Source organism: Symsagittifera roscoffensis, chromosome 3 (assembly GCF_963678635.1).
Source record: "Symsagittifera roscoffensis chromosome 3, txSymRosc1.1, whole genome shotgun sequence".
In the NCBI taxonomy this organism is placed as follows: domain Eukaryota; kingdom Metazoa; phylum Xenacoelomorpha; order Acoela; family Convolutidae; genus Symsagittifera; species Symsagittifera roscoffensis.
Window position 1 is genome coordinate 72,514,260 of NC_087064.1, and position 144,179 is coordinate 72,658,438.

At 35.8% G+C, this 144,179-nt stretch overlaps 1 protein-coding gene across 2 annotated transcripts; it reads left to right on the plus strand.

Moving 5' to 3' along the window:
- The first annotated feature begins 28,402 nt into the window (after positions 1-28,402).
- Positions 28,403-85,456, plus strand: LOC134842582 (uncharacterized). Of its 2 annotated transcripts, XM_063858989.1 has the most exons (4): positions 28,403-28,710; positions 53,146-53,355; positions 55,895-56,206; positions 84,498-85,456. In XM_063858989.1, the coding sequence occupies exons 1-4, from the start codon at positions 28,537-28,539 to the stop codon at positions 85,032-85,034; spliced, it is 1,233 nt and encodes a 410-aa protein (XP_063715059.1). In that variant the 5' UTR covers positions 28,403-28,536; the 3' UTR covers positions 85,035-85,456. The 2 variants fall into 2 exon arrangements, with proteins under 2 accessions (XP_063715059.1, XP_063715060.1); XM_063858990.1 differs by lacking the exon at positions 53,146-53,355.
- The last annotated feature ends 58,723 nt before the right edge of the window (positions 85,457-144,179 follow it).

The following is a 144,179-nucleotide window of genomic DNA, read 5'->3' on the forward strand; positions in this document are numbered from 1 at the left end:
CCAAACAATCAATCACGAAACTCATCATACAATAGAAATAGAAACTACTCCAATAATCGAAATAGAAGTTATTCAAACAACCGAAACAAGAATTACCCGAACAATCGATCAAGGAATAACTCATATAATAGATCAAACTATAACAGACCGAACAATAATTATCAAAACAGATCACGAAATAATTCACAAAATCGACATTCAAATTATAATAACCGTTATAGAAATTATTCCCAATCACCACACAGGAATAATAACCATTATAATAATTCTAATAATCGCCACAGAAGTAGTACACCTAAACATCAAAGAAATATTAATCAAGTACAATCAAATCGAGAAACAACATCAGACCCCCCAGGTATTGATGACACAGGAAATAACGAACTACAACTAAATCAAATAAACTGTGAATCATCAGATTCAGAAAGTGATACAGAAAACACTATCTCCATAAATATGATAGCAGTCGAAAATGACTACGAACCTATTATATATGAACAACCTTTTTCATCACATATATATGAAAATCAATTAGAACTCCTTCAAATTTATTATATTGAACCCATCCATTCTACACAAACGGCACAAGAAACTAACGAAATCAACACTACACATCAATCCAATGAAAATAATAAAACAAAATGCTTGAATACAAATCACATCTATCAAATTATACAAAAAGAACAACCCAAAGAAAAAATTTGGACAATACCATTTCTTTTAGAAAGTCCAAGAAACAAAGAATTTCAACCACCAGATCTTGAAATTGATTTTTTAATTGATTCAGGAGCAGAATCAAACATAATAAACATTCCCACATGGAATGAGATAAAAACATTACACCCAAAACTAACGCCCCTCGAAACCTCCAGTAAACTAGCAACAGCGCAAGGATCAACATTGGTAAACTATGGAAAAATTCAATTATTTCTTCTCCCCACAAGAATAATAGAGCAAAATAAAATTTTAAATAAACCATTTAAACAAATATTCCATATCACTGATATTAAACACAATATTATTGGAATACCATTTATCTCTAAATATATACCAACAATCAACATTTTGAATAGTAAAATACTAATCAAAGATAAATACACAAAAACAAAAGACACATCCCTAACATTTTTTCAAAGATTAAATAAACAACCACCATTCTTTTCAAAATTTTATCCGATATATAATCAACAAAGAAAACACCTGAAACCACTATCAGGAAACATATATAATTTTTCAATAAAACAAGTTCACCAATATGATAAAAAACAAAATAAACAACAACTCTATATGTCAGATTTTGAATTCAAACCTATCCATAAGTTTTTCAAAATCACAATTTCATCCATAAAATATTTGAAAAACTCGAATTCAGATATTATTTCTCTACATGTATACAACAATACACCCTATCAAGTAACATTACCTTTAGGACTTTTAGGCTATTGCGAAACCAACGCTACGATATCACCAATACACGAAAAAGCATACCGCGTAAATAATATACTCCAATTATTAGATATTTGTCAATCCACAATTCTTAATGAAGAATTATCCATAAATAATATAATAAGTAATGAAAAAATAAATACAGATTATTTCACAAAAACCCCATATTTCAAACCTACATTCAACATAAATAACTATACAGAGAATCAACAGAAATTTTTAACAATGTTTAACTTCCAACATTCACAAATAACACAAGACGAATTTGATAAATTAGCCAAACAGCTGATCAAATATTCATCAGTCTATGCAACATCCAAATTTGATGTTGGCAAAATCAGCTCATCACTACACCTTCCATTAAAACCTGACGCAGTTTTCAAAAAACAAAAAGCAAGTAAAGTACCAATTCACTTACATGATAAAGTAAACAGATTACTCGATATTTTAGAACAATACAATATTATCTCACCGGTAAACAAAGAAGAACAACCAAAAGGTAACACATTTATCAACCCTGTTATCATCCTAGCAAAAGGAGAATCATTAAAAATAGTTCTAGACGCTAGATACCTTAATTCACTAATAGACGAATCAAAATGCAATTGGCCTATTGAACCAATACAAGTTATTTTAACAAAAATAAACGGAAAATACTTTACAACCGCAGATATGAATAGTGCTAGATGAACAATCGCGACGCTTAACACAATTTGTTATTGGAAATCAGCAATATGATTTCAACCGCCTATTCTATGGAATATCCATAGGACCAGCAGCATTTTCAGCTTTTATGAGCAAAATTTTTAGACCACTAATACTCAAGAAAAACGCAATCACCTATTTAGACGATGTTTTTATGCAATCACAGACAAAAGAAGAAATGTTCAAAGTTTTAGAACACTATCACAAAATACTTCAGAACAAAAATCTGAAGGCCGCCCCCGATAAATCACACTTCTTTTTAACACGAGTTAAATTCTTAGGACACAATATAGAAAGAAAAACAATCACTCCATTAAAATCACGCATTGATGCTTTTAAAAGCTCCAACCACCAACAAACAAAACGAAAATCCAAGAATTCCTTGGAATGTTAAATTTTTTAAGCAAATATGTCTATAAAATGCAATTATACCTAAGACCATTCTATAATATACTTAGACAACAAAATAATTTTGAATGGAACACAGAACATCAAGCACAATTTGAAGAAATTAAAAAACTCCTAACTGAACAAATTTCGAATACAATTCCAGATCCAAATCAACCATTCTATGCAATGTGCGATGCTTCGAATTTTGGCATCGGCGCAGCATTATTACAATCACACAATGGTACAAACAAAATGAACCTTATATCAGCAAATTCTCGACTATTCACTCAAGCAGAGCTACGACTCTCAACTCTAATGAGAGAATGTACAGCTATAATATATACACTAACAGAATATGAATTTCTGATACTTGGATCAAAACATCCAACAGTTCTATTTACAGATCACAAACTAATCTTTCTCTTTACACAAAAATCCAACCCAAATCACCGAATTTATAGGTTTCAACTAATTCTAATGAAATTCTCAAACTTACATATAGTTTGGACAGCAGGAAAGAATCTTGCATTACCAGACACTTTAAGTCGAAATACACCACCTGAATTACTTACACGTAAAACTACAGTTGAAATACCCAAAAATATAAAATTCTACCTTGCAGAAAACGAAACATCACCCCGACTAGAATGCAAATATGCAGTTAAAACTGACGTTGAACAATCACAGATAAATAATCTACAACACTTCCCACTTTATTTAGATTGCCAAAATAACCACTACGAAGTTGATCTACTTGGAACATCAACTTTCAAACCAATGCCATACTCACAATGGATAAAAAATAACACCCAACAAAAAAGAGTAAAACAACACCCGCATAAAAAAGACCTTTTTCCATTAATTGAAAAAGAAAATCTAACTGATAAAATAAATTTATCAGGACCACAAACAAACAATTCAAAATACACAATAAATCAAGTTTTTGACCTCCATGACCCACTTGATACAATTCCATTATCTAAATTAGAAATTGAAAACATTTTTCTCCCCCCAACAAATAAAGTTACAATTAATACTTTGAAACAATATCAAAATCTTGACCCAGTAATTAGACAACTAAAATCATGGCACAAATATAAAACTAAACCCGTCAAGGCAGATACAACTATTTTAGGAAATAAAACACTCCTCCGATATTTTCGAAAATTCAATAATACAACAATTAACGAAAACACAGACCTTCTAGAATACCAATTAAATGAATCTACAGTTCCCTGTCTCCCTCTAAGTATGATTCTTATAGCTTTTAATATTTCACATACACAAAACATTAAAGGACACTCTGGATCAGAGAAAACATATTCAAATTTCATACAAAACTTTTATTTTCCAAATGCACCAATTTGGATAAAAGTACTATGCAATGATTGTATAGTATGTCAGCTCAATAAACCTTATCCAAATCAAAAACAAATAGCACAAAAACAAGATTTTAAAGGACAAATGGTCAGCAGATGTAAAACTATTTCCCTTAGCATATAATTCACAAATCACGACAACTCTAGGAATGTCACCATATGAAATGGTTTTTAATCAAAAGCCACGCAAACCAATTATGTTTACAGCAAACTCTCATAAAAATGCACAAAGTTATTGTCAACCGAATAAAGACTCAATTTGTTATAACTTACCTTTACATACACACGATGAAGATCATTTTCATCACCCACAAATTCTTAAATTAGCCTCCGGTACACACACCGAATGGATTTTAAACAGAGATAAAAAACACAATGAAATTTACCAAAAAGTAACAAAAAAGTTACTACAAAGACAAAACATTAATGAACAAATAAAATCACGCTTTACACAAGCCTCCGATTTAAAAATTGGAACATTTGTTTTAATACCCAATTTTAACACTCAAAAAGGAATCTCTAAAAAATTACAACCCCTTCGTAAAGGACCATACCAAATAATTGCCAAACCCACTGATGTCACATATAAAATCACTGACTCAGACAAAAAAGAAATTGTTCAACATCGAAACAACCTATTACCTTATTACCCAAAAGAATACGCACTACGCGAACTAACTCAATTATATTCGTTCACAGGTTTAAAAGTTGTTCAAAATAACCCATATACGGAGAATAAAACAAAGGAACAACATGACATTCATCTCGAGAACCAAAATAAAAAATCAACTATAACGAAAAACAATACAAAAAAGCTAGATCAAAATATACCTCAAAAAGAAAGGAAAAATAGAAAATTGACAGAAAAAATAATACCCCAAGAACAAATCGACAAATCAGAACATAGAGAGTCATCACGACTTAGAAATCAACCACGTAAAAACTATAAAACATTCATTCCACAATCTAAAATATTAAAGAAAGTCGAATTTCAAAAACAGCTTTAATTTTATATTTAATAATTTTTGCACCTCTGAAATATTTTGAACTTTCATTTTTCAAAATAACATGCTGACAAACAAGCAACGATTCTAGTTCAAAATTAGCCAATAGGATTCATCCAATCCGTAACCTTCTCTAACTCTAACACAAACCAACTAGACGAACGATATTAAACTCCAGGCATATCTATAACTATAACTTTGCGACCTCCAGGTCAAAAATAAGCAAACCACTCCAACTTGACAACTAAAATAAATATCACCATAATCTCATAACCCTCCCTTATCTAATAACCCAAAGATCAACAATATTTCCCCAACTCCGATCTCAAATACCCCCCAAACAAATATGTTAAATTAGCCTAAAGTAAAAGAACGACCATTTTAATTAGCCTAAAGTATAAAAATCTCAAAAATACCTCAGATCACTTGACAAATAAAAATAAAGACAAAGAAGACCTTCCGATCACCATAAAATTCGCCCCCAACAATTTTTCACAAATTTCAACCCACTTGTCAAAAAACCAATAAATAATTCGACCACACTTGGAAATTGCCTCAAACAACAAAAAATATTCGATCGAGAAGCCATTTCTTAAATGCTCTTCTCTCGACCAGTCAACATAATTCTTAACATTCTCATAAACTTTTTAACGATATTTAAACTTTTAATCATATTTCTTTTTGATACCTTTGAATCTTTTGTAATAATCTTAATCATTTTTTGCAATATTTTTTTAATTTTCTATTCCATATTTGAACTATACCTCCAGCTTTCGAAAGCTATTGACTATATCCACAGGTACGATTCACAAAACTTATCTAAATAATACGAACCATTTTTAGTAGAACAGATATTTTTTACTATTTGTAATTTTTATAACATTTCTATCATCCCTCATCTTGACAATATGCAAATGTATAAAGAAAGCAATCATCACATTTGCCCTAGCAACAATCCTCCTAATTCTTTTTCTAGAAGAATACTATAATAAACATAAATTTTTCCACTAAAAGACTAAATAAAAAACCATCAAAAATTGCTAACCAACAATCACTCAGTCAGTCTTCACCGACATCATCCCAAGATAACCCAACACCATCTTCAACTACCCAAAACCCCCAAACATCCACACGAATTTCCTTTCAAGATAACCCATATACCTTTGAAGAACGACACGCTCGCTTATCTGAACCACTAGAAACAGTTCAACGACAAGCACCTCTAAGCGAACCAACATATAACTTATACCCAACACTACCACAAGAATTAAGTAGAATACGAAATCCTAGTCAAAACCAAAATACAGTCGAAATAAATAGACAAATTATACATCCTCGACGAAACAGAAATTTTCAAACTCCCCGAGTTCATTTTGATATACCTCAATCCCCATCACAAATTACTCCAGAAACCCCCATTGGTATATTACCAGAAGCCCCTACGCTTCTTTCACAACGTAGCACCTCAAGCCTACCCTCAGATTACTTAGGTTCAACACCAACATCTGAACAAATTCGTGAAAACCCCTTTAACCCCACAAACCAAACATCACGACTACCATATTGGACAACACATTCATTCACACAAGGTGAAACAAATTTAATCAATGATCCAATAGATATTTCTACGGATACAACAACATCCTCATCACTACCAGAAACATTATCACTACCATCAACACCATCAATAAGCCAGATTTCACCACCGCCTTTTAACTTAAATTTCCCAAATAACCTCGACGCTAGATATCGAGAACAATCATCAACAAATATTCCTTTAAGACTAGACTAGAATACATTCACTGCACCTCCACCATTATTTGGACAACACCCAGAAAGTAACCGACTCCACAACTGGGCACTAAATAGACTACAATATAGACAAGACATCCACGAAGACATTCGTGATCATAACATCCAAATACTCCAACAAAATAGTCTACAATTAAAATTTGAAATCACGGTTAAATTAAACAACATTACTCAACATCCCTATCCATTAAACCCACCAAATATAACAGCTCAATCCCTACCACCACCATTTATAACAACTGAAGTGATATACAAATACGACAGATATACCAAAAAGACAATTGGTTACATCACATTTTATAACCCATACTCAGGATTGTCATACACATGTATATTCTAAAAACTTTAATTTTTCTCCAACTCCTTTTTCTAATAACCTCCAATGAAAACATAAACCCTTCCCCCCGCACAGGACCCCAAGATTTATTAGTAACACATTACAATTGTGAAGAAAACGAACAAAAAACACTATACAAATATGCAATAAATCAAGTATCACAATGCGAAACAGAACCACAAGCTATAGAAACAACAAATGTAATAGCGACACTTTATTCAAAAGCCCGAGCAACAACAGTTATAGGATATAAATTCAGAGCAACATTTTCTGAAAAGAAAGTACATTGTTCACAAGTCTCAAATGGAAATAAAAACCGACTTGACCACGAATCATTCTACCAGAGTAATATCGAACGACCCTTTACATCTCAATCCCGAAGATTGTAAAAACGAGTTACTAAGACTAAACATCACAAGAAATAAAAACACAGATAGAAAATTAGTATATTTCCAAGTTTTTGCAGATTCTGTACATCAAGCAGAACTTGAAAGATATCAAGGACATATAAAATTAGATGAAAAATATCCATACAACGGCGCACACGGAAGATTAACTTATGACATACACGATAAACACTGGATACCACACATTGGTATAAATGACCCATCAAACTGCAAAGCAGACACGAAAAATAAAGGATATCAAGAAATAATGTTTTTCGATTGGAAAATACAACTCGAAAAAATACAACTCACACGCGACTTATCTGACAACACAATGATCTATCAAGGAATTAGATTACCCTGTAAAAACGATCAAGGCTATTGTGACCCTACAACACGAACCCAAGCAACAATTGTTTGGTTCCCCGAAGACACATGTACAACATTTCAAGTAGCAAAAATACACGCTCGTATGATAAAATTTCACGAAAAATATTTTATACAATCAATTCCATATGAACAAGTCCATCCAACACGAAAACAAAGTTCTAATTTTAGAAACATACACAATATAGAAAATAAATTGACACGTTTTCAAATATATCAAGAAACAGAACTTGCATGTAAATACAGAAATCCACTTCACAGAACACAATACTCCGAGATATTAGTTGAATACGAAAAAGGATTCGACATCACCACTGGAAAAGTAAAAATCGACCCATACGCCACAAGTCACCCTATAAACGAAGGAACATCATATATACCAGTTGATTTTCAAAAAAGTAAAAGTCAACCTGGTGGACATCTAAAACCCCATGACACTAGAAGCACACGTTTACAAGAACTATCACTAATGAATAGTACATATTTCGGTAATATCCACTATGATATTCATTTAGATATTTTCAAGAAATGTCACTCTCTGAATTAGAAACACTTCACCAACTATGCGAATTAGAAAGGACACAAATCCTACAATCACTTGCACTAGCAGTATTAAAAATACCCTACGCAGGATATTTACTATCAGGAAATAGATCAAATTTTTTAGACTACGAAGGAAACATTTTATGGTTTTATACCTGTACCAAAAAAGTATCACCACTATATGTTTTTGAAGATAAACGCTGCTATAAAGGAATCCCTATCTTTTATAAGAATAAAGTACATTTCGTTGACACACTTTCAAGACGAACCTATTTATGGGATACCGCAGTCCCATGTGGATCAGAAAAAAGCCACAATGTAGTTCAACTGAACCCTGATGAAGATAAATATTACCTTCTTACCCCATATCCCACATTAATGCAATCACTCAAAAAATTTTCACCTGAAAGCATAAGAGCTATTGCTCGAAACCCAAATATTGACCTACAATCAATCGGAATATATTCAAAATCCGATATCCAACATCACATTAGAACACAACAATTCCAAGAATTATTAACACAAATGGACACTATACAAAGACAATCAATTGACCAAAACTTACGCAAACTTGCCGAAACCGCAGGATTTGCAGATATTTATACACAAGATTATAGCGGATATTTTAAAGACATTAAAGACTATATATATCTAAACGGTGAAAAATACAGACCACAAGATATTTCACCTATAAATATTTTTAGCTTTGTTACACTAAAAAATGAAATTCTCGATTTTCTAGGATGGCCCTACTACATTTTAGAAAAATTGACTATTTTATACGCAATGTTTAACTTTATAGGATTTCTTTTTTCACTCTTAAAAGGAATCTACAATACATGCGCTATACACACACAAGTAAATAGACAAGCAAGTGTAGCACGCATACTATTTGCAGGATTTTTTGGAATTTTTTCATCATCAATAAACAAAATTCTTTTAGACGCACAAATAAAAGAATACAACACAAAAATAGCAACAAGACAGAACACATACGACGAAGAACATAACAATGTAGACATAACGCCTACAGCACCACAGTTACCACCCCTACCACAAAACCATCCATTATCATTAGTCCCACGAAATTTTCGAAATTTAGCAATAACACATAATCCAAATTTTAGACCAACCATATCACAAAGTCCCATTCAACATATAATGACACACCATTCACTAGATGAAAATACATATGAACAAATTATAGAACAACCCCATACCACCGCTTTTCAGTCTCAAAAAAATAATTTTTTTAGCCCACGATGAGCCGACAACTTGGATCCCTACACCGCTCAAATTCCCACCCAACCAACCTCAACACTCCAATTACAATAATTCCACTTTTTGCTTTCCCGCCACCCGATTTCCCAACCAATAATGTAACATCAGGCATGAATTCAGACACTAATTCACATATCTCAGTTTTATACTCCATTTCACAACTTAATAACCCAAATATTGAAACCCCTGATGAATTTGCAGACTCTGAACCATCTCCATCCAATAATTTTCAAACCAACTCCTCAGTTTTTTCAAAACCCCCTTTTCAACCAATCCCGCCAAATAACCCACTTCCATCCATTTCTACACCTCTTATGCTTCACAAGTCACCCCAACCTACTCTTCATTTCATTCAGACCGATCATCCAACTCTCCAGATACTCCCCAAATCTCCCAGGAACTAGATAATTTTATCACCCTACAACAACAACCCTTCCACCTTGAAAACCCCACTATAAATCAGATTTCATCCACAATAGAATCATCAAACCCACCTACCCCTACACCCTCTTCAGCTTATACCGCATCATTGGCACCATCATCCACATCCACCGAATCATCAAATAGCACTAATAGAGCTTATCGCACTTTCAAAGAAAATTCCCGAACCATCCATTTCCAACAAAACCAGGAACAGCCCGTGAATATATTAATCACCCAAATCACACTAACACGAAAGATTTTTTAGCAATCACCCTACCTTCATTTCCACAATATACTTTGAACACTCCTAACAACACTAACGACACACGTAGTTTTGTAAATGAACAAGTTTTAATGCCTACACTTCATTGGACATCATATTATCATTTTACTAACCCCCTTTGCCTACCTTTATCTAATACTCACATCGATATAGAAAGAAATCAAGATATGCTATATCGACTCACCACATCACTAACACATAGACAATTTACTTATATAGGATATAAAAAGACACTAAAAACACACACTGCACCCCGAGCTAACGAATACACGCTAGAATATTACGATCACAACATCATCCGAGCTAACCAAGACCAATTTTTAAATGATGACCGTTTCGCTAACCCACAAATCACAGAAAAATTCTTTATCAAAACACCATATGTATTTACACTCAATATATTTGATCGCAAATTCGATCACATCATTTCTGAAGCACTAACCGACACACAAGCTTACGAAAGTTTTAAAGAAAAATTTCAATTATTTTCACTAACCTTTCATTTCCTTGCACCACATGAACGAGATTTGCACTGCTCACACGATATTATGTTACGCACTAAACAAACCCACACATATACATATTATCGCTTCATACAAAATCACTTTGATCTACACACTCCATCAAGACAACCACACCACCGTTTTCAATTTATTAACTCTAAGTACACTTCACCATTTTTTCTTAACTTCACATATTGCATCAAAGATACTAACCTTCACGGCATTCTTCGCAATTATGATCCCATAACCCAAATGTATATTTTTTGTCCCATCACGAAGACCTTCAACGCAGAAGAATCCAGACCCTTCCTTATCCCACATGAATTTATTCAACCTATAGAAATCCCAATATTAGAATTCATCCACAACACTAAATACAATCACAAATTATATAATCTCATCCAAAACACACCTTATGATTTTGCAGTTGGCACTGAAGAACTAAAAACCATTAAAGCACTTCAATTGCTTTGGCCACTGCTTCAAACTAAAAACATCATTCGCATACTAGCAAAATTACTAACTAATTCCGACCTAATACACGATATCTTCCCCCACGGTTTTTTCCCCGACGACTAACAGGTAAGTATAATTTATACATATTCTTAACTAATAAATTCAAATTAAAAAACTAACCATTCTTTATCCATGTCTCATTTTGATTTTTAGTCTTCATCTCACGATCATTTGCAAAATACACAAAAGAAAAATAAAAAATAGAAAACTTCTTCAAATTGTTCAAAACTCTAATAATCTTTTGCACCAGCTAAATTAAATAAAGTTCATACCAATGTAGTAAATTAATTTATAAATTATTTCCCTAAAAGCAGTAATTCTAATAATGATGAAAATTTGTAACTTAATTTTTCCCCAAAACTAGCAGTAAAATTGAAATTCTATGTAGTAAATTGATAAGACGAAAATGCAGTACTAACCTTTTGATATTTCCATTCACTCGCACAAGAATTCTATCCAAACTCGCATAGCTCGCCCACGAAGAATTGTTTAAATAATGAATTTCAGTTTCAAGCTTTCACACTCAACAACTCTAACACACGATAACAAATTTCAATCTTTCCTTTAACCCGGTTGGAAAGGAATTATATACTAAGCAAAACTAACCAATGCAGCTTACTAAACACCACAACACATAGAATAACAGCATGACTAAGAAAAGGAAACCAACGGTACCCAAACCGGATTAACCCAGTTTAAAACTGGATAATTTATTCTTTTGAAGACTATTATAAAGTCTAAGAAAGAAATAATAAAACACAAAAAAGTCGAAAGACAAACCCATACCAAAAACAATTTGATTTTTGAAAAAAGGACACAACCAACGAAACATAAGAAAAACCACAATAAACCCAACATAAAAAGTTATCACATAACAGGACCTCTCACAGAAACCGCACGAAATCATACTCCCACTCCTGGCCTAACCCACCAGAGAGGACGTCCTGAGCATGCTCTATAGCCGGCCTAACCCACCGCGCTACATCCACGCTTTGTGACCACACTTCTATTTTTAATAAGAGGTACTCAAGGGTGAGTAACTCTTCAAAATAACCGAACTAAAACAAAAAGCTTTTGTGAAAACAACTAACCAAAATCATAATTAAAACACCAAACTAATAAAAATTTTATAAAATGTAAATTATACCTTGCAGTATATAGATCAGCATACAACACCAAAGACGAACATCCAAAGACAAAATGACCCCACTACACTCGAAAAAGAATGGCCAACCACAATCAATATGCCGCCCACAATCACAACTCAAAGGATTTAGAGTACGACTTGACTTCGCAGAAAAGGACTTCATTGAACTAGAACAATGACCACCTCGATGTTCAAGTATACGTACAGATCCGAGTAACCAGGCATCCCCTCCACGCACAATCTCCTCGCCATTCCCAGACAAGGTCAACCCAAAAGAAGTTCTCTACATGGAACAGAAAAACCTGTCATAGCCAACCATTCTGAAATCAGATTTGAGTTTGTTGCGAAAACCCAGTCGTTGTCATAAGAAGACACAGCGATTGAACCTGGAACTTCTCTCTTCTCTAACAAGAGAACCCAGAAGAAATATGATGTTCGCCAAATACCAACGTCCATCATCCATCCTTTGAACTGCAGAAAGACAATTCTAAAAAACTCTGTAAAACCCGGATGGGTGGAACCTGATCTAAACTACGTTTTATGAATGGATAAATTAGATATTTTACCACTGTAAAGTATTTAATATTAACCAATCATGATCCATCTAACTAACAACCCACTTATTTGTAAGTGCTGAAATTACTTGTAATTTCAGCACCAGAGAGATTTGAATTTAACTTAGAATTTAGTTGCCTCTCCAAAGGAACTTCAGCAGCCGCAATAAACCAGTATACCCTAGATCTATTGAGCCTAGCAGAGACTAGTTAAACAACCTGGAGACTAGATAGTATAAGAGTAAGATTAGGATCGGTATTAGACTAAGAAGTTGCACGAATCTATCCGGCCGAAAATAAGATAGCGTGACGAGCAGACGGTGTACCCTATCCGAAATTACTCTATGAGTTAACCACATTGGTTCTAACTCAATTCTTCAAGATTTTTCAAAGATATCAAAGATTGATGGCCTTGGGTCGTTTATCGAAATTGTGAACCCACGATTTAGGCGTGTTGAATTATCTGCACCAGTGTCATCTCTTATATTGAGTTCAACTCCTGAAACAACCAAATCCGATCAATAAGTTATTGTCGAGAAACTAAATTTATTCAATGTTGAGTCTCCTCCAGACCCTTCGAGAAGAATGAAGTTTAATCCAATGACTAAGGAGACAATTCAACATACTGACAGTCCCGATGAGACAGCATATTGGGAACCAAGTTTCATGCCAGACTGGCTCATGGCTAATAATAAGTGTGCAAATAACACTGGTAAAATAAGACAAACTAATCTAATGTTAAAAAGAATAAAATAAAGATGTTTGAATCAAAACTGCTTTTCTTTATTTCAACCGAAAAGTGATGCAAAGTCCAATGGACTTCGAATAGACATGACAGGCAGGTGTTTAATTAAAAACAAAAGGTCAAGATTAATATTAATTAAAAGCACAACCCGAGTCGAGATTTTTCACCTAATTTGAAGCAAGATTTGAGCGGTTTGAGCGGTTTGAGCGGTTTTTATAGACGATTACGCTCAAAATCTTGCTTCAAAATGAGCGGTTTGAGCGGTTTTTGAACGGTTTATCTGAAAAAAACCGCTCAAAAATCGCGCAGGATTTGAACGGTTTTGAGCGGTTTATCTAGAAAAACCGCTCAAAAACCGCTTAAATTTTGGGCGGTTTTTGAGCGGTTTTTTAGATAAACCGCTCAAAAACGGCTCAATTCGCTCAATTTGAAGCAAGATTATGAGCGTAATCGTCTAAAAAAAACCAATCAAACCGCTCAAATCTTGCTTCAAATTAGGTGCGAAATCTCGACTCGGGTATAGAAAACAAACACTGCCACGAAAACCTTTTTTTTCCATTTTTTCCTAAATTAGGTTTTTGCATTTTCAAGAAAGCTCAGAATTTGTTTGTTGGACCTAAAAAATTCGAAACTATCATCTCCTGAAGTCTAAAAACTTGCTAAACATTAGAAACAACCATTTATTTTGATTTTTGTTGGACATTCAGGGCTTTGCCTTGATACGTGCAGCTTTGTGGTATTTGGTGCCATTTTGCTGCATCGATTTGGCAATTAGCATATGTTGCTGCGTTACGACATACATACACATATACATACGTACATACATAGATATATACAAAGATACATACATACATACATACATGCATACATACATACATACATACATGCATACATACATACATACATGCATACGTACATACATGAATACATACATACATACATACATACATACATACATACATACATACATACATACATACATACATACATACATACATACATACATACATACATACATGCATACATACATACATACATACATAAATACATACATACATACATACATACATACATACATACATACATACATACATACATACATACATACATACATACATACATACATACATACATACATACATACATACATACATACATACATACATACATACATACATACATACATACATACATACATACATACATACATACATACATACATACATACATACATACATACATACATACATACATACATACATACATACATACATACATACATACATACATACATACAAACCTAGATAAAAACTTACAAACAATTCTGCCAAATTGGGCGAGCGATAAGAAAAATTATTTTTGTTTTTGGTCTAGACATCGAAAAAAATCTTGCTTAAGTTGAGAGCGGTTAAGAACATTTTTAAAATTGTAGATAGTATTTCAACTGCATCTTAGCGTCACATAACCTTTTCAGGCCTTTTGATGGTTTTAATCGGTTTTCTTTATAAGGCCGCTCAAAAACCGCTTAAAACCGCTCAAATTTTGCTTGAAAAACCGTTCAAAAATCACCGCAAGAAGTGAGCGGTTTTTTAAGCAAGTTTTGAGCGGTTTTTTAAGCAAGTTTTGAGCGGTTGAGCGGCTTTTCCAAAAAAAACGCCTAAACCGCTCAAACCGCTCAAGTCTTGCTGAAAAACCGCTCAAACCGCTCATATCTTGAGAGGTTTTTGAGCGGGATCTCGACCCGAGAATCTCAACAATGGCTTCATCAATCAATGACGTTAAAGAGACCTTGGGGAGAACAATGACCCTAGAAGATATTAGACAATGGACTGCAATTAAAGCAGCACGCCGCGATACCAGATGAAACTCAAAAACGTTTGCCTAACATTAAGTAACTTTTTCTGGTCGCTGACTAAAGGTTCTTTTTACTGTTTAGTTCAGCACATTTATCATAGTTGGTCTTGATAGGGAAGCTACATTTAGCCGAAACCCATTAATTTTTCTGTTCAATAACCCTGCAGCCCCTTCAAACGTCGGTCCGTCGGTCTTGTTTTTTGAGTGAATTGAACGGTACCTTTTATATTATGATTGGCACGCTCAATTAGAATGTTTTTCCACGGATAAAGTAAAATTTTCTAACCTTGAATCATTTGATGTTAATAACGGAATATTTGAGGTCGGGTGGGTTTTTTTTCTTCAGACAAAATTCGACTTTTTAACTAGCCGTTTTTGACGGCGTTTCTTACATCATTTGAAAGCTATTGTTGTCCTAAGCTCATATTTGAAACAAAATTTCACCAGTGATCCTTTTTCCTAGAGTTATGGAGTTTAAAGGTTGCCAATTTGGGACAATTGACACGCGATATATTTCGCGCTAGTAACGCGCAAGCGGAGATTTAATCCGTCTCAAAAATCGCTCCAAATTGGTCCAAGGAAGATTATATTTCATATTTGATTTGTTAATAGGAGCAAAATTTATCACTATGTACTTAATATAGCGTCTGGGGGGGGGGGGGGGGGGGTGTTTTCACAAAAAACCTCAAATTTTAGAAAAAAAAAATTTAATATTTTTTTATTTCATTTAAATTTTCCATGTTATTACTGCTCCATAGGCCTTAAAAGGCAGTGGGAACTGTCATGAGATCCAATACCAGCCAAACGCGTGACGGCTTCGGGGGACTGGTGATGTTGTTCATTCTACTGAACGATCTTAATTCAACTTTATTGATTCCACTGTCTTAAGCTAGTCTTAGTTTAGCTTAGCCTTTTAAACCCTCTATCTTATAGGATACTTAAACAAATCTAGCCTATTACAAGCCTTTTATTTTTAATCCCATTGTCTAACCATTTCTGTTATCCTCATTTTTTCAATAGCGGGAATAAATAAAACGATCCAAATCCCCTTTCAATTGTATATCCACTCCTGTAGTTTCTGAATTTTAGTCACGACTCTTGAGTTGATTATGAGACCAAAAAGGTTCCTATTGAAAAAGAAGAGATTCCTTTGCAGTAACTCTTTCAGTGAAAACAATGACCTAGGTTGTTTCAAGATAAATGACATTTTCAAAATTACTATGGTGTCTAACTCGAATCTACTTGGTGGAACCTGATCTAAACTACATTTTATGATTGGATAAATTAGATATTTTACCATTGTAAAGTATTTAATATTAACCAATCATGATCCATCTAACTAACAACCCACTTATTTGTAAGTGCTGAAATTACTTGTAATTTCAGCACCAGAGAGATTTGAATTTAACTTAGAAATTAGTTGACTCTCCAAGAGAACTTCAGCAGCCGCAATAAACCAGTATACCCTAGATCTATTGAGCCTAGCAGAGACTAGTTAAACAACCTGAGACTAGATAAGTATAAGAGTAAGATTAGGATCGGTATTAGACTAAGAAGTTGCACGAATCTATCCGGCCGAAAATAAGATAGCGTGACGAGCAGACGGTGTACCCTATCCGAAATTACTCTATGAGTTTGACCTAAGAACCCAACTCACCATCCTGTCTGGACATTAATGTCACATAAGATTGTGACTAAGCATTAACAGAAAAACTTGCTTAGTAACACAGCGGCCATTCTTCAGTGGACATGGAACTCAAAGTGAACCTTTTCATGGAACTGCATCTCACGGTAAACAGATCAAAAGCCTTTCCAGAAAAACTAAATTTAAAAAAATGGTTAACTGAATCTAACTATGTACACGGATGTACACTAAAGATTTTAAAAATTGATTTAAATTAAAAATTGTAGTCAAAACAAGAAAAACGTCCTTTGAGAACTCGACGACGACACCTTTTTAGCAAAATGTAAGAAATTTGTAAGTTTTTTTTTCATAGACTTAGTTTTTGGAATTGTATGATTAGCATTTTTGGTCTATGGAGGTCGACCCGAAAGACCATTTTGATCAGTGACGCAGATCGACCGAAGTAGGAACAAGTAAAGCGAACAAATTTCACACTTCACAATAACCAAAAGGTATGAACAAAAGAAAAGTGAAAGTATCTACAGCAAATTAAGCGTACGCACATGACGACAAAATACCTGAACAAATGAATTTTCAATTTACCATCGAAATCCAGTAAATATGTCAAAACCATGCAGGGTTAAAAATCCAATTGAAATGTGATAAAGACTTAGAAAAAAACTTCTGATATAATGAATAAAAAAGAATGTTTCTAGCTTTTGTTACAAACTCTTCTTAATTTTTCTTGATTTCCTGGTCTACAGTAGATGGAATGTCTCTCTTAATCTCAAGTCTGAAGTCAATGTCATTGGCTTGAAAACTGTTTCTAATATCCAAAGGTTTTGACTGAGGAGGACCAGGAGAGGGGCTAGTCACTGACAACCAAGTGAGAGTTGTCTCTACAACAAGAGAAAGTCTGTACACTCAATGGGAATATTAGCAGTTATTAGTAGTAGTAATCTCAATACTCCAAAGGAAACGAGAGAAGTCCTACAAGAAGTCCCCCTACTGGAGTGAGAGACTGCGGGCAATAACAGCGTATTCCCTCAGTTATTAGTGACCATGTGGAGAGTTAGAGACGTCGGGTCAACAACAATATTTCCCTCAGTGATTAGTGAACGGGACTGGAATGAGACAGATGTCGGGTCAACAACAGCTGTTCTGTGCTCCTATAAGAGTTTTGTTGCAGCTCAGATAGACTGTCGCTGACCAAAGGTCTCATCCGTGTTGGCCCGATCTTCAATCAACAGTAAGAGCGTTTAAATTTTAAACTTTGACATAAAAGCTATGATGCTATAAAATTAGGCACGATGTTTTGTATGTCAATTTTGTTAGACGCAAGCTAGCATCCGGTAATTTTTCTCGATACTCAAAATATTTGGACAGTTTTGTTAAACTGAAAATTAAAACAATCGGTTCCTAGACAAACAACTAGACACTTTTTCTCGACACCAAAAGTTTTGACTAATTTCTGCACGTATTATGATTCCGCGAATTCGGGGCATAGACAAAAGGTACTGGACTAGTTTTTGGATTGGTTTATGACTCAAACCTGCTAACCAAAGTTTATCGAAAAACTTTGTGAAAAAATTGAAAAATTGTCCAAGAAATCGTCAATATTCTCTAAAGATTTGCAGAATTGTGCTGTGAGATCAAACCCATTGGAAATTAAGTGGTCCCAACAATTTTTCACAAAACTCAACCCACTTGTCAAAAAACCAATAAATAATTCGACCACACTTGAAAATTGCCTCAAACAACAAAAAATATTCGACCGAGAAGCCATTTCTTAAATGCTCTTCTCTCGACCAGTCAACATAATTCTTAACATTCTCATAAACTTTTTAACGATATTTAAACTTTTAATCATATTTCTTTTTGATACCTTTGAATCTTTTGTAATAATCTTAATCACTTTTTGGAATATTTTTTAAATTTTCTATTCCATATTTGAACTATACCTCCAGCTTTCGAAAGCTATTGACTATATCCACAGGTAAGATTCACAAAATTTATCTAAATGATACGAACCATTTTTAGTAGAACAGATATTTTTTACTATTTGTAATTTTTATTACATTTCTATCATCCCTCATCTTGACAATATGCAAATGTATAAAGAAAGCAATCATCACATTCGCCCTAGCAACAATCCTCCTAATTCCTTTCTAGAAGAATACTATAATAAACATAAATTTTTCCATTAAAAGAATAAATAAAAAGCCATCAAAAATTGCTAACCAACAATCACTCAGTCAGTCTTCACCGACATCATCCCAAGATAACCCAACACCATCTTCAAATACCCAAAACCCCCAAACATCCACACGAATTTCTTTTCAAGATAACCCATATACCTTTGAAGAACGACACGCTCGCTTATCTGAACCACTAGAACCAGTTCAACGACAAGCACCTTTAAGCGAACCAACATATAACTTATACCCAACACTACCACAAGAATTAAGTAGAATACGAAATCCTAGTCAAAACCAAAATACAGTCGAAATAAATAGACAAATTATACATCCTCGACGAAACAGAAATTTTCAAACTCCCCGAGTTCATTTTGATATACCTCAATCCCCATCACAAAGTACTCCAGAAAACCCCATCGGTATATTACCAGAAACCCCTACGCTTCTTTCACAACGTAGCACCTCAAGCCTACCCTCAGATTACTTAGGTTCAACACCAACATCTGAACAAATACGTGAAAATCCCTTTAACCCTACAAACCAAACATCACGACTACCATATTGGACAACACATTCATTCACACAAGGTGAACCAAATTTAATCAATGATCCAATAGATATTTCTACGGATACAACAACATCCTCATCACTACCAGAAACATTATCACTACCATCAACACCATCAATAAGCCAGATTTCACCACCGCCTTTTAACTTAAATTTCCCAAATAACCTCGACGCTAGATATCGAGAACAATCATCAACAAATATTCCTTTAAGACTAGACTGGAATACATTCACAGCACCTCCACCATTATTTGGACAACACCCTGAAAGTAACCGACTCCTCAACTGGGCACTAAATACACTACAATATAGACAAGACATTCACGAAGACATTCGTGATCATAACATCCGAATACTCCAACAAAATAGTCTACAATTAAAATTTGAAATCACGGTTAAATTAAACAACATTACTCAACATCCCTATCCATTAAACCCACCAAATATAACAGCTCAATCCCTACCACCACCGTTTATAACAACTGAAGTGATATACAAATACGACAGATATACCAAAAAGACAATTGGTTACATCACATTTTATAACCCATACTCAGGATTGTCATACACATGTATATTCTAAAAATTTTAATTTTTCTCCAACTCCTTTTTCTAATAACCTCAAATGAAAACATAAACCCTTCCCCCCGCACAGGACCCCAAGATTTATTAGTAACACATTACGATTGTGAAGAAAACGAACAAAAAACATTACACAAATATGCAATAAATCAAGTATCACAATGCGAAACAGAACCACAAGCCATAGAAACAACAAATGTAATAGCGACACTTTATTCAAAAGCCCGAGCAACAACAGTTATAGGATATAAATTCACAGCAACATTTTCCGAAAAGAAAGTACATTGTTCACAAGTCTCAAATGGAAATAAAAACCGACTTGACCACGAATCATTCTACCAGAGTAATATCGAACGACTTTTACATCTCAATCCCGAAGATTGTAAAAACGAGTTACTAAGACTCAATATCACAAGAAATAAAAACACAGATAGAAAATTAGTATATTTTCAAGTTTTTGCAGATTCTGTACATCAAGCAGAACTTGAAAGATATCAAGGACATATAAAATTAGATGAAAAATACCCATACAACGGCGCACACGGAAGATTAACTTATGACATACACGATAAACACTGGATACCACACATTGGTATAAATGACCCATCAAACTGCAAAGCAGACACAAAAAATAAAGGATATCAAGAAATCATGTTTTTTGATTGGAAAATACAACTCGAAAAAATACAACTCACACGCGATTTATCTGACAACACCATGATCTATCAAGGAATTAGATTACCTTGTAAAAACGATCAAGGCTATTGTGACCCTACAACACGAACACAAGCAACAACTGTTTGGTTCCCCGAAGACACATGTACAACATTTCAAGTAGCAAAAATACATGCTCGTATGATAAAATTTCACGAAAAATATTTTATACAATCAATTCCATATGAACAAGTCCATCCATCACGAAGACAAAGTTCAAATTTTAGAAACATACACAATATAGAAAATAAATTGACACGTTTTCAAATATATCAAGAAACAGAACTTGCATGTAAATACAGAAATCCACTTCACAAAACACAATACTCCGAGATATTAGTTGAATACGAAAAAGGATTCGACATGACCACTGGAAAAGTAAAAATCGACCCATACGCCACAAGTCACCCCATAAACGAAGGAACATCATATATACCAGTTGATTTTCACAAAAGTAAAAGTCAACCTGGTGGACATTTAAAGCCCCATAACACTAGAAGCACACGTTTACAAGAACTATCACTAATGAATAGTACATATTTCGGTAACATCCACTATGATATTCATCTAGATATGAAATTAGACTACACAATTAGCCGAATTTTTCAAGAAATGTCACTCTCTGAATTAGAAACACTTCACCAACTATGCGAATTAGAAAGGACACAAATCCTACAATCACTTGCACTAGCAGTATTAAAAATACCCTACACAGGATATTTACTATCAGGAAATAGATCAAATTGTTTAGACTATGAAGGAAACATTTTATGGTTTTATACCTGTACCAAAAAAGTATCACCACTATATGTTTTTGAAGATAAACGATGCTATAAAAGAATCCCTATCTTTTATAAGAATAAAGTAAATTTCGTTGACACGCTTTCAAGACGAACCTATTTTTGGGATACCGCAGTCCCATGTGGATCAGAAAATAGCCACAATGTAGTTCAACTGAACCCTGATGAAGATAAATATTACCTTCTTACCCCATATCCCACATTAATGCAATCACTCAAAAAATTTTCACCTGAAAGCATCAGAGCTATTGCTCGAAACCCAAATATTGACCTACAATCAATTGGAATATATTCAAAATCCGATATCCAACATCACATTAGAACACAACAATTCCAAGAATTATTAACACAAATGGACACTATACAAAGACAATCAATTGACCAAAACTTACGCAAACTTGCCGAAACCGCAGGATTTGCAGATATTTATACACAAGACTATAGCGGATATTTTAAAGACATTAAAGACTATATATATCTAAACGGTGAAAAATATAGACCACAAGATATTTCACCTATAAATATTTTTAGCTTTGTTACACTAAAAAATGAAATTCTCGATTTTCTAGGATGGCCCTACTACATCTTAGAAAAATTAACTATTTTATACGCAATGTTTAACTTTATAGGATTTCTTTTTTCGCTTTTAAAAGGAATCTATAACACATGCGCTATACACACACAAGTAAATAGACAAGCAAGTGTAGCACGCATACTATTTGCAGGATTTTTTGGAACTTTTTCATCATCAATAAACAAAATTCTTTTAGACGCACAAATAAAAGAATATAACACAAAAATAGCAACAAGACAGAACACATACGACGAAGAACATAACAATGTAGACATAACGCCTACAGCACCACAGTTACCACCCCTACCACATAACCATCCACTATCACTAGTCCCACGAAATTTTCGAAATTTAGCAATAACACATAATCCAAATTTTAGACCAACCATATCACAAAGTCCCATTCAACATATAATGACACACCATCCAGTAGATGAAAATACATATGAACAAATTATAGAACAACCCCATACCACCGCTTTTCAGTCTCAAAATAATAATTTTTTTAGCCCACGATGAGCCGACAACTTGGATCCCTACACCGCTCAAATTCCCACCCGACCAACCTCAACACTCCAATTACAATAATTCCACTTTTTGCTTTCCCGCCACCCGATTTCCCAACCAATAATGTAACATCAGGCATGAATTCAGACACTAATTCACATATCTCAGTTTTATACTCCATCTCACAACTCAATAACCCAGATATTGAAACCCCTGATGAATTTGCAGACTCTGAACCATCTCCATCCAATAATTTTCAAACCAACTCCTCAGTTTTTTCAAAACCCCCTTTTCAACCAATCCCGCCAAATAACCCACTCCCATCGATTTCTACACCCTCTTATGCTTCACAAGTCACCCCAACCTACTCTTCATTTCATTCAGACCGATCATCCAATTCTCCAGATACTCCCCAAATCTCCCAGGAACTAGATAATTTTATCACCCTACAACAACAACCCTTCCACCTTGAAAATTACACTATAAATCAGATTTCATCCACAATAGAATCATCAAACCCACCTACCCCTACACCCTCTTCAGCTTATACCGCATCATTAGCACCATCCTCCACATCCACCGAATCATCAAATAGCACTAATAGAGCTTATCGCACTTTTAAAAGAAAATTCCCGAACCATCCATTTCCAACAAAACCAGGAACAGCCCGTGAATATATTAATCATCCAAATCACACTAACACGAAAGATTTTTTAGCCATCACCCTACCCTCATTTCCACAGTATACTTTGAACACCCCTAACGACACTAACAACACACGCAGTTTTGTAGATGAACACGTTTTAATGCCTACACTTCAATGGACATCATATTATCATTTTACTAACCCCCTTTGCCTACCTTTATCTAACACTCACATCGATATAGAAAGAAATAAAGATATGCTATATCGACTCACCACACCACTAACACATAGACAATTTACTTATATAGGATATAAAAAGTCACTAAAAACATACACTGCACCCCGAGCTAACGAATACACGCTAGAATATTACGATCACAACATCATCCGAACTAACCAAGACCAATTTTTAGATGATGACCGTTTCGCTAACCCACAAATCACAGAAAAATTTTTCATCAAAACACCATATGTATTTACACTCATTATATTTGATCGCAAATTCGACCACATCATTTCTGAAGCACTAACCGACACACAAGCTTACGAAAATTTTAAAGAAAAATTTCAATTATTTTCACTAACCTTTCATTTCCTTGCACCACATGAACGAGATTTGCACTGCTCACACGATATTATGTTACGCACTAAACAAACCCACACATATACATATTATCGCTTCATACAAAATCACTTTGATCTACAAACTCCATCAAGACAACCACACCACCGTTTTCAATTTATTAACTCTAAGTACACTTCACCATTTTTTCTTAACTTCACATATTGCATCAAAGATACTAACCTTCACGGCATTCTTCGCAATTATGATCCCATAACCCAAATGTATATTTTTTGTCCCATCACAAAGACCTTCAACGCAGAAGAATCCAGACCCTTCCTTATCCCACATGAATTTGTTCAACCTATAGAACTCCCCATATTAGAAATCATCCACAACACTAAATATAACCACAAATTATATAATATCATTCAAAACACACCTTATGATTTTGCAGTTGGCACTGAAGAACTAAAAACCATTAAAGCACTTCAATTGCTTTGGCCACTGCTTCAAACTAAAAACATCATTCGCATACTAGCAAAGTTACTAACAAATTCCGACATAATCCACGACATCTTCCCCCACGGTTTTTTCCCCGACGACTAACAGGTAAGTATAATTTATACATATTCTTAACTAATAAATTTAAAATAAAACACTAACCATTCTTTATCCATGTTTTATTTAGATTTTTAGTCTTCATCTCACGATCATCTGCAAAATACAATAAAGAAAAATAAAAAATCGAAAACTTCTTCAAATTCTTCAAAACTCTATTAATATTTAACACTAGATAAATTCAATAAAATTCATACCAATGTAGTAAATTAATTTATAAATTATTTCCCTAAAAGCAGTAATTCTAATAATGATGAAAATTTGTAACTTAATTTTTCCCCAAAACTAGCAGTAAAATTGAAATTCTATGTAGTAAATTGATAAGACGAAAACGCAGTACTAATCTTTTGATATTTCCATTCACTCGCACAAGAATTCTATCCAAACTCGCATAGCTCGCCCACGAAGAATTGTTTAAATAATGAATTTCAGTTTCAAGCTTTCACACTCAACAACTCTAACACACGATAACAAGTTTCAATCTTTCCTTTAACCCGGTTGGAAAGGAATTATATACTAAACAAAACTAACCAATGCAGCTTACTAAACACCACAACACATAGAATAACAGCATGACTAAGAAAAGGAAACCAACGGTACCCAAACCGGATTAACCCAGTTTAAAACTGGATAATTTATTCTTTTGTAGACTATTATAAAGTCTAAGAAAGAAATAATAAAACACAAAAAAGTCGAAAGACAAACCCATACCAAAAACAATTTGATTTTTGAAAAAAGGACACAACCAACGAAACATAAGAAAAACCACAAAAAACCCAACATAAAAATTTATCACATAACAGGACCTCTCACAGAAACCGCACGAAATCATACTCCCACTCCTGGCCTAACCCACCAGAGAGGACGTCCTGAGCATGCTCTATAGCCGGCCTAACCCACCGCGCTACATCCACGCTCTGTGACCACACTTCTATTTTTAATAAGAGGTACTCAAGGGTGAGTAACTCTTCAAAATAACCGAACTAAAACAAAAAGTTTTTGTGAAAACAACTAACCAAAATCATAATTAAAACACCAAACTAATAAAAATTTTATAAAATGTAAATTATACCTTGCAGTATATAGATCAGCATACAACACCAAAGACGAACATCCAAAGACAAAATGACCCCACTACACTCGAAAAAGAATGGCCAACCACAATCAATATGCCGCCCACAATCACAACTCAAAGGATTTAGAGTACGACTTGACTTCGCAGAAAAGGACTTCATTGAACTAGAAGAATGACCAACTCGATGTTCAAGTATACGTACAGATCCGAGTAACCAGGCATCCCCTCCACGCACAATCTCCTCGCCATTCCCAGACAAGGTCAACCCAAAAGAAGTTCTCTACATGGAACAGAAAAACCTGTCATAGCCAACCATTGTGAAATCAGATTTGAGTTTCTTGCGAAAACCCAGTCGTTGTCATGAGAAGACACAGCGATTGAACCTGGAACTTCTCTAACACGAAAACCCAGAAGAATTATGATGTTCGCCAAATACCAACGTCCATCATCCATCCTTTGAATTACAGAAGACTATTCTAAAAAACTCTGTAAAACCCGGATGGGTGGAACCTGATCTAAACTACATTTTATGATTGGATAAATTAGATATTTTACCATTGTAAAGTATTTAATATTAACCAATCATGATCCATCTAACTAACAACCCACTTATTTGTAAGTGCTGAAATTACTTGTAATTTCAGCACCAGAGAGATTTGAATTTAACTTAGAAATTAGTTGACTCTCCAAGAGAACTTCAGCAGCCGCAATAAACCAGTATACCCTAGATCTATTGAGCCTAGCAGAGACTAGTTAAACAACCTGAGACTAGATAAGTATAAGAGTAAGATTAGGATCGGTATTAGACTAAGAAGTTGCACGAATCTATCCGGCCGAAAATAAGATAGCGTGACGAGCAGACGGTGTACCCTATCCGAAATTACTCTATGAGTTAACCACCTTGGTTATAACTCATTAGTCATATCACTACCAGGTTTATAGCTTCTAAGCAATTTTAGGGATTTTTAACCTATTCAGCTCAAATTTTGTTTGATTTCAATAATTTGATTCTGGAATAGATTATGCTCAATTCTGGTTGCCTGAAATTTAAGGCGTTGCTGAAATATTATTTGAATAACTTGACTGAATATTTGAGCCAGCGTGGGAGATTTTTTCAAGTTTTGAATAATTAACTAACCAATTTGGATGGACTTTGAACATAAAAGGGCAGTGGAAACATTCGGGACGTCGCCTGATACGAGCAGTCTTGTTCAATTGTAAATATTGAACGGGGACTATTTAGTGAAAAAAGAAAGATTCACTGGGGCAATTTCTAGGGATCTACTTAACAATCCTCCCCCTATGGTTTCTACTAAAAATTACTACCATACAAAAAAGTAAATTAGCGTTCACATGAGTTATTAATTAAAAAGAGCGTTCTATTGGTAGCGTCACTCATGATAGAGAGACTGGAAGTTGGAAACTTATTTTCAGTTATTTTTAGCTAATCAGAATTGAGTATTCGAAAATCTAAGAGAACTAGCGAAAACCTCAAAGCAAGCAATTAAATCCAGGACGTTAAGACTAATAAGCAGATACATGAAGTTTCAAGAATTGCAAAACCAAAAACGGTATTTTGTTTTGAATGAACCTGAAACATATTTTATAAAAAGAAAAAATAAATCAAAGTTTTTTGTTTTCTGCACGAATTGTACAGCAAAAATTTGCTCTGCTGTTTTAATTCATTCTCTATTAATAATAACTCCGGTATTGCGCATTGGCCATTCAGCCAATAGGAAATTGCAACGATTTTAATTGGCTTAAAAATTTCCAGCACTCGTTCCCTCCATCATGAGAATATCCCCCCGTTCTATATATTCTATATATACTACAAACTTTGCTGCGTTCTGATTGGTCGAAAGTTCGAATAACTTAAATAATTATTATTTCTTGAAGGGGAGTAATTGTTAAGTAAAACCAACTTTTAGTTGATATAGTTTTTTTGTTGTCATTTTTTGGTGTCTTAATTCGTTGTGTGGTATGATTTTAAAAATTATTTCAGCTTTTTTTATGTGTAGACGAAACTTTTTAAAATAAACCGCTTTTTAAAAAGATACCGCTTTTTAAAATAAAATTAATAAAGTTGAGGTTGAAGCGCAGTTTCTAGCATATCTTCTGGCATCGCCTAACTTGCCGGAAAAATTTGGGAACAAGCGCTTATCTTTACTTTGATCTATTTTTTCCGCAATTAATCTGAAAACATCAAAAACAAAAAATTATCCTGAGCAGAACTTCTGTGTAATAATTAACTGATAATCGTATCATTTTCCACATTTTTTTGATTGATTTTTTCAGCTCTGAAATTTGGTTCCATTCTGCTTAAATTTGCAAATTTTCAAGTTTGTATAAATTCACTCTGCACTGACAAGAAATGGCAATCAACACGACCGAATCCATTGTCGCTAATAGATCGACAGGAGTAAGTTTTGGACCTGTTGCAGTAACTACAACATTTGACTGGGATGCGATGATGAGATTTCTCGAGGAATTTGACGTGACTATAGCGAGACTTGATAGCGCGCGAATCTGGGTTATGCTCTTTCTGGTAAGCAACAACGTGCTATTAAAAACAAAAGCATAGTCGGCTCATCAGCCGTCATTTCATCTACTCACCCCCCCCCCCATCGCGGGCCTGACATACGAACCAATTTGCGGCTTTTCTATCCCCACAACTGCCAACCTGCAACCTGTTCTATTTTTCTCTGTTTAAATTTGTCAATTGTCACAAAAAAGCCATGCAAGTTGATAAGCCATTTGGCAAATACATTTGATCCTCATGAACAACTTCGCAAAATCAATATTTACTCAACGATTTTATGAAGCTAGGTGAGAGTAAATGAGGGAAGTTGTATGCAAGAAGAGTGTGCAAAGGAAAAATCAACTAACTTACCAATCTTCATGACAAATTGTGAAAATTAAGCAAAGATGGAAGCTCGGAAAAGAATTGATGATTGAGGAGGGGGCTAAAATAGCTGCGTATGATCCACTTAATGAATATTTATCAATGAATATGCTATAACTTAATTTATGGGTACTTTTTGCGCCCGTCTATGCAACAATTATCACATAATCAATATAGCACATTATGAATCAGCTGCTGGTAGAAGAGCACGTGTCTGGACAACTGGGTCCAAGACAGTTATGTCCCGGAAAAACTCTCCGAAACTCGAAAAATGTCCGACACAATTGGTTCTCTGACAAAATTGACCTGGAATTGTCTAAAAATTGTCCACCTAATTGCCGCCCTAATGAAATTATGTCACAATTTCAGATAAGGTTCACTATTCGTCTGTTCGTCATGCTGTCTTACTTTCGGCCGGAAAGATTCGTGTGCAACTTCTTAGTCTAATACCGATCTTAATCTCACTCTTATAAACTCCTACTCTCAATAGATCTAGTGTATACTGGTATTTGCGAGTTAGTCATCTGGAACGGTAACTGTTTGCTAAGTTAAATTTTTTCTGTTCTGGCTGAAACTATAAATTCTTTCAGCCTTAAAAATTATTGTAAATGTTAGTTATGGATCATGATTAGTTAATTCTAAGTATTCTACAGAGATAGTTTATCAAGAATGTAGTAGGATCAAACAAACACTTGTTTTGAACTGATTCCACCCATCCGGGGCTTGGACATTTTTCAAATTTTAAGTTTGTTGTGGTGAAGGACGGATGGAGAAGATGTTTTTTTTTATTCTTTGGAGTAGAGTCTCTTAAAGCAGTGGTTGCGTGAAGGAATAGGAAGAAACAGCTGCTCGTGTCGTGGAGTAGTTGTCGTCGTAGAGAAAGAAGAAGTACAGTTGTTCGTATTTCAGAAGTGGCTTTCGTATATCTGGGTTGAGTTGAGTGGCCGTGTCAAGATTCCAGAATTATACAACGACGTGTCAATTTCGTTAAGTAGAGCGAGACTAAGTGCATTTTCAATTATTCATCGAAGAGCGAGGTATGGGTTGATTTCTCTGTCTGTGTGAAGCGCCAAGTGACTAGGATTCGTATTTAGTTCAAAATCGAGACGGCCATTCTTCTTGTTCAATGGGCACCTTTGCTGCGATGTTGGTTCCAGACTTTAAATCCTAAGAGGGTTGTGGCTACGGCAACAAACCCATAGGTTTGCCATTACAGAGTCGAAATGTCATCGTGTATCATCTCCCTTTCTTGTCGTTGCCTTTTTTTTAAAAAATCTTCTCACGTTATTTATTTATATCTGCATTTTGTTAGTGAGATCAGTTTTAGTTGTGATTGCTTTTAATTGTTTTAGCAAAAACATTTTATTAGCTTCCGTTAATTTAGGGAGTCGCTCATCCTAGAACTACTCTCATCAAACATAAGGAGTGCGTCGTACGCGTGGTTTAGCGAGGTGGATGAGGCCGGCTATAGAGCTTGCTCAGGACGCCCTTTTTTGGTGGGTTAGGCCAGTTGCCGGTGTATAATTTTACCGTCTCGTTGAGCTGAGTCTCTTTTCGTGTTCAACCTTTTGTTCTTTTTTCTATCAGGTTGTTTTTTCTTTTGGTCTTTAGTTGTGCCCTTTTTTCAAAAACAGATTGATGTGATTTGCATATTTTTTTTTGTTTTTTTTTTGTTTCCAGTGGTTTTAATAGAACTTTAACGCGAGTTTCAACAGAAAAATTTGTCATAGATATTTTATCATAGATTAAAACTTTTTGTCATAGATGCGGTTGGTTATTTGGCATTGGTAAGCTGCGTTGGTTAGCTTAAGCAAATCAAAACTCCTTCCATTCGGGTTAAAGGCAAGTTTGAAACGCGTCAAAAAAAGTTAAATTTGTTATCAATTTTTTTTCGAAAACTAGAAATTCATTTATATAACAATTCTACGGTGGCGAGTTACTCATTTTTGGGTGAAAATATTGCGTAAAATTTACTTCACTGACATAGTTTATGCCACATAGTTAAATTTTCAAATAAGAAAAATTAAAAAGACTTTGATTTTTATTTGCTTTTTATTTTAATTTTATTCTTTCGGATGAATGATAGATGAAATCTAAAAAGAAAAGGTAAGACACACGTGTAGAACTTGTGATTTTTTTTGTATTAGTGATAATGTAAATTCATACTTACGATGGATCTGGGTTGGAAAATTTTCGATGGGGGAAGTAAGTCTTGATAGAGTCGGAGGTTATTAAAAGCTTGGCAAGCATGCGGATTACGTTTTTAGGGCGAAGGAGTGGCCAAAGAAGTTCAAGCGCGCGGATGATGATGACTTCTTCGTTACAGCTGGAAATTCGTGGTTAGTGTTTGGTATAAGGTTGTACTGTTTATGGTTAAAATTGAAATGCTGAATTTTTTTCAAGAGGGCAATTTCGACGGGTTGTGTGTACTCATGCAAGATAATGATGGTGCGGGGGGTTGTTAGTCAGGGGGCAAAAGATAAAGATTTGTCGTAAAGGGTCGTAGTTACGGAGGAGGCCGTGGAGGTTAGTGGATTTTAGTAAGTGGATTTAAGTACGTGAAAATTAGGAATTGAGTCTATGTACATTTTGAGTTAGTAAACATGAAGCGATCACGGGGATTGCGAGATGGTGAACTGTTGAACTGTGAAGACAGTGTCGTTGGATGAATTTAAATTAAGTGTGGGTGTGTTAGTTTAGTTTTCAACCTAACTTCATGAGAACAGTTAATCTCTCGTTCTTTTGGTGTTAGAAAAATAAATGTGAGTGCAAAATGATCAAGTTCACTGAAAAATGGTTCGTAAATTTATATGTTCATGAGTGCGTGGTCGATGATGTGGACGAGTTTTTTATGTGAACTATCGAGGTGAAAAATATATTCTGATTTGATGAAAAACTTTTCGGTTAATTAGGCGTTTACCATAGGGTCAGTGTCATATGGTGAATCTTCCATATATCGGACGACAATATGATCCTAAAGATTAATAGGATATCTGTTATCTTTTTGTGCAATGAATCTGTCAAGTGTTTGATTTAAGCCTACACTTGTAAATTAATTAAGGTGAAGTGCGTTATTTTTTTGTGGATGATTGATTCGCAAAACTCATAGTTGTCTGTATTCTTTCCTAATTGTACGTTTAGTGGGTTAGTGAAGTTATAAAATGATATCCATGAAAGGGTTGGGAGAAGGGAAAGTTCATCATCATATTGTGCTCGTTGGGCTGAGTTTTCACCGTTTTAATAGCTGTATTGGGGAAAGAAGGGAAAGTGTTCTACTAAAAATGCGCGTGCATTATTATGACGTGGGTAATGGTAAAGGAGTCGAGATGATGATGGGCGGTTATTGAGGAATTGTGGTGTAAATTTGGGGTGCTTAAATTCCATAAACACTCTTTGTGCGCGTGTGGGGGCAATGTGGACAGATGGGATGGAGGAATCAGATTGAAGCAGTGTGGGTTAGTTGATGAATAGGTAATGATTTATTGGTGTTATGAATTTGCCGCTGGTTGGTAACAAAAACTTCTAAAGCATGCACTAGCTGGTCATCTGTGATGAGGCTTGATACATCAGGTGCATTAGTTGAAAGAGGGAAAAGGATAGGGTAGCGTCAGTAGGCGAGGAGGTGGAGGTGGAGGTAGGGTTTTCAACAGGGGTAGGGGAGTTAAGGAATGAAAAGGTGGTTGAGAAAATTAGTGGGAGTGGGCTCGGAATCTAGGAATTGAGAGGAATCTATTAAAAGCTATTTGATTTGAGTCATCAGAGTCCATGCGTGGTGAGTTAGACAAAAAACTGGGTAAGGTGGAAGAAGTTAAGTCTGAAATTGTAAAGAGAGAATCGTGGCTTTGGAGATTATATGGATAGGAAAGGAAACGGTTGAGGGATTCAACTTAGCGGCTCATTGTGGGCTAAAAAGACGGTTGTTTTGAGAAGGAAAATTCAAGGAAACTTTGTTTGTATGTATTGTCGATAGTGTGTGTTTGAAGTGCTATATGTGATATGGGGCTACGTTGTAGGTTACTGTTATGAAATATTCGTTCGGTGGTCGAAAGTGTAATTCGATAACTTTGTGGAATTAGTGATAGAGGGTGATTGCTTTGTAAACTGTGTAATGCAACACCCAGTTGACTTGTGTATGTATTGCGTATGTGTTAAAAGCTTTTTTATTAGTGGAAAGAGGAATTCTAAAAATATAAACAATGCATAATAGATAATCAATCTTTCTAAGATATAGTAGGGCCATCCTAAAAATGCTAGGAAGTCGTTTTTGGTTTTTAAAAAACTTAAAAAATATATTGATTGGTGAATCATCTTGTGGGCGAAATTTTTACCCATTCATATATAATCTTTGTTGGCTTTAAAATAATCACTGTAGTATTTTCGGTAGTTGTCTGAAAAACTCGCTGTTTGCAGAGGTTTTGGTGATTGATTGTCTTTGGATTGTATCTATTTTAGTTATAAATTCTCGAAAATGTTGTGTTCGAATGTGATGTGTAAATCTGATTTGGAATATATGCTTATAGAATGTAGATCTTTGATTGGGTTGCGAGCGAATGCGCGTACGATTTCAACTGAGAAATTCTTTAAAGGTGGCATTAAAGTAGGTTATGGAGTAAGAAGATAACTTTTATCTTCGTTTGGGTTAACCTGTACTTTATTATGGGTATTTTCAGGTCCACATGGGACAGCTGAATCCTAAAAATTTGTGCGGCGTGATAAGTTGTCTACAAAATAACATTTGTGTTTTTAAAATATAGGTATGCATTGGTAGCATCTCTTGTTTTCAAATACAGAAAGTTCTGAGACTTTTTTTGGTGCAAGTGTAGTACCAAAAAATGTTTTCTTCATAATCAAGGAAGTAAGAGCGGTTGCCTCATAGAGGTATCCTGCATGCAGTATTTTGAGTACTGCTAATGCAAGAGATTCTAAGATTTGTGCTCGTGCTATTTCACATAAATGATTAAATGATGTTGTGTTTCTAGTTCCGAAAAAAATTCTGCTAATTGTGTAATCTAGATTCATATCTAGGTGAATGTAATGGTGAATTGCGCCAAAATGTATGTTTTTCAGTAGTGATAATTCATGTAACCTGGTTTTATCCTGGTTTTCTGGTCAAAATTTTCCTCCAATGTTTTCATGGTTTTTGTAATTTGTTACCGTGATGTAAGATTTTTTGTCTTCTCTATTTTGATTTGATTCCGCCATATCAAGGATTGGTTTGCCTGTTCTCATGTCGAAACGTTTTTCGTATTCGAAATGATTTTCTGAATATTGGGTTCAAAAAACTGCTTTGGCTAATTGCATGCTACTTCAGTTTAAGGGTAATATTGAAAACGGTTTGTTTGTTTTCTAAACCGTGCTTGTTCTTATATTGATTTAGGTTTGACCTTGTTTGGTCAGGATTTATTTTATCAGAGGGTATGGATTCTATAAAAAAGTTTTGTGAAATTATATCAATCTTGCGTAAATTTTAGCGACTTGAAATGTGGTACGTGTCTTCAGGGAATCAAACTATGATTGCTTGTACTCGTGTTGTGGGGTCACAATTTCCTTGATCGATCTTTCAAGATAAACGAATTGCTTGATATAGTATAGTATCATCTTAAAAAATGTGGTGTTAGTTATACTTTTTCTAGTCGAATTTTCCTATCGAAAAACTTCTTTTCTTGTTGTCCTGAACTCTATGTGTTTGTTTTACAGTTTTATGGGTTATTTATTCCAATGTGTGGTATCCAGTTCTTATCATGTATGTCATATGTTAAACGTTCATGTCCACCATGAAAAGGGAATTCATCGTATAGTTGGAGATGACCTCGGTGATGCTCAAATTGTGCTTGATGTGCAGAGTCTGGAAAAACTTGAAAGCTTACTAATTTACGATTTTCGTCTTTATTTGTAGCTTTTTTTAAATGTTTAAGTTTGTTTTTGTAACCTTCGGGGCCAAGATGTAGTACTCTTTCTATAATACTTTCTTATGTTAATTTAAAATTTTTTGTTTATTTACTTTCTTCTCAGAGCATTTTCCTGTGAGTTAATAAGCTGGTGGAGTTGTGGCTCGGGCTTTGGAGTAAATTTTCGTGACTACAGTTGTTGAATCAATATCTTGTGGTTCAGATTCACGTTGTGTGTCCTGGTTAATTGCAGATTTGTGCAGTGTTTTTGGTTATTGACATTCACAATCATAATGTGTATCAAACAAATTTTGTGGTTTTATTCGGTGAAAAGGGTTCTTATTATTTATGGGATCAAAGTGTACAAAAAGAGAGAGGGTTTAATTTGAGAAAATTATCAAAAGATACATCTGTAAGAAAGTCCTGAAAAAGCTTTATAAAAGTTATTAAACCCATAGTCTTTTTTGTGAATCTGTCGTATTTATAATGAGTTCTGTTGTGATAAATGGAAGGGTAAGGATTGAGCGGTGATATCTAGTGTAGACAATGGTAATGGATGATGTACTAATTTGTTCAATTTTATCATTATTTCATTTTTTAGTTTTAAGTTTTGTTTTGAAAATATTTGGATATTAAGTTCTTGATTGACCTTGTCATTATCGTGTCTGTTTTATAGTCTGTTTAGTACCCAATTATGGAGTCGATTACTATCGAGATACTGGCCAAAAAGTGGAGGGGGTGCTACGAAGTAGTTCCAGTCTAAGCGTAAGGGTTTACTTGTGCCTTGTAGTTCACGGCATCTGTCGTTAAATTGACTTGGAAATTTTGTGGCGAATGCAGTTAATGGTGTCTGACCTGTGACTGAAGGTGTTGATTGAAGGGATAACGTTTCTGGTAATGATAAGGTGGTATCCGAAGAAATTTCTTTTGAGTAATCTATAAGATTGGGTTCGCCTTGAGAAATTGTTTAGGTCATCCAAATTGAGAGTAATTGTGATGAAGCAGGGGGGGGGGGGTTTGAAAAGGTTTTCACGAGTCTAGTCAGAAGAAGGTATTGAACTTAAATAATCTAATTGATGATTTGATGCATTTTGTTCAGAACTGAATTGGAGTGGTGGGGAGTACTTTGTTGGGGTTGGGTTAGCAATTTTGAAATTTATTGAATTTATTAGTCTAGTCAGAAGAAGGTATTGAAATTAGTCTAGTCAGAAGAAGGTATTGAACTTAAATAATCTAATTGATGATTCGATGCATTTTGTTCAGAATTGATTTGGAGTGGTGGGGGGTGCTTTGTTGGGGTTGGGTTAGCAATTTTGAAATTTTTTGAATTTATGTTTTCTGTATTACTGAAGTTTTTTATTTTTTTTTGGTAACTTTCTTTAGTAAAAAATGACGAATAAAACAATAGTTAGTACAAAAGCAGTCATTGCTTTCTCTACGCATTTTTAAGTTTTCCATCAGAGAAGCTATAAAGGTGAGAAAAATTACGAAAAGAATGAAAATGTCTTTCCTACTTAGTAAGCTTCGTATCATCTAGGAAATTGGTTCAGCATCGTACCTGAGTAGGTGATTGACAGTTTTCGAGAGAGAAGTATAGGTTTGGAAGAGGGAAAAAAAATAAATTAAAAACTAAAGATTAGAAAAATGAGGATTATGAATTCTAAAACATCAGCTATGAAAAAACTACAAAGTTGGAAATTGTAGAAAATGTTGAAAGAAAATTTAAATTAATTGTTTTAAGTTTCTATTGAATTGAGTTGGAAAGAACCAATTGAAAAATAATTTGATTTATCAAATTAATTTTATTTTTTTTGGAGTTTTAATCAAGTGAGCTCGAATTTTTTTGATTTTGGACAAATGGGTTGGGTATGAAGAGGTTTGGGGTGTTTAAGTTTTTACTGTCTGATTCTTGTTTTTGTTTGTGGGATGATTAGGTAGTTTCGGGGGATAAAATGTCATTAAGCTAAGTGACCAGGTTGTTTTTTTTTCTCCAGAATAACTTAATTTTTTCCTTTTGGTGATAATCGGGGTTTAAATTGAGACAAAATTGTTGATTTTTGTATTGATTGATAGAAGAAGCTTGTAAATTTTATACTATAAATATTTAAGTTGTCAAATATAAGGGTAGTGCTTATTTTGATATCAGAGTGAGATGATATCAAGGGATTTGTTTGGCTGTTTTGAACTAATTGTTTTTGAGAGAAACAAATAGATATATGTGTTGAGAGGTCTCTTTTTAGATCAATAGATTAAGTGTTTTCTTTAAAAAGTTTATTGAAGTTGTTAATTATTCAGAGGCATGCTGGAACTTTATTTTCGTTAATTTTTCAGATTGTGGGATGAAATTTTCGAAACTTTTTCTTGGTTGATTTCTAAGTCGAGATGATTGGCGTTGTTGTGTTTTTTCTTTCGTATCGGGTATTATAATTTTTTTACTGTAGTTTGCTATTAATTCTTTGTTTCTGAACTATTTGTTTTGGAGATTTTTGTGTAATTTCATTTCGAATTATCTGGGTTGATTGCGGTAAATGATTGAAGTTTGCTGATTATTTTGGATCTTTTTTTTTGTCAGCAAAATGTGGCGCTGTAAAGGATTATAATTGTGTTTGTTCACAAAGAGGTGGTAAAAAAAATTTCTATGCTGTAGTATTTCTTATCTATTGTGATTGATTAGCTTACATGCAATTTTTGTAGGTTTTTCTCTAATCTGGTATGCTCTTTTTCAATTAGGTTTTAGTTTTCTGAGATTCCTTTTTGTATTGTAGAACTTGGGAATAAAACAAATGTTCCTATTTTTTGTCTGATGCTGGCATAAAACGTGAATTTTTTGAGATTGAATTTTTTGTTTTTGTACCAATTTCTTCGCAGTTTTCTGATAGATTTCAGTGCGTTTTCCTCTGTCTGTTTAATATCTGTTTTGTGTGGGTTCAAGAGGCTAGTTTTAAAATTTCTTAAGAAAAGATACGAAATTGAAATTTAAATGATAATAATTTTTTGAGTGAATATGTGCTATGTCTTAGATGCAAAAAAAACAAAGACGCAAGCTTAAGTATTACAGTAGTCCTTGAGACGCAAAAAATTTTTTAAAATAATTTTCATAAAACTAACTTAAATTAATTCAGTAACTATTTTTTGTATTTTTCATGCATTTAAAATTTAAATTTAAAAAATTTATAAGTTACAGCAGTTTTTTGAAAATATGCAATCGACCTAAATTAGTTTGGTATGATTTTATCATTAGTTTTATCTCATCGAGAGATATAAATCTTGTTAAGGACTCTTACTGCTCCAAGTAATTTATTTCATTCTAGTGAATGAAAGAATATTGCATTTATAATTTATAGTTTTGTAGAGAAATAATCATTGCAGTCTGCTTTTTTGTTTCGCGACTTAGAAGCTCGGTCCGATCTTCGGGTTTTGACCTGGTGTAAGCTTGAACACTCCTTGGTATTCTTTAGACTTAATGAGATGTGGAGGTAAGTTTTCAATACTTCTGAACATTTTGTGTTGTGTTTTTGGATTTTTTTTTGAGTTTGGTAAATCTAAATATGTAGAGATCTGTTTGAGAACTCTTGGTCGCACCAGGTGAGTTTATGTCCGGTGTGGCTCACTCATAGACTAATATCAGATAAAGAACAAAGTATTTTCGTCACGCTATTTTATTTTCGGCCGGATAGATTCGCGCAACTTCCTAGTCTATTACCAATCTTAATCTTATTCTTATATCTCCTTGTCTCAATAGACCTAGTTTATACTGGTAGTTGTGAGGCTAGTTTTTAGGAACGGTTTTGGAGAAGAACGACTGTTTGTTAAGTTAAATTTAAATTTTCTGGCTGAAACTATAAAAAGTTTCAGCCTAACAAATTATTGTAAATGTTAGTAACGGATCATGATTGGTTAGTTTTAAGTATTTTTTAGAGTTAGTGCATCAAGAATATAGTAGAATAAAATAAATACTTGTTTTGAACTGGTTCCACTAAATAACAACCGGATTATTTTGATAAAATTTACAAAAAAAGTTAGATTCATGTAGGCCACGCAATTTAGGCCTACAATTTACTCTTGATTTAAACGCATAATGAACTTTAAAAACACAAACAAACAATTCTGTCCAAAAGGAACCACCAAAAGTTCAGCAGCTGGTCAAGGCGATTTATAAAATCAAATTCATCAGTTTGTGGCATTATAACCTCGAGTTCTAGCTTTCACTAGGTCGGTTGTTCTGCTAAAGCGAGCATAAATAATCAAAACACGAAACCTTGAATGAAATCAAAAAATATCTTCTATTTTTGCCTTAAAGCCTGTTTTAAAAAACCTAGTCTTAACCGATAAAAATGGAAATTCGATTTCATTAAATCCTCTATTACTTTATACCACTCGCCAGATTTTTGAAAAGTTAAATGACTTGAGACTAAATTTTTGCAAAGTTTTAGAGCAAAAAGTTGTCAAGTCATCAACTGTTGTGCAGTGTTTCAGTCAGAAAACACTTAGGGGACAAGGTATCAGGGGACAACCACTAGTGTTTTTAAAGGGCACGTGGAGCATTCAAGGCTTCCTTTTGATACGATCAGTCTTGTTTAAACACTAAGTATTGTCCAATACATCTCTTTGTACGTGTGATTAATTAGCGTGTGACAGAAGGTTTCAAAAAATATATATTAAAAAAAAACAAGTCCAGAGAGCTTATTAACTAAGCCAATTCATAGGCCTCAGCATTCGGAGCTCTTAGGATTTTCTAAGCCTTTCTAAGGTTTTGCATGACTGAATCACTACATAGTAAATAATGGCTTGCTGGCGTTTTGCTCCAAAACTTGTTTTACGCCATATCAAACATATTTTACAAAACTTGAGTCCGCCACACAATCCAGTTTTCAAATTCTGAGAACGGAATAAAATTAACAAGGGGTTGATTTTTTTTTCAATTTATAAGTCAGGACAAATCACTTAACACAGGCTGAAAAGCAAAAGTTACAGGATTGTATTTCGGCCCCATTCAACATGGTTTTGTGTTTTTGTTTAAATTATGTTCGGTTTGGTTGCACAGCCAACCAAGAGAATATCTAAAACAGAGGTTATCTTGTCACAAACCAATAAAACTGACGCAAAAACTGAGTTTGAATGACTGCCGAAAATTCAATGGTGTTGTCAGACGGTGGACGAACAGTTCCAGAAAACTCACTAAGACTTATGTTTTCTACGAATTGGTTTGATTTAAAGCACAAACGTCATCAAAAATATGCTAGATTCAGATGCATTCTTTGCAACCATCAGCAATTAGGATAAAGTGTTTTGGGGAATCAATCAGCATTAAAACAAAGTTATCAGAAAACGCAAGCTATTTCTGAATGTACGTCAGGTGATTTTCAGCTAACGAGAACAACTTTTTTGAAAAGCTTGTGTTGTGATTAGTTTTTAGCTGTTTTAAATGACCTTCGGTATTAATTAAATACCGGTTAACTTTGTTCGATACGACCATCGGTCGATCGCTGAGTGTTCGTTCAGTATTGTTTTGAAACGTGTTCAAATAACACACTCTATTTTATCTGTTTTATTCTTTGAAGTAATCGTACATTAGTTGTACATAACTAGTAGATTAACAGAATACTTTATTATCGCGAAATCTAATGATTCGAACTTGCGTGGAATCCCCCCTTCTGGCCTAATCACACCCTAGAGCCACCGAATGCCTGGACCCAATGGAGCGACCAATTTCGAAAGAAAATCTGGACATAGAGAGCCTAAACGGACCAGAGGTTCCAGAAACGCAAATACCCATCTTGGAACAAGTAACAGAAAGCGAGTCGGACACGGACAGAGCCAGCAGAGAGACGAGGATTAAGAATGCTATGAAACAGTACGAAGCCGCCGAAGGAAAGCGGTTTAATGAAGAAAAACGAAAATTCAACGAAATTTTAGCATAGTAGGAGGTGAAACAACGGAAACCTATCTATTTTCAACTGAATTTTATGGACGGGGTGACATTCCCAATGAATTTCAACGGGTCATGGACTCACTTTTAAAGAACATACCATTCACAAACTGTTTTATAGACGACATTTTGGTAGCATCGAAGGGATCTTTGGAAGAACATAAAGCAATAGTCTTTAAAATTTTAACAATTCTGGACAAGAACAATATGGCGGTAAAATGAGGGAAATTTGCATTTTTCAAATCTGAGATAGAATGGCTAGGCTTCAAATCCTCAGGCGAGGGAGTACGACCGTTGATCGGCAAAGCAGATGCCATCAAGAATTTACCAATCCCTACGAACATTTCGGAATTGCGATCGTTTTTCGGCTCGATAAATCAGTACGTAAAATTCGTCCCGAATCTATCGACACTAAGTTCTCCACTACGTCCTCTGTTGAACAAAAAATCTGTATATAAATGGGATAACATTCATTCCTCAGCCTTGGGAAATCCGAAATTGTAAATATCGCAGAAAACAGCCACTTCGACATAAAGGAAAAAACCAGGCTAAATACGGATGCTTCGCATAGCGGACTAGGTGCAACTCTAGAACAATTACAAGGGGACCAGTGGAAGGCGATTGCCTTTGCCTCAAGGTTCTTAAATAATCATGAAATGAAGTATTCCACGAACGATTTAGAATTACTGGGCGTAGTGTGGGCCTCAGAACATTTCAGGAATTACCTGTACGGGGCAGAATTCGAAATTGTCACGGACCACAAAGCCTTAATCTCTGCACTTTTGGGAAACCACGGATATAAGACCATGCTTAGCCGATTGACCCGCTGGGTAAACAGACTATTACCGTTTAACTTGAAAATTTCCCATAACCCAGGAAAAGATATGGGTTTTACCGATCTTTTATCCAGATTACCTTCGGGCAAAGCCCTCCCACCTTCACATTACGACGAAGAATTTGTAGTCGCTTCAATAGACAAAATTCAGAAAATCCTATATAATGAAGGACATTCTAACTCTCTAGATGTAAATATTGTTTATAGACCGCCGGTCGCTGTAAATATTTATACTCTCTTGAACAGTATTATCCTGTCGGGAGTAGAAAGTTCAAGCGACGTGATTGGTCAAGATTTTCCGAATAGCTCTTTTGCTAATTACAAGCTCAAAATTCAAGTCGCTATTATATCTTGTATTCTTCGGTCATTAAAGATTGGTGATAACTCGCACACACGATCAAAAAATTGTACATCAAAGTGCCTACCTATTGAAAATTCCAAATTCAATTTCAAGAGCATCACTTTTTCGGACAAAGTTTTTTTACACTTTCTTTTAAAAAAAATTAACAGTTTGTACCCCAAATTCAAAAGAAATTATTTATTACGAAGATGGAAGGTGTTACTGCCCTTTACTAATAATTCGCGAAGAACACAACATCGCTCTAAAATTTAAAGATGACTACCTGCCGGACAATCATGCAAAATTGGTGAAGAGTTACAAAGTTAACTTAAATTTACCCTCGTCTCCAATACTCCCCGAGAACCACTGTTCTAAAAAACTCCTTCAATTGATGACGAGAGAAGACAAAGTGATTTGGGACTTGATCGAGACAATAGAGACGAAACGACCGATGGGCATTCGCGGATCGTATATGAAAAATTTTGCAAAGGATCTCCACGTAAAAGACAACCTAATATTTTTAGACAACAAATAAGTCGTGCCAGCAACCATCAGGGGAACTTTCAGCGCAATGCTACACGAGACCCACCCAGGCCAGTTTGGGATGAAGTCTCTCGCGGAATATTTTTGGTGGCCCCACATTTTCCGAGAGATTTACCATCACGGAAAGTCCTGTAGTCAATGCCTGAAAGCCGGTAAGAACCTCAAAGTTTTGTTAGGTACCGATAATATTACAAACAAAGAAATAAATCTGGATTTCGCAGGACCTTTGGACGATTTTGGGGAACACAAAAATACGTCCTTTTATGTATCGACCAATTCACTAGATTCCCATCGGCCAAGATTGTAAATAACCCGTCCTCGAACACGGTGATCTCTTTCTTAAACAACTATTGTCATCTTCACGGATTCCCAAGGAATATTAGAGTCGACCATGGGTCGTGCTTTTTATCACACGATTTTGAAAATTTCCGCAAAAAATACAACATCGAGATCATTTATTGTACAGTCGGCGATCATAGATCAAATGGGCTTGTGGAAAGACTGGTTTACACGATAAAGTCTAAATTTTTGGCTATGTCATTTGATTTACCGAAACCTTCTTTAAATTCTTCGATCGAAAAAATTATCTACAAACTAAAAACCACAAAACAAGCGTCAACCGGTTGTAACCCATTCGAGAAACACTTAAAACGAACGGCTAATACTAGATGGAAAAATCTTTTTTCCTTTGATGACCGTTTAGATAAAGGGAAATCGATACTATCAAACCGACGGGCCAGTAACTGGGAATTGCACGACGGCGCCGAAGACGGTTACCTCGACGAAAATAAAGACAGCCCCTCGGACCCGGAAGAGAGCTTACCGCTAGCTCAAACAATCCCGTAAACAGTCCAGAGGTCTCAATACATCGAAGAAAGTAGTCGCTGGAGGTAAACTATATAGAAGGGCTACCAACAGAAAAAATGGGGAACCTTATTTTAACTTAGTAAAGAAGGATATCATAGACTCATCCGACCACACAATAACTCTCGATAACGGTCACATTTTACGAAAATTGCACTTGGCTATTAAAGGAAAAATTCTCTTCGGTCCCAAAAAAATTGGGGGGACCAACCATCCATCGGGCACAAGTTACATGTAAATTCGAGTTTAGCCGGAAAGAGGAAGCTATCTCCAGCAAAGAAGACGTTATCGACAGGCACCCCTCAACTAAGGCAGGGCACCTCAGGAGCGGGTAGGCCAAACCAGATGTCCGATTCACCAACAGAAGCAGAGACCACGCAATATCATTCTCATATTTCCTCAGGTTCTTCTTCATCTTAAAACTTAAGCTCTTGGGATGGGATAATAGACGACTACTTCGACGACAAGACTAACAACAATGTTCCTCCCAGCCACCAAGCCGAGTCTAATCAAGGATTAAGTGTTACAGGTGATGCCAACTCTCCTCAAAATAGACCAAATCTATCAGTTAACACAGACCAACGGTCGATAATAGAAGTGCCAGACTCTGCCAAAGTAGAGGGTTCGGAGATTAACCCAATCGTGTTGGACAGTGCCCCAGAAGGTGTAGCCCCTTTCAGTTCCCAACCAAGACATTCCAGACCGCGTATGAACGTCGCCCCCCTAAATTTTTTGGATATCGGCGATTTATTGATGTAGTATTTGAAAAAGACGACCGGACTACAAGTACAGTGCAGGATGTTACTACTAACCAACCCATGACTACATTCACGATTTTCTCAACTTCGGACCTGTTAACACCTTTTAGCGGAGGCTCCACAAGTATCTACCCTGGTAGCAGAAACTACGCTGACTTGTTCCTCTAAGAACACCTGCCCATCGGAACGGGTCAATTACACGGCGATTATATCACTTTCAAAAAAATACCTCCTCCGGATCTTACTCACCATCTCAACCTACAAAAACCGACACATTTGAGGAAGTAGAGAAATCTAGTGATATATCCTCGACTAACGACTCAGACGTAAAAGCAAAACTAGATGATTTTGACGAAAACTTTAACAGATCTTCCTAAAACTCACAAAACTTTTTTTAATCAATCATTTTATAGTGTACACACCTAATCGACAATTTTATTCTAGATATCGTTGTACATAACAAATGTACATCTTGTAGATTAGTTTCTTTTTGGTTACTAGCTTTAGTTAATTTGTTTTTATCTTATTGGTTATTAAACTGTAAATTCTGTATATTCACCCTGTACATTTGTACGTTCCTATTTTCATTTGTAGATGCTGTTTTGCTGGCTGTACTATTTCTTTTCTGTGGCGCAGTTTGTACAGCTTGTTCCTATTTTGAAGAGGGAAAATGGGTGTATAAAAAATTAGTTAGTGAATTTGTAGTTAAACATTTTTTGTCCCGGTGGGAAATGTGTGATTTGTTTTTAGCTGTTTTAAATGAATTTCGGTATTAAATAAATACCGGGTAACCTTGTTCGATACGACCATCAGTCGATTGCAGAGTGTTCGTTCAGTTTTGTTTTAGAACGTGTTAAAGTAACACACTCTATCTTATCAGTTTTATTCTTTTATGTAATTGTACATTAGTTGTACATAACTATTAGATTAACAGAATACTTTATTAGCTTGCAACAACTAGTCAACGTTGAGGTCATCTCAAACAAAAAACCTATAGATTGGATCGGAACATTTATTTTATATTCCATTTAAAATGTTTGCAAAATAATCAGGGCTCATGAAGAGCAAGTGCATTCAAACTTAATTTTTTTTAATGCTTCTATTAACGTTACAAAAAAAATTTGAAATAAACTTTGTATGAAAAAAAAAAATTCAGAAAAACTTGAAAATTAAAAATCAATTTATAGACAGGTTCGCAGAGAATGTTTTTTTTCTGATTGATGAATAGAAAAACTCTTTTTTCCAACCCCCTACCCATAGATGAAATTCAGTTTTGAAAAATCATTTCATCATTGCTATATTAGGGTGAAAGATGGCATGTCGCCCAAACTAATTTTCGTTAACATATGTGACTCATCTTTAGCCATAGATCATTGTTTTTAGCCATCGATCCTTGTTTGTAAAATCATTTTCCTTTGCCCTTGATCCAAGGAATCAAAAAAATTCCGTCAATTGTATTGCAACAGATACTTTGATTGTGTCTACGCTACTGGCAATATTAAGATTTTAGGTCGCGCCAAGATGCGCAAATCTTTTTGGCTGCTCAGAGCCGCAGAGAATTTATTTTTTTGCGTAAAAGTGCAAAATATGTTTTTGAGACGCGCAAAATTGCGGAAAATTTTTTTTTGGAAGCAGCAACTCACATAAAAAACTTTGCACTTTTTGGAAGCAGCAACTCACATAAAAAACTTTGCACAAAGTAGCTATTTAACATTTCTGGGTCGCCATGATTGCAGAATATCTTTTTGAAATGGCACTATCGCGACAAACTTTTTTGGGTTGCCGAAAATTTTTCGGTTCTGATTCATGATGTTCATAATAAAAATCGCTTAGAAGAAATTTTCATTTTAAATAATTTTTGAAGTGTGAGACAGAAAGATAACATTGGTGAACAGAAAAACTCCATGCTAACTTACGCGCTTCGTTTAAAGTTCTACCAAATAAAACTCCTGTAGAACAACTCCTCTTAACAAAAAAATACAAAGAAAAGAACTTAGGGTTTAATTTTCCCATGTTGAAGCTAATTACAAAAATCATAAAAGGATGCTGGGGTAGCGAAAAAAAACTGAGCAATTTTGCGCAGCCAAGAACGTTGTGCGCACCTTTGCGTGACCCAGAAACATATATTGCAACTGGAAGCGACAAAATTTTTTTGCATGGGTTTGCGTAGATTTGAGCGGCCCAAAATAAGTATATCGTGAGAACGTAAAAACAAAGACAGTATCTTTTACAGGGGCGGATCTAGGATTTTCTCGAGGGGGTCGGATTTTCAAAAATTTTTCGAAAGTTTGTCGACTTTTTTTTACGTCGCCCGAATTCATTTTTCGAGCTCTCCCTAGCCCCTAAGCACTGTTTTTAGTCCCTGTTTTGGCCAAACTTTCTGCGCCGCAGGATAAATTTCCAAAAAAAAACAGGCTAAAAGGCGTTTTTAGGCACTTTTTGGAAAATGTTGACCAAAAAATCGCGTTTTTTCGACGCGCGCTCCCCCCTCAAAATTAGTATATATTCACGCCGAAGGCTCCTTCAGAAAAATTTAATGGTCGGTCGGCCAAAAATGGATTTCTTAAAAAGTACCAAAGGGGTGACTCTTTGGGTCAGCAGGGTGTCGAATCCCTGAGGAAACGCTGAAAATACTCTACGCAACTTAGTGCAGCCAAAAATTTTTTTACTGGACTCATTGCAATTTTGTTCAAACCAAAAAAATGCGTTGCGACTTTGCGCGGCTAAAAACGATGCGTTGCCCTCTTTCTGAGTGTTGATATAGGGACCAGTTTTGAGTTTTTGTAAGTTTATATGAGTTTGACCTTTCTGTCTGGGGACCTGCTGATGTGACCTTGCGATTGCTTTCGTCCGGCATGAGCTAAAACAGTGAAGTGCAATAAGATTTAGATTTGATGCCTTACAGTTGCCTTGCAATTAAACTTTACACACTATACGTTTTACATCTTCAACATGGCGCAGCCAGCGGAAAGAAAAGGAGGAAGGAAAAAACCGCTAAATATATTATCATTCTGGGACGCACGGACGCCAGAGCCCCCAACATACTGGGGGAGTGGAACATAAAGTACCACTGGGGCATGATAGCGAAATATGACATCGATCCCGATGATTTTTATTTTGCGCGTACTCTAAATGCAGCGGCCATTGCAGCGTTACCGGAGGAAGTCAATGGGAAAAATCGAATCGAGGCGGAGAAAAAGCTGAAATCTAATCTATATATCTGTATTGGAGATGAAGCGCAGAGGACATGTAAAGCCCGAATACCGGCGGTGAATGTTAAAACGGAGAGGTACCCACGGGTGCTAGACGAAATGCAAAATTTCTTCAAACGCGAACGAAACGTAACACATGAGCGAGGACTATTCTACGGGAGAAAGCAGAGGGAGAATTAAATTTTCGAGAGTTAAGCGCCCTCGCTGGAAGGTGTGAATTTGCTAACGCGGCCGAGAATATTCGTAATATTTTTATTATGAATGTGAGTGAATCTGATTGCCAAAGAGAATTGTCACGGTCAACCAAGTTACCAGAGGAGGTATAAAGGATAGCATTATTGTATGAGAGAGGTGAACGCGCATATAAATCCTATACCGGAAAACCGGCTTCGTCCGCGCCGCAGATAACCAAAAAACACGAGCCAAATAGTAATATCAGAAGGGGACAAGAATATTTCAGAGCTCGAGCACGCGGTGTACGCGGAAGATATACCCCCAGGATCAAGCAGCGGAGGCGGAAATAATCGTAGGTGTTATAATTGTTTCGCGCCGATTTTTACGCTGGAACATATCGCGAGTTGTCCTGCGAAAGGAGCAACATGTAATGGGTGCCGAAAAATGGGGCATTTTGAACGCACTTGTAGGGGAGTTAGAAGAGGAATTAACCAGTGGAGAGGACGAGGACGAGTAGGACTAGTGAGGGACAAAAATGAGCATCACCAAAGCATGCATAGTGTAGACAATGCATCGGAAGATCAGGTGGCATGGGTGAATCAGCAGGGATGCGGGAAGAATGAATCCATGTCGTCGGGATCCGATGATTACATGGTGATGTCAATCAAGAAAAAGAACGTGATGGAGTTGAAGATTCCAGTGGCCAGAGTTCAGGATAGCGGATCTCCTGTGACGATTTTCAGCATGACGGACCTGAAAGCAGCATTAGGTAAAACTAATCTTCATTTACAACCATCTGAAGAAGAATTCTTGGACTACAATAAAAACCAAATACACATACTTGGGAAAGTAGCGGTGACGACGGCGTTAAACGGCTGGGCTGCCCCAGCGCAAGTGTCAGTAATATCAGGAAAGCATCAGTCAATCCTTGGGCGCGGTTTGATGGGTACCCTAGGCCTGGAGTTGGTGTAACGAGGAAAAGTGATGGGAATCACGGGGGAAGGGAGCAGCCAGGAAGAAGAGGGATACGATGAATTACAAACATATTTCTGTAAGTTGTATCCAAATTTATTTACCAGGATAGAAAAAATCCGAAACGCTAAAGTAAGAGCCGAATTCTTTGAAAATCTAAAACCGATACAGCAAAAAGGGCCTCGGGTGCCTATAAGTCTACAAGATAAAGTAGACAAGGAAATAGACCGGTTGATAAAAGAAGGCCATATCATAAAAATACACGAATGTTCGGATGAGTATTTTTTCTCTCCTATAGTAATCACAGTAAAAAAAGATGGAAGCATAAAATTGGCCTTGGAATCAAGAGAACTTAACAAGCAGGTACACAAGAATAAGTACCAAATGCCAAACATTGACGAACTAGTCGACGTGATAAGTCTAATAATTGAAAAACGAAAAGCGGGGGATGTATATTGTACAACATTGGATTTCACGTATGCGTACGGACAAGTTTCATTGGAACAAAAGACTAGCGAACAGTGCAATTTTTCATTAGAAGGCGGAAAATCGACGGGAACATATCGTTTTAAAAACGGGTTTTACGGGCTCACATCAATGCCGGCGGAGTTCAGAAAGTGATTGATAATTTTTTAAGGAATTTCCCCTGGCAAATGCTTTCATAGAAGACATCTTAATTGCGTCAAAGGGAACAAGAGTAGAGCACATTGCATTAGTGGAAAAAATTTTGAAAAAGTTGGACGTATCAAACGTTTCCTTAAAACTACGGAAAAGCGAATTTAGAAAACCGATTGTAAATGGTTAGGGTTCCGAATCAGAAAAAATGGCATCGCGCCATCGGTTCGGAAAACACATGCAGTAGAAGATTTGAAAATCCCGAAATATAGGAAACAACTGAAATCACTAATGGGTTCTATGCACAGTTTGCATAAATTTTTGCAAAAACCGTTACGACCGTTACTCAGTCAGAACAACGATTTTGTCTGGACACCGAATTGCGGGAACGCATTTCAACAATTGAAATCTCTAGTGAAAAACATTGTAGAGCTTAGGCATTTTGATATTCACCGTGAGACTAGAATAGTTTGTGATGCTAGTCACGATGGCCTAGGAGCCGTTTTAGAACAGTACGGTGCCAGCGGTTGGCACCCAATTTCCTTTGCGTCACGCTATCTTAATCCAGCCGAGAAAAAGTGTTCTACAAACAAATTGGAGTTACTCGTGGTAGTGTGGGCAACGGAAAAATTCCGAAACTATATCTACGGATGTTATTTCACGGTTGTATTGGATCACAAGGCGTTACTTACACTATTAAATTCATCACCAAAAGGAAATAAAACATTTTTAGTCGGCTAACTCGATGGTACGATCGTTTGCTACCGTATGATTTCAAATTTGAACATAGACAAGGGTCAAAAATGGGAATGGCAGATTGTTTGTCTCAGTTTCCATATGCAGCGGCACCCAAAACAAGTCATTAAGATGAAAGTTTTGCAGTAGCGAAAATAAAAATGATAAATGATGCATTAAATCCTAGGGACCAGTTAAATCCTAGGGGTCAAAAAAGGAATCAAATTCGAGAAACTCCGTTAGTAGAGAGCGGACGATCATACTTGTACTCAAAGAGAAAAGTTGTATCCAATGAAACTGGAGGGAAATTAGAATATGCAAATATTAACCGTGAGAGCAAGCGCTCACTAGAGGGCGTGGTTACATGCAACCGGCGGTTAGCCAATCAGAATCGAGATGTTTGCATACCGAAGGAAATATGCAAATTACGAAGCAAGAAAATCAGTACGTTATCAGTTGTTCTCAGTACGTAAAATCAAGTTGTCGATTGAAAGAAACAATCAAAACAAGTATGTCATCTATAAATTCTCCAGAGAAAACCGATCCGAAAACACGTTCTGCTGTTGTAAAGACATCGACCCATTTTGGTAAGGTAAAACTCAATGTAGTATTAAATAGAGTGCAAAATCAACCGCCGAGTGTGAGTTCAGATTCCGATAAAGAAATTTTACCTCCAGATAAAATTTTTCCGAAAAAAAACGAATTCGAAAAAACTCAACACCATTGTTTCATTCCCGCATCAATTCTCCGGATTGTGTTATTCCCTTGCGCATAGTGAAAATTGGATTTATTCAATAGTACCTACTGATAGTTGAATAGTTAAGAAAATTGATTACCCAAAAATTCTAAATTTGAAATTAGTTGAAGCTAATTTGGAAAAAGACCCGATACTGAACGCAATCCGCGACGCGATACGAGACAAGGACCCACGGCCCATGGATGTTATCGCCAGACTGGGACAATACTGTGCTCAACATTTCAATGATTTCGCTGTGCGCGAAAGTTGTTTGTGGATGGATGGCCGACTGGCTATACCGAAGGACATCTAATCAGCAGTATTGATCCAATTGCATTACAACCATCACGGGCGGGACAAAATGCTCATGCATAGGAACCGCTCATGCATAGGATACCGCTCATGCATAGGAACCTCGCGGCCACAGCAAAATTCTGTAAAAGCTGCCTTAAGCAGGTAAAAACCTTAAACCGGACATTCCAAAAAGTGATATGGGGGACAGTTCTAACATACGTCCTAACATAACTACGAGAAAATATGAACTACAAATTTGGATTAATGATCTCCCGTGCGCTGAGCGATTTACAATTTGTTCCTCACTGTAGAACTAAACTGACGCCAATTGAGGCTTATCATGGAAGAGAAGCTAATCTCTACTGAATCTCCACTGGGAAAAGCGCAGCGATCTCGTGTACGCCCCTGAAAACCGAAAAACGCGAGGATCCTGGATGAGAACGAGTTAGCTGAGGCTAGAGAGGAACCTAAAGCGCCAGAAGTACCCAAGGTACCAGAGTGGCTAAAGCGCCCCAGGACAAGCACCACGACGGTCTACCAACGGTCCGGGAAAACGGACCCAAAAGATCCAAGGAGGTATAAACGTTTACCATTAAAAATTGAAAAATTGACGAAACATACGGTGCAAATGGAAAAGGATCATTACTAAAGAGAAATGGTGTTTCGTTTAGATCGGCGGCTGAAGAGAGTAGAATTGAAAAAGGGACCGACGCTGATACCCCGGGGCCGAGTAAACCAAGGGAATCTAAAAGTAAAGCGGGGGACAACGGAAAGGAGTATCCAGAAAAGAAACGGGCGATGAAACGAATAGTCGAGAGCAGCGAAGACGAGAGCGACGAGAAGGCGAAGCAGAGCAAAGTACAGCTACGGAAAACCAGGCGAGCGGGGTGGACGAACCGTCGGGAACGGAAAAATTGATAGTACCAATAACCGTCGGTAACAAGGGAAAGTTGAGTGAGGAAGCAACGCGCCGATCGACGCGACAACGAAGAGGAGTGGACCAAATGGGTGGAGTGATGATTCACCGTATCGAACATAAATGAGTAAAAGGAAAAAGGACTCAGGGAGAGGGTTGGAAAGTATGCCGAAAAACTCATTTTGAAACTAAAACTGTTCATTAAAACTACGGAAAAATTTATGAGTATGATAAATTTTCAATCTGAGATTTAAAATTTATTTGTGGTTGCCCAAATGATATAGGGACCAGTTTTGAGTTTATGTAAGTTTATATGAGTTTGACCTTTCTGTCTGGGGACCTGCTGCTGTGACCTTGCGATCGCTATCGTCCGGCATGTGCTAAAACAGTGAAGTGCAGTAAGATTTAGATTTGATGCCTCACAGTTGCTTTGCAATTAAAATTTACACACTCTACGTTTCACATCTTCAACAGTGCGTTTGCACGACCAAAAATACTCTCTGCGAACTTGCGGGACCCAACATTTTTGAAAAAACAGACCAAAAAGGAGCGTTTTTTTTCGGCGCACGCTCTCTCAAAACTAGTGTAATTTAGCGCCATATGCGCTTTTAGAAAAACTGTAGGGTCAGTCAGCCAAAAAGGAATATCTCAAAAAAGTGTACAAAGGGGGGACCCTTCGGGTCGGCAGGGGGTCAAATCCCTGAGAGGGGGCGTCCGCCCTCCCCCTCCGAATCCGATGGTGTCGAACGTCACAAATTTGCAAGACTTGTGTCGCCAGTATTCCTTAAATATGATTAAATAATAAAAAAAATAGAATTCATGCTTTTCGCATGAATATTGGAAAGGAAGCTTGAAGTGTAACATTTCTTGAAATAGAATTTCAATATTGTTGAAACCTTCTTTTTGACAAGTTGGATTGCCAAATAATGCGTTGATTATCCTTCCAAGTTTTAACGGTAATATCCAACTACTGATTGTCCTACGCAAAAACATTTCATTAACCGTATTGTTTCCTACAGCAGATGTCCCAAAAAAAGTTTTTGAGTGACATATGTTGCGGCTTTGCGCAGTTTCAAGCTGCAAATTTGCGCTAAATTGAGGATTTTGCGTGACCATTCTTAGGTATGCCGTGTTTGTGCTCGTGCGCGACTTATGTCAGGACTTGAGTCAAGTCGCGGGCCTCAGCCCGGGTAAACATCGCACTTGATAAACGCTACCGCTTATATAAAAAAGCGAGAGTGTTATATCATCTGCTGAATTGCTTCAGAAACTGCCGCAGATCCTGACTGTGATTGTGAACGCGTATGTGTTGTGGTGTTTCAAGGCAAAAGAAGAGTTGAGATGTGGCGAGTACTTTCTAATATTCTACCAATCGTTGCTCGATTTCATCTGCGTTTTCGCGTCCATTGTATATACCACGATGACAGCAATAAGTTTTGTATTCGAATATTGCGATAGAAAACAATATATTATGACGGTAAGAAAAGTTTTGTGTTTCGACTTTTGTAACAAAAGTAACGGAGTATTTGTGCTCGGGGTGGTTTTTTTTTCTTCGGATAAGTTTCAACTTTTTAACTAGCCATTTTAGACGAAATTTTTTAACTATCATTCGAAAGGCATTGTTGTCCTAAGCTCAAATTTGAAAAGATATTTCACCTGTGATCATTTTTCGTAAAGTTACGGTGGTTTAAAGATTGCCATTTTGGCCAATTTGGGACAATTAACGCGCGATAAATTTTGCGCTGTTAACGCGTAAGCGGAGATTTAATCCGTCTTAGAAATCGTTCCAAATTGGTTGAAGGAAGCTTAATTGCCAGTATTGATTTGTTACTAGGAGCTAGGATTTGTCACTAGGAGCATATCACTTTGTACTTTATTTGGTGTGTGGGGGATGATTATCACAAAAAAGCTCAAATTTATTGGAAAAAAATTTCGTTTTATTTTAAAATCTTTAGTTTTTTCATGTTAATGCTGCTCCATAGACCTTAAAAGGCAGTCGGACCGTTCAGGGCTTGGCCCTGATGCGAGCAGTTTTGTTTATGATGGCGAAACAATAACGCGAAAAAATTATATGCTTGCAAAATATCATGCACTACAAAATTGTTCCAAATTGAAGGCAAGCTTATTGGTCTTATCAATTTTGTAACACTAAAACTTAGACACTTGATTTTGACATTGTTCAGAATTAACAACTATAGCCCGGGTTGACCGGCTTTTGTATGACATGTTTTTGAATGCCTTGATCAATGTTTGGTAATTTAAAAATTCAAATTTTAGAAATAATCATCTTTGAAAATTATTGCCAAAATTTAAAAGTTCATTATTTTCATTATATTGTTTGTCTGAGACAGAAGTAACACATATCAGGCTGTTTCCAATGCATTTTCAATGCGAAAAGGCCAAACCGTTGGTTACTACGTTTGAGTAATCAAGGTTTATGTCATTTGTGTTCGGTTACGAACACAACCACAAAATTTTGAGAAATAAAATGTAAAAAATCAATATTTTTGGTTTATGGAAAAATGCTAGTCATACAATTTCCATATATGAAAAAAATACTAATCATAGACCTTTCATGCAATTTTTTGTACGTATGGAATTGCATGAAAAGTGTATGACTAGCATTTTTCCATATATGGAAATTGTATAACTAGTATTTTTGGTCATCCCGGGAGATTTTGCAACCACGCAATCCCTTTTCCACGGATTTCGTAGAAACTAAATATGAGTGCAAAATAAGTAGATCTAATTGATAACAGGACTGCTCGTATATCAGGGCAAAAACTTGAATGTTCCGACTGCGCTTAAGTGCAATTAAATTTTTTTGGTTGAATAATTGTCAAAGTAATTGAGGAAGATTTTTTTCATTGTTTCTCCATTTTATGTAACGCTATGTAAAATACTGAGGGTGTGTTTAGCGTCTCGTATCGATACAATAGAATTAAATTGCTGGCCTCAATTCAATTAGGAACGCAATAATTCGCTTCTTACGCGTGTTATAAGTGAGCAGTATATCGCACTTTATTTATTCCAAACTGGCCAGGCAAAGTAGCAATCTTCAAACGCCCGTAATTTTACAAAAAGTGATCTTAAGTGAAATATCTTGAGCTTAGGATAACAGCTCAAATAGTATAAAAATGTTTTGTCGAAAACACGTTTTAAACAAGTCAAAAATTGATATTCCGCACTTTTTTCGAAAGTCGGGAAAAACCTCGTAAAATCATTTTCGAAGTTTTTAACGACATCTAGAATACAAAAATTCTTATACTAGCTCAGAGATATTGTTATTCTAAGCTCAAATTTAAAAAGATATTTCAACTGTGATCATTTTTCGTAACGTTACTTGCGTTTGAAAATTGCTAATTTGGCCAAAAGTGCAATATTTTGCGTACTTATAACACGCCTAAGAAGCATGTTCATGCGTTCCAAATTGAATTGAGGCCAGCAATTTAATTCTATTGTATCAATACGAGAAGCTAAACACACACACTCAGTGTTTTACATAGCGTACATAAAATGGAGAAAAAAGAAAAACAACTTTTTTCTTAATAAGTTTGTCAGTATGTCAGTTATTCAACAAAAAAATTTTTTTCAATTGACCTTAAGTGCATTTGCAGCATTCAGGGTTTTACCCCGATTTACGAGCAGTCTTGTTTGAAATTGATTTTTGATTAGTTTTTCTATCAATCACATCTATTTATTTTGCATTCAAAGTTAATGTCTACGACATTATTATTTTATCCCCCCTAAATAGACTGGGGAGGGGATTCGTATGCTCAAACAGTTAATTTCTTTTTTCAAATACCAAATTTTGCTCATTTGTAGACTTAATAGCGTTCAAAGGGCATTGATACAGCAACATTTGTAAGACAACAACTTAAATCAACTTATGTGGAGCAGTTTTTCAATGTTTCAAGAAAAATTGGTTAAGCAATCGGGTTAACCGAGCGACAATCCCCAACTGAGCTCACATACTGCATTGTCGCAGCAGATTTTAAAGTTGGAGATTTTTACAGGTGTGGGAGAAAGATTTGGCACAAATCTGGTCATGTAACGGAGTATTTGCTCAAGGAATGGATGCGAACATCTACAAAACATTTCAAGACAAGCTCCGTTGGCCCTTTCGAGTTTTGGAGGGGATCAACTACTATACGAACTGCTATTGCCTAATCGCACTGGCTTATGAAAGATATGTGTACACAGTCAAGTACTCGGAAGTCAAGGTGTTGCTCAGCACTCGGCGCCGAACCATCATTTACTCAACAATCGGAGTACTGTCTGCAGTGATTCCTGCACTTCGTATCGTCGATGTTTATGTCACAAAACATGTAAAGTACCATAAGTTATACTTTTGCCTCTAATTTTTTGACAGCCGCCACTAAATTTTCGACCATGCAGCGACTAATTTTTCGATCATACCGCCACTAATTTTTCGACCATGCCGCGACTAATTTTTCGACCGACCCGACTATTTTTTCGACCATATCGAGACTAATTTTTCGAACGCCGCGACTAACTTTGATTCGATCGCACCGGTCGTGGTTAACATTCCTTTGGTCGAGACAGTCGCGGTTAACTTTCCTTTGGTCGAGGCGTTGGCGGTTATCTTTCCTTCAGTCGCGCCGGTCGCGGATAGCTTGCCTCTGTCCACAAAGTCTGTAAAGACCAAAATGTCCATTTTTGGTCGAGGCAGTCTGGAAATACCAAATTGTGGTCGTAACCGTCTGATCATAAAACTACAACCTCGAGCCGGGATATGTTTTTTCCTATAGTTCGGAAATTTGTTCAGAACGGTTTTCAGTATACTTTGCATTTCCGTAGCTAAGACTGTTATAACAGCCATGCCTACGGAAATTCAAAGTATACTGAATTCCGTTCTGAGCAAAGCTCCACAAGCTCACAGATTTATCGAAGATAAACTAGTTTCAGCATGTTGAGTTAGGACCGAAGTGTATAACTCATAGAGTAATTTCGGATAGGGTACACCGTCTGCTCGTCACGCTATCTTATTTTCGGCCGGATAGATTCGTGCAACTTCTTAGTCTAATACCGATCCTAATCTTACTCTTATACTATCTAGTCTCAGGTTGTTTAACTAGTCTCTGCTAGGCTCAATAGATCTAGGGTATACTGGTTTATTGCGGCTGCTGAAGTACTCGGGAGAGTTCAACTAACTTCTAAGTTAAATTCAAATCTCTCTGGTGCTGAAATTACAAGTAATTTCAGCACTTACAAATAAGTGGATTGTTAGTCAGATGGATCATGATTGGTTAATATTAAATACTTTACATTGGTAAAATATCTAATTTATCCAATCATAAAATGTAGTTTAGATCAGGTTCCACCCATCCGGGTTTTACAGAGTTTTTTAGAATAGTCTTTCTGCAATTCAAAGGATGGATGATGGACGTTGGTATTTGGCGAACATCTTATTTCTTCTGGGTTTTCTTATTAGAGAAGTCCCAGATTCAATCGTTGTGTCTTCTTCAAGACAACGACTGGGTTATCGCAACAAACTCAAATCTGATTTCAGAATGGTTGGCTATGTCAGGTTTTTCTGTTTCATTGGTGAGAACTTCTTTGTGTTTGACCCTGTCTGGGAATGGCGTGGAGATTGTGTGTGGAGGGGATGCCTGGTTACTCGGATCTGTACGTATACTTGAACATCGAGGTGGTCATTGTTCTAGTTCAATGAAGTCCTTTTCTGCGAAGTCAAGTCGTACTCTAAATCCTTTGAGTTGTGATTGTGGGCGGCATATTGATTGTGGTTGGCCATTCTTTTTCGAGTGTAGTGGGTTCATTTTGTCTTTGGATGTTCCTCTTTGGTGTTGTATGCTGATCTATATATTGCATAATATAATTTACATTTTATAAAACTTTTATTAGTTTAATATTTTTTAATTATGATTTTGGTTAGTTGTTTTCACAAAAGCTTTTTGTTTTAGTTCAGTTATTTTGAAGAGTTACTCAACCTTGAGTAGCTCTTATTAAAAATAGGAGTGTGGTCACAAAGCGTGGATGTAGCGCGGTGGGTTAGGCCGGCTATAGAGCATGCTCAGGACGTCCTTCCTGGTGGGTTAGGCCAGGAGTGGGAGTATGATTGCATGCGGTTTTTGTGAGAGGTCCTGTTATGTGACAACGTTTTATGTTGGGTTTGTTGTGGTTTTTCTTATGTCTTGTTGGTTGTGTCCTTTTTTCAAAAATCAAATTGTTTGTGGTATGGGTTTGTCTTTCGACTTTTTTGTGTTTTATTATTTCTTTCTTAGACTTTATAATAGTCTTCAAAAGAATAAATTATCCAGTTTTAAACTGGGTTAATCCGGTTTGGGTACCGTTGGTTTCCTTTTCTTAGTCATGCTGTTATTCTATGATTTGTGGTGTTTAGTAAGCTGCGTTGGTTAGTGTTGTTTAGTGTATAATTCCTTTCCAACCGGGTTAAAGGAAAGTTTGAAACGTGTTATCTTGTGTTAGAGTTATCGAGTGTGAAAGCTTGAAACTGAAATTCATTATTTTAAACAATTCTTCCTGGGCGAGCTGTGCGAGTGTGGATAGAATGTTTGTGCGAATGAATGGAAATATCAAAAGGTTAGTACTGCATTTTCGTTTTATCAATTTATTACATAGAATTTTTAATTTTACTGCTAGTTGTTGGGGAAAAGTTAAGTTACAAATTTTCATCATTTTTAGATTTACTGCTTGTGGGGGAAAAATTTATAATTTAAATTACTGCATTGGTATTATATTTATTTAATTGTTGGTGCAAAAATTTAATAGGGTTTTAAACAGTTTTGAAGAAGTTTGCTATTTTTTATTTTTCTTTTGTGAATTTTTCAGATGATCGTTGGATGAAGGCTAAAATTCTAAAGAAAACATGGATAAAGAATGGTGAGTTTCTAATATTTTAATTAGTTAGTAATATGTATAATTCATACTTACCTGTTAGTCGTCGGGGAAGAAACCGTGGGGGAAGATGTCGTGGATGAGATCTGAAGCTGTTAGTAATTTAGCTAAAATGCGGATGATATTTTTAGTTTGAAGTAGTGGCCAAAGCAATTGAAGTGCTTTAATGGTGGTTAGTTCTTCAGTGCCAACTGCAAATTCATAAGGTGTGTTTTGGATTAGATTATATAATTTGTGATTGAATTTAGTGTTATGGATGAATTCTAAAATGGGGATTTCTATAGGTTGTACAAACTCGTGTGGGATAAGGAAGGGTCGGGATTCTTCTGCGTTGAAGGTCTTGGTGATGGGACAAAAAATATACATTTGGGTTATGGGATCATAATTTCGAAGAATACCATGAAAGTTAGTATCTTTAATGCAATATGTGAAGTTAAGAAAGAATGGTGAGGTGTATTTGGAATTGATGAATTGAAAACGATGGTGTGGTTGTCTGGAGGGAGTGTGTAGGTCAAAGTGATTTTGGATGAAACGATAATAAGTATATGTGTGTGTTTGTTTAGTGCGCAACATAATATCGTGTGAGCAGTGCAAATCTCTTTCATGTGGTGCAAGGAAATGAAAGGTTAGTGAAAATATTTGGAAGCGTTCTTTAAAACTTTCGTAGGCTTGTGTGTCTGTTAGTGCTTCTGAAATAATGTGGTCAAACTTGCGATCGAAGATATTTAGTGTAAATACATATGGTGTTTTAATGAAAAATTTCTCGGTGATTTGTGGGTTAGCGAAGCGATCGTCGTCTAAGAATTGATCTTGGTTAGTTCTGATGATGTTATGATCGTAATATTCTAGTGTATATTCATTAGCTCGGGGTGCAGTGTGTGTCTTTAGTGATTTTTTATATCCAATGTAAGTAAATTGTCTAGGTGTTAGTGGTGTAGTGAGTCGATATAGCATGTCCTTATTTCGTTCTATATCGATGTGAGTGTTAGATAAAGGTAGGCAAAGGGGATTAGTAAAATGATAATATGAGGTCCAAGGAAGGGTAGGCATTAAAACGTGTTCGTCTACAAAGTTACGTGTCTCGTTAGTGTCGTGAGGGGTGTTTAAGGTGTATTGTGGAAATGAGGGTAAGGTGATAGCTAAAAATTCTTTTGTGTTAGTGTGTTTTGGATGGTTGATATATTCACGGGCTGTTCCTGGTTTCGCTGGGAAAGCATGGTTGGGGAACTTTCTTTTAAAAGTGCGGTAAGCTCTATTAGTGCTGAGTGAAGATTCAGTAGATGTGGATGATGGTGCTAATGATTCGGTATAAATTGAAGAGGGTGTAGGGGTAGGAGGGTTGGATGAATCTATTGTGGATGAGATTTGGTTTATGGTTGGGGTGTCAAGGTGGTAGGGTTGTTGTTGTAGGGTAATGAAATTATCTAGTTCTGGGGAGATTCGGGGGGTGTCTGGAGAATGAGATGATTGGTCTGAGTGAAGTGAGGAGTAGGTTGGAGTGACTTGGGAAGCATAAGAGGGTGTAGAATTGGTTGGGACAGGGTTATTTGGTAGTATGGGTTGAAAAGGGGGCTGGGAAAATTTTGAGGAATTGGTGTGAAAATTAATTGATGGAGATGGTTCAGAGTCGGCAAATTCATCGGGGGTTTCAATATTCGGGTTATTGAGTTGTGAGATGGAGTATAAAACTGAGATGTGTGAATTAGTATCGGAATTCATGCCGGATGTTACATTACTGGTGGGGAAATCGGGTGGCGGAAAAGCAAAAAGTGGTATTATTGGGATTGGAGTGGTGAGGTTGGTTGGGTGGGAATTTGATCGGTGTAGGGATCCAAGTTGTCGGCTCATCGTGGGCTAAAAAAATTATTATTTTGAGACTGAAAAGCGGTGGTATGGGGTTGTTCTATAATTTGTTCATAAGTATTTTCATCTTGTGAGTGGTGTGGCATTACATGTTGGATGGGACTTTGTGATATGGTTGGTCTAAAATTTTGATTATGTGTTATGGCTAAATTTCGAAAATTACGTGGGACTAGGGATAATGGATGGTTATGTGGTAGGGGTGGTAACTGTGGTGCTGTTGGCGTTGTGTCTACATTGTTATGTTCTTCGTCGTATGTGTTCTGTCTTGTTGCTATTTTTGTGTTATATTCTTTTATTTGTGCGTCTAAAAGAATTTTGTTTATAGATGTAGAAAAGATTCCAAAAAATCCTGCAAATAGTATGCGTGCTACACTTGCTTGTCTATTGACTTGTGTGTGTATAGCACATGTGTTATAGATTCCTTTTAAGAGTGAAAAAAGAAATCCAATAAAGTTAAACATTGCGTATAAAATAGTCAGTTTTTCTAAGATGTAGTAGGGCCATCCTAGAAAATCAAGAATCTCATTCTTGAGTGTAACAAAGCTAAAAATATTGATAGGTGATATATCTTGGGGACGGTATGTCTTTAATGTCTTTAAAATATCCGCTATAATCTTGCGTATAGATGTCTGCAAATCCTGCGGTTTCGGCAAGTTTGCGTAAGTTTTGGTCAATTGATTGTCTTTGTATTGTGTCCATTTGTGTTAATAATTCTTGGAATTGTTGTGTTCTAATGTGATGTTGAATATCTGATTTTGAGTATATTCCTATTGATTGTAAGTCTATATTTGGGTTTCGAGCGATAGCGCGAATGCTTTCTGGTGAAAATTTTTTGAGTGATTGCATTAATGTGGGATATGGGGTGAGAAGGTAATATTTATCTTCATCAGGGTTTAGTTGTACTACATTGTGGCTATTTTCTGATCCACATGGGACTGCGGTATCCCAGAAATAGGTTTTTCGTGAAAGTATGTCAACGAAATGTACTTTATTGTTATAAAAGATAGGGATTCTTTTATAGCATCGTTTATCTTCAAAAATGTAAAGTGGTGATACTTTTTTAAAACAAGTATAAAACCATAAGATGTTTCCTTCATAGTCTAAAAAATTTGATCTATTTCCTGATAGTAAATATCCTGCGTAGGGTATTTTTAATACTGCTAGTGCAAGTGATTGTAATATTTGTGTTCTTTCTAATTCGCATAGTTGGTGTAGTGTTTCTAATTCAGAGAGTGACATTTCTTGAAAAATTCGGCTAATCGTGTAGTCTAGTTTCATATCTAAGTGAATATCATAGTGGATATTACCGAAATATGTACTATTCATTAGTGATAGTTCTTGTAAACGTGTGCTTTGATCGTCTTGGGGCTTTAAATGTCCACCAGGTTGACCTGTATTCTTTTGAAAATTAACTGGTATATATGATGTTCCTTCATTTAGGGGATGACTTGTGGCGTATGGGTCGACTTTTATTTTTCCAGTGGTCATGTCGAATCCATTTTCGTATTCAACTAATATTTCGGAGTATTGTGTTTTGTGAAGTGGGTTTCTGTATTTACATGCAAGTTCTGTTTCTTGATATATTTGAAATCGTGTTAATTTGTTTTCTATATTATGAATGTTTCTAAAATTAGAACTTATTTTTCGTAATGGATTTACTTGTTCATATGGTATTGATTGTATAAAATATTTTTCGTGAACTTTTATCATACGAGCGTGTATTTTTGCTACTTGAAATGTTGTACATGTGTCTTCGGGGAACCAAACAATTGTTGCTTGTGTTCTTGTTGTAGGGTCGCAATAACCTTGGTCGTTTTTACAAGGTAATCTAATTCCTTGATAGATCATTGTGTTGTCTGATAAATCTCGTGTGAGTTGTATTTTTTCGAGTTGTAATTTCCAATCGAAAAACATGATCTCTTGGTATCCTTTGTTTTTTGTGTCTGCTTTGCAGTTTGATGGGTTATTTATACCAATGTGTGGTATCCAGTGTTTATCGTGCATGTCATAGGTTAATCGTCCGTGTGCGCCGTTATATGGGTACTTTTCATCTAATTTTATATGTCCTTGATATCTTTCAAGTTCTGCTTGATGTACAGAATCTGAAAAAACTTGGAAATTTACTAACTTTCTATCTGTGTTTTTATTTTTTGTGATGTTTAGTCGGAGTAACTCGTTTTTACAATCTTCGGGATTGAGATGTAAAAGTCGTTCTATATTACTCTGGTAGAATGATTCATGGTCAAGTCGGTTTTTATTTCCGTTTGAGACTTGTGAACAATGTACTTTCTTTTCAGAAAATGTTGCTGTGAATTTATATCCTGTAATTGTTGTTGCTCGGGCTTTTGAATAAAGTGTTGCTATTACATTTGTAGTTTCTATGGCTTGGGGTTCTGTTTCGCATTGTGATACTTGATTTATTGCATACTTGTGTAGTGTTTTTTGTTCGTTTTCTTCACAATCGTAATGTGTTACTAATAAATCTTGGGGTCCTGTGCGGGGAGAAGGGTTTATGTTTTGATTTGAGATTACTAGAAAAAGGAGTTGGAGAAAAATTAATAATTTTAGAATATACATGTGTATGATAATCCTGAGTATGGGTTATAAAATGTGATGTAACCAATTGTCTTTTTGGTATATCTGTCGTATTTATATATTACTTCAGTGGTTATAAATGGTGGTGGTAGTGATTGAGCTGTTATGTTTGGTGGATTTAATGGGTAGGGATGTTGAGTAATGTTGTTTAATTTAACTGTGATTTCAAGATTTTAATTGTAAACTGTTTTGTTGGAGTATTTGGATATTGTGATCACGGATATCGTCGTGAATGTCTTGTCGGTATTGTAATCTATTAAGTGCCCAGTTGTGAAGGCGATTACTTTCTAGATGTTGTCCAAATAATGGTGGAGGTGCTGTAAATGTATTCCAATCTAGTCTTAAAGGGATATTTGTTGATGATTGTTCTCGATATCTAGCGTCGAGATTATTTGGGAAATTTAAGTTAAAAGGTGGTGGTGAAATCTGGCTTATTGATGGTGTTGATGGTAGTGATAATGTTTCTGGTAGTGATGAGGATGTTGTTGTATCCGTAGAAATATCTATTGGATCATTGACTAAATTTAGTTCACCTTGTGTAAATGAATGTGTTGTCCAATATGGTAGTCGTGATGCCTGGTTTGGGGGGTTAAAGGGATTTTCACGTATTTGATCAGATGTTGGTGTTGAACCTAAGTAATCTGATGGTAGGCTTGAGGTGCTACGTTGTGAAAGAAGCGTAGGGGTTTCTGGTAATATACCAATGGGGTTTTCTGGAGTGTTTTGTGATGGGGATTGAGGTATATCAAAATGAACTCGGGGAGTTTGAAAATTTCTGTTTCGTCGAGGATGTATAATTTGTCTATTTATTTCGACTGTATTTTGGTTTTGACTAGGATTTCTTATTCTACTTAATTCTTGTGGTAGTGTTGGGTATAAGTTATATGTTGGTTCACTCAAAGGTGCTTGTCGTTGAACTGGTTCGAGTGGTTCAGATAAACGAGCGTGTCGTTCTTCAAAAGTGTATGGGTTATATTGGAAGGAAATTCGTGTAGATGTTTGAGGATTTTGGGTAGTGGAAGGTGTTGTTGGGTTATCTTGGGATGATGTCGGTGAAGACTGACTTTGTGACTGTTGGGTAGCAATTTTTGATAGCTTTTTGGTCTATTCTTTTAGTGAAAAAGTTTATGTTTATTATAGTATTCTTCTAACAAAAGAATTAGGAGGATTGTTGCTAGAGCGAATGTGATGATTGCTTTCTTTATACATTTGCATATGGTCAAAATGAGGGATGATAGAAATGTTATGAAAATTACAAATATTAGAAAAATATCAGTTCTACTGAAAATAGTTCGTATCATTAAGACAAGTTGTATGAATCGTACCTGTGGATATAATTAAGGGTTTTTGAAAGTTGGAGAAATAGTTCGAATATAGTGTAGAAAATTAAAAAAAAATTACAAAAAATGATTAAGATTATTAGAAAAGATTCAAGGATATCAAAAAGAAATATTATGAAAGTTTCAAGTATCGTAAAAAATTGTTTGAGGTTTGTGATAATTTTAGTGACTGTTTGATAGAAGAGCATTTAAGAAATGACTTCGTGATCGAATATTTTTTGTTGTTTGGGGCAAGTTTCAAGTGTGGTCAGATTATTTATTAGTTTTTTGACAAGTGGGTTGAGTTTTGTAAAAAATTGTTGGGGGCAATTTTTATGGTGATCGGGAGGTCTTCTTTGTCTTTATTTTCATTTGTCAAATGATCTGGGGTATTTTTGAGATTTTTATACTTTAGGCTAAATAAAATGGTCGTTCTTTTACTTTAGGCTAATTTAACATATTTGTTTGGGGGATATTTGAGGTCTGAGTTGGGGAAATATTGTTGATCTTTGGTTTATTAGATAAGGGAGGGTTATGATATTATGGTGATATTTATTTTAGTTGTCAAGTTGGAGTGGTTTGCTTATTTTTGACCTGTAGGTCGTAGAGTTATAGTTATAGATATGCCTGGAGTTTAATATTTTTCGTCTAGTTGGTTTGTGTTAAAGTTATAGAAGGTGACGGATTGGATGAATCCTATTGGCTAATTTTGAACTAGAATCGCTGCGTGTTTGTCAGCATGTTATCTTGAAAAGTGAAAGTGTAAAATGTTTCAGAGGTGCAAGGATTATTAAATGTAGAATTAAAGTTGTTTTTGAAATTCAACTTTCTTTAATATTTTAGATTGTGGGATGAATAATTTATAATTTTTACGTGGTTGATTTCTAAGTCGTGAAGACTCTCTATGTTCTGATTTGTCGATTTGTTCTTGGGGTATTATTTGTTCTGTCATTTTTCTATTTTTTCTTTCTTTTTGTGATGTATTTTGATCTAGATTTTTTGTGTTATTTTTTGTGGTAGTTGATTTTGTTATTTGGTTTTTGAGGTGAACATCTTTTTGTTCCTTTGTTGGATTTTCCGTATGTGGATCATTTTGAATAACTTGTAAACCTGTAAAAGAATATAATTGAGTTAGTTCGCGGAGTGCGTATTCTTTTGGATAATAAGGTAATAGGTTATTTCGGTGTTGAATGATTTCTTTTTTGTCTGAGTCGGTGATTTTATATGTGACATCAGTGGGTTTTGCAATTATTTGGTATGGTCCTTTACGAAGGGGTTGTAATTTTTTTGAAATTCCTTTTTGAGTATTAAAATAGGGTATTAAAACAAATGTTCCAATTTTTAAATCGGAGGCTGGTGTAAAGCGTGAATTTATTTGTTCATTAATATTTTGCCTTTGTAACAACTTTTTTGTTACTTTTTGGTAAATTTCATTGTGTTTTTTATCTCTGTTTAAAATCCATTCGGTGTGTGTACCGGAGGCTAATTTAAGAATTTGTGGGTGATGAAAATGATCTTCATCGTGTGTATGTAATGGTAGGTTATAACAAATTGAGTCTTTATTTGGTTGACAATAACCTTGTGCGTTTTTATGAGAGTTTGCTGTAAACATTATTGGTTTGCGTGGCTTTTGGTTAAAAACCATTTCATATGGTGACATTCCTAGAGTTGTCGTAATTTGTGAATTATATGCTAAGGGAAATAGTTTTACATCTGCTGACCATTCGGTGTATTTTGTATCATTTCCATTGATGATACATCTGAGATATTCTTGTAATGAACGGTTCATACCTTCGACTAAGCCGTTTGTCCAAGGTGCGTGAGATGTACGTGGTTTGTGTTTGATGTTATATAGATGACATAGTGTGATGATTTCATTATTTATGAATTCTGTACCGTTGTCTGTAACTAAAATTTCTGGTAGTCCGAATTTTGCTATCCAGTGTTCATAAAGCGTTGTGTAAGCATAATAAGCGTTACAATGTGGTACTGGGTTAAGTGCTACATAATGTGTAAATGCGTCAACAATTACCATAATGTAGGAGTTTCCTTCTGATGAGGGTGAAATTGGTCCTTTAGTATCAAATGAGATACGATGGTTAAAGTACAAACTTTGTCCTTTAAAATCTTGTTTTTGTGCTATTTGTTTTTGATTTGGGTGAGGTTTATTTAGTTGGCATACTATACAATCATTGCATAGTATTTTTATCCAAATTGGTGCATTTGGGAAATAAAAGTTTTGTATAAAATTTGAATATGTTTTCTCTGATCCAGAGTGTCCTTTAATATTTTGTGTATGTGAAATATTAAAAGCTATGAGAATCATACTCAAAGGGAGACAGGGAACTGTAGATTCATTTAGTTTGTATTCTAGAAGGTCTGTGTTTTCGTTAATTGTTGTATTATTGAATTTTCGAAAATATCGGAGGAGTGTTTTATTTCCTAAAATAGTTGTATCTGCCTTGACGGGTTTAGTTTTATATTTGTGCCATGATTTTAGTTGTCGAATTACTGGGTCAAGATTTTGATATTGTTTCAGTGTTGAAATTGTAATTTTTTCTGTTGGGGGGTGAAAAATGTGTTCAATTTCTAATTTAGATAAGGGTATTGTATCAAGTGGGTTATGGAGGTCAAAAACTTGATTTATTGTGTATTTTGAATCGTTTGTTTGTGGTCCTGATAAGTTTATTTTATCAGTTAAATTTTCTTTTTCAATTAGTGGGAAATGGTTTTTTTTAGGCGGGTGTTGTTTTATTCTTTTTTGTTGGGTGTTATTTTTTATCCATTGTGAATATGGGATTGGTTTAAAAGTTGATGTTCCAAGTAGGTCAACTTCATAGTGATTATTTTGACAATCTAAATAAAGTGGGAAGTGTTGTAGATTGTTTATCTGTGATTGTTCAACGTCAGTTTTTACTGCATATTTGCATTCTAGTCGGGGTGATGTTTCATTTTCTGCAAGGTAGAATTTTATATTTTTGGGTATTTCAACTGTGGTTTTACGTGTAAGTAATTCAGGTGGCGTATTTCGACTTAAGGTGTCTGGTAATGCAAGATTTTTTCCTGCGGTCCAAACTATATGTAAGTTTGGGAATTTCCTTAAAATTAGTTGAAATCTATAAACTCGGTGGTTTGGATTAGACTTTTGTGTAAAAAGAAAGATGATTGGTTTATGGTCTGTGAATAGAACTGTGGGATGTTTTGATCCAAGTATCAGAAATTCATATTCTGTTAGTGTATATATTATGGCTGTACATTCTCTCATTAGAGTTGAGAGTCGTAGCTCTGCTTGAGTGAATAATCGAGAATTTGCTGATATGAGGTTCATTTTATTTGTACTATTATGTGATTGTAATAATGCTGCGCCGATGCCAAAGTTCGAAGCATCGCACATTGCATAAAATGGTTGATTTGAATCTGGAATTGTGTTTGAAATTTGTTCAGTTTGAAGTTTTTTAATTTCTTCAAATCGTGCTTGATGTTCTGTATTCCATTCAAAATTATTTTGTTGTCTAAGTATATTATAGAATGGTCGTAGATATAATTGCATTTTATAAACATATTTGCTTAAAAAGTTTAACATTCCAAGGAATTCTTGGGTTTTCTTTTTATTTGTTGGTGGTTGGAGTTTTTGAATAGCGTCTATACGTGATTTCAATGGAGTGATTGTTTTTCTCTCTATATTATGTCCTAAGAATTTAACTCTTGTCAAAAAGAAGTGTGATTTATCGGGGGCGGCCTTCAGATTTTCGTTCTGAAGTATTTGGTGATATTGTTCTAAAACATTGAACATTTCCTCTTTTGTCTGTGATTGCATAAAAACATCGTCTAAATAGGTGATTGCGTTTTTCTTGAGTATTAGTGGTCTAAAAATTTTGCTCATAAAAGCTGAAAATGCTGCTGGTCCTATGGATATTCCATAGAATAAGCGGTTGAATTCGTATTGTTGGTTTCCAATAACAAATTGTGTTAAACGTCGTGATTGTTCATCTAATGGCATTTGATTATATGCACTATTCATATCGGCGGTGGTAAAGTATTTTCCGTTTATTTTTGTTAAAATAACTTGTATTGGTTCAATGGGCCAATTACACTTTGATTCATCTATGAGTGAGTTGAGGTATCTAGCATCGAGAACAATTTTTAATGATTCTCCTTTGGCTAGAATTATAACAGGGTTGATAAATGTGTTGCCTTTTGGTTGTTCTTCTTTGTTTACTGGTGATATAATGTTGTATTGTTCTAAAATGTCGAGTAATCTGTTCACTTTATCGTGTAAGTGAATTGGTACTTTACTTGCTCTTTGTTTTTTGAAAACTGCGTCTGGTTTTAATGGGAGATGTAGTGATGAGATGATTTTGCCAACATCAAATTTGGATGTTGCATAGACTGATGAATATTTAATTAGCTGCTTGGCTAGTTTTTCAAATTTGTCTTGTGTTATTTGTGAATGTTGGAAATTAAACATTGTTAAAAATTTCTGTTGATTCTCTGTGTAGTTACTTATGTTGAATGTAGGTTTGAAATATGGGGTTTTTGTGAAATAATCCGTATTTCTGTTTTCATTATATTATTTATAGACAATTCTTCATTAAGGATTGTGGACTGGCAGATATCTAGTAATTGGAGTATATTATTTACACGATATGCTTTTTCGTGTATTGGTGATATTGTAGCGTTGGTTTCGCAATAGCCTAAAAGTCCTAAAGGTAATGTTACTTGGTAAGGTGTATTGTTGTATACATGTAAGGAAATAATATCTGAATTCGAGTTTTTCAAATATTTTATTGATGAGATTGTGATTTTGAAAAACTTATGAATAGGCTTGAATTCAAAATCTGACATATAAAATTTTTGTTTGTTTTGTTTTTTATCATATTGGTGAACTTGTTTGATTGAAAAATTATAGATGTTTCCTGATAGTGGTTTCAAGTGTTTTCTTTGTTGGTTATATATTGGGTAAAATTTTGAAAAGAATGGTGGTTGTTTATTTAGTCTTTGAAAAAATGTTAGGGATGTGTCTTTTGTTTTTGTATATTTATCTTTGATTAATATTTTACTATTTAAGATGTTGATTGTTGGTATATATTTAGAGATAAATGGTATTCCAATGATATTGTGTTTGATATCAGTGATATGGAATATTTGTTTAAATGGTTTGGTTAAAATTTTGTTTTGCTCCATTGTTCTTGTGGGGAGAAGAAATAATTGAATTTTTCCGTAGTTTATTAATGTTGATCCTTGTGCTGTTGCTAGTTTGCTGGAGGTTTCAAGAGGTGTTAGCTTTGGGTGTAAGGTTTTTATTTCATTCCATGTGGGAATGTTTATTATATTTGATTCTGCTCCTGAATCAATTAAAAAATCAATTTCAAGATCTGGTGGTTGAAATTCTTTGCTTCTTGCACTTTCTAAAAGAAATGGTATTGTCCAAATTTTTTCTTTGGGTTGTTCTTTTTGTATGTTTTGATAGATGTGATTTGTATTCAAGCATTTTGTTTTTTCGTTCTCATTGGGTTGATTTGTAGTGTTAATTTCATTAGTTTTTTGTGTCGTCGGTGTGGAATGGATGGGTTCAATATAATAATTGTGAAGGAGTTCTGATTGATTCTCATATATGTGTGATGAAAAAGGTTGTTCATATATAACAGGTTCATAGTCATTTTCGACTTTTATCATATTGATGGAGATAGTGTTTTCTGTTTCACTTTCTGAGTCTGATGATTCACAGTTTATTTGATTGAGTTGTAACACATCATTTACTGTGTCGTCAATACCTGGAGGGTCTGATGTTGTTTCTGGATTTGATTGTACTTGATTTATATTCCTTTGATGTTTAGGTGTACTACTTCTATGGCGATTATTAGAATTATTATAATGGTTATTATTCCTGTGTGGTGATTGGGAATAATTTCTATAACGATTATTATAACTTGAATGTCGATTTTGTGAATTATTTCGTGATCTGTTCTGGTAATTATTGTTCGGTCTGTTATAGTTCGATCTATTATATGAGTTATTCCTTGATCGATTGTTCGGGTAATTCTGGTTTCGGTTGTTTGAATAACTTCTATTCCGATTATTGGAGTAGTTTCTATTCCTATTGTATGATGAATTTCGTGATTGATTGTTTGGATAGTAATTATTTCTTGATTGGGAATTAGATCTAGAAACAAATCGTGTTGTATTTGAATTTGATCTGGAGTAGTTATTTCGACTATTTGGTCTATTGTAGTGATTTTGTGATGAATTTTGCGTATTTCTTCGTTCTGGTGATCTTCCTCTATAACTTGAGTTATATGGTGATTGATTTCTTGTATAATTTGTATTGTTCGGGAGTGGTTTTCCTGAACTGTTGTTGCTGTACACAGTTTTGTTCGGTAGATTTTGATCTTTTTTCATGTATTGATAGAATGATTTATTTGGTTCTTTATATTTTTGAGGTTTATTTTGATTGTCTCGCTGTTTTTGTCTACATTCAGAAATACTATGTCCGTATCGTCGGCAATAATTACACCATTTTTTGAAAGATGGTTTGCCTTTAAAGTTTGGGTGTTTTTCGTAAATATTGAGTATTTCAGTGATTTTTTCAACGAGGTCTGTATCTGATTCCTGTATATTGTTTATATTTGTGGAAGCTGTTTCAATTCTGTTAACGTATTGTAATTTCAGATTTTCCGTTTCTTCGAGTTTCATTGTGATTTCTGCTTGTTCTAGTTTGTCTACTAGTTTTCGAAAATCTAAATCGGGTTCTCGAATTGAAGAAGGATGGGATGCTCTCTTTTTTATTGCTATTTTTCTTAATTGCGGTGTTAAGGTCATCATTAAGATTTCTGTCATCTTTGTGTTTTTATAGTCGTGTGTATTTAATGAATATGCTTTTCGAACTAGTGTTTCGATTCGTACTGCTAATTGCTTGATGGTTTCGTTTGGTAATCTGCGAATTTCATTACATAAAACTCTTTGTTGTTGTTTGTTTCTTTCGGAGTCAAACATTTTTGAAAATTCTTGTGTAAACCTTTTCCAATTTGATTTTATTTCTATAGGCAATACTGAAAACCATTTTTGGGCTGCGCCGTCTAAAGTTGTTTGTATCAACGCTGTGCGTCGATGTATCCAGTTTTGATGTAGTGGCGTATTAATTGGTTCGGGTCCTATATTTAAAATTAAATTTGCTGTTACTGCATTTAAATAGTCTTCTACAGAATATTCAGGGTCTGTTCCTGTGAATACCATTAAAGGTTTATTTGATGTTATTGATGATCCACCCATAAGGTATGGATTCATTGTCATTTGTAATGATTCTGCTGCATTTGGCATTTGAGAAAAATTTGAAAGTTGATTTCTTGTTATTTCGTGTTGTTGAAGATAATATGGGAGTGGTATTTCATTTTGCATTTGTGTTGGTTGGTAGGAGTTTGCAATCATTGGGTTTTGTTGTTGAATTGGTTGAAAAGATTGTGTATTAATTGGGTTTTGCTGCTTAATTGGTTGTTGATTTTGTGTATCTATTGGTTGTGGAGAAAAAATTCTATGATTTGTATGTGGTTTCTGTACTCCTTGTCCACGATATTCTTGATTATAGGGTGCAAATATATCTGGTTGTAAGAAATCATCATCTGAGGATAAGTAATCCATTTGATAAGATGTTTGTTTTTTATTTTTATTTTGTTGAAAAAATGGATAGTTTTCACTACGATCCTGTGGAGGATGTAAATTTGTTTGGAAATTTACTGAATTAGGTGGTGCCATTCAGTTATCCCAGTTTCGAGATCTTGTATAATTACTAAAATTTTTTCGTGGTTGATAATTTGTTTTTGATGGATGTGTGTAATTATAATTATGGTCTGCAAAATTGTTTCTAGTGATCGTTTTGCGTGTTTTTGGCGGTATTGTCATGGGTCTGTATGTTTGGTAATCCATGTGTGAATATTTTGGGGCAACCGAAGGTTTAACGGTTGATTGTAAGGTTACCTGTGTTTGTGAAGGATTTGTTTGGTCGTATTGGTGAAATACTTTGTTGTGTAGTTGTTGTGTGTACGATTTCTTCATTTATGAAGTGTGATGGTGTCTGGATATCTTGTTGAGTAAGATTCCTAGTTCCATTGAGGTTTTCATTGTGTATGACTGTAGAGTTTAAACTATTATTTTGCATATCGGGTAAAAATATATTATAGTTTAATGGTGTTGCATCAATGGTTAATGGTATTACTCTTACATAATCTCTTATATAAGATATCGTACTTATTGCTTGGCTTGAGATTGATTGTGGGAAGTTTATGAATACGGGATGAGACCATTCGGGGTACCAAACATAGTCTGATTGTTCTGTGATGGAAGTATCATCGTTTGAGTTTTGGGGTCTAAAATTTTTTCTTGCTTGTGAAATTAAATCAATATTATGTGTGAAATAATCTATTATGAACCATGCCAAAATCTTTTGTAAGTCGTGTTTTGTATGTTGTGAAACTTCATCTTTCGTGAAATTTTCTTTAATTATATTTAGAAAACTAGAGAGTAGTGTGATTTCATGTCGTACTCTTATGTGTTTAGATGTTTCTGTCGGTGAAACATTTGTGATTGGGATTTCGTTTTCTAATATCGAGATATAACTATATATTATTGCAAAAACTTCATTGGTGAATATGGAGTTTGCTCTTTGTGAGTTATGATATTGGATGCTTTTTATATATTCCGAGAATACTTTTGAAAATTCTAAATCAAGGTCGTCTGTTTGAATTATATATTTATTGTGATTCTGATTTGGTGAGCTGAATTCTATGGAGTAGATTCCGTATTGTTGCGTTAGGTTACATATATCTTTTAGATAGTGATCGATAATTTGTCTTTTGATTTTTACATCTGGGAACTCTGTTTTACATGGACTGATTCCGGGTTCAAACAAATTTAAGAGTAAATTTTTGCAAAATATATGCTGTCCTCTATCAGTGGTTGCATCTACTATAAAGGGGAAGATATCATCATCATCTGGACTTTCTTCACCTGGGGTGTGTGTTGAGCTCATTTTTTCGTTTGATGACTGTTAATATGTAATTATCAATGTGTCTAATTGGTTGATTCCAATTGTATAAATGTACTGGTTTGTGTTTATACTGCTTTTTTATTCTTCTTTTTCCTCTTTTTGATGAATTTGAAGTTGTTTCTGAGTCAGAGAAATATAATTGATCGTGAATTGGGCAATTTTTATCTATTGATTCTTTTAGTTTATAAAGTTCGTCTAAACTGTTGGTTTCTGATTCTGAAAATGCGTTGCGGTTTTTGGAAAATCTTTTTCGTGTAATTTGTCTTTGTTTAGTTATTATTTTTCTCTTTAGTGTTTGTCGTTTTGTTCGAATATATCCAACTGTTTGTGTATGAGGTGTGATTACAAGGTCGTATTTTTTGTTATCTATTTCACAATTGTGTAAAACGATTGTTTGTTTATTTCCTAGGTTTTTAAATGACATAATGTTTAGGATGACGGGTGCAAAAGGTTGTTAAATGATTTCTATTTGTTTAAACTGTTAGTCCTTACGATTTTTTTGTTAGCCTAACCTGGGTCTATTTGTTCAGGGTTGGGGAGAAAAGTATATCGATTCCGAAGAATGATTTTATACTTTCTCGTGGCTAGTATAAGCTAAGGTGTTAACTTACTTAATCTTACTTAAGGGTAGTGATTGTGTTCAGGGTTGGAGAATAGTAAATCGATCCACAAGGTTCAGGTATAATTAGAACGCGAGTAGTTCGTTAGATACTATTTTAAACTTACTAAGTCTAAGATTTATCCTGGGTCTGGTAAGAGGGGGGATCAAGTGAAGGATGAATAACCGAAGTTCTTCACTGTTTATCCTAATTTGAATGATTAGTTTTGTTCAAAAATTTCTATTAGTCCTGGGTTTTTAGAAAGGGTTGGATAGTGAATCGACGTTTGAGGTCGTTAGACACTAGTTAAGTGGGTGGGGGAGAACAAAGTTGTTCTTTTTGATCCAAGGATAGGCCTTGATGATCAAGTTTTAAATTTAATTATATAGAAAATGATTTAAGATCCAAGGATAAGCCTTGATGATCTGATTTTAAAATTAAGTGAATTTAAGTTTTAAAATGATTTAAATTTGTGTAAGGAAAAGATTTAGTATTTTTATGATATTAGTGAGCTTATGAATGCTGTTATGTTTAGGTGATGAAGCTGGAACAACAGGATGATTTATAATTACTAACCATTTATTGTCATGCTACTAATTTTTATTTTGATTTTCAATAAATATTTTTCAAACATGTTTTGTATATTACTGCAGAATTTAGGAAAACGATCTGAGATCTTTTTATCAATCGTTATTGTATATTAATAATTTTGTTTAGCGCCTGAAATGATTTTGAAGATTGACTTCAAAATTTTATGTTTGCAAATGAAAATCTAAATTCATTGCTAGTAGTATTCTAAATACAAAAGTTTGTTCTGGCTTTTGCCGAACTATCATATAACTATATGGTAAGTTTCTGCTTTGTCGTATGTCGTCTCTGGTTCGAGGTCTTCTTCCAATTCCGGGTAGTTCTGTTATCGTTCGGAATATTGGCTCTGATCTATTGAGTCGTAGAGACATTTCGATTAAATTATTGTCGTATAACATTTTGTAAATGTTTTGTCTAAATTCTAATCTATTATTGGTTAATTCTAAGCTATTAAGGTCTTGTTCGAGACTTATGGTCGCACCAGATGAGTTAGGACCGAAGTGTATACATCATAGAGTAATTTCGGATAGGGTACACCGTCTGCTCGTCACGCTATCTTATTTTCGGCCGGATAGATTCGTGCAACTTCTTAGTCTAATACCGATCCTAATCTTACTCTTATACTATCTAGTCTCAGGTTGTTTAACTAGTCTCTGCTAGGCTCAATAGATCTAGGGTATACTGGTTTATTGCGGCTGCTGAAGTACTCGGGAGAGTTCAACTAACTTCTAAGTTAAATTCAAATCTCTCTGGTGCTGAAATTACAAGTAATTTCAGCACTTACAAATAAGTGGATTGTTAGTCAGATGGATCATGATTGGTTTATATTAAATACTTTACATTGGTAAAATATCTAATTTATCCAATCATAAAATGTAGTTTAGATCAGGTTCCAATGTGAAGCATATCGCGATGGTCGAGAAAATCCTAACTAATTTCGAGAGAAAAATAGGTTGTTCAATTTATCAAAATCAAATTCGCAAAATCGAATGCGAATGTCTGGCTCATCGGATCACACTGTCGGGCACCTCAACGCTGGTTAGAAAAGCAGAGCCAATCGACAAGCTAAAATCTTTAAAAAGACTTTCAGAAGTCGATTCTTTCAAGGATATTAACAACAGCTTGCATAATTACTTACCAGCCCTGATATCAGCCCCTTCAAACCCCTTTTTAGTAAGATAAAGAATTTTTTTGATCGTCGGAATGTCAAACGGCGTTTAAACAAACTATGGCAAAGGTAGCGAGCGTAAGCTAAATTTAAGATTTTCGAAGTGTATAGAAGCAATCGATTAGTGTGTAACGCCAGTTAAAAACGGCTTAGGGACTTGGTGGACAGTTTCGCCTCCAAGGCGGCGGCCAATTTTGCTTTGCTTTTCTTTCAAGGTTTGAAAGCAGCCATAAGAAAAACAAGACTGCTCGCATCAGGTCGAAGCCCTAAATGTTCCGACTGCCTTTTAAGGTCTATATTATAAAGCAGTAATAACATGAAAACAAAACTGCTCGTATATCAGGGCAAATCCCTGAATGTTCCGACTATCGCTTAGTTCAAATCGAATAGTTTTTGGGTGTGAATTCCCATTTTTACCAAGGTTCATTAGCACCAAAATGAAAAATTGGTCCCATTTGTACCAAAATTATTCAAATCGTTTTCTGATTGGTCGAAATGTGAGCCAACGAAATATTACATTAATTTTCTACTGTTCAAACAGAAGAAAACTAAGCAGCAGAACAGTGACCGCCGCAGTCGCGCCGACGTGTTGCAAGCTTGCCAACAGAGGGTAGGATTCTGTTCGAAAATTAGAGAGGGTTGTCGCCGCAAAGCGGCGACGCGCACGTAGCGCGCCCATCGGCGACTTTAAGCCAAGAGCTTAGAATAGTCGGCTTAGTAGTCTTCGGGCAATTGAATATTTTTGATACAAACGCGATTGATTTTTTAAAATTGGTACAAATGGGACTGATTTATCATTTTGGTACTTGTGAATACCACCTCTTTTGTGAAACAGAAATATTGAAAAATTTTAAATTTTGGACAATATCAAAGTGTTGAGTCGTACAAAATAAATACGACCCGATTAGCTAGCCTCAATTCAAACTGGAACGCTTTTGTTGTGCGGGATAATTCGCCACGCATAAACAATTCGCGTTACGCTATCAGCAATATGAAGAAGTTCTCCAAAGCGCACATAAATTAGTCCAGAACATGGCCAATTTGGCAATTTTGAAACCCCCAGAACTTTCCAAAAAATAATCTGAGGTAAATTATCTTTTTAGATTTGAACTCAGGAAGTTGATATCTTCAATGGGGCATCAAAAATTTTTTGTCGAAAACTATTATTTCGATTGGCTAAAATTGACTAAAAAAACCACACCGAGCTTATATATTCCGTTTTTTTTTCGAAAATCGAATCAAAAAATTAATGTAATAAAAATGTTTTTTTTTAATTTAGATTTTTGAGAAAATTATATCACCCCACACGCCAAATATAGAACAAAGTGATAAATTTCACAGTGATAAAAAAAATCGATTATGGCAAATAAGCGTTTTCTAACCAATTTGGAACGATTTCTAAGAGGCACTGAATCTCCGCTTGCGCATTAATAGCGCGAACTATATCGCGCGTTAATTGTCCCAAACTGGCCAAAATAGCAAAATTAAACTTCCATAACTGTACGAGAAATGACCACAGGTGAAATATCTTTTCAAATTTAAGCTCAGGGTAACAATATCGTTTGATTCATATAGAAAAATTCCGTCAAAAATGGGTAGTTGAAAAGTCGCAATTTGTCTCAAGAAAAAAAACCAACAGAGCGTAAATATTCCGTTGCTTTCGTTACGAAAGTCGGAACAATTATTCACTGAATGAAGAAGCATCGCTAGCAGTTTGGGGACTGCTTAACTTGGGGCTCAACCGTACAATCTCCCCCCTCACCTTAGTAACCATACGTAGAATTTCCCCCTAGCCGCATATTAAATTTGAAAGTTAATTCTCTATAATGTATGCATTTCGAACAAACGCGCTCATAAAATTAGGTGTCAAAATTTTTATGTGGGATTGCATTTGAATAACTCAAAAACTCGAAAAAGGCCTAATTGGAGAAAAAACAAAAAAATCACAAGAACGGTAACACGAAGCAGGACGTACTTGAGGAGTTCAGAAACGCAGGCGAACAAAAAGACCTTCAAAAACGCCGACCGTCACAAACAACAAATCTAGTATTTTCAAACCAGGATTTTGATTTGGAAAGCTAGCGGGAAACATCTATGAAAGAAAAAAAACAATCGGAAAACGACTGACGTGACAAAGATGGGATAGGTGATGAAAAATAAAAAAAAAAGATCAAAAAATTTTTGCGTTTCAGCTGCATAAAACTGTACCCAGCAAAGGCGTTGGTATGTAAGCTCAGCACTAAAAAAGTTTTGAAAACTGAAATTCATTTGAAACACAATAAAATTTTCTGTATCAAATTTTTGATTTTTTTGTGAAAAGGGAAGTTTCATATATTCATACAATTCATTAGAACGATCCAGTTGGTCTTAAGTTTGTATTTTTACCCTTTTTAGTGACGTTCATCTGCCTTTGTTCCTTGAGAATAGGTGATTCTACTGTAAATTCGACTAAATGCAAATTTGTCTTAAATAGTATTACCTTGCATTTATAGAGGAGGCTTAGAACTGTACGCTACGATAATTTAAAGGTCGAGTTTATTATTAGCCTATGGTGAACCAATCGTAACAGAGCGATTTTTAGCCTAAGGTGAACGAATCGGAACAATCAAATTTAAACAAGTTCAGATTTTAAAGTCATCATCGATAATTTTCGAAAACGGCAAATTAGGTCTTTATATGCGTGTAGAAACATCATAGACCCTCACAGGTACCTACCTAGCACTAATAAGGTCCTGCAGCAGGTTGGTCCACTATGAGGCAACAATTTCCTGAAATCTCGGAAAAATCAACAAAACTCCAGGTTTTAAGATCGGCTACAAAGAGTGACCCCCGCCAACCCAGAGATCGATTTTGACAAATTTTGAGTCATCATCCTGCACAGCCTCCTATAAGTCAGAAAAGTCAATTTCCCGGCGATCTCGAAAAATCCACTTGTTGCCCACATATTAAGATCAGGGATAAAAATACTTTTGGTACCCCCTGTGAAAAAATACCAAGATTCCAAAAATTTCAACCTATATAGATTACCTTTATATCACCAATCGGACACATGTACGAAGTCAGTCCACTAGGAGATGACAGCTTCCCGTAAATATATAAAAAACTTTGTTTGCTATTTATTAACACTAGGTATAAAAAACTATAGCAGCCCCCACCATCACAGAGAACGGATTCCGAAATATTTGAGGCCAATCATCTTTATGGATGGCGCTATTCAAAAACAAATGCAACCTAAGAATAACAGGAGATAAGAAGTTTCGGATAAACAGCGCTGACAAATGCCCTAAAAAGTAGTCCCCACCCTTGAATTCTGGATGTCGTTTCTCGGCTCCCACTGAACGCAGGGAGGCAAATCTTTGGCATATGATAGGTAATGACCAGGTTCATCGTTTTTTATAATCTGAGACCAACTGGACGTGTAGAACGGAAGTTATTATCTTTTGGGAAAACATCCGTTAGAACAGATTGGAAAATTTACGCAAATTGATGAGCGAGGGATAATTGAAATTATGGCGGCAATAGTTAATGGAACCCGACCCGACAAAAAATACCTGCTGAGTGAAACCCCTTCGACGGCACCTTTCGTTGTAAGAGCTGTCTCCCGGGAAAAGGGATAATGGAACTTAGAAAGGGGATAGCTTAGTGGGAGTTGTCCCATTATGTTATCCCAAAAAGTGTTAATGGTATATGGATGAAAATTGATAGGCAAAATTACTATGAAATTCTGAACTTGAATATAAAGGAGTGACCCCGGGTGACCTAGGAGGGACTTTTAAAATACATTTGGACGTTTAGGACCAGAATCGCATAGCAAACTCAAGCCACAACCCTTGGGAACGAGAATCGGTCCCTCTACTTATAATTGGGAAGAAAACTATCTCTTGTGAAAAGAAGCAGAACCTGAAAGGCATGTAGCTTATACATAAAAACATTGAGGTAAGGAATTAATTAAAGTGGACTTGGAAAACATTGGTTTCAACAAAGCTTGGCAAATGAGCTAATAATAGAAACTCAATCAGACTAAAGAGAAGTAGTCTCAGAGGAAACTGGCAGTAATAGAAGCATATCATGGAATTAGGTCTCCTAAATAACATGAATGGGTGGGATATTCACTCAATTTGCAGGTGACTTTTTGACTTGTTTTGACCCCCCAATAAGCGAAAGCGAATTACCTTCCTCTGATAGCTAGAAGGTCGGAATTTGAGTAGAGTATAGATTAGAAATTCAGATGCTTGGAGCGAATTATCGATCCAAAAAAAAGTGACTTTCTATATCTCGGGAGGTCGGAACGTTAATGGAAAAACCTAAAAAACCCTGGGAGATTGCTTTATCAAATATAGCTCGGTTTAGAGGTGAAACTCGAATTAATGTTTGCACAGCCTAGTTAAATATACCTATAATGAACTTGGTACTGAGGACTAGTGTCATCAGATGAATAATTCAGTTCAGAACTTTCGAAAGGTTTACTAAAGTAAAAGTCAGCACTTGCAGGGACGACATAACTATAGCCATAACTAAACTCAAACAGACAAACATTATAGAGATTAACAAGCAGCCTAACCCCTAGGCCTAATAATTGATTCTGAGTAAAAGTTTTGTTCGCTCGCAGTTAATAAGAGAAAACAGGGATGGCGAAGTTAGTGAGGTAGTTGGCTCTCAGAGTTGGAGAAAAAGAAATTGAGAAATTAGAGAGATCAGTTAAAGTACCCCAAGGGATTAGTAATCCGTAGAGACACTATTAATTTTAGCAGATCGAATTGAGCAGTTGTTTGGAATTACTGCATGTAACTCTTCAGTTGGAATTCTGTAGAGACAGAAAATCATATAGTTAGGTTAGCCAGGAGTTGAATAGTAATTAGGAAATTTTGCTGATAAATAGTGGACTCTTTCCTTTGTTTAGATTGTAAGATATCATTCTGGCCACTTATAGCATTCTGTTTTTGGAATTATATTATCTGAGATCAATTACGATTAGAAATTCTTGCGATAATGTCGAGCCCAAAGAGCAGTACACTAAATGGGTAAGTAACAGAACACAGTACAGATTACTTGACACCAATTTAAGCCTTTTGGGATTGTGGATAGCAACGAATCTCGATCGCCCCGCTGAATTTATTGTCTAGGGGACCACTTTAAAGTGCCGTTAAGTTAGAGTGTGTGAAAGGACCTAGAGAAGCAATGCCCTAAACATACAGTTCGATCACCTTTGAAAATATTGTTGGCTAGTACCAGCCTGCCATGCTGTGGCTGTCATTAAGCCAAAACAATTTTTGTGTGAGAAATAACTTAGAATTGAGATGGTTGACGTATTTATTATATGCTTCTGAAACGTGCGTTTTGCAATTTTTTAAAAATTATTTTAGACCGAATTTTCAAGATTATAAGGTCCAAGTTCGCCAAGGTGTTCTGAAAAATGTTTTGGTCATGTTTTTTCGATTGGTTAGAACTGACTCAACAAGAAAAACTACACCGAGCTTATATATTCCGTTTTGTTTCGAAAGTCGAATCAAAAAAATAACGTAAAAAAAAAAAATTTTAATTTAGATTTTTGAGAAAATCATCCTCCCACACGCGCGAATTATATCGCGCGTAATTTGTCCCAAATTGGCCAAAATGGCAATGTTTAAATTGTCATAACTGTACGAGAAATGACCACAGGTGAAATATCTTCTCAAATTCAAGCTCAAGGTAACAATATTTTTTGATTCAAATAAAAAATTCCGTCAAAAATGGGTAGTTGAAAAGTCGCAATTTGTCTCAAGAAAAAAAACCAACAGAGCGTAAATATTCCGTTGCTTTCGTTACGAAAGTCGGAACAATTATTCACTGAATGAAGAAACATCGCTAGCAATTTGGGGACTGCTTAACTTGGGGCTCAACCGTACAATCTTTCCCCTCACCTTAGTAACCATCCGTAGAATTTCCCCCTAGCCGCATATTAAATTTGAAAATTATTTCTCTATAATGTATGCATTTCAAACAAACGCGCTCATAAAATTATGTGTCACAATTTTTATGTGGGATTGCATTTGAATGCTGTTATTGACCTTGTAAATTAATTCTCAAATTAATATCCTGAAAAGCGCTTGTTTTCTCCCCCTTAATCAATTTGGAGTTAAAAAATCCTTAGAAATTGAAAGCAAATTCAAAAAACTCGAAAAAGGCCTAATTGGAGAAAAAACAAAAAGTCACAAGAACGGTAACACGAAGCAGGACGTACTTGAGGAGTCAGAAACGCAGGCGAACAAAAAGACCTTTAAAAAAGCCGACCGTCACAAACAACAAATCTAGTATATTCAAACCAGGATTTTGAGTTGGAAAGCTAGCGGGAAACATCTGTGAAAGAAAGAAAGAAAAAAAAACAAACGGAAAACGACTGACGTGACAAAGATGGGATAGATGATGAAAAATAAAAAAGATCAAAAGATTTTTGCGTTTCAGAGTTTAGATTAGAAATTCAGATGCTTGGAGCGAGTTATCGATCCATAAAAAGTGTCTTTCTATACGCCGGGAGGTCGGAACGTTAATGGGAAAATTTAAAAAACCCTGGGAGATTGCTTTATCAAATATAGCTCGGTTTAGAGGTGAAACTCGAATTAATGTATGCAGAGCCTAGTTAAATATACCTATAATGAACTTGGTACTGAGGACTAGTGTCATCAGATAAGTAATTCAGTTCAGAATTTTTGAAAGGTTTTCTAAAGTAAATGTCAGGACTTGCAGGGACGACATCACAAAACTCAAACAGACAAACATTATAGAGATTAACAAGCAGCCTAACCCCTTAGGCCGAACAATTGATACTGAGTTAGAGTCTTGTTGGCTCGCAGTTAAAAAGAGAAAACAGGGATGACGAAGTTAGCGAGATAGTTGGCTCTCAGAGTTGGAGAAAGAGAAATTGAGAAGTTAGAGAGATCAGTTAAAGTACTCCAAGGGATTAGTAATCCGTAGAAACACTATTAGTTTTAGCAGGTCGAACTGAGCAGTTGTTTAGAATTACTGCGTTTAATTGTTCAGTTGGAATTCTGTAGAGACAGAAAATCATATAGTTAGGTCAGCCAGGAGTTAAATAGTAATTAGGAAATTTTGCTGATAAATAGTGGACTCATTCTTTTGTTTAGATTATTAGATGTCATTCTGGCCACTTATAGCGTTCTGTTTTTGGAATTATATTATCTCAGATCAATTACAATTCGAAATTTTTGTGATTATGTCGAGCCCGAAGAGCAGTACACTTAATGGGTAAGTAACTGAAAACAGTACGGAACACTTGACACCAATTTAACCCTTTCGGGATTGTGGATAGCAGTGAATCTCGATCGCCCCGCTGAATTCATTGCCCAGTGGACCACTTTACGGTGCCGTTAAGTTAGAGTGTGTGAACGGACCTAGAGAAGCAATACCCTAAACCTACAGTTCGATAACCATTGAAAATAATGTTGGCTAGTACCAGCCTACCATGCTGTGGTTGTCCTTGGGCCAAAACAGTTGTTGCGTGAGAAATAACTTAGAATTGAAATGGTTGACGTATTTATTGTTCGCTTCTGAAACGTGAGTTTTGCAATTTTTTTAAAATTATTTTAGACCGAATTTTCAATATTATAAGTTCCAAATTCGCCAAAGTGTTCTGAAAAATGTTTTGGTCATGAAATTTTCATCAGTTTGAAATTTACTGACTACCTTTGTTTGTACTTTATAGGAAAGGTTCGTTTAAATATTCTTGAACATTTTTGATTTCGCCCTTGAATTTTAGGATCTCAAAATTATAACCACGCGTCTTGTAACCGAATATTTACAACCCCCTACACTTCAAGCCTGTATTAAAAAATAATCAGGTCAAAGTATTTTGCAACTTCTGAGCAATGCCCGTTGCGAAAAACGATTTAGATTTAAACCAAAATGAGTTTGCCGATGGTCAAGGCTTTGATTTGAACTTAAATAGTTAACCGAATGACATGATTGAAGTTAATAACCGAAACTTGTAAACGGAATAAAACTAGCGCTTAGCTTAATTTTCCCAGCGCCACGAAAAAACGCAAATCAGTTTTTTTCATAGTAAATAAACATAATTATTTGCATTTTTGTTATTTTTCGAAAATTTGAAACATAATACTTCATATTTAGTTTTTAGACACTTTTTTTGACCCATCAGATTTTAGGCTTATGAGACAACTTTTCGCCAAAGTGTCTAACAAAAATTTCGGGTCGTCTATCATTTCGGGTCGTCTAACAAAAATAAGCCCACAGATTAAACTTGAGCATTAAGTTCAGTGAAGTTAACAAATATTCTTCAATTTAAATTTTTTGCTGCGTTTAGAAAGGAGTGCAGCCTGTATTTAGACAACCGCGTATTCATGCTCGTCAGTATTTAGACAAATACTGTACGAACCAATCAGAATAGAGAAAAGACATAAATAATCCAAAATAAATAATAATTATTTATTAATTTCTTCTTTGTCTCGATTCTGATTGGCTGAAACAGTATTTGTCTAAATACTGACGAGTCTGAATACGCGGTTGTCTAAATACTGATATTTAACCGTTTAGAAAGTAGGAACGTGGGCGATACTTGCGGACTGCGACGAGTGCTACTACAAAAAGTACGGCATTGACTGGTCAAAAATACTTGAATTTGGACTCAAAGTAGGTACGCCTATCATTTGTGGCATTTTCTACTTCTTTGTTGTAAAAGAGCTTCTGTCCACGAAGAGAGTTGCCAACAGGAAGCTGGAGGAAACCAAACTGATGTTGGCTAAAGCGTTCGGACTGATGTCTCTGGCGTTCTTAATCTTCGTGTTTCCGAGTTGTATCGTGCAGTTGGCGATGACGATTTACGAGCGTAAACACATTCAGTCAAGCATTATTGTTATGGGAACTCCAGAACAACTGGTTTATGAAAAAATAGAACTTTCTTCAGCAGCAATGACATATTTCCAGAGTTTTTTCTTCTTCATCAATTCAATAATTCTGGTCGCTATTGTGAAACCCTTCCGAGAGCCACTGGAAACGAAATGGGACAAACTGAAGCAATGGTATCGCAACAGAAGGTCATCTGCAGAAGAGGGGCAACACGTTGCTGCTTAAACAATTTACCCCCCAAATACTCCCCCACTTTTTCCTTCATTTTTAAACTGCATTTTATGTCACCCCGGTTGAAGTTGCGTTGCCGTTCAGGAAGGTACCCCACTTTTGTCTCAGTGTCTTTGATACATATAAGGGATGCCCGTCGGAAATCATAATTTTATTTTGCTAAAAGTATGCACATCAGTTTTGCATTAGTTATTGATGGAACTTGAGTCATATTGATGGAATATTGATGAAACATCGATTGCACAGCTTTTCTGACGCCTTTAAACTTTTAATAATTTTTATCTTCCTAAATTTCTATGATCACAAGTCATTTTAGCTCAAGTCAGCTTGACCCAGCTCAACTTATCCTTCTCCACCTTTTCCTTACCTATGGCAAATTGTATTATACTAATTTGGCTCATTATACCTTAATGAATTAAAACTTACCCCAGATTGTTTGATAACTTCGTAGAAGATACTCTGTCGGCGTGAAAACAAAACAAAACACTTTTGCTGAACAACAGCTTGAAGAAAAATGCGCAGTCATTTAAACAAGCGCTGAATCAAAATGAGTTCACTGAACAAAAATTTGTCGGCAAATTGGTTTATTTCCTGGCCTGAATTTTTGCAATTGTATTATAAATAAAGCCAGGTCTTTTCTCAGATCAAAATTTTACTGACAAAAAAACTCACCACTTTTTTACATTTCTGAAGGAGAGGAAAGCGCGCGTGAATCAGCTTTTGGTGCAGAGAAACAATCTGGTTCTTTTGGTGCTTATTGACGAGGACTTATTGATGTCCAATAAAGCCAAAAACAACCTAAAATAGCTTGCAAACTTTCGTTCGTAATGCTATTGACATCACAACACAAATATGCTCATATGTTGATGATTGGCGCAACATATAAGTGTGCGCCAATCAGCATGTGGCAATTCTTTTTTACTTATATAATTGTTGAATCGCAAGAAACCATTGTACCAAAAAAAAAACGATAAAGAAAGGAAACCTTTATGCATCTATCCGACTTATATGGGCTGGAAGCGAACACTGAAAAAACATCCCGCTATTAAAATTGATTCAAACAGATTTGAGGTAATCTAATTGACAAAAGAAAACCACATAAGATTCAAATTGTAACACTATTACTTGATATCGGCTGTTTGGCAAAACTCAAACGCAATCTTAATTGTAAAGTTACCCATTAATCTAAGTAACAACAATCCAAGTTCTAAAGTTACACATCTTATTATAGATTATAAAAAATCACTTTTTCTCAAGCAATGCGCAGAACTACATTACAAGGCCAAACAATGCACTAAATAGGCGCATAATTTTTTGTGTCTGTAAGTTCCTGGATTCCGGAAACCAATCTTTAAACATGTTCCAAACTGTAAGTGGATTCCATTAACAAAATTTCCATGGATTCAGCGTACAAATGAGTGTAACGTAGCGAAAATAACTAATTGTTCTGGCTTCAGCAACTGTAACTGGGTTTCAAAAAATTTTAGCGGAATCCGCAACTGTAAGTGTATTCCGTAAACTGCAAGTGGATTCCGAACTTTTCTCATTACTAAACTTGCATATGAACAATTAAAAGCCGGAGCTTGAATTATTAAATTTAACAATGCGGAATTTAAAAGCAAGGACTTAACCATTGTCAGCGGAATCCACAAGAAATCTGAAACCATGGTCAGCTAAATCGGTGGATGTCATCTTTTAGTATTTTTGATACATATCCCGGCGAACAATTTTTGAGATCATAGTTTTGCAACACAACACCGAAAAGTTTCACAAATGGAGTCATTCGGTTAAGAGTGATTAGAAACACAACGCACACCGTGTTGCCAAAGTAGGTTAGTATTTGAGATTTTATCGATCCCGAACACTGATCTAGTAGATTCTTATTCTAATGAAATCAAATCATGTAATAAAAAGATAAAATTTTATATGGTACTACATATATACATAGATGTATACGAAATCCGCAATTACAATGCGGATTCTGATGACAATTTTCGGATTCCACTTACAAGTTGCAGGTTCCGCTTACAGTTGCGGATTCTACAGAAGCTCAATTAAACTATACACATGTCTTATTGTTTTTCGTGGATTCCACAAACATATCTGGATTCGCAAATCACGTTACAAATTCCGCAATTTTGTTTTTTTTGTAGCAATTTTGAGCGGTACAGTTTTTTAGGTGTTTCTTTGTGGAATCCATTACCGCAAAGAAGAACAAAGAAAAGTATCAATGATGTGGATTCCGCGACAAATCTGACTTTGGCCTGTTGTGGAATCCGCTTACAATGCACAGAATGCACAGTTTAGCCTCGTAATATACTTAAAGGCAGTCCAAACATTAAGTTTTGCCCTGATACCAACATCTTTGTTGATGCTATCAACTGAAAACACGCTCTGTGATAACAACCTTAATTTTGTAATCGATTTTAAAACTGCAACTTTTGATGTAACATAACTTTTTTTTTTTAAATCATCAAATTGATTTGCAGCTGTTGAAATTAGTCTGATTTTTCTAATACATTGAAGCAATATGGAAAAAATGATGTTTGTTTAATCTCAATAAAATTTCTGAATTGGTCATTAAAATACAAAAAAAAATTCAAAAACTAAAACTTTTATTATAACTTTTTTAAAATTACTTACAACTCACGAGTTTTCATCTCCACGAGAAAAATTACAATTTGAAGTTGTTTTTTTTTGTGTAAGGAATCGTACAAATTTTACTATATCAACGGAAAAAAAATTCAAACATAGAAAACAAAAATATCAGACAAACTCTCAAAAACTAGAACTTTTTTAAACTTTTTTCTAAAATTAGCTTCAATTTCCCAAACTTCCATCTCCAAGAACCAAATTAAATTTTGAGTGCTTTTTTTTCGGTGGAATAAAACCTACGAATTTTACTATATCAATGTAGAAAATTAGGAAACAAAACTTGCTTAGGAAGATAGTTTTTCATTTTTTTTTTCGAAGCTATGGAATAAAACTCTCTTGGCATTTTTGAAAATGATCTATAATTTCTTCTAAGCAGTAGCATCCTTCTTAAACCTAAAAGAAAAGAAATCTTTATCTCCAAAAGCGAAGTTAAAACTTTAGGTGTTTTTTGGTGTCGTATGAATGATTTTTACCTTTCCTAGTATAGAAAACACAAAACTAAGAAAATACATTTTATTCTTATTTTGAAAGAGGAGCGCACGCCGCACAAATGCAATTATCTGGACAGAGTTTTTCCAAAAACGCCCTGAAAACATCATTTGTGGCCTTATTTTGAAAAATTTGATGGCGGCGCAGAAAGTTAAGTAAAACGTGGAGGAAACTTCGGGAAATAAAAAAAAAGTGCGCTCGAAAAAACTCCTGGAAATGCTTGTCGCAAGCAACTGCTCTCAACGAATGATGATTAATCGTTTTCGATTTCCTGTTTGTTTTACCAATCAAAAAGTTTTCATTCAATCATTGCGAGGCGAAATCAGAAATTAACGTTCACATTTTACTTGACAGCTTTCAAGATGATGACTGCTTAGGTTTGTTGTTCCGACTTTCGATACCAAAGTAACGGAATATTTGTGCTCGGGGTGGGTTTTTTTCTTCAGACAAACTTCGACTTTTTAACTAGCCATTTTGACGGAATTTTTTAATATCATTCAAAAGGTATTGTTGCCCTGAGCTCAAATTTGAAAAGATATTTTACCTGTGACATTTTTTCGTAAAGTGAAGGGGGTTTAAAGATTGCTCTTTTGGCCAATTTGGGATAATTAACGCCCGATATATTTCGCGCTATTAACGCGTAAGCGGAGATTTAATCATTCCTAGAAATCGTTCCAAATTGGTTGAAAGAAGCTTATATGCTATAATTGATTTGTTGCAAGGAGCGAAATTTATCATTTTGTTTTTTATATGGCGTTTGGGGGGATGTTTTTCATAAAAATATTTCAAATTTTAGAAAAATTTTTTTTTCATTTTATTTTATTACAATTAATTTTTTTTGTTGTTACTGCTCCATAAACCTCAAAAGGCAGTCGGAAAATTCAAGGCTTCGCCCTGATACGAGCAGTCTTGTTTGCTTATGCGACTGCTGATACACATAAACTGGACCAAACGAAAAAAAATTGAAAACTTCGAATGCGTGTTGCTCAAAACTGTGTTGACAGTAGGAAAAATGATCAAAACTAAGCACGCCTAGATTTATTCAGCAGTTTTAATATGCATCTTTTTTCTAAAATTATTGCTCAAACTTTTCCCTCGAAAATTCAACTCTGACTTTAAATTTTCAATCAAAAGTGAGCTTAAATTTATATCAAGGCAGTACTTTATATATGGCCAGATAAAATTTAAAAGTGGTATGATCTTCTTAGCTTTTTATGATTTAGATTTGTTTTGTTTGATGGCAAAAAACTTCATTTTAGTATTTAAAAAACCAGTTGTTATTTATTTGGATCATGTTTTTTCATATCAGTCCCATAAACGCTTTTAAAGTCTCCATTTTTTGTCCAAATTTAGAAATTGTATGTTGATTGTATTAAAACTCAAGAGTTACAATTACAACTGTGCATGGAATTATTTGACTTAATTTGCTGCCTCAGTTCAGTTTGGAACAATTTTGTAGTGCGGGGTAATTTGCCACGCGTGTAAATTATATAAAACGAACAGTTTATACAGTTCTATTGCATTTTACTATAGTGGTATGCCCACCCAAGTGGACCCATGCAGATCAGAGGGACGATTTGAAGGAGCAGAGTTTTGTAAAATTGGTCTGAAAAAACCACCCCAAGATTATATATTCTACCCTGTTTTCGAAAGTCGTAGCAATAAAATGAAAACTGTCTGTTTTGTTCAAGTCATCTCATTCCAACATGACTAAGAAAACGGAATATTTATCCTTGGTGTGGTTTTTTTTTGTCAATTTTCGACAATCGAAATAACAGTTATTAACAAAAAATTTTATGACCCTTTCAAGATATCGCCTCCTTGAAATCAAATTTAAAAAGATATTTTACCCCTGAGCAGTTTTGCAAAGTTTTTGGAGTTTGAAAAGTGCCAATTCGCCCATGCTCTGGTCTAATTTATGCGCACTTTGAAGATTTTTTTCATAGTCTTGAAAAAGTAACGCGATTTATTTAAGCGTGGCGCCACACAGCAAATCAAATTTGTTCCAAATTGAACTGAGGCCAGCAAACCGGTCCTAATAATTTCGTACGACAAAAAATTTAACACTTGTCCAAAACTTACAAATTTTCAAATCTTTTCTTTTCTCAAGAACTATTCGATATGGATTACGGGGCAATGGAAACATGCAGGGTTTTGCTTTGATATACGAGCAGTATTGTTTCAATTCAAACATTGAAACAATGAAAATTGACAACAAATCCAGTTCCAAAACTTGATTTAGCGAAAGGAAAGTTTTAGCGAAAGGCAGTTTTAGCGAAAGGAAACAACCTTTTTGCATTTTGAATTCAATGGGACAAATTATTTCATTCGAGGCGACCTCCCGCTGACCATCATCATTAATTTTTTTCCGTAAAATGTTTCAAACTTTACAAAATATGTTCAGGCTTGCGACTGATAGGAATTCAAAGAAAAAATACAAGTTAGAGAACAAACTATTTTTATTAGATCAATGAAAAAATGAGAATCCAAAATATCAGCAATTTATTTTTATCTCAGCCTGAGAGAAAAACTAAAAGGTCTTTATAAAAAAAAAGAAGATTTAAATCGAGCATCTTGGAATTTGAACTGTAAATACTTACACAATTACACCATCATGTCAATCATTTACGGGGAACCAGAAGTTGTAGGAGTTAGGATTTCACCATTTTATAGGAACCTACAGTGAATCTAAGTATGGAGCTGGCATCCAATCAGTTTATTTACAATAGTCAATTCAAAAGTTTCGCACTGCCATGCACTTCATTTGCATTCCGGAAAAAATCAATTTCAGCTGAAAAAAAAATTGCCTAGGAACAAAAAACCGAAACAATTAATCTTGAATTAAGTGATTTTAGATATTTTATAAATTAAAAGTCAAAAGCTAAGGTTCAGTCTTTTTGCTCGGAAAGCGCACAGAAAAGTTGAAATCAAAACTTTTTGCTTTTAGAAAACTAAAAACTGTAGTCCCAATCAAAAAAAAATTTTGAAAGTTGTTTACAGTACGTGGCGTACATAATTATTTTTCTCAGTTTTAAGATGCAGTTGATATAAAATTACCACAAAGATTTGAAACGGAAAAAAAGAACTTTGATTCTTCAAACTTCTATATTTTTAAGGAATTCCGTATCTGGAAAAAATCGGGAAAAAAACCAAATATACATTGATTGCCTTGTTTTTTTTTAATGCAGAGCAATCAACAAAAGCGAAATCATCGAATGAACTAGTTTTCAAAAAAATTGCTCTTGTTTCCTCATTTGACTGAAGTTGTTCTTAATAAATCAACTCAAGCTTAATAAAGCGTCAGTGATTTGAACCAAAAGTTTTGGAACCAGATCCAAACTATAATTTATTATTGGTTATAATTTAGATATGTTATCCCAATAAAAAATTAAAGACTAACCAATCATACTCCATCAAACTAACAACCCACTTATTTGTAAGTGCTGAAATTACTTGTAATCTCAGCACCAGAGGGATTTGAACTTAACTTACAACTTAGTTGCTTTCTTCAAGAGACTGAATCATATTCAAACCAGTATACTCTAAATCTATTGAGACTAAGAGATAAAAGAATAAGATTAAGATCGGTATTAGACTAAGAAGTTTCACGAATCTATCCGGCCGAAAATAAGATAGCGTGATGAGCAGATGGTTTACCCTATCTGAAATTATTCTATGAGTTAGACAGCCCGTCCCAACTCATCTGGTGCGACCAAAAGTCTCAAACAAGACCTTAAAAACAAATTAGCTCAGAACTAACCAAACAGATTAAAATAAGACAAAAGAAACATTTCCAAAAATGTTACATGACAATAATTTAATTGAAATGTCTCTGCGACTCAATAGATCAGAGCCACTATTCCGAACAATACGAGAACTACCCGGTATTGGAAGACCTCGGACAAGAGATGACATACGACTACGAAGGAACTTACCATTAAGTTTCATGGTCGTACGGCGAAAGCCAACACAAACTTTCCGAACATTCAGAATTTTATAAGAAATGAATTTAGATTTTCTTTTACAAACAAAATATTTTTGAAGAAAAATCTTGAACAATCCTTACGGCGCTAAACTTATTATTGTACAAAAACGACCGATGAAAACGTCTCTAGTCGTTCCCTCCAAAAATGCAGTAAAATTTTAAAAAAATATCTGGAAAAAATATTTGTTGAAAATTATAAAAACTAGTTAGTATGAACACAAATGGTTAGTATACATAAATCATTTCTTCATCCCCAGCTTCATCACCTAAACATAACAGCAAATCATCAACCCATTAACATCACCAAAAACTAAAATTTTCAATCAATTAAATTTTGAATAATTTAAAAAGGCCTATCCTAAATCTTATTTTTAACTAAATTACACTCTTCAAATTAAAACAGATCATCAAGGCTTTCCTTGGATCTTTAAATCATTTTTATCTAAATTAAAATTAATTTCATTAATTTAATATTCTGATCATCAAGGCTTATCCTTGGATCAAATCGAACAATTTTGTTCTCCCCCTCACAATTCATAAAGTGTCTAACGACTTCAAACGTCGATTCACTACCCAATCTTTCCTCAAGACCCAGGACTAATAGAAATTTTTCAAACAATCTAACCATTTTAATCAAGAAAAACAATGAAGAACTTCGGTTATTTATCCTTCACTTGATCCCCCCTCTTACCTGACCCAGGATAAAACTTAAACTTAGTAAGTTTAAAATAGTATCTAATGAACTACTTGTATTCCAATTATACTTGAACCTTGTGGATCGATTTAGTATTCTCCAACCCTTGAACACAATCATTACCCCTAAGTAAGAATAAGTAAGTTAACACCTTAACTTAGACTAGCCACGAGAAAGTAACAATCTTTCTTCGGAATCGATATATGCTTTTCTCTCCAACCCTGAATACTCAAGTTAAGCTAACCAAAAAATCGTTAGGACTAACAGTTTAGGACATTAAAAATCACTTATCACAATATTGCATCCGTCATCCTAAACCTTATGTCACTAGACAATTTAGGAAATAAAAAACCAATCGTATTACACAATTGTGACATAAACAACAAAAAATACGATCTCGTAATCACTCCACACAATCAAACAATAGGATACTTTCGAACAAAACGACAAACAATTTAAAAAAAAAATTTAAGCAAACAAAGACAGGTTACACAAAAAAGATTTTCGAAGCGAAGAAATGCAGTCTCCGAATCAGAAACTAATAATTTTGAAGAATTTTACAAGCTAAAAAACTGCGTAAATAAAAATTACCAAGTCAATGATCGATTATGTTTTTCTGACTCAGAATCAACATCACACTCATCAATACAAGGAAAACGAAGAATAAAAAAGACATACAAAACCAAACCAGTACGTCTATACAATTGGAATCAACCAATAAAACATATTGAACATCACGCATTAACAGTCATAAAACACAAAAAATGACTCAAACTGAAGAAAGTCAAGACGAAAACTCTGTTTTTCCATTTCTCATCAATTCCCTCACTGATGATAGAGGACAAATACAATTTTGTCAAAATTTAATTGCAAAATTATTTGAAAGAGGAAATAGCCCATGCACCACAGAATTCCCAGATGTGAAAATAAAACGACAAATTTTTGATCACTATTTAAAAAGAATAGCACAACAATAACATAGCACAACAGTATGGAATCAATACCATAGAAATCAGTTCACCAAGTAAATTTCATGGTAAATTTCAAATTCAAACAGACGATGTTTATATAAATTTTTCAAAAGCATTCACAGAATACATAAAAAACATACAACATCAAAACTCACAAACAGCGAATTCAAAATTTACTAACAATGTATTTTCAATAATATTTAGTTATCTATCCATACTAGAAAAAAACAGAATCTCAAGGAACTTCATCGGTCCAAACATCTAGACATACGACGGTAAAAAACGAAAATGCAGCATTGTCTGAATTTTTAAATACAATTCGTGAAAATATATCAAACAGCGAAGTTTCACAAAATTTTTAACACGACCTACAAAAATCTTAGCATGCTTTATTATTGATTATTTTACACATAAAATCGATTTAATCTGACAAGCAAGAAAAAACTTTAAACCCCAAAATACAGACAATGAAACTGTCTTAACAGAACAATCAGATTATATTTGGGACCCTGAATGGGCTCATCGGCTAGTTTTAAACATACCAATAGACATTTCAAGTCAAGCAATTAAAACAATTTTCATTCACCAAGATTATGTTAAAGTTTGTCCACTCACAATAGATGCAACACCTTTAAACTCTAATTCATTTCTACGCAATAGAATAGAAAAAAATCGTTTAAACTCAACCATTATACAACAGGAAAACCTAAATGGAACTAGAAATCTTACCCAACAAGATATTCAAACACCATCACATTTTGTAAATGAAGAAATAGTCGAAACAATAGTAACAACAGCACAACAAAGTATTTCACCAATAAATCCAAATCTTACAACGCCAAGACCCAAAAATCCAACATTACCACAGGTAACATTACAATCCACGGTTAAACCCTCAGTTGTTCCAAAATAATCACGTATGGTTTATCAAACATATAGACCAATGACAAAACCAACACAGAAACGAAAAACAATTACTAGAAATAATTTTGCAGAACATAAGTATAACTATGTAAATAGATCGCAAACAACCCAACCCTTTCGAATAAACACGCAAAATCAATTAATTTTCACAAAGACAAAATTTTCAACAACCAGTCTCAAAAACAGTAAATTTTCATGACTACCCACAAATTTCACAAGACCAAAGTGAAAATTATCCATTTTTTCAACAAAATAAAAATAATATACAGCAAAACAGAAATAGACCACAAACGCCTTAGTATACACCTAATTATTTGTCATCAGATGACGATGACTATTACCAACCAGATATTTTTGCACCATTTACACAGGAACACAATATGCGACAACCTCGATCAAATCCAACATCACTAAATAATAATTTTTTGTCCACAAAACCTAGCTAGTACACAATCTTACCAACCATTGCAAATGCAAAATCTAGTTAGTACACAATCTTATCAACCAATAAAGATGCAAAACCCTGCCAGTACACATTCTTATCAACCAACACAAACGCAAAATGAAATCCCACTACCATATTACCTACAGCAACATGAAATAACCAAGAGTCAACATACAAATTTTTGACAAATGCCAAATGCCGCAGAATAATTACAAATGACTATGAATTCATACCTCATGGGTGGATCATCAATAACATCAAACAAGCCATTAACGGTATTTACAGGCACAGACTCTGAATATTCTGTAGAAGATTATTTGAATGCAGTAACCGCAAATCTAGTCTTGAAAATAGGACCTGAACATACAAATACACCACTTCACCAAAATTGGATACATAGACGCACAGAGTTAATACAAACCACACTTCCTTGCGCAGCTCAAAAATGAATTTCAGTTTTACCTATAGATAAACAATCAGATTGGAAAAGATTCATACAAGAATTTTCAAAAAGTGTTTGATTCTGACAGAAACAAACAACGTCAGAGAGTTTTATGCAAGGAAATTCGTAGACGACCAAATGAAACGATCAAACAATTAGCAGTTAGGATCAAAACACTAGTCCGAAAAGCGTATTCATTAAACACTCATGACTGTAAAAACTCAAAAATGACAAAGATTTTAATGATGAATCTAACACCTCAATTAGGAAAATAGCAATCAAAAAGAGAGCATCACATCCTTCCTCAATTCGAGAACCAAATTTAGATTTTAGAAAACTAGTTGATAAATTAGAGCAAGCAGAAACCACTATGAAACTAGAAGAAACAGAAAATCTCAAACTACAATACGTTATTAATATCCACACCAACACAACACAGATAAATAATACAAACAATTCAGACATAGATTTATCCGAAAAAATCACTGAAATTTTAAATATATATGAAAAGAACCCAAATTTTAAAGGTGAACCATCTTTCAAAAAATGGAGTAACTATTGTCGAAGATACGGACACAGCATTGCCGAATGTCGACAAAAACAGCAAGATAACCAGAATAAACCACAAAAGTACAAAGAACCAAACCAATCATTTTATCAATACATGAAAAAAGACCAAAACTTACCAAATAAAAATATTCACAGTAATAAAAGTTCTGGAAAACCACTTCCAAACAATTCAAATTATTCAAGAAACTAATCACCTTATAACTCAAATTACAGAGGCAGATCACCAGCACACAGAAATTCACAAAATTTTTCACAAAATATATATAGTAGATCAAATAGTCGAAACAATCAGTACCGAAATAACTATTCACGATCAAATTCGAACGGACAAAAATCGTTTGATACTAGTTCCCACTCAAACTCTAGGAATAGACACTATTCAAGTGATAGATCAAGAAGTTCATTTTAAAATAGACACAGAAATTATTCCAACAATTTGAATAGAAGCTACTCAAATAGTCGAAATTAACGATATCAAAACAATAGATCGAGAGATTATTCCAACAATGGATCAAATTATCAGAGATCTAACTATAACAACTATCAAAATAGATCACGAGACAACTCAACAAAAAAAAGAAACTCAAACTATAACAATAGACAAAGAAACTATTCCCAATCACGTCATAGGAATAATACACGATATAACGATTCTCAAAACGGTTATAGAATTAATACACCAAGACACCAAAGACAAATAAATCATGTACAAACAACTGACGAAATAAATTCAGACCCACCTGGTAATGATAGTACAGAAAACACTGAATTACAATTAAATCACATCAATCTCGAACCCACAGATAGTAAAAATGATACAGAAAATACAATTTTAGTCATCATGATAGAAGTTGAAAATGACTATGAAACTGTTTTATATGAATAACCATTTCATTCACATATCTATCAAAATCAATGGGAATTTCTTTCAGATTATTACAATAGATCTAGGAGTAATAACAAACCAACAGAACAAAAAGTAAACAAAGTAACGATATCACACGAACCTGAAAAGTATCATGTTCACATACATATCACATTTACCAAAATGTACCAAAAAAACTACCAAGAGATAAAATTTGGACAATTCCATTTCCCAAAAATTAAAGAAATTCAACCACCAGACCTTGAAATAGATTTTTTAATAGACTCAGGAGCAGAATAAAATATTATTAACATTCCAACCTGGAATGAAATCAAAATTTTACATCTAGAACTATTACCCTCGAAGACAGCCAGTAGACTAGCAACAGTACAAGGCTCAACATTATTAAATTACGGAAAACTTCAACTTTTCCCTGTTCCCACAAAAACAATGGAACAAAGCAGACTCTTAAACAAACCGTTTAAACAAACATTCCACATCACAGATATAAAACACAAAATCATTGGAACTCCATTCATCACTAAATATATACCAACTATTAATATATTAGACAGTAAAATCAACATAAAAGATAAAATACAAGAATGCATAACACCGCTCTAACATTCTTTCAAAGAATGAACAAACAACCACCATTTTTCTCAAATTTTAACCCATTTTTAATAAAGAAAGAAAACATCTTAAACCAATCTCAGGTTACGTTTATTAATTTCCAATCAAACAAGTTCATCAATATGACAAAAACCAAAACAGACAACATCTCTATATGTCTGACCTTGACTTTAAACCAATTCATAAGTTTTTTCAAGTAACGATTTCATCCATAAAATACATGAAAAACTCAAACTCCGACATTATTTCTCTACATGTAAACAAAAACTCTCTATATGAAATAACCCTACCTCTAGGATTCTTAGGATATTGCGAAACAAATGCGACAACTTTTTCCACAAAACAAGTAGCATAGCGAGTAAAAAACATATTACAGCTATTCGATATATGCCAACCAACAATTCTTGACGAAGAATTATCAAAAAATATTATAATAAACAAAGAAAAAAGGAATACAGACTATTTCACAAAAACACCTTAGTTTAAACCAAAAATTAAATATCACACCATACAGAAGAACAACAAAAATTCCTGACAAGGTTCAACTTTCAACATTCTCAGAAAACACAGACTGAATTCGAAAAATTAGTCAAATTGTTATTAAAGTATCTAACAGTTTATGCAAGATCTAATTCGACGTTGGAAAAACATATTCACCGTTACATCTACATTGAAACCTGACGCAAATTTCAAAAAAACAGTGAGCAAGCAAAGTACCAATCCACTTACCCGACAAAGTGAACAGATTTCTTGACATTTTAGAACAATACGAAATCATGTCTCCAGTAATTAAAGAAGAGCAGCCAAAAGGAAACACCTTTATCAATCTTGTCATTATTCTCGCCAAAGGAGAATCGTTAAAAAAAGTTCTAGACGCTAGATATCAGAATTCACTAATTGATGAATCTTAATGTAATTGGCCCATAGAACCAATTCAAGTAATTCTAACAAAGATAAACAGTAAACACTTCACAACCGCAGATATGAGTAGTGCATATAATCAAATGCCACTAGATGAACAATCACGACGATTATCACAATTTGTCATAGGAAATCAGCAAAATGAATTCAACAGATTATTCTATGGCATATCCATAGGACCAGCAGCTTTCTCAGCATTTATGAGTATAAACTTTAGACCACTCATACTCAAGAAAAATGCCATTACATACTTAGACAATGTCTTTATGCAATCACAAACCAAAGATGAAATGTTCACAGTCTAAAACAGTACCATCAAAAATTAAAGAACGATGAATGAAAGCAGCTGCAGACAAATCACATCTTTCTTAACACGCCTAAAATTTCTTGGACACATTATAGAAACAAACACTATATCCCCATTGAAATTACGCATAGATGCAATCCAAAAACTCCAGCCACCTACAAACAAAAAGAAAACCCAAGAATTCCCTGGAATGCTAAATTTCTTAAGTAAATATGTACATAAAATGCCATTGTACTTAAGACCAATCTATAACATTCTTAGACAACAGAACAATTTTGAATGGACAACAGAACACCAAACCCGATTTGAACTTAACTTACAACTTAGTTGCTTTCTTCAAGAGACTGAATCATATTCAAACCAGTATACTCTAAATCTATTGAGACTAAGAGATAAAAGAATAAGATTAAGATCGGTATTAGACTAAGAAGTTTCACGAATCTATCCGGCCGAAAATAAGATAGCGTGATGAGCAGATGGTTTACCCTATCTGAAATTATTCTATGAGTTAGACAGCCCGTCCCAACTCATCTGGTGCGACCAAAAGTCTCAAACAAGACCTTAAAAACAAATTAGCTCAGAACTAACCAAACAGATTAAAATAAGACAAAAGAAACATTTCCAAAAATGTTACATGACAATAATTTAATTGAAATGTCTCTGCGACTCAATAGATCAGAGCCACTATTCCGAACAATACGAGAACTACCCGGTATTGGAAGACCTCGGACAAGAGATGACATACGACTACGAAGGAACTTACCATTAAGTTTCATGGTCGTACGGCGAAAGCCAACACAAACTTTCCGAACATTCAGAATTTTATAAGAAATGAATTTAGATTTTCTTTTACAAACAAAATATTTTTGAAGAAAAATCTTGAACAATCCTTACGGCGCTAAACTTATTATTGTACAAAAACGACCGATGAAAACGTCTCTAGTCGTTCCCTCCAAAAATGCAGTAAAATTTTAAAAAAATATCTGGAAAAAATATTTGTTGAAAATTATAAAAACTAGTTAGTATGAACACAAATGGTTAGTATACATAAATCATTTCTGCATCCCCAGCTTCATCACCTAAACATAACAGCAAATCATCAACCCATTAACATCACCAAAAACTAAAATTTTCAATCAATTAAATTTTGAATAATTTAAAAAGGCCTATCCTAAATCTTATTTTTAACTAAATTACACTCTTCAAATTAAAACAGATCATCAAGGCTTTCCTTGGATCTTTAAATCATTTTTATCTAAATTAAAATTAATTTCATTAATTTAATATTCTGATCATCAAGGCTTATCCTTGGATCAAATCGAACAATTTTGTTCTCCCCCTCACAATTCATAAAGTGTCTAACGACTTCAAACGTCGATTCACTACCCAATCTTTCCTCAAGACCCAGGACTAATAGAAATTTTTCAAACAATCTAACCATTTTAATCAAGAAAAACAATGAAGAACTTCGGTTATTTATCCTTCACTTGATCCCCCCTCTTACCTGACCCAGGATAAAACTTAAACTTAGTAAGTTTAAAATAGTATCTAATGAACTACTTGTATTCCAATTATACTTGAACCTTGTGGATCGATTTAGTATTCTCCAACCCTTGAACACAATCATTACCCCTAAGTAAGAATAAGTAAGTTAACACCTTAACTTAGACTAGCCACGAGAAAGTAACAATCTTTCTTCGGAATCGATATATGCTTTTCTCTCCAACCCTGAATACTCAAGTTAAGCTAACCAAAAAATCGTTAGGACTAACAGTTTAGGACATTAAAAATCACTTATCACAATATTGCATCCGTCATCCTAAACCTTATGTCACTAGACAATTTAGGAAATAAAAAACCAATCGTATTACACAATTGTGACATAAACAACAAAAAATACGATCTCGTAATCACTCCACACAATCAAACAATAGGATACTTTCGAACAAAACGACAAACAATTTTAAAAAAAATTTAAGCAAACAAAGACAGGTTACACAAAAAAGATTTTCGAAGCGAAGAAATGCAGTCTCCGAATCAGAAACTAATAATTTTGAAGAATTTTACAAGCTAAAAAACTGCGTAAATAAAAATTACCAAGTCAATGATCGATTATGTTTTTCTGACTCAGAATCAACATCACACTCATCAATACAAGGAAAACGAAGAATAAAAAAGACATACAAAACCAAACCAGTACGTCTATACAATTGGAATCAACCAATAAAACATATTGAACATCACGCATTAACAGTCATAAAACACAAAAAATGACTCAAACTGAAGAAATTCAAGACGAAAACTCTGTTTTTCCATTTCTCATCAATTCCCTCACTGATGATAGAGGACAAATACAATTTTGTCAAAATTTAATTGCAAAATTATTTGAAAGAGGAAATAGCCCATGCACCACAGAATTCCCAGATGTGAAAATAAAACGACAAATTTTTGATCACTATTTAAAAAGAATAGCACAACAATAACATAGCACAACAGTATGGAATCAATACCATAGAAATCAGTTCACCAAGTAAATTTCATGGTAAATTTCAAATTCAAACAGACGATGTTTATATAAATTTTTCAAAAGCATTCACAGAATACATAAAAAACATACAACATCAAAACTCACAAACAGCGAATTCAAAATTTACTAACAATGTATTTTCAATAATATTTAGTTATCTATCCATACTAGAAAAAAACAGAATCTCAAGAAACTTCATCGGTCCAAACATCTAGACATACGACGGTAAAAAACGAAAATGCAGCATTGTCTGAATTTTTAAATACAATTCGTGAAAATATATCAAACAGCGAAGTTTCACAAAATTTTTAACACGACCTACAAAAATCTTAGCATGCTTTATTATTGATTATTTTACACATAAAATCGATTTAATCTGACAAGCAAGAAAAAACTTTAAACCCCAAAATACAGACAATGAAACTGTCTTAACAGAACAATCAGATTATATTTGGGACCCTGAATGGGCTCATCGGCTAGTTTTAAACATACCAATAGACATTTCAAGTCAAGCAATTAAAACAATTTTCATTCACCAAGATTATGTTAAAGTTTGTCCACTCACAATAGATGCAACACCTTTAAACTCTAATTCATTTCTACGCAATAGAATAGAAAAAAATCGTTTAAACTCAACCATTATACAACAGGAAAACCTAAATGGAACTAGAAATCTTACCCAACAAGATATTCAAACACCATCACATTTTGTAAATGAAGAAATAGTCGAAACAATAGTAACAACAGCACAACAAAGTATTTCACCAATAAATCCAAATCTTACAACGCCAAGACCCAAAAATCCAACATTACCACAGGTAACATTACAATCCACGGTTAAACCCTCAGTTGTTCCAAAATAATCACGTATGGTTTATCAAACATATAGACCAATGACAAAACCAACACAGAAACGAAAAACAATTACTAGAAATAATTTTGCAGAACATAAGTATAACTATGTAAATAGATCGCAAACAACCCAACCCTTTCGAATAAACACGCAAAATCAATTAATTTTCACAAAGACAAAATTTTCAACAACCAGTCTCAAAAACAGTAAATTTTCATGACTACCCACAAATTTCACAAGACCAAAGTGAAAATTATCCATTTTTTCAACAAAATAAAAATAATATACAGCAAAACAGAAATAGACCACAAACGCCTTAGTATACACCTAATTATTTGTCATCAGATGACGATGACTATTACCAACCAGATATTTTTGCACCATTTACACAGGAACACAATATGCGACAACCTCGATCAAATCCAACATCACTAAATAATAATTTTTTGTCCACAAAACCTAGCTAGTACACAATCTTACCAACCATTGCAAATGCAAAATCTAGTTAGTACACAATCTTATCAACCAATAAAGATGCAAAACCCTGCCAGTACACATTCTTATCAACCAACACAAACGCAAAATGAAATCCCACTACCATATTACCTACAGCAACATGAAATAACCAAGAGTCAACATACAAATTTTTGACAAATGCCAAATGCCGCAGAATAATTACAAATGACTATGAATTCATACCTCATGGGTGGATCATCAATAACATCAAACAAGCCATTAACGGTATTTACAGGCACAGACTCTGAATATTCTGTAGAAGATTATTTGAATGCAGTAACCGCAAATCTAGTCTTGAAAATAGGACCTGAACATACAAATACACCACTTCACCAAAATTGGATACATAGACGCACAGAGTTAATACAAACCACACTTCCTTGCGCAGCTCAAAAATGAATTTCAGTTTTACCTATAGATAAACAATCAGATTGGAAAAGATTCATACAAGAATTTTCAAAAAGTGTTTGATTCTGACAGAAACAAACAACGTCAGAGAGTTTTATGCAAGGAAATTCGTAGACGACCAAATGAAACGATCAAACAATTAGCAGTTAGGATCAAAACACTAGTCCGAAAAGCGTATTCATTAAACACTCATGACTGTAAAAACTCAAAAATGACAAAGATTTTAATGATGAATCTAACACCTCAATTAGGAAAATAGCAATCAAAAAGAGAGCATCACATCCTTCCTCAATTCGAGAACCAAATTTAGATTTTAGAAAACTAGTTGATAAATTAGAGCAAGCAGAAACCACTATGAAACTAGAAGAAACAGAAAATCTCAAACTACAATACGTTATTAATATCCACACCAACACAACACAGATAAATAATACAAACAATTCAGACATAGATTTATCCGAAAAAATCACTGAAATTTTAAATATATATGAAAAGAACCCAAATTTTAAAGGTGAACCATCTTTCAAAAAATGGAGTAACTATTGTCGAAGATACGGACACAGCATTGCCGAATGTCGACAAAAACAGCAAGATAACCAGAATAAACCACAAAAGTACAAAGAACCAAACCAATCATTTTATCAATACATGAAAAAAGACCAAAACTTACCAAATAAAAATATTCACAGTAATAAAAGTTCTGGAAAACCACTTCCAAACAATTCAAATTATTCAAGAAACTAATCACCTTATAACTCAAATTACAGAGGCAGATCACCAGCACACAGAAATTCACAAAATTTTTCACAAAATATATATAGTAGATCAAATAGTCGAAACAATCAGTACCGAAATAACTATTCACGATCAAATTCGAACGGACAAAAATCGTTTGATACTAGTTCCCACTCAAACTCTAGGAATAGACACTATTCAAGTGATAGATCAAGAAGTTCATTTTAAAATAGACACAGAAATTATTCCAACAATTTGAATAGAAGCTACTCAAATAGTCGAAATTAACGATATCAAAACAATAGATCGAGAGATTATTCCAACAATGGATCAAATTATCAGAGATCTAACTATAACAACTATCAAAATAGATCACGAGACAACTCAACAAAAAAAAGAAACTCAAACTATAACAATAGACAAAGAAACTATTCCCAATCACGTCATAGGAATAATACACGATATAACGATTCTCAAAACGGTTATAGAATTAATACACCAAGACACCAAAGACAAATAAATCATGTACAAACAACTGACGAAATAAATTCAGACCCACCTGGTAATGATAGTACAGAAAACACTGAATTACAATTAAATCACATCAATCTCGAACCCACAGATAGTAAAAATGATACAGAAAATACAATTTTAGTCATCATGATAGAAGTTGAAAATGACTATGAAACTGTTTTATATGAATAACCATTTCATTCACATATCTATCAAAATCAATGGGAATTTCTTTCAGATTATTACAATAGATCTAGGAGTAATAACAAACCAACAGAACAAAAAGTAAACAAAGTAACGATATCACACGAACCTGAAAAGTATCATGTTCACATACATATCACATTTACCAAAATGTACCAAAAAAACTACCAAGAGATAAAATTTGGACAATTCCATTTCCCAAAAATTAAAGAAATTCAACCACCAGACCTTGAAATAGATTTTTTAATAGACTCAGGAGCAGAATAAAATATTATTAACATTCCAACCTGGAATGAAATCAAAATTTTACATCTAGAACTATTACCCTCGAAGACAGCCAGTAGACTAGCAACAGTACAAGGCTCAACATTATTAAATTACGGAAAACTTCAACTTTTCCCTGTTCCCACAAAAACAATGGAACAAAGCAGACTCTTAAACAAACCGTTTAAACAAACATTCCACATCACAGATATAAAACACAAAATCATTGGAACTCCATTCATCACTAAATATATACCAACTATTAATATATTAGACAGTAAAATCAACATAAAAGATAAAATACAAGAATGCATAACACCGCTCTAACATTCTTTCAAAGAATGAACAAACAACCACCATTTTTCTCAAATTTTAACCCATTTTTAATAAAGAAAGAAAACATCTTAAACCAATCTCAGGTTACGTTTATTAATTTCCAATCAAACAAGTTCATCAATATGACAAAAACCAAAACAGACAACATCTCTATATGTCTGACCTTGACTTTAAACCAATTCATAAGTTTTTTCAAGTAACGATTTCATCCATAAAATACATGAAAAACTCACAAAAACTCTCTATATGAAATAACCCTACCTCTAGGATTCTTAGGATATTGCGAAACAAATGCGACAACTTTTTCCACAAAACAAGTAGCATAGCGAGTAAAAAACATATTACAGCTATTCGATATATGCCAACCAACAATTCTTGACGAAGAATTATCAAAAAATATTATAATAAACAAAGAAAAAAGGAATACAGACTATTTCACAAAAACACCTTAGTTTAAACCAAAAATTAAATATCACACCATACAGAAGAACAACAAAAATTCCTGACAAGGTTCAACTTTCAACATTCTCAGAAAACACAGACTGAATTCGAAAAATTAGTCAAATTGTTATTAAAGTATCTAACAGTTTATGCAAGATCTAATTCGACGTTGGAAAAACATATTCACCGTTACATCTACATTGAAACCTGACGCAAATTTCAAAAAAACAAAGAGCAAGCAAAGTACCAATCCACTTACCCGACAAAGTGAACAGATTTCTTGACATTTTAGAACAATACGAAATCATGTCTCCAGTAATTAAAGAAGAGCAGCCAAAAGGAAACACCTTTATCAATCTTGTCATTATTCTCGCCAAAGGAGAATCGTTAAAAAAAGTTCTAGACGCTAGATATCAGAATTCACTAATTGATGAATCTTAATGTAATTGGCCCATAGAACCAATTCAAGTAATTCTAACAAAGATAAACAGTAAACACTTCACAACCGCAGATATGAGTAGTGCATATAATCAAATGCCACTAGATGAACAATCACGACGATTATCACAATTTGTCATAGGAAATCAGCAAAATGAATTCAACAGATTATTCTATGGCATATCCATAGGACCAGCAGCTTTCTCAGCATTTATGAGTATAAACTTTAGACCACTCATACTCAAGAAAAATGCCATTACATACTTAGACAATGTCTTTATGCAATCACAAACCAAAGATGAAATGTTCACAGTCTAAAACAGTACCATCAAAAATTAAAGAACGATGAATGAAAGCAGCTCCAGACAAATCACATCTTTCTTAACACGCCTAAAATTTCTTGGACACATTATAGAAACAAACACTATATCCCCATTGAAATTACGCATAGATGCAATCCAAAAACTCCAGCCACCTACAAACAAAAAGAAAACCCAAGAATTCCCTGGAATGCTAAATTTCTTAAGTAAATATGTACATAAAATGCCATTGTACTTAAGACCAATCTATAACATTCTTAGACAACAGAACAATTTTGAATGGACAACAGAACACCAAACCCAATTTGAGGAAATTAAAAAACTTCTCACGGAACAAATTTCAAACAGAATCCCAAACCCAAAATAACCATTCTATACAATGTGATATGCTTCAAAATTTGGCATTGGTGCAGCATTACTACAATATCACAACGGAACGAATAAAATGAATCTCATATCAGCAAATTCTCGCCTATTCACTCAAGCTGAACTAAGACTCTCTACCTTTGTGAGAGAATGCAGAGCTTTAATATATACTCGATACGAATATGAATTTTTGATACTTGGATCAAAACATCCTACAGTTTTTTTAGAGACCATAAACCTATTATATTTTTTTTTACACAAAAATCAAATCCAAACCATAGACATTACAGATTTCAATTAATTTTAATGAAATTTCCAAACTTACACATAGTATAGACAGCAGGAAAAAACCCTGCACTACCTGATACTCTAAGTAGAAATACACCACCTGAATTACTAACACGAAAAATTACAGTTGAAATACCACAAAATATAAAATTCTATCTTGCAAAAGATGAATCTTCACCACGATTAGAACGTAAATATGCAATAAAAACTGACATAGATCATTCACAAAAAAAAACAATCTACAACAATTTCCACTATAATTAGATTGTCAAAACAACTACTATGAAGTTGATTTACTAGGTTAATCTACATTTAAAACAATTCCATACTCAATATGGATTAAAAACAATAGTCAACACAAAAAAATTAGACAACAATCATATAGAAAAGAACTATTCCCTTTCATAGAAAACAAATCTAACTGATAATAAAAATTTATCAGGCCCATTCAATAACGGTTCAAAGTACACAATAAATCAAGTTTTTAACCTTTATGATCCTCTCGACACAGTACCCCTATCAAAAACAGAAATAGAAAACATTTTTCTACCTTCAACAGAAACAATTACACAAGAATTATTACAAAAATACCAAAATCTTGACCCAGTCATCAGACAACTAAAATCTTGGCACAAGTATAAAACTAAACCAACCAAAGCTGATACCACAATCTTAGGAAACAAAACACTCCTTCGATAATTCAGAAAATTTAATATTACCACAATAAACGAAAACACAGATATTTTAGAAAATAAAACACCCGATTTTAAAGTACCTTGTCTCCCTTTAAGTTTGATGTTAATATCATTCACTACATCACATATACTAAATACCAAAGGACACTCAGGATCAGAGAAGACATTCTCTAATTTCATCCAAAATTTTTATTTCCCAAATCCCCCAATTTGGATTAAAGTATTATGCAACGATTGAATAATATGTCAATTAAATAAACCCTACCCGAATCAAAACAAAATTGCAGAAAAACAAGATTTTAAAGGACAAATTCTATAATTCAATCATAGAATGTCTTTTGACACAAAAAGACCAATTTCACCATCCTCAAAAAGAAACTCATACATAATGGTTTTTTTGGATGTATTTACGCATTACGTAGCACACAACCCAGTACCCCATTCTAATGCTTATTATGGATATATCACACTCTACGAACACTGGATAGCAAAGTTCAGATTACCCGAAATACTAGTCACATAAAATGGCACTGAATTCATTAACAACGAAATTATCACACTATGCCACTTATATAATATTAAACATAAACCACGTACATCTCATGCACCTTGGACAAATGTATTAGTCGAAGGCATGAACCGTTAATTACAAGAATATCTAAGATGTATCATTAATGGAAATGATACACGATACACCTAATGGTAACCAGATGTAAAAATATTCCCCTTATCTTATAATTCACAAATTACAACAACATTAAGAATGTAACCTTATGAAATGGTATTTGACCAAAAACCACAAAAACCAATAATGTTCAGAGCAAATGCTCACAAAAATGCACAAGGTTATTGTCAACCAAATAAAGATTCAATATGCTACAATTTACCACTACATACCCATGATGAAGACCACTTTCATCATCTACAAATTTTAAAATTAGCTTCCGCAACACATACCGAATGGATTTTAAATAGAGATAAAAAACACAACGAAATTCATCAAAAAATAACAAAGATATTGTTACAAAGAAAAAATATACATCACCAAATCACTTCACGCCTTACACCAGCAACAGATTTAAATATCAGAACATTTGTTTTATTTCAAAATTTCACAACACAAAATTGAATTTCCAAAAAATTACAACCACTCCGAAAAGGACCAAATGATAAAAATTGATAAACCCACTGATGTAACATACAAACTTACTGTCTCAAATAAAAAAGAAATTGTTCAATATCGAAATAATCTTTTACCCTACTACCCAAAAGAATATGCACTCCGTGAAATAACTCAATTGTACATTTCACAGGTTGTAAAAGTGCTCAAAACAATTCAGATATTGAACAAATCTAGTTCAAAAACAGCCAATTGAAATCACTTCAACTTATCACCTTATTTAGCCAATACGACTCTATTGGCCGATAAATATTAACCTCTAAGCACAACTATAACTATAACTTTAAATATTTCAGGTCAAAATTAAGCAACCTGCTGAAATTTGACAACTAAAATAAATACAATCTCAATATTACAACCCTCTCCTATCAAGTAATACAAAGATCAACAATATTTTCCCAACTCAGACCTCAAAAACCCTCAAACAAAAAATATTAAATTAGCCTAAAGAGCAAAATACACATGATCATTTAGCCTAAAGTACAATTATTTCCTGGATACCACCAACTATCCAATCAGTAAGAACAAAACCAAGAAGACCTCCCGAGCACCATAAAATACCCCCTCAACAATATTTGACAAAACTCAATCTACTTGTCAAAAAATCAATAATTAAACCGATCACTTTCGATTTAAGCCCCCAAAATTTAAAAAAGAGCCGACAAAACAAATCTGTTCTTAAATGCTTCTTTCCGCGACGGTCAATCAATTCAGACACATATTTTCAAACTTTTTCATAAAACTTTCTAATCTTCTCATTTTTTTTATAATATCATTAACTGATACTTTTGAAACATTGATGAAACTTTTCATAGTTTTTCGCAAGCTTTTCCGAACTTTTTATTCTCTATTCGAAATATATATCCACTTTTCCAAAATCCTTGATAACCTCCACAGGTACGATAATTCAATTTCTATTTAAATGTTTCGAATCATCTTTAGTAGAACTGATATTTTTCTACTATTAGTAATCTTTCTCACATTTTTAACATCCCTCACAATGACAATGGGCAAATCTGTAAAAAAAAAGACAATCATCACATTCGCTTCAGCAAACATCCTTTTAATTCTTGTAGTAAACATATATTATAGTATAGTTTGAATATTATAGTAAACATAAGTTTTCTTCATAGAAATTTAAAAACTCGAAAAATTTTCCAGAATTGCTAACCAACAACCCCCACAACAGTCCCCACCAACAATCTCTCAAGAAGATCAAACAACACCAACAAATACCCAAAACCCCCAATCATCAACGCGCATTTCTTTTCAAGACAATCCATATACTTATGAAGAAAGACACGCACGAATATCTGAACCCTTATAACCAGTTGTTCGCCACGCATCTTTGAGCGAACCAAAATACGAACCCACATATATCATATTCCCCCCTCTACAGCAAGATCCTAATAGAGTAAGACATATTAGCCAAAATCAGAACACACTTGAAATAAAAAGGACAAGTCATACATCCAAGAGGAACATAAATTTTCAATCTCCCAGAGTTCATTTTAACATAACTCAATCACCAAAATCAAATTCTTCAAATCTTTCTAGTAGCACATTACCAGATACTCCCCCAATCGCTTCACAACAAAGCACTTCCAATATTCCTTCAGATTATTAAGGTTCAACTCCCATATCAGAACAAATTCGAGAAAACCCTTTTAATCCCCCAGTAACTACTGAACGCCTACCATATTGGACAACACACTCCTACACTCAAGGCCAACCCAGTTTAGTAAACGAGCGAATTGACATTTCATCTGATACAACACTATCAACGTTATCAGAAACACTTTCCGTTCCTTCAACACCTTCCATAAGTCAAATATTACCAACAATTTTTCCCCTAAGTTTCACTATAAATCTTGACGCTCGATATCAAGAACAATCATCTAATAGTACCCCTCTCCGATTAGATTGGAAAACATTTGTAGCACCTCCACTGTTATTTGGTCAACACCAAGAAAGTAGTAGACTACACAACTGGGCACAAACAGACTACAATATAGACAAGATATCCACAAAGATATACAAGAACATAACATCCAAAAAGTCCAACAAAATAGTCTCACACTAAAATTCGAAATTATAGTGAGACTAATTAACAATTTTCAACATCCATTTCCATTAGCCCCTCCAAATATAACAGCTCAATCTTTACCTCCCCCATTTATAACAACCGAAATCATATATAAATACGATAGATATACTAAAAAGACAATTGGATATATAAGTTTTTACTACCCATGTTCAGGACTATCATACATATGTATATTCTAAAGCTTTTTACCTTTCACCACCTTCTTTTTTATTTTTTCCGGAACAAACTAAAATCCTTCTCCTGGCACAGGACACCAGGGTTTATTAGTAACACACTACGATTGTGAAGAAAACGAACAAAAAACATTACAAAATTATGCTATAAATCAAGTAACACAATGTGAAGCCGAACCACAAGCTATAGAAACCACAAACATTGTAGCTACACTATAGTCAGAAGCCCGAGCAACAAAAGTCACAGGTTATAAATTCACAGCGACATTGTCCGAAAAGAAAGTACACTGTTCACAAGTCTCAAACGGTAATAAAAACAGATTAAATCATGAATCCTTCTACCAAAGTAACATTGAAATATTATTACATCTCAACCCTCAAGATTGTAAAAATGAACTTAAAAGACTAAATCTCACAACCAATATAGGCAAAAACGGTAATTTTTCAAGTTTTTTCCAGACTCAGCACATCAAGCCGAACTCGAAAAACACCAAGGTGATATACAATTAGACACAAAATCTCCCTTTCATGGAGCACACGGAAGATTCACATATGATCTTCATGATAAACATTGCATAACTTACATTGGAATGAATAATCCTTCAAACTGCAAAGCAGGCACAAAAAATAAAGGATACCAAGAAATAATGTTTTTCGATTGGAAAATACAACTTGAAAAAGTACAATTAACACGTACAATTATGACTCAAAAGATGACACAATACTTTACAAAGGAATCAAACTTCCTTGCAAAAATGACCAAGGATATTGCGATCCTAAAACTCGCACACAAGCAACCATTGTATGGTTTCACGGAAAAACCTGTACAATTTTTCAAGTAGCAAAAATACACGCAAGAATGATAAAATTACACCAAACATATTTTATAGAATCAATTCCATTTGAAGATGTTAACCCCGTCCAAATTAAACACACGAATCAAAAATTTAGAAACTTTCACAATAAAGAAAACAAATTAACACGTTTCCAATTATACCCAGAAACAGAGTTTGCATGTAAATACAAAAATCCACAATACAAAACACAATATTCAAAAATTCTAGGGGAATACGAGGACGGTTTCGGCATGAATACAGGCAAATTAATCCAACACCAAATGGCAACACATCACTCATATCCTGACGAGAACTCATACGTCTCTGTAAAATTTCAAAGGAATTCAGGAAGAACCGGTGGAAAATTAAAACCACAAAATACAGAAAGTACCCGTTTACAGGATCTATCACTTATGAACAGAACATATTTTGGCGCAATTCATTATGACATACAATTAGACATGAAATAAGATTACACAATAAGTAGAATTTTTCAAGAAATGTCATTATCAGAACTAGAAACACTACACCAACTATGTGAACTCAAAAGAACACAGATTTTACAATCACTAGCACTAGCAGTACTAAAAATACCATATGCAGGATATCTTGTATCCGGAAATAGATCAAATTTCTTTGACTATGAAGGAAACATTTTATGGTATTACACTTGTACCAAAAAAATATCACCTTTATATGTTTTTGAAGACAAAAGATGCTATAAAAGAATCCCTATATTCTACAAAAATAAAGTACATTTTGTTGATACACTCTCCCGAAGAATTTATTTTTTGGATACAGCAGTCCCAAGTGGATCAGAAAACAGCCACAATGTAGTATAATCAAACGCGGACGAAGATAAATATTACCTTCTCACACCATACCCAACATTAATGGAACCATTAAAATCTTTTCACCTAAAGTATTAAATCTATTGCACGCAACCCAAATATCGATATAAAATCGATAGATATATACTCAAAATCAGACATAGAACACCACATTCGTACACAACAATTCCAAAAACTACTTACATGAATGGACACAATACAACGACAATCAATAGATCAAAATTTACGCAAACTTGTGCAGAAACCGCAGGATTTTCAGACATTTACGCACAAGATTACAGCAGATATTTTAAAGATATTAAAGCTTACATATTTAAACGGCAAAAAAAATAGACCACAAACTATATCATCAATTAATGTCTTTAATTTTGTAAATTTGAAAAACGAACTTCTTGCATTTCTAGGATGGCCCTATTACATTTTAGAAAAATTGACTATATTATAGGCAATGTTTAATTTCATCGGATTCCTTTTCTCTCTATTGAAAGGAATCTATAAAACATGCGCGATACACACACAATTAAACCGACAAGCAAGCGTAGCACGCATACTTTTTGCAAGATGTTTTGGAATTTTTTCCACATCAATAAATAAAATACTTTTAGACGCACAAATAAAAAAATATAATACAAAAAATCAAAAAAACCAAACACATATGATGAATCACAAAATAATACAAACACATCACCCTCTGCACCACAATTACCCAGTTTACACCACAGTCACCCATTATCATTGGTATCACTAACTTTAGAAACCTAGCACTCACAAATACTACAAGCTCAAGACCTAATTACCTACAAAGCCCATTTCGCCATATAGTAACACAACAATCCCAAAATGACAATACATTTGAACAAATCATCGAACAACCCCATTTCACCACTTTTCAATCTCAAAACAATCATTTTTTAGCCCACGATGAGCCGACAAATTGGAACCCTTCAAATTCGCAACCAGCCAATCTCCAAAACTCAATTCCCATCATTCCACTTTTTGCTTTTCCTCCACCTGATTCACCTCACATTAAAACATCATCCGGCATGGATTCTGATGCTAACACAGACATCACAGCTTTTCATATAATCTCCCATTTTGAAAACTCCGACTTAGAAACCCCTGATGAATTCGCAGATTCAGAACCCAGCCCCTCGACTTTTTCTCAACCCAGCCCATCTTTCTTTTCTCAACCTCCCTTCCGACCCATCCACTCCCAAGCTCAAAGTGAATCCCGCTCTACCCCCTCTTATGTTTCCCAAGTGATACCAATCTATTCCCCTTTTACAAATGAAAGTACCAACAATAATTCCCCAGATAACACACAAATATCTTATGAACTAAGCAATCTCATAACACTGCAACAACAAATACAACACCCTCAAACCCTAACAATCCATCAATTATCATCAATAATAACGTCATCAAACCCAACAACTCCCACACCTTCTTCAGACTACACTCCATCTTTAGCTCCACATCAACTCCACATCAACGCAATCATCATCCAGTACTGACCGTGCTTATAGAACTTTTAAACGAAAATTCCCCAATCACCCTTCCCTCCAATCCCGAGAATATATCAAGCACCCAGATCATACCAACACTACCAAATTTCCCGAAGTAACCTTACCCTTCTTTCCCCAATATACATATAACCACTCCGACACTAACACTGAACAACACAACTATGTAGATGAACATGTACTAATCCCTACACTCCATTGGACATCATATTATAATTTTTCAAATCCACTAGCTTTACCACTCTTTAACACACTACAGGATATAGAAAGAAACAAAAATGGCCTCTTCAGACTAACTACAGCACTAAATCCTCGCCAATTCACGCATATATAATACAGAAAGCTAGTAAAAAACAATTACCGCACCCCGCGCTAACGAATACCTTATCTTTTCATCCGAACACCTTATCTTTTCACACTTACTACACCAGATAAAAAACACGATCACATAATTTCCGAAGCACTTTGTGACATCCAAGCTTATGAATCATTTTATGAAAAATTTGAAACCTTTTCACTAACATTTCACTTCCTTACACCCAAATAACGTGATTTGCACTGTTCACACGACATCATGTTAAGAACTAAACAGACACACACTTACACATTTTATCGATTTATACAAAATCATTTTGATTTACATACACCATCACGACAACCCCATCATCGATATCAATTTATTAACTCCAAATACTCATCACCGTTTTTTCTTTATTTCAAATATTGCATTAAAAGTTTTAATTTTCAAGGCATCCTCCGTAATTATGACCCCATCACACAATGTATATACATCTGTCCTCTCACCAAAACCTTCAACGTAGAAGAATCCCGACCAGTCTCATTGTCCCGCATGAATACATTCAACCTATTGAAGTACCAATTTTAGAATTCATACACAACACTATATACAATCACAAGCTTTTCAATTTAATCCAAAACACACCATATAAATTTTCCGTTGGCACTGAAGAATTAAAGATCATAGAAGCACTCGAATTGCTTTGGCCACTGCTTCAGACTAAAAATATCATTCGCATATTAGCAAAACTACTAACCACATCTGATTTCATCCACGATGTTTTCCCTCATGGCTTCTTTTCCAATGAATAGAGAAGTATGAATCGAATAAACTATAACTAACAAATTCGAAATACCACTAACCATTCTTTATCAAATATTTTTTCTTTTTCTTTAGTCTTTAGATCCCGATCATCTACAAACAACAAAACCAAAAAAAAATACAAAACTTTTTCATAAAACTAAAAACTTTTATTAACAAACCGCAGTAAAGGATGCAGGAAAGTTCTTCCCCACAGTAGTAATTTCATCTATAAATTCTTTTCCCAAATGAAATAAATCTAAAATAATCTGAAAAAAATTATAATTTCAATCCCCACAAAGCAGAAAATTTAAAAATTCAAGCAGTAAATTTATACAAAAGAAAGCAGTACTAACCTTTTCAAGAATTTATTTATATTCACTCGCACAAGAATTCTATCCAAACTTGCACGGTTCGCCCACGACGAATTACTTAAAATAATTAATTTCAAGTTTTAATTTTCACTAAAAACAACTCAAACAAGCAATAACAATTTCAAACTTTCTTTTAACCCGGTTGGAAAGGAATTATATAATAATCCAAACTAACCAACGCAGCTTACTAAACACCATAAACCACAAACTAATAGCATGGCTAAGAAAAGAAAACCCATCGTACCCAAACCGGATTAAACCAGCTTAACGAACTGGATAATTAATTCTTTTGACAAGTCTAAAAAAGAATTAATAAAACACCAACAAGTCGCAAGACAAACCCATACCAAAAAATTTGATTTTTGAGAAAAAGACACAACCAAAACAACAAAAGGAAAAGCCAGAAACAAACACAACATAAAAAGTATCACAAAACAGGACCCCAGAAATAACCAGCATGCAATCATACCCTCACTCTTGGCCTAACCCACCAAAAGAGGACGTCCTGAGCATGCTTAATAGCCGGCCTAACCCACCGTGCTACAGAACAAGCTTTGTGACCCACTCCCTATTTTTGACGAGAGCTTTTCAAGGGTGAGTAACTCTTTAAAATAACAGAACTAAATAAAAACGCTTTTGTGATAAAAACTAATAAAGAATCATAACTAAAATTAAAACCAACAAAAATTTCTATATGTAAATTATATAATGCAGTATATAAGACCACACCTAATCCCGAAGACGAGCATCAAGAAACTAGACGACCCCTTCACACTCAATCTGCAGAATGGCTAAACACAACCGATATACGGCCCACAATCACAACTCCAAGGATTTAAAGTACGACTTGACTTCGCAGTGAAGGACTTCATTGAATCAGACCAATGACCACCTCGATGTTCGAGTATAGGTACAGATCCGAGTTACAAGGCATTCCCTCCAAGCACAATCTTCACGCCTCTCTCAAAAAAGATCGAGATACAGTCAGTTCTCCGATAAACAAGAACAAACAATCATAACAAACCATTTAGAAATCAGATTGATTTCGTTGGCGGTTACAGTCATTGTTGAATGACAAGAATCATATCGACAATTCCAGCTTCCTGGAGCTTCCTTCTCCAAGAACGGAACCAAGAAATGATGCTCGCGAAATAAAGCGATCATCATCCATCCTCCATTACAGATAGAAGTTAAAAGAACAAAAAAAACTCTGTAAACCCCGGATGGGTGGAACCAGATCCAAACTATAATTTATTATTGGTTATAATTTAGATATTTTATCCCTATAAAATATTAAAGACTAACCAATCAAAATTCATGAAACTAACAACCCACTTATTTGTAAGTGCTGAAATTACTTGTAATTTCAGCACCAGAGAGATTTGAATTTAACTTACACCTTAGTTGCTTTCTCCAAGAGACTGTATAGTAATCAAACCAGTATACTCTAGATCTATTGAACTAAGTGATGTAAGAGTAAAATCAAGATCGGTATTAGACTAAGAAGTTGCACGAATCTATCCGGTCGAAAATAAGAAAGCGTGACGTGCAGACGGTGTACCCTATCTGAAATTACTCTATGATTTAGACATCCCGTCCCAACTCAGTTTATATTCGTCAAAACAGACCAGCTCATTTATATATATAAATTCAAACACTTTGACAATATCAGTTGAATATTTAAGTTAAACCTAAAAAATATTAGATATCTAAAACTACTAGTTGTAAATTATGTATATTGACTTGTTGATGTGATCGATGTTTGTCTACAAATGTGTGCGACCATGTGATAAACAGAAGAGATTCCGAGACATTAAAACTTAAATTATTCTTTTTTTATTTTTTTATTTTGTAGACGTAAACACTAGAACACTTCATGACTAGAACTTTAATTTAAGATATTTTATTAGCTACAACTACAGGACCTTCCATCTCCAAAAACAAAATTACAATTGCAGCGTTTTTTGGTGGAATAAAACTTACAAATCTTACTATATCAATCTTACTATATTTTTGGATTTTTTTTATCATGTTTTTGTTTTCCATAATTTCTTAATCTATTGAAAAAAAATAGATAAAAACGAAAATAGTAACGGTTCTTGTAAATTTCCAGAAGCGTTTTACTGTAAAACTCAAAAAAAGAGCAGAAACTAATCCAACTGATTCTATATTGACGTGGGGATATTGAAACCAACCCAGGTCTATATGGAACAATAGAAATTGGCTTCAAGTTGGCTCTAAGCATTCAAGAAATCCACAAATTCTTCATTTGAGTTTTCAAAATTTATTCGAAAACGCATGCAAAAGAAAAACTTTGTTCGAGAAATAAGAGAATGTATAAGTCGCTCCAGAAAATGACCTTTTTTTATCCCAACCTCTTTCGTAAACCGTTGCAATGACCAATTTAAATCTCCATTTTTTCGGACAAAAATGTTTTAAGGGGGGTTGAAATTGGTCACTTTTTTAGCACTCTATGGAAACGGGTATGGAATTAGGTTTTAGTTGATGCATGTTTTACCTTGACTTCGACAGTTCAAATTTTACCGCGCGCGTTATCTTGTGGAATTTTTTGTAATGTTTATCACATAAGGTAAATCAAATGCTGTGATATTGGTGAGTTTAAATTGATCTTTTGATTATTTTACTTTCCGGTCAAAAGAACAGTTTTGAAAAGCTTAAATTCCTGAGTGAAAAGCACTATAGAGCTAATCATTTATAATCAGAACTTAGTCAGAATCGTCTAATTTTATAGCACGTCAATTTAAGCACAACCGTTTAGGTGATCTCATTTCTTATAGCTCGCTTTCTTCTCGCGCCTCTACTTCCAAATAGGGGCGCATGTACGCTGCTATTTCTGAATCGCTTTGCCCACTTAGTTGGTCGAAATCTGCCAAATCCTGTTCTAGCTCCTGAACAGAGTATATGGGTCAACTGAACACCATATCTCGCGGTGTAAAAAGATCCACTTTTTATACACCCTGCAGTTCTACAGCTTCAGCTAAATCCTCCCTTCCGTTATCGGTGGGAGGGACCACGTCTACGTAGTACTCGCCCAGTCCAGGGTGCTCCCGATTTTCTTTTTGAACATATCCTCACGCAAAAGTTTGTGTCCAAAAGGAAAGGTAGTTACTCTGTATGCATGTATATAGTGCTTATTGTCAAATGAGCTCGAGCAAATTTTTTTCGTTATTATGGTTTGTAAATTGTGATTAAAGGAACTTATCACTAGATTTTTTGAACGTCCTCGCGAACAGAATGTCAAAGTTTATTTCAACTGATTATGGGTTAGCTCCCGTTTTGTATTTGTGAAGACGCCGTTGGCGCTTTCTTTGTTAAGCTCATTTTATTGAACAATTTTTTCCGTTTTACATATAAGTATTTCACTTTTCCCCACTTGCATAATCTCATGAATTGTCTTTACTGTCCTTTTCTAAAACGGTAATTGGCAATTAAAAAAGAAATTTACTGTAGGAAATAATGCTATAGAGTTTGTTCTGTAGTCCCATGTACTCCTGTATGATATCTCAAACAAACTCGTCAATAAGATTGAGGGTAACAAGCAAACCCTTCTTGTTGTAGAGAGTTGGGTGATTTCGCAAATCATGGTTTCTCTTGATTTCATTGTAGAGATCTTTGCTGCGGATTTAACACAGGAACGAATCAGTGATCGACTATAAAATTGCTAAATCTAGTTTCGGTGCACCGACAATTGTCCGCTTATCCCATCTAATAGTCACAGGTTTTGAGGTTACAGATACCAATTGTTTCTCAAAAACATTAACACTGCTAAAACTTATTTTCATTGATAAATTTTGCAGTTATTTGGCATTCCGAATAAAATCTACAATAAGTCGATTCCTTTGCGATTCGCAGAATATTCCAAACGCACTATTTATAATTTGGTTGAAGAAATCTTGTTCGAAATTGGTAGCAGCAGCTTTTTTTCGGAGCTCAGTGTTCAACTGAGCATATTCTGCAATAATTTTTTCTTGTCTAATCTGCAACAGTTAATTTACTTTTTCAAAATTCAAAAGTAGTATGACATAAAACTGAAACGTAAGGTAACGTACAGTATACTTTTTCTTTGAAAAGAATGTTTGTATGAGATTTGGCGATGATTGTAGCTGCCAGCTCCTTTTATCATAGCCTGAAAGATCTTGAGCTAGAGGAACGGCCAGAAGGTCTACATAGTCTACGTAGCCCCCGGCCTTTTTTGAATCCCCATCGCACAAAAAACCATACGCCCTGCCCACTTGATGAACTACTGGCGTATTTACAATCGAAGCGAAGACAAATAAGTGGCATTGTCTACAGCAGGAGAACGGACACTCCAGATATTTTTGAGGATCTGTGGAAGACGGAGATACTCGTCATAAAAACAACCCTTATCTCTAGAAGGAAGAGACAGAATCCTGCGGTAATCAGAGAGTATCTTCAACTGCACCAGTCAAGTGAATTGGAGTTGAAGTCACCACGGGTGGTGCTGTCCCATCGAGACCACCTGCCAGGCATTTTATCAAGGATACGGGCCCAGACCAAGAAGACATCGCAGGGACGCCGCAGGGCCAAGGCGCGGAGAGAGGAGAGGTTGGCTGCGGACTCCGGCCGGAGCGCAACGACCAATAAGTGGTAAGATTTTGTTGGGGCTGTTTTTTCTTCGTTGAGTTCCACATGAGTTTGAGTGCTCGTGGCCTGCAAAGAACAGATGACCGTAATTTTGATGCCACCACCACTCCTTAGATTGGTTCTGAAAAGAAAACTCACTTGGAAACTTGTCTTAGATTGCTTAGAACATTTTAATAAAATTAATAGCAGTTTCCTGAGAATTAAATTTCTGAGAAAATGTCTCAATAACGTTATTATACCAGAATTTTTACGGTTTCGCGTGCCTAATAACGGTGTTTCTCTCGGATCAAGCGCTGCACAGCTTCTAACTGAGACTCTTGAGATCTGTGATAAGCCAGGCAAATGTGGATAGGGCCAATGCATCGGGTAACCTAGCGAAAGCAAGAGAGGTAGTGAGAAGGGGTATAGATGAGAAGTGGTGGCTTTCGGTAATATTCTATCTGAACCTGCAAGCAAGTTGTAGTGTCAATAACCTGATAAGCCGACACAAGAGAAAGTTTGAAAAACTTTCGGAAAGACAGGATTGACCATTAAAAAACTTGGATGAAAGGTCAGTTAGAGTTTTAGATGAAGCGATTTTGCCGCTTTGGGTGCGGGAAGTCTTAAGTGTTGGACCAAAACATCCAGTACGAGACAAACTCAATAAAATTCATTTCCCTGCTGACATTGATAATTTTTTTGTCTGAACTGAAGTTAAGCAGATTACCTGGAGATAAATTATGTGAGATTGAAGCAGCTGCAAAGAGATATTCTAAAAATGTAAAACAGACCCCTCTGACCCGAGTGTTAAAAAAGCCAGAAAGTATTTGAAGGGCAACGGTCTTCTGGCGGTGCCTTTTGATAAGGGGGTGGGTTTTTGCGTCATGAAAAAAGAGATATATGAGAAAAACAGAAAGTTTTATTACAGGCAGAACAATTTAGTGAGAGGAAGAATCTGACAGAAAACGTGATTATGAAGATTGAAAAAGACCTAAACAAAAAATAACTCGCCATGAAAAGTGAGGACGAGATTAGGGAAGCGCTGTATACTAAGAGATATGCTAAGAATGTGAAACAGAGCCCTCTGACACGGGTGTTGAAAAAGCCAGAAAGTATTTGAAGGACAACGGTCTTCTGGCAGTGCCGTTTGATAAGGGGTGGGTTTTTGTGTCATGAAAAAGGAGACATATGAGAAAAACTGAAAGTTTTATAACAGGCAGAACAATTCAGTGAGAGGAAGAATCTGACAGACAGCGTGATTATCAAGATTGAAAAAGACATAAGCAAAGAATTACTCGCCATGAAAAACAAGGACGAGATTAGCGAAGCGCTGTATACTAGGTTACGATCAACGCGAGCCCAGCCGGCTAGGCTGTATGGATTAGCAAAAACACACGAACAAGGCACACCACTTCTTCCCATCCTTTCTTTGCCTAGTAGCTCATATGACAACATAAATAAAACATTGGCAATTACTTTGATGAAATTGAGGGGTAAACATAGAAAAGAACACTCAAATGGCCAGGGAGATCTTGGAGAAAACTGAGCTGAACTCTGATGGGAGTAAAATCTCCCTGGATGTAAAGAGCTTGTACACTAATGTTTCGCTCAGGTAAAGGGTTGAAATAGCCCTGAAGAGATTATATTAACAAGTCAACCCTCCGGAAACATCTCGCAAGACTATGAAAAAACTACTGAATTTGGCAGTGAGTAAGGTACACTTTCAATGCAATGATTTGTGGTATGTACAAAAGACGGTTTAGCAATGGGCGCCTCCCTTACACTAATATTGGCAAATTTGTGGCTCAAAGAATACGAACCTGCATTACAGAAATAAGTATCAAAATTGACTCTGCTAAATGAGGGTAACAAGGAAGTGTGCCATGGATGTCAGCAAAAAGTGACATATCGGATTAAAGGGGTAGAATACGAAGCTTGTTTGAAATGGAACCACTTAGGGTGTGGTAACATATCGGAATCCGAATAAGCAGACATCGCTGAAACAGTATGGTATTGCATGACTTGCAAAAAACAACAGGAAGCAGATCGGACTGTGAATGGTGTTAAAGTTTTTCTAAGGTATGTGGACGACATAGTTAAAACTTTCAAGGGCGATCCTGGGGTAATTCTCGAGGCTGCCAATAAATTGCATCCAAAGTTGCAGTTCACCATAGAAGAACTTGATAGTAACAATAATTTGGCCTGTTTGGACTTAAGTGTCAATGTGGATTCGGGAAAAAAGGTCACATGTGGTTGGCACCAAAAACCCACTGATACCGGCACCATTCTAAATTTCAGAGGCTGCGCAATTTTGCAGTACAAAAAAAAAACGTTATTGAAGGGACGGGTCATAGGGTTTTCAGAAGTACCTCAACATGGGAAAGTTTTGACCAGGCATGAGAAAAAAATCGGAAACAAGGGATTGAAAATCAATATCCGAAAAATTGGTCGGACAGGGTAGTGTTTGAAACTCCTAACAAGATCATTGAGGGAAAGAAAAACTTAGAGGAGAAGGCATCAGTACCGAGAAATGATAATTGGTTGAAAGACTCACCATCCTTCTTACAATGCAATATCGAGGCAATCCATCTCAACTGTTAGCTGCAAAGGTTCCGCTAATATCCGGGGCTCAAATAATTTTTAGAACAAAAAAATGAAAACATGCTTGCCATCCCTCAATTTTTCCTTTGCTCGTGAACTGAGATCCAAAGTGGCCTATAAGCTTACATGTAGTGGATTTAACTCCACCTATGTCGGCCAAACAGTCCGACATTTAGCCACGAGGGTCGATGAACACCGCAAAGGGGACTCTCCAGTAGGGCAACATTTGTTACAAGGTAAAAAGGAGGTAGGCGGTACTGCTGAGCTGAAGTCTGAGATTATAGAACAAACAGCCAACACTCATAAGCTACTGACACTATAGGTTTTGCATATTTGGACGGAGAGGCCGAGGATGAACATACGCGATAAATTCAGGAGGCGGGATTTAACACTAAAATTTGATTGGTTAAAAAGTTTTAGAGCCTTTTTAGACATGTATCTCATTTTTCAGATCTTTGATAGTTTTGTAAATATTTTAAAAATATTTCTAAATCTGATGATGCACAAAATGTGCGAAAACGTTTGAATTAACAATTTAAATTTCTTATTTTATTTGGAGCTTAAAAAAACTTTTGTCACACCAACATACAAAAAGACTATCCAGAGTAACAGAAAATTACAGGCCAATCTCGATAACATTTTCTTTATCAAAAGTGTTTGAAAAATTTTATACAAACAAATAAACAATTATCTTCTATCGTACAACCTGCTAAGCAACACCCAATTCGATTTCAGAGCCTCCTTTTCAGAAATAGATGCAATCCCCCCAATTACATAATCAATTGATGTGCCATTCCCGCGGTTTGGCAGAGTGGAACCTTCCGTCGCAGCGCGAAAGAGACATTAGACGCCCTAACAAGCAATTATGAATGAAAAGGAGGGTAGAATATTCTAGAAGTTTTAATTTTCGAAGTTTTGATTGACAAAAGAGCATTTCTGACAAATGCGGCAAATGGCCGTTTTTGGCTTAAAAGTGACAAAAAACAGAACAACGCCCAAAATAACAAGAGACAGACAGTCGGAAAGAGAGAAGAAAATACGAAGTCTCTTATCGTGACGAGCGCGCATGGTAATACAACTAAGTGGAGTAAACAAACAGAAAGGAGGCTACATTGGGAAGCCGGAAGAAGCAGTACCCTCCCGTGCCACGAAGTTGGTGGAATAGCGACGCTATTAAAAAATAGTAAGGAAGTTGAGGCTCGGCCCCCCAGAGACCATCACATAAACAATTGAATTAACACCGGTATTGATTGGAATTTTAGAATATGAGTAGCTAGGAAGAGGAAAGGGTCAATCCATCTCCAATGGATTTAGTATAGAACTGTCACCAAAAACATAGTAAAATAGGATATTTGAGCCATGTTTTCAAAAGTAGTCCTGTAGTCTGGGGATCCGAGACCCAGCTACGTGGTTATCTTCGCATGTTACGTAAGCTGATTAAAAGTCGTTTGACTGATGGCCTAAAAATAGTAACGTTTTACTTAGCCCTAAACAGACCAGAAAATCAACTGGCTAGGTCTAGACGGTGAAAAACGAGAAGAACTAGGGTAGCTGACGCCAGCCACTTGTCTATAGATACTTTTTCTACGCTCCGTCACTATGTAATGTTTGGGCGAATGTTACATCGACGTATTTATGGCGCTCCTGGGTGTTAAATATCGTTGACACAATTTGAGTATCGTTGGGTTACTATTTCATTAAAACTTAAGTGGTGGGGGGGGGGGCACAATTGGCGCGGTCCGATTGCACCATCCATCGATTGCAAATTTCCGAGTAAAGTGTCTTAATTCGGGTATTTTGGTGCAAAAGAGGGTATAGTAATTTTTATTATTGACTACTAATAGATTATTAACCTTACTATAATTTACTTATTCACTTATTAGACCCAAAAAACACCCCAATTTTGTCAAAAAATACCGATTTTTGACCAAACTGTTAACGCCCAAAATTTTGGATATCCGAGCGCTCCCGAACAGCAAAAAGGTTTTGTACAGGGAGCTACTACGTAGTTCAATCCCTCTAACTAATGAAATTGCTCGGAGAAAGACTTAGTAGAAGTTAGAGAAAACAAAATTTTTTCGATCAAAATTTTGATAATATTAGACCAAAAAACCTTTTTACGTTAGGAGCCTGCTAGTACAACGTGCTCGGTTGCCAGAGAGATTTTTGAGTAAACATCCGAATAGCTCCGTGGATAGAGCGAACAACTTAAAGATAGGAAAAGGAAGGAATCGGAGGGTCCATTTCCGATAGTTTTTGGTTAAATTTTTTGTTTCCAAACCAGTTTTGATCCATTTTTTTGCATTATTCCAGTGCCGTACAGGGCTACCACGCTCGTTTTAAGTATTGTTAGGCACTTTCAGTTAGAATTGCGGAAAAAGTTTCTGAGAAACTATATAGGTGGTGAAAAAAGACCAATTTGAGGAACGTGTTTTTGGCAATTTCTCAAAGACTAGCCAACGATCGGAAAAACTTTGGAACCAAAAGACATTTTTGATCAATTTTCTGGACCACAAGAGTTTTTGGCTGGATAATTTGGAAAAGAAAATTTTTTAGAATTTGTTGGTTCCGAGGATCCAAATTTTTGGGAACCCTACGAGCGGCAGAAAATTTTATAGAATCACTTTTTTATTCTGCTGGGAAGGTTGACCTAGTCAGCCAAACCTAGTTCTAAGTCAATTAGGCTGCAATTGGAGGCTCTACAGCGGTATAGTCATCCGTTTTCTCGATTTTTGGGGAACCCTCCGAAGCAACCCTCCGGAGGCAGCTAACCCCCTTAGCAATCCTCCTTAGTTGAAATTTTCCGCGCAACCCTCCGAAGAAGTTAAATCAATCCCCCAGAGTGAATTTAGCTTGTTTTGACACTTTCTGAGAGTAGTTTGAGACGCTTCTAACTGAGACTTGAAAAAATTTAGAATTTTGAAGGAACCGTCCGAAGTAACCCTCCGTAGCGTATTAAGCATCTTATTGACCCTCCTTAGCGAGTTGAGGGAACCCTCGGAAGTTACTTGAGTGACTAAGGTACCCTCCGAAGTAACCCTCCGGAGTGTCTTAACAACCAAGCTAAGCGTCTTAACAACCATCCGAAGTAACCCTCCGTAGTGACCTTAGCCCCTTAACGACCCTCCTTAGTGAAGATCTCGAGGTACCCTCCGAGGCAACTTGAACACTTAAAATATCCATTCGGGGTCAAAATAAAAGGTTTACTACCAACGTAGCGTGCATATTAGGAATATAGGAGCCCAGTTGACCCGGAAATTTGTGATCAACTTTGGATTCTTGATCGGGTTCATCAGAATTACCCGAACAAAATTATTTTTTGATTGTTATTTTTGTTGTGTGGTTGCCTTGAGCTACTTAATAGGAAAGCTCGTGCAATGCCAGAACAAATTGAAGAAGACCTCGGTGAGTGTATTAGACAAGACTCACTCACTCGAGAAGATAGTGTCCTGGACTTCGTTCGTTTGGAGTGTTCCAACCGAGGGAAGTGTTTTTCTTTAAGACTAAGTTTTTTTCATCTTTTCCTGAATCATCACTGCTCTTTTACAAAAATATTGTTTGATTTTAACGAAGCAGTGATTTGATACGAGGGTGGTGGTAGATTGATACTGAATGAAAAGTCGCTGTCACCTACAGGATATTCTTATCAGTTTTATAGTTGTGTCTTGTGTATTGGTCATATATTGTGAAATTTTTTGATACTGTTACAAAATTAGGTCAACCTTCCCAGTAGGATACAAAAGTGATTCTATAAAATTTTCTGCCGCTCGTAGGGTTCCCTAAAATTTGAACCCTCCGAACCAAACAACCCATAACAAGTTTCAAACTTTCTTTTAACCCGGTTGGAAATGAATTATATAAGAATCCAAACTAGCCAGCGCAGCTTACTAAACACCATAAACAACAAACTAATAGCATGACTAAGAAAAGAAAACCAACAGTACCCAAACCGGATTAAGCCAGCTTAAAGAACTTATAACTTATTTTTTTGATGACTATTGACAAGTCCAAAAAATAAATAATAAAACACCATAACTAACAAATTCGAAATACAACTAACCATTCTTTATCAAATGTTTTTTCTTTTTCTTTAGTCTTTAGATCCCGATCATCTACAAACAGCAAAACCAAATAAAAATACAAAACTTTTATTAACAAATCGCAGTAAAGGATGCAGGAAAATTTTTCCCCACAGTAGTAAATTCATCTATAAATTCTTTTCCCAAATGTAGTAAATCTAAATTAATCTGAAAAAAATTATAATTTCAATCCCCACAAAGCAGTAAATTTAAAAATTCAAGCAGTAAATTTATACAAAAGAAAGCAGTACTAACCTTTTCAAGAATTTATTTATATTCACTCGCACAAGAATTCTATCCAAACTTGCACGGTTCGCCCACGACGAATTCCTTAAAATAATTAATTTCAAGTTTCAATTTTCACTAAAAACAACTCAAACAAGCAATAACAATTTCAAACTTTCTTTTAACCCGGTTGGAAAGGAATTATATAATAATCCAAACTAACCAACGCAGCTTACTAAACACCATAAACCACAAACTAACAGCATGACTAAGGAAAGAAAACCCACGGTACCCAAACCGGATTAAACCAGCAACAAAAGGAAAAACCAGAAACAAACACAACATAAAAAGTTAACACAAAACAGGACCCCACAAACAACCAGCATGCAATCATACCCTCATTCCTGGCCTAACCCACAAGAAGAGAACGTCCTGAGCATGCTTAAAAGCCGGCCTAACCCACCGTGCTACAGAACACGCTTTGTGACCCACTCCCTACGTAGCGTGCATATTAGGAATATAGGAGCCCAGTTGACCCGGAAATTTGTGATCAACTTTGGATTCTTGATCGGGTTCATCAGAAGTACCCGAACAATTTTTTTTGATTGTTTTTTTTGGTTGTGTGGTTGCCTTGAGCTACTTAATAGGAAAGCTCTGGCAATCCCGGAACAAATTGAAGAAGACCTCGGTGAGGCTCAAATAATTCTTAGAACAAAAAAATGAAAACATGCTTGCCATACCTCAATTTTTCCTTTGCTCGTGAACTGAGATCCAAAGTGGCCTATAAGCTTACATGTAGTGGATGTAACTCCACCTATGTCGGCCAAACAGTCCGACATTTAGCCACGAGGGTCGATGAACTCCGCAAAGGGGACTCTCCAGTAGGGCAACATTTGTTACAAGGTAAAAAGGAGGTAGGCGGTACTGCTGAGCTGAAGTCTGAGATTATAGAACAAACAGCCAACACTCATAAGCTACTGACACTATAGGTTTTGCATATTTGGACGGAGAGGCCGAGGATGAACATACGCGATAAATTCAGGAGGCAGGATTTAACACTAAAATTTTATTGGTTAAAAAGTTTTAGAGCCTTTTTAGACATGTATCTCATTTTTCAGATCTTTGATAGTTTTGTAAATATTTTAAAAATATTTCTAAATCTGATGATGCACAAAATGTGCGAAAACGTTTGAATTAACAATTTAAATTTCTTATTTTATTTGGAGCTTAAAAAAACTTTTGTCACACCAACATACAAAAAGACTATCCAGAGTAACAGAAAATTACAGGCCAATCTCGATAACAGTTTCTTTATCAAAAGTGTTTGAAAAATTTTATACAAACAAATAAACAATTATCTTCTATCGTACAACCTGCTAAGCAACACCCAATTCGATTTCAGAGCCTCCTTTTCAGAAATAGATGCAATCCCCCCAATTACATAATCAATTGATGTGCCATTCCCGCGGTTTGGCAGAGTGGAACCTTCCGTCGCAGCGCGAAAGAGACATTAGACGCCCTAACAAGCAATTATGAATGAAAAGGAGGGTAGAATATTCTAGAAGTTTTAATTTTCGAAGTTTTGATTGACAAAAGAGCATTTCTGACAAATGCGGCAAATGGCCGTTTTTGGCTTAAAAGTGACAAAAAACAGAACAACGCCCAAAATAACAAGAGACAGACAGTCGGAAAGAGAGAAGAAAATACGAAGTCTCTTATCGTGACGAGCGCGCATGGTAATACAACTAAGTGGAGTAAACAAACAGAAAGGAGGCTACATTGGGAAGCCGGAAGAAGCAGTACCCTCCCGTGCCACGAAGTTGGTGGAATAGCGACGCTATTAAAAAATAGTAAGGAAGTTGAGGCTCGGCCCCCCAGAGACCATCACATAAACAATTGAATTAACACCGGTATTGATTGGAATTTTAGAATATGAGTAGCTAGGAAGAGGAAAGGGTCAATCCATCTCCAATGGATTTAGTATAGAACTGTCACCAAAAACATAGTAAAATAGGATATTTGAGCCATGTTTTCAAAAGTAGTCCTGTAGTCTGGGGATCCGAGACCCAGCTACGTGGTTATCTTCGCATGTTACGTAAGCTGATTAAAAGTCGTTTGACTGATGGCCTAAAAATAGTAACGTTTTACTTAGCCCTAAACAGACCAGAAAATCAACTGGCTAGGTCTAGACGGTGAAAAACGAGAAGAACTAGGGTAGCTGACGCCAGCCACTTGTCTATAGATACTTTTTCTACGCTCCGTCACTATGTAATGTTTGGGCGAATGTTACATCGACGTATTTATGGCGCTCCTGGGTGTTAAATATCGTTGACACAATTTGAGTATCGTTGGGTTACTATTTCATTAAAACTTAAGTGGTGGGGGGGGGCACAATTGGCGCGGTCCGATTGCACCATCCATCGATTGCAAATTTCCGAGTAAAGTGTCTTAATTCGGGTATTTTGGTGCAAAAGAGGGTATAGTAATTTTTATTATTGACTACTAATAGATTATTAACCTTACTATAATTTACTTATTCACTTATTAGACCCAAAAAACACCCCAATTTTGTCAAAAAATACCGATTTTTGACCAAACTGTTAACGCCCAAAATTTTGGATATCCGAGCGCTCCCGAACAGCAAAAAGGTTTTGTACAGGGAGCTACTACGTAGTTCAATCCCTCTAACTAATGAAATTGCTCGGAGAAAGACTTAGTAGAAGTTAGAGAAAACAAAATTTTTTCGATCAAAATTTTGATAATATTAGACCAAAAAACCTTTTTACGTTAGGAGCCTGCTAGTACAACGTGCTCGGTTGCCAGAGAGATTTTTGAGTAAACATCCGAATAGCTCCGTGGATAGAGCGAACAACTTAAAGATAGGAAAAGGAAGGAATCGGAGGGTCCATTTCCGATAGTTTTTGGTTAAATTTTTTGTTTCCAAACCAGTTTTGATCCATTTTTTTGCATTATTCCAGTGCCGTACAGGGCTACCACGCTCGTTTTAAGTATTGTTAGGCACTTTCAGTTAGAATTGCGGAAAAAGTTTCTGAGAAACTATATAGGTGGTGAAAAAAGACCAATTTGAGGAACGTGTTTTTGGCAATTTCTCAAAGACTAGCCAACGATCGGAAAAACTTTGGAACCAAAAGACATTTTTGATCAATTTTCTGGACCACAAGAGTTTTTGGCTGGATAATTTGGAAAGAAAATTTTTTAGAATTTGTTGGTTCCGAGGGTCCAAATTTTTGGGAACCCTACGAGCGGCAGAAAATTTTATAGAATCACTTTTTTATTCTGCTGGGAAGGTTGACCTAGTCAGCCAAACCTAGTTCTAAGTCAATTAGGCTGCAATTGGAGGCTCTACAGCGGTATAGTCATCCGTTTTCTCGATTTTTGGGGAACCCTCCGAAGCAACCCTCCGGAGGCAGCTAACCCCCTTAGCAATCCTATTTAGTTGAAATTTTCCGCGCAACCCTCCGAAGAAGTTAAATCAATCCCCCAGAGTGAATTTAGCTTGTTTTGACACTTTCTGAGAGTAGTTTGAGACGCTTCTAACTGAGACTTGAAAAAATTTAGAATTTTGAAGGAACCGTCCGAAGTAACCCTCCGTAGCGTATTAAGCATCTTATTGACCCTCCTTAGCGAGTTGAGGGAACCCTCGGAAGTTACTTGAGTGACTAAGGTACCCTCCGAAGTAACCCTCCGGAGTAAGCTAAGTGTCTTAACAACCATCCGAAGTAACCCTCCGGAGTGACCTTAGCCCCTTAACGACCCTCCTTGGTGAAGATCTCGAGTTACCCTCCGAGGCAACTTGAACACTTAAAATATCCATTCGGGGTCAAAATAAAAGGTTAGGAATATAGGAGCCCAGTTGACCCGGAAAATTGTGATCAACTTTGGATTCTTGATCGGGTTCATCAGAATTACCCGAACAAAATTATTTTTTGATTGTTATTTTTGTTGTGTGGTTGCCTTGAGCTACTTAATAGGAAAGCTCGGGCAATGCCAGAACAAATTGAAGAAGACCTCGGTGAGTGTATTAGACAAGACTCACTCACTCGTGAAGATAGTGTCCTGGACTTCGTTCGTTTGGAGTGTTCCAACCGAGGGAAGTCTTTTTCTTTAAGACTAAGTTTTTTTCATCTTTTCCTGAATCATCACTGCTCTTTTACAAAAACATTGTTTGATTTTAACGAAGCAGTGATTTGATAAGAGGGTGGTGGTAGATTGATACTGAATGAAAGGTCGCTGTCACCTACAGGATATTCTTATCAGTTTTATAGTTGTGTCTTGTGTATTGGTCATATATTTTGAAATTTTTTGATACTGTTACAAAATTAGGTCAACCTTCCCAGTAGGATACAAAAGTGATTCTATAAAATTTTCTGCCGCTCGTAGGGTTCCCTAAAATTTGAACCCTCCGAACCAAACAACCCATAACAAGTTTCAAACTTTCTTTTAACCCGGTTGGAAATGAATTATATAAGAATCCAAACTAGCCAGCGCAGCTTACTAAACACCATAAACAACAAACTAATAGCATGACTAAGAAAAGAAAACCAACAGTACCCAAACCGGATTAAGCCAGCTTAAAGAACTTATAACTTATTTTTTTGATGACTATTGACAAGTCCAAAAAATAAATAATAAAACACCATAACTAACAAATTCGAAATACAACTAACCATTCTTTATCAAATGTTTTTTCTTTTTCTTTAGTCTTTAGATCCCGATCATCTACAAACATCAAAACCAAATAAAAATACAAAACTTTTTCATAAAACTAAAAACTTTTATTAACAAATCGCAGTAAAGGATGCAGGAACATTTTTCCCCACAGTAGTAAATTCATCTATAAATTCTTTTCCCAAATGTAGTAAATCTAAATTAATCTGAAAAAAATTATAATTTCAATCCCCACAAAGCAGTAAATTTAAAAATTCAAGCAGTTAATTTATACAAAAGAAAGCAGTACTAACCTTTTCAAGAATTTATTTATATTCACTCGCACAAGAATTCTATCCAAACTTGCACGGTTCGCCCACGACGAATTGTTTAAAATAATTAATTTCAAGTTTCAATTTTCACTAAAAACATTTCAAACCAGCAATAACAATTTCAAGATTTCTTTTAACCCGGTTGGAAAGGAATTATATAATAATCCAAACTAACCAACGCAGCTTACTAAACACCATAAACCACAAACTAACAGCATGACTAAGGAAAGAAAACCCACGGTACCCAAACCGGATTAAACCAGCAACAAAAGGAAAAACCAGAAACAAACACAACATAAAAAGTTAACACAAAACAGGACCCCACAAACAACCAGCATGCAATCATACCCTCATTCCTGGCCTAACCCACCAGAAGAGGACGTCCTGAGCATGCTTAAAAGCCGGCCTAACCCACCGTGCTACAGAACACGCTTTGTGACCCACTCCCTACGTAGCGTGCATATTAGGAATATAGGAGCCCAGTTGACCCGGAAATTTGTGATCAACTTTGGATTCTTGATCGGGTTCATCAGAAGTACCCGAACAATTTTTTTTGATTGTTTTTTTTTGGTTGTGTGGTTGCCTTGAGCTACTTAATAGGAAAGCTCGGGCAATCCCGGAACAAATTGAAGAAGACCTCGGTGAGTGTATTAGTCAGGACACACTCACTTGAGAAGAAAAGTTGTTCCCCGCTCTCGTGCACTTGGAGCAGTCCGAGTGAGGGAGAGCTTTTTCATAGACTTTAGAAATTTTCGATTAGAGGTTGCCTTGAGCTACTTAGTAGGACAGCTCGAGCAATCGCAGGACACCTGGAAGAAAACCTCAGTGAGTGTATTAGTCAAGACTCACTCACTCGAGAAGATAGTGTCCTGGACTTCGTTCGTTTGGAGTGTTCCAATCGAGGGAAGTCCATTTCTTTAAGACTAAGTTTTTTTTATCTATTCCTGATTCATCACTGCTCTTTTACAAAAAAATTGTTTGATTTTAACGAAGCAGGGATTTGATACGAGTGTGGCGGTAGATTGATACTGAACGAAAAGTCGCTGTCACCTACAGGATATTCTTATCAGATTTATAGCTGTGTCTTGTGTATTGGTCATATCTTGTGAAACTTTGTGATACTGTTATCCTAGGTAACTGGGTGGAGTTAGCATTATCTTAACACTAAACAAGACCTGTGTATAACTATATCTGAATACTAATAGCATCACTAAGAGATCGAAAGAAATTTTTGATATTGAGGAAGTCGAGTAAGCAGCAGTAGGCAAATTACTTCAAGCTTATCTGCGGTACTTGTGCATTGTCGTCAATTTGTACGAATATTACGATTTATTACACAACATGCAGCGTAGAGAATCGTTAAAATTAACAACCAAAAATCCCAGGCCGAGCACGGGAAGCACGCGAAAGTTTAAAACAAGGCGTAGCCAATCTTCGTTTAGCAGCGTTTCCGACATTTTTGTTGACGACGGAACGACCAAAGGGGAAGCTGGTCTTTCAGTGAGCGGAATGAAACTGAAAAGCGAGAAAAACCACGATGGCAATCAAGTGCGAAGTGCTGAGGCTGAATCGGCGAGAGAGACTCCCACGGACTTCTTCGAGGAAGGGGAGCAAACGCTGACCCGACCCGACTACCACCATCATGCAAACCTGGAAGAGCCAGGCGAGGATCTTGAACGAGAGGAAGTTGAAAGAACAGAAGGGGCCTCGGAGCGTGAGAAGAAATGAAGCGCGAGTTGAAGCGCGAGAAGAAATGTCGTTTAAGGGAATGTTTAAATCGGAGACTAAAGGCAACAAATGGACAAAGGAACAATCTTCTCTAGTCAAACAGAGCAAGAATAAGATGATGTCAAGTATAAGCCCAAGGGAGGAACAATCGAGTTCGAAAGCCAAGAAAAGCTGGAAGCCTTTGTATGATGACGGCATGGCATCGCACCGAACTGAGGGTTTATCTTCCAGTCATGACCATCCGGAGTTAGCTCATTCGGATATGGACTTCACACCGAGCCCGACGAATGAAAAGAGCAGGAAAGCACTGTCCAACTCGCCGTCCAGGCCGATGCCTGATGGGAAAACCGTAGAAGCATCCTCGACGTTCGACAGGTTGATGATGTCGATGGGCATGCAGAAGGGCGGTGCGTCATCATGTACCAGGCTACAACCTCAGTTGACCTCTCGTCCCTGGGTCTCACCCCAGTTTTGGGGGCGGCTGGCGATATGAGTGACATGTATGCTGGCGTAATGACGGGCCTTGAAGAGTTGCGACGGGACATGACTAAGAGAAAAGATCGAGTCGAAGAGAGAGCCCACCAGGGTCAAGAGAAGTTGCGAGATGAGCTAACAGAGGTGAAGTCACAAGCGAGAGTCGACACTTGGATAGAGGTGATGAAGTTGCACTTTGAAGAGGAGATTCCCTCCAAGAAGCAGGAGTGCAGCGCACTGACAAGTAACTTAGAAGGCACGGCCCTGAGCTGTGTGATGGCGAGAAGGACTCACGAACGAGACAGCGCTCGGAAGATATTCGACATCTTACTGAATTGCTTCGGCTCTGGTGTACAGGGGCATCAGACCATGGTGAACCTTGATAAGAGGCGCCAAAGAGATGACGAATCCATAGACACGTTTTTGGATAACCTTGAGTTGCTCAGAAGGAGGAGCAACGCTGACGAGAGGATATCGGACGTAACTTGGCCATTGCCTCAAAGTTCATGCATGGAGTAAAAAGTGATGAGCTAATGACTATGTTGGTCACACACTTTACCCTATCGCTGGATTAGGTGCCGACGCCCGATGAATTGCACATGAATTCGCGTGAGTACTTGCTCATAAAACAAAGAGCGCAAAATCGTTACAGCATTTACGGCCAATATAACGGAATGAACACTGGTGCAAACTCCAGTTGGTATAGACTTCGGGACAATATGGATAAAAAGTTAACACAAAACAGGACCCCACAAACAACCAGCATGCAATCATACCCTCATTCCTGGCCTAACCCACCAGAAGAGGACGTCCTGAGCATGCTTAAAAGCCGGCCTAACCCACCGTGCTACAGAACACGCTTTGTGACCCACTCCCTACGTAGCGTGCATATTAGGAATATAGGAGCCCAGTTGACCCGGAAATTTGTGATCAACTTTGGATTCTTGATCGGGTTCATCAGAAGTACCCGAACAATTTTTTTTGATTGTTTTTTTTTGGTTGTATGGTTGCCTTGAGCTACTTAATAGGAAAGCTCGGGCAATCCCGGAACAAATTGAAGAAGACCTCGGTGAGTGTATTAGTCAGGACACACTCACTTGAGAAGAAAAGTTGTTCCCCGCTCTCGTGCACTTGGAGCAGTCCGAGTGAGGGAGAGCTTTTTCATAGACTTTAGAAATTTTCGATTAGAGGTTGCCTTGAGCTACTTAGTAGGACAGCTCGAGCAATCACAGGACACCTGGAAGAAAACCTCAGTGAGTGTATTAGTCAAGACTCACTCACTCGAGAAGATAGTGTCCTGGACTTCGTTCGTTTGGAGTGTTCCAATCGAGGGAAGTCCATTTCTTTAAGACTAAGTTTTTTTTATCTATTCCTGATTCATCACTGCTTTTTTACAAAAAAATTGTTTGATTATAACGAAGCAGCGATTTGATACGAGTGTGGCGGTAGATTGATACTGAACGAAAAGTCGCTGTCACCTACAGGATATTCTTATCAGATTTATAGCTGTGTCTTGTGTATTGGTCATAACTTGTGAAACTTTGTGATACTGTTATCCTAGGTAACTGGGTGGAGTTAGCATTATCTTAACACTAAACAAGACCTGTGTATAACTATATCTGAGTCACTAATAGCATCACTAAGAGATCGAAAGAAATTTTTGATATTGAGGAAGTCGAGTAAGCAGCAGTAGGCAAATTACTTCAAGATTATCTGCGGTACTTGTGCATTGTCGTCAATTTGTACGAATATTACGATTTATTACACAACATGCAGCGTAGAGAATCGTTAAGATTAACAACCAAAAATCCCAGGACGAGCACGGGAAGCACGCGAAAGTTTAAAACAAGGCGTAGCCAATCTTCGTTTAGCAGCGTTTCCGACGTTTTTGTTGACGACGGAACGACCAAAGGGGAAGCTGGTCTTTCAGTGAGCGGAATGAAACTGAAAAGCGAGAAAAACCACGATGGCAATCAAGTGCGAAGTGCTGAGGCTGAATCGGCGAGAGGGACTCCCGCGGACTTCTTCGAGGAAGGGGAGCAAACGCTGACCCGACCCGACTACCACCATCATGCAAACCTGGAAGAGCCAGGCGAGGATCTTGAACGAGAGGAAGTTGAAAGAACAGAAGGGGCCTCGGAGCGTGAGAAGAAATGAAGCGCGAGTTGAAGCGCGAGAAGAAATGTCGTTTAAGGGAATGTTTAAATCGGAGACTAAAGGCAACAAGTGGAGAAAGGAACAATCTTCTCTAGTCAAACAGAGCAAGAATGCGATGATGTCAAGTATAAGCCCAAGGGAGGAACAATCGAGTTCGAAAGCCAAGAAAAGCTGGAAGTCTTTGTATGATGACGGCATGGCGTCGCTCCGAACTGAGGGTTTATCTTCCAGTCATGACCATCCGGAGTTAGCTCATTCGGATATGGACTTCACACCGAGCCCGACGAATGAAAAGAGCAGGAAAGCAGTGTCCAACTCGCCGTCCAGGCCGATGCCTGATGGGAAAACCGTAGAAGCATCCTCGACGTTCGACAGGTTGATGATGTCGATGGGCATGCAGAAGGGCGGTGCGTCATCATGTACCAGGCTACAACCTCAGTTGACCTCTCGTCCCTGGGTCTCACCCCAGTTTTGGGGGCGGCTGGCGATATGAGTGACATGTATGCTGGCGTAATGACGGGCCTTGAATAGTTGCGACGGGACATGACTAAGAGAAAAGATCGAGTCGAAGAGAGAGCCCACCAGGGTCAAGAGAAGTTGCGAGATGAGCTAACAGAGGTGAAGTCACAAGCGAGAGTCGACACTTGGATAGAGGTGATGAAGTTGCACTTTGAAGAGGAGATTCCCTCCAAGAAGCAGGAGTGCAGCGCACTGACAAGTAACTTAGAAGGCACGGCCCTGAGCTGTGTTATGGCGAGAAGGACTCACGAACGAGACAGCGCTCGGAAGATATTCGACATCTTACTGAATTGCTTCGGCTCTGGTGTACAGGGGCATCAGACCATGGTGAACCTTGAAAAGAGGCGCCAAAGAGATGACGAATCCATAGACACGTTTTTGGATGACCTTGAGTTGCTCAGAAGGAGGAGCAACGCTGACGAGAGGATATCGGACGTAACTTGGCCATTGCCTCAAAGTTCATGCATGGAGTAAAAAGTGATGAGCTAATGACTATGTTGGTCACACACTTTACCCTATCGCTGGATTAGGTGCCGACGCCCGATGAATTGCACATGAATTCGCGTGAGTACTTGCTCATAAAACAAAGAGCGCAAAATCGTTACAGCAATTACGGCCAATATAACGGAATGAACACTGGTGCGAACTCCAGTTGGTATAGACCTCGGGACGATATGGATAATAAGAGGTCATGTGCGAATTGTGGTTCGATGGACCATCATATTTCCGCTTTCTCTACTTACAAACAGAACATGAAAGCGATAGACTATTTTCTCGACGACGTTAATGGGACCGACGAGTACCACGACGAGTATGTGAGAGGACTCATAATGAATTATGGACCAAGGTGATTCTACTGCAATTTGGAGGGACAGTGAAGAATAACACTGAAGAGGGACACTGAATGGACACTGAAGAGGCGCTTTCAGGCGTCAAATGTAGCCGAGCACGTCTGGTGAACGAAGCTGAGTCGCAGAAGAAAGAGGTGACACCAAACACATTTACGACTAAGAAGGTGAAGACCTTGCCTGACAAGGCGATTGCCTCAAGCCTGGAGGCGGACTCCGCCGGTCCGCTTAAGGTGGATTATGGCTTAGCGGCACGGACCGCATTACAGAATGTTCAACAAGAGCTAGCCACGAAAGAATTTGAACGGCGGGTAAGGTCGGAACTAGAAAGCACAGATCTTCGGGAAAAAATTGACACTCTGGGGAAGAATACAAAAGAAAAGGACAAACCGGAATCAAAGAAACAGGGACTAAGTTTAAATGTTATATCGGGTAAAACCTTTGGCATGATAAAAGAAGGAACAAAGATAATGTCCATTATATTGGTCGCAGGACATCAGGTGGTCAAGAACTTGAGTGAAACGTCCGAGATCACGCTAGTGCACCTAGACATTTGTGCGGACTACCTGAGGGAGAAAGATCTTTAGTTGGACTCCAGGGCAGTGCGAGCGCTGCTCACGAAAGGAGGTCCTAGACTAATGAAAGTAGATGGACATTACATCGAAGTCCGTGACCCATATCCGATTCTGATGAATGTAGATGGCATTAACATCTACACGAAGGCTCACGTGACTGATGCAAGTGACCAAGTAGGCCGGATTTACATTGGTCGAGAAGAGCTTAAGGTGCAACGAATCGGACATAATGCCATGCTTGAACAGGATGCAGTTCACATAGGTTGCGAAGCCGATCTGGCAGCGCATGTGCTAGATGTGCAGGCAGACAACTTTCCTTAAAAGGACTGTTAGACACTGGAGCAGTGGTCAACGTCATGCCAGTCAGCACCTGGACTGATATGGGTTTCGACAGGTTGGATCTGATACCGACCAATATCAGTCTGGGAGCTGCCAATCAGGGAGCAATCTATGTGACAGGACGGACTCCGATCATATCACTGCAGCTTGGAGGAAGACATCTTTGGATGAGCTTCCTGCTGGTGGAAAAGTAGGACAAATTCGATCAATTCATCCTGGGAAGGAACTTTGTACACAACATTGATGTCACGATCGACCTCAACGACGGGTTGGTCAGGATCAAAGACCCTGAGGGGAAGTATGAAAAGAAACATCCTAATAAGCTCATAATTAACCCTGTAAAGGGTCCGATTTTCCTGGATCGAAAACTTAGATTGAAACTAAACCAACTCGTAGTAGCGACTTTTAGGATGAGGAACTTGAATGAACTCAGTAATAACAGACAGGTGGGTCTAGTACAAAATCCAAACAGTAAGAGCTCGGCCATATTAGGAAGAAGCTTCTTACTCACCCAGAGCGGACTGTGTGTGAGTGTGTTGTTGAACACAGAGGCAACCACGGTGACAATACAGAGAGGGAAGAAGCTTGGCTATGCAATGCCTCTGAACACAGATTTTCAGAGTGTGGAGAACTTTAAAAAGTTTCATGTATCTAATGTCCCTTACACGCGAACCAAGAATGTATACTGAAGAGAATAAATGAATTGAAATATTCTCAGACCTTGTTTTCAAGGAAGTCAGAGACAGATTATGGGTTGTCTAGTTGTTCAAATTTTACTCGAGAGACCAACAGAAGCGGAGTTAGCGGCAAATAAGCATGTCCTGCCTGAGATAGAACATCTGAAGGGCAAAACATCGGATAAGGAAATAGATTCACTCAGGGCGGCGCTGAAACGGAATGCAGACGTTTTTTCAAAGCATAAGGCTGACATAGGTTGCATTAATTTTGTAGAACATGAGATTGAGATAGGAGAGGCTCGGTACCTCATAGGGAAGGGGCGAGGAGAATGACCCCACACAAATCAGAAGCGTGCAGGAAAGAATTCGAGATGTTAACGGAGTACGACATGATCGAGCCGTCGAAGTCCCCTTGGGCTTGTGGCGTAGTCATGGCTGAAAAGAAAGAGTGGCAACTCAGGTTCTGGTGTAATTTCCGTTATTTGAACGCAATTACGATAGAGTACGCATACACGATTCCCCGTTTCGATGAGAGCCTCTCCAAGTTAGGAGACGCGAAGCTCTACACGACGTTGGATTTGGGCTCTGCGTTCTGGCAAGTGCCCCTCAGAAAGCAAGATTGGGAGAAAACGGGCTTCGCGTGTGAGCTGGGATTGTTCCAGTGAAAAAAGATGCTGTTCGGATTGTGCAATGCGACGGCCACATTCCAGCGACTGATGGCCCAGGCACTCACGAATGTAAGAAAAAATACGGGAACCTCATCATGTGTTATGTCGATGATGTCGTGATCGCAACAGCAACCCTAGAGGATCACATAGAGGGGTTGGATGAGGTGCTTACTGGCATGAATCAGGCTGGCCTAAAGTGAGAAATCCTCAGAGACTCCATAAAAACCTAGGCCGCCTTATGGACAAGCATGGAGTTAGACCAGATCCTGAAGTGGTCGAAGCGGTATTGACTTGGAAGGCGCCGACGAGAGACACGCAACTGATGAGCTTCCTGGAAATTGCTAACTATTATCGGGAGTTCGTCAAAGGATATGCCGATAAGATCTATCCCATGCAGCAGTTGATTAGAAACAAGGGTAAAGAGTTCACTTGGACTGATGAGGCTCAAGTTTCATTTGAAAACATTAAACGCGAACTTTGCGAAGCACCGTTCCTCGGCATGCCAACAGAGAAGGGGATGTTTTGTTAGACACGGATGCATCAGTGGTTGCGATATCGGTCATACTTCACTAGAAGCAAGTACCAGGGCATACTTCACGGGGGAACGGTTCTCCGTCCGATAACCTATGGAAGTAAGGTCTTGAGCCATACTGAAATGAAATATCGTGCGCCAAAAGCGGAAATGTTCGCGGTGATCACTTTCGGGTAAAAATACAGAGCCTACTTGGGGAGTGCTCCCTTCAAGTTGCGTGTGGATAATCGTGCTCTTGCTTGGCTGAAAATCTATTCGATGGACCAAAGTTATATTGGTCGTTGGATCGTGCGCCTGGTAGGATACCAAATGATCATAGAGCACCGTTCCCGTGACAAGCACCAGAACGCCGATAGCCACAGTAAAAAGACAGAATTTTATGAACGACTAGAAGAGAAGCAGGCCAATCAAGCAGAAATCAAAGAGTTTCATTCCTGGATAAGGAGACCTATGATAAAGTACCACTCACCAGGTGGCTGGACAAGTCAAGGCACCCATACCAGACACCCTGAACTTCCGGTGGAGACTGCCGCTGAAATAAAGGTGTTGGCCAGGGGTGATCATGTCCCGCTGGATCTGCTAGTTCGATCCAACCTAGTACAGAAACAGCTTACCAGGCTGGGTATAAACAGCATAGCCCTGCTAAATAGGACACGGAACGTGGCGCCGGACGTCATGGGTAAGCTCCGTGACTTGCTAGATGGAGAAGTGGTTAGGCATAATCGTGAATGGATGGAGACCATGCAGAGGTTCACCGTCACTGAGAGAACAGAGAAAAGGCCAGTGACATGTTGAAAAGGCATGTTGAACGGGATTGCCGGTCGATAGTGAATCAGCTGGGAAGCTCAATGCCGAAGGATGTCTTGTTGAGGACTTCGATCAGGGAACATTGGGCATCAATCCATGTCCAAACCACTGAAGAAGTCAGGGTCAAGTCAAAATCCAGCCTTACGGGAAGGGAACAATTCACGGATGCAAGGGAAGAGTACGAGCCGAGCTCGGGTTGTTCATCCGGGGACGAGAAATTGTCCAGGGAGTCATGCACTTTCGAGCCCGGACAGGACAACTTGTCCGGGGAGACAATGTCAAGACAACCGAGAGACAGAATATTGTCCGGGGAGCCGGATTCGAAGCGAGCAAGTGAAAGAATTTTGTCCGGGGAGTCGGGAAACATCACAGACAGATTGGAACATAATGATGTGGAATCCATCGGCTCGAGTGATGACTCGAAGCCCCAGTCCTGGCAGAAGGCATCAGAAACTACTTCTAACTCATACGTCTTAGAGATTGCGATTCATTCCTTGTTAGTGGAATGGAAACAGCGAGGACTGGATCGGGAAATGCATCAGGACCCAGACAGAGATCGGTATACCTCTGATGAAGAGGGCACTGTAGTGGATAATGCCGCAGATGAACTTGAACTGATAGCAGTGTCGATGCGTCCGACGAGATTACTTCCGCATGCTACGGTCTTCCGTACCAATCTGGAACCATCAGTGCAACAAGCAACGCCCTTGAAGAAGATTTAGTGCGTTAAGTTAATGGACGATGCCCATGCCCCGGAGGTAGTTAGCGGACAACTAAACGAGGTAAAAACATATCTCAAAGCCACATACCGTCTCTCGGATCTCTTAAGTGCTCAGCGAAATGACAGGATGACGAGCAATTTAAAGAGATCAATCGAGAATGGCGCAACTGACAAAGGAGATCTGGAGGAAGAGAGCTATAAGATCATGAAACAATTTTACCTAAAAAGGAAGGGTTTGTTGTACTTGAACAAAGACGGGATTGTGGCCTGCAAGAGTAAGGAGGAAGACAAGGTTCTTTACAAGTATAATTTGATAGTATATCCGCAGTCGTATCAGACTGAATTGCTTTTCGTTCACATGATCAGATGGGCCATCAAGGCGTAGACAAAGTGTATTATAGGATATAGAAACAGTTTGAGTGGCTGGGCATGAAAAAAGCCTGCGAAAATTGGAACTCTGCAAGCTTGTCATGTCAGCAGGCGAAGGACCCCAGGAAACTGAGGTTTCCCCTTCAGTCAATAGAGTCGTCAGGGTTCAATGACGTGGTGCAAATTGATCATCAGAAAAAATGCATGACAGCCACGGGCTTCAATCAAAAGCTAGTAATGATTGATCATTTCACGAAATATACAGAGGCAGTCCATTGCATGACAGCATCAGCGGAAGAAACGTGCGATCACTTGATAAGCGTGTGGTTAGCGAGACACGGTTGCCCATCACATTCCAATCAGACAATGGCAAATCATTCGTGGATGATCTCACGAAGGAGTTAGTGAAAAGGTCGCAAGTGGCACAGGCCCACTTGACCACTTATCACCCACAAACGAATGGCCTAGTTGAAAGGCAAAATCGCATGCTGGTGTCCATGTTGAAAGTCTATTGCTCACGGTACATGGATGACTGGGATAGACACTTGCCGCAAGTAATGGGCGCTTACAACAGGACAGAACATTCCACCACGGGGATAAGCCCACACATGATGCTAACTGGTCACGAAAAAGCTCTTCCATTAACAATTTTCCACCCTGAGTAAGAAGGGAAGAAAACAGCGCCACGAACGTAGGTGCGTGATGTGATTCGAAGGCAGCAGGAACTCAATGATTTATGCAGGAGGCACACGCAACAGGCGCAAATCAGACAAAAAAGGAGATTTGATAAAAGGACTCCAGATGCAAAAGCTTACTCGGTCGGAGATTATGTCTAAGTGTTCCAGGAAGTAGTTCCCCAAAAGGGAATCAAAAAAGAACTAAAAAACTGCGCAGTCCATTTCAAATAACAGAAGAACACCAAGTAGGTCGCTTTTATCGATTGAGCACTCATTACGAAATTATCAAGCCACATAATGCCTCATCAGAGGAGTGTTGCATCAATCACAGCTGACAAGCACGAGGAAGACTATTTACTAGTGGATCCGGCATGCGAGGTCAACGAGAGAGGCACCCGCGACAAAAACGATGGGAATGAGGTCGTAGATGAGTGTGATCTGCCACTGGACCTGGAGTTGACCGAGAGGTAGGAAGTTGACGACGAAACTCTTTCATATGCAAAAGAAGACTGGAACTGCCCAGAGCAAACATAAATTGGTAAAGGAGCACAGCTTGACCTTCCTTTCACCATGGAGACACGGCAGGGCAA

What these genes read in the sequence shown, in the direction of transcription:
- LOC134842582 (XM_063858989.1), top strand. Translation starts at nt 28,537, where the DNA reads ATGGCAATCAACACGACCGAATCCATTGTCGCTAATAGATCGACAGGA. An exon ending in TCTGGGTTATGCTCTTTCTG is followed by an intron (nt 28,711 to 53,145) that starts GTAAGCAACAAC and finishes GAATTGCTTCAG; the next exon opens with AAACTGCCGCAGATCCTGAC. An exon ending in GAAAACAATATATTATGACG is followed by an intron (nt 53,356 to 55,894) that starts GTAAGAAAAGTT and finishes AGATTTTTACAG; the next exon opens with GTGTGGGAGAAAGATTTGGC.